This window comes from Hypomesus transpacificus, chromosome 18 (genome assembly GCF_021917145.1).
Source record: "Hypomesus transpacificus isolate Combined female chromosome 18, fHypTra1, whole genome shotgun sequence".
In the NCBI taxonomy this organism is placed as follows: domain Eukaryota; kingdom Metazoa; phylum Chordata; class Actinopteri; order Osmeriformes; family Osmeridae; genus Hypomesus; species Hypomesus transpacificus.
Genome location: NC_061077.1, coordinates 14353225 through 14481903, shown reverse-complemented (window position 1 = coordinate 14481903; position 128679 = coordinate 14353225). Strand labels below are relative to the sequence as shown.

General features: G+C 42.1%; 4 protein-coding genes across 8 annotated transcripts; 2 read left to right on the top strand and 2 right to left on the bottom strand.

The window, feature by feature from the left end:
* Window positions 1–7319: 7319 nt before the first annotated feature.
* Window positions 7320–90244, top strand: cpne5a (copine Va). 3 transcript variants are annotated; one of them, XM_047040228.1, is made up of 21 exons: window positions 7320–7758; window positions 37293–37333; window positions 38646–38692; window positions 42076–42179; window positions 43068–43107; window positions 45406–45420; window positions 45622–45698; window positions 60603–60666; window positions 64410–64513; window positions 64848–64952; window positions 68026–68067; window positions 69328–69403; window positions 71171–71224; window positions 71747–71808; window positions 76037–76083; window positions 76464–76645; window positions 77606–77733; window positions 78962–79064; window positions 83193–83250; window positions 87163–87236; window positions 87414–90244. In XM_047040228.1, exons 1-21 carry the CDS (start codon window positions 7649–7651, stop codon window positions 87621–87623), a joined length of 1743 nt encoding a protein of 580 aa, XP_046896184.1. In that variant the 5' UTR covers window positions 7320–7648; the 3' UTR covers window positions 87624–90244. The 3 variants fall into 3 exon arrangements, with proteins under 3 accessions (XP_046896184.1, XP_046896185.1, XP_046896183.1); XM_047040229.1 differs by lacking the exon at window positions 45406–45420 and adding an exon at window positions 44688–44690; XM_047040227.1 differs by lacking the exon at window positions 45406–45420 and having other exon boundaries at window positions 7321–7758.
* A 14114-nt stretch (window positions 90245–104358) lies between these two features.
* Window positions 104359–107814, bottom strand: dclre1b (DNA cross-link repair 1B). Of its 2 annotated transcripts, XM_047040223.1 has the most exons (6): window positions 107405–107814; window positions 107221–107245; window positions 106886–107087; window positions 106600–106765; window positions 106322–106504; window positions 104359–106182 (listed from the first exon to the last, which is right to left on the bottom strand). In XM_047040223.1, exons 3-6 carry the CDS (start codon window positions 107075–107077, stop codon window positions 105011–105013), a joined length of 1713 nt encoding a protein of 570 aa, XP_046896179.1. In that variant the 5' UTR covers window positions 107078–107087; window positions 107221–107245; window positions 107405–107814; the 3' UTR covers window positions 104359–105010. The 2 variants fall into 2 exon arrangements, with proteins under 2 accessions (XP_046896179.1, XP_046896180.1); XM_047040224.1 differs by lacking the exon at window positions 107221–107245.
* Window positions 107815–107842: 28 nt separating this feature from the next.
* Window positions 107843–112492, top strand: LOC124480699. The gene is made up of 6 exons (XM_047040257.1): window positions 107843–107857; window positions 110885–110930; window positions 111143–111234; window positions 111427–111537; window positions 111666–111939; window positions 112136–112492. The coding sequence occupies exons 3-6, from the start codon at window positions 111146–111148 to the stop codon at window positions 112349–112351; spliced, it is 690 nt and encodes a 229-aa protein (XP_046896213.1). The 5' UTR covers window positions 107843–107857; window positions 110885–110930; window positions 111143–111145; the 3' UTR covers window positions 112352–112492.
* Window positions 112493–112517: 25 nt separating this feature from the next.
* LOC124480678 lies at window positions 112518–117551 on the bottom strand. 2 transcript variants are annotated; one of them, XM_047040220.1, is made up of 13 exons: window positions 117241–117551; window positions 117060–117135; window positions 116443–116702; window positions 116249–116350; window positions 116098–116168; window positions 115688–115782; window positions 115400–115597; window positions 115190–115276; window positions 114834–115093; window positions 114568–114693; window positions 114284–114424; window positions 113170–113299; window positions 112518–112927 (listed from the first exon to the last, which is right to left on the bottom strand). In XM_047040220.1, the coding sequence occupies exons 1-13, from the start codon at window positions 117439–117441 to the stop codon at window positions 112710–112712; spliced, it is 1965 nt and encodes a 654-aa protein (XP_046896176.1). In that variant the 5' UTR covers window positions 117442–117551; the 3' UTR covers window positions 112518–112709. The 2 variants fall into 2 exon arrangements, with proteins under 2 accessions (XP_046896176.1, XP_046896177.1); XM_047040221.1 differs by having other exon boundaries at window positions 117060–117119.
* Window positions 117552–128679: the final 11128 nt, after the last annotated feature.

The following is a 128679-nucleotide window of genomic DNA, read 5'->3' as shown; positions in this document are numbered from 1 at the left end:
AATATGAGTGCATCCCCCAAATGAAAACACTCCCCCCAAATACAAGTCAATTCCCCCAAATAGGATTACTTGCTCACCTCCCCCCAATACAAAGACATGCTCCCCCAAATGGGAAACAACATTACATGAACTCAAAACCACATTACATTAATTCAAACCGGAAAGGGTTGGTACAACACTTTCATCACTGAATGGATACAGTAACTAACAGGAAATAAGAAATTGATCGACAGAAGTACGCAATGAAATAATGATAAGTTACGTGCACCAGGACATTTGTTAGGCTATCGAAGCATGTAGCAAGTACTTGTGCAAAATTATACATTTTGTGTTATACAGTGCCCTCCAAAAGTATTGAAACAGTGAGGCCAATTCCTTTATTTTTGCTGTAGACTGAAAACATTTGGGCTTGACATCAAACGATGAATGTGAAACCAGAGATCAACGTTTCAGCTTTTATTTCCAGGTATTTACATCAGGATCTGATGCACAAATTAGAAAATATCACCTTTTTGTTCGAACCCACCCATTTGTCACGTGAGCAAAAGTATTGGAACATGTGACTGACAGGTGTGTTTTGTTGCCCAGGTGTGTCCTATTACATACATTATTCAATCAATAAATACCACTGAATGTCTACACTCAGGTTCAGATTGGGTAAGATAGGTTTTGTCTATGCAGACTGTATTCAGAGGTGAAAACAACATGAAAACCAGAGCGCTGTCTTTGGGTGAAAAACAAGCAATTGTGAGTCTTAGAGAAGATGGAAAATCAATCAGAGCCATTGCAGAAACATTGGCCATAGCCAGTACAACCATTTGGAATGTCCTGAAGAAGAAGAAAACTACTGGTGTACTAAGTAACAGACGTCGAACAGGTAGACCAAGGAAAACATCAGCAGTTGATGACAGAAACATTGTGAGAGCTGTAAAGAAAGACCCTAAAACAACTGTTAGTGAGATCAGCAACAACCTCCAGATGGCAGGAGTGAAGGTATCACTATCTACTGTTCGCAGAAGACTTCATGAACAAAGGTACAAGGGCTACACCAGAAGATGCAAACCACTCATTAGCAAGAAGAATAGGAAGGCCAGGCTGGAATTTGCCAAAAAGTACAGAGATGAACCTCAAAAATTCTGGGACAAAGTTTTATGGACTGATGAGACAAAGATTAACTTTTACCAAAGTGATGGAAAGGCTAAAGTTTGGAGAAAGAAAGGAACTGCTCATGATCCCAAACACACAAGCTCATCTGTGAAACACGGTGGAGGTAATGTCATGGCTTGGGCTTGCATGGCTTCTTCTGGGACGGGCTCATTAATCTTCATTGAGGATGTAACACATGATGGCAGCAGCAAAATGAACTCGGAAGTCTACAGAAACATTTTGTCTGCCAATTTAAGGAAAGATGCAACCAAACTGATTGGCAGAGCCTTCATCATGCAGCAAGATAACGACCCAAAACACACTGCCAAAACAACAAAGGAGTTCATCAGGGGCAAGAAATGGAAGGTATTAGACTGGCCAAGTCAATCTCCAGACTTAAACCCTATAGAGCATGCATTTTACCTGCTTAAGAGGAGACTGAAGGGAGGAACCCCACAAAACAAACAACAACTGAAAGAGGCTGCAGTGAAAGCCTGGGAAAGCATCAAAAAGGAAGAATGCAAAAGTTTGGTGACGTCAATGGGTCACAGACTTGCTGCAGTTATTGAAAGCAAAGGATTTGCAACTAAATATTAAGTCTTATTCACTTAAATATGTTTTAAGTATATCTGTTCCAATACTTTTGATCACATGACAAATGGGTGGATTCAAACAAAATGTGATATTTTCTTAGTTGTGCAACAGATCCTGATGTAAATACCTGGAAATAAAAGCTGAAACGTTGATCTCTGGTCTCACGTTCATTATTTGATGTCAAGCCCAAATGTTTTCAGTCTACAGCAAAAATAAAGGAATTCGCCTCAGTGTTCCAATACTTTTGGAGGGCACTGTATATATTATTATGATACTGCCAGTATCATACTGGCTCTTCTCAGCTAGCCTAGCTTTTCCTGCCATTATGGCGCAGAGTCTTGTGAAAGTACTCATTGACCTTGTTGTTTGATCTTGCTATCAATAGCTGAAGCCAATATGCCCTGAATCTGTATGTGTGTGTTTATCCCCTTTCTAAGTCCTTGAGAACTATTTTAGTATCCTTTAAATGATTCAGTCAGATGGACAGTCAATTTCCGATGTTTTTACTAGGTTGATTGCAAAATGTCGGAGACATTTTCAAAAAACTAAGTGCTGTTTGGACAACATGCAATTACTGGTGACACTGTAATCATCGCAGTAATCACTATATTCTGAGGGCCACCACAAAGCAGAGTATGTTTGTCTAGTCTATCACTCATTTTTGGGGATAAAGACCTTGGGGAGGAGGGACATTCCAGGATGTTTGTTAACTGTGTTATGTTATGTGTTACGTTGTTAAAATGATAAAATGTCAAGACCCAAGTTTCTTTACAGGAAACTTGGGTCACTTTACAGGGAGCGTGGATAAGTCACCCCCCAAGTGGCTTCCCCTATATTGCTGGTGAAGAGTGAAAACATAATTACTGGAACAAATCTGGAACATTCCCTTATTGGTTTACAATGCCTTTATTATGTTTACAGAGCTTCTTGCTTCAACTCCATTTAACTCATTGAGCTCATTGACTTCCTTTAGCATCATTGCGGTGTTTTATTAAGCAGTTTCTTTTTAAGATTTTTCTCTCACACTATTAGGAGTCTTTTAACTGTACAGCTTTTGTCCATTTTGCCAAAACTGTTATCTTCTACAGTACAGGTAGACATGGGAATGCTGGTCTGTTCAGAATGTTTCTCCAGGAGTCCTAGAAAGCTGCTGCAGTATCTTTTCCCTTTGCCGTGACTAATTAGAAGCATCTGTGTTGACTCAAACACTTATTTTCTGGTTAGTTGTTAAGCCTCCATAGCCTCAATTGCTGTCCTCCAGATGTATGCATTGTATCAAGGGACGTTCGTTGGACTTGACAAACCCCACCACCCTTCTTACGATAACTCAACTTTTTCTCTACATAGTCCACCTGCTTTGGACATTACTGTACAGTGAGTGTGAAAATAAAGATTGTCCATTGCACGGTAGTATGGAAGGGCTTGTTGAGCCAATGACACGCTCACCGTCCTCAGTGCTGTCACATGTGTCTAGCCACAAGATCTGTCAAACAAAGTACAACATTCCTCCAGTATTGTTTGATTTGATTAAACTGTTTTTTCTCCCAGCGCTACAATCAAACTTCAGGAATGATGAATGCTTCTTATTGTTTTATGCATGACAGGGCTAAGTATTTATTTATTTTTTTATCTTGCTGCAATTTAGAATAGATTCTAGACCGATCACTCACATTTAGGCCGATTTCTTTATGGACGTGAGTTTGATATTAAAATATTTTGAAAGGAATGAAAATCATCCTAAAGAGGCTATAGATGGAACACTAACCATGAAAGACAAAGTATTTTAACTGTGACTATGTGAAACTATAAATGATTAGCACAAACATATTAAGATTCAGCAATTGACGCACACAGTTATTTTTTCTGTGTGAGCAAAAAGCAAAGTAATGACAAAATCGTTTCACTTTATCCACTTGCTTTCTTCTCCCTTCCTTTCTTTTTTCACAAAGCAGCTCTCAAGAAACATCAAGACCAACCTTCTCTGCACGAATTAAAAATGAAATAAATACTTTGTATTTCAAGTCAACCAGCCAAGACATTGATCTCAGATTGATCGAAAGTATTACATATAACTATATCTTCAGTACACAATAAAAAAAATTGAATATCCTTTGAGGAAAAAATTCTGAGAATGGGGAATTTTTACTGCAAAAGTAAAATTACAACCCCAGGTGTGATTTGTTTGACATAAAGAGAAATGCAGGGGGTCACCGTCTGTCTCCTCAAAATACCTGGCCTATCTATCTCAAAACACAACATTGATGAGGGGTTGTGGAAATGGCTATACTGGCTATACGTCTATGGCTACGACCATAGAAGAAAACACTACCACAGTATACTGAATAAAAGTTGACAAAATGAACCAGCCACAAGCGTCAAGACACCATGGGAACGTCCCGACAATAATTAGCAGCAAGGTGGAGGTTGTTTGAATTTAAGGTTATCAAAAATGTTTATGCAACATTATTAAACACACACCTGCCCACCATATAAATGCTTGCTTTAGCCTTCACTGACCACAACGACACATTGCTCTGTCTCTGTGACAGAGAAGAAGAGGCTAAAGAAATCCCACTGCAACTGCTCAATCCGCCAATCGCAATGGATCTCTTTCCTGTAAGAGACACTGATGAGAAGCTTATACTCTCAGACAACCTCCCGGCTGTTTCTGCCAATGGCGGCTTCGCTTCGCTTGTGGCGGTCACACGCTGTCGTCCCACTGACACTGTGTGGCAGAAGCATGTTCGCTCATGGTCCATTTACCCTGCAGCAGGGGGTTGCAGGGCCCAGTCTACTCGCTGGATCTGTTCCTTTAGAATCTTGCACTGAAAAACATCAATGAAGCTTTATGAGTGCTGTTGTACACACCTACTCAAAATAGAACTAAGAGAACAAAAAAGCCCTACACCACAGATCTCAATGGAGCAGTGAGTCTGCAGCACTATACTAAAGGGATTTAGTAGTCCTCTGTTCCCCGTACAGCGGAAATAAATGGACTCAGACGACAGGCTTGATAGGTGTGTCTCCGGTGCACAGGTTGAGCGTTACATACTGAAATAAAAAAAGAACATTCCTAATTATGGGCATGGCCACAAAAAACATTGATGATGTTTGTTTTGTAATTGTTTTGAATGTTCACATAGTAGAAACGGTGCTTTTGACTAAGAGGCAGACACTGGAGAGCACATTTCTTTATGGTTTCTTTCTTCTCTTTGATAACTTAGTCATCAGTACAGCAGTACAGGTGCAGAAGAAACAGTTTTATGGGGAAGAGGGAGAGTGTGTACCCCGCTGGGTTTGGTACTACTGTGGGACTTCCAGCATGGGTCCAAGTGAACACACACAGTCCCCAGTGTGTGTTCACCCATACACATACACGCCCTCCCCCACCCCCACACACACACACACCGACGAAGTGCCTCCAATGCATAACCACAATTGCACACGGACCAAAGCTGATGGATGAGAGTAGTGTTGACAAGGGCTTAGCAAGAACTGGGAGAGTACTCAGGGGGACTCGGTATTAGCCCACCAGGCAGTACCAGGAGGGCCTAATTATTACTGCTTAATGATGAATAAGGGTTCTAGGACTGAGTGTCCAGAAGGATCAGGCAACTCACCAACGCCACAACCTCCATCACAATCAGAACACCCAAGTGCAAGTACCAGCTCCCAGCTGAACAGCAAATGGTACATTAACATAGTGTTTAGTCCGCCCACACAGCCTGACCCCCAACTGAGGCCTGGGGCATGATGGGTAACCTGTGGACGTCATACAGTTATGTAGACTGTGTGCGCCTGTGATTGTGTTTGTGTGCTTGATTAGCATACTGTATCTAGCACTGTGCTCTGTTTCCTAACCATATCCATGCAGGGCTTATTACATCTTACTGGCCCAAACTAGAAAAAAGCATTGGTAGCAAACACCCAGACTATCCTTTACGAAACACTACTTGCCAGCTACGCCACTGAAAAGCTGAAATACAGTGGAGCAGGTTGGCTGCATTTTTGCTGTTGAGTGAGTTACACAATGAATGTGGTCCAGGGCAAGCATTTGCCTTTGTTGGTCTCAATAATGTAGTAAAATTCACTTTTATCTTTAATATGGTTGTTAGAGATAAGTATTTGTAACAATAAAATAACTCTTGATAAATATTCTTCACATAACCAGCTACATATAATACAATTCCACACAGGACCCTTTCAGCTCAGTAAGGTCTTGAACATTCAATTTGGAATTGTATAGACCTAAAAAGGGTTTTGAACTGAGGCTTTTTTGGATCCTTCTATTGTTCAAAGGAATTCTTTCTGGACACCCCTTATTGATTTTTGAGTATATCTATTCACTAACATGTTCCATTAATCCCCTATATGTTATGCTGGGATAGATGTGTATGTCATTTTATTATTCTCAGTTGAGTTGTGAGGCCTTTGTTTGCTCAGTAGTTGGAAACAGGGGATACACATTGGGATGTATTTTGTCCTAAGAAAGCAATAGTGAATGTGTGAGTTACCTTCATGCTTTGGTCAGTGTAGGAGACAACAATCCCAGCTGAATATCCTCCATTCCCAGCGAACTGACAGTCCTATTATGCAGATTCCTACAGATTAGTTAGGTCATTTAACACCTTAAAAATGAATTGCCATATTATTAGAAAAACTAATGAACCACAATCATGCACAACTTAATTAATCAAGCCTGGTCTAGATTCAGACGAATCTTTACAAAAGTGTTATTTTTGAGTATTTTGTAGTAAATCCAGGCTGTTTTGGCATCAAGTTTTATAAAACGTATGAGTATGAGTGCATTTTCGAGGTACTCTGACGTATCACTGCGAGGGTGGAATTATTATGATTGCTATGATGGAAATGTTCTTTTATTACTTCGATCGTTTCAGGGAGCCCCCAAAATACAATTTTCCAAAAATCCCCCCCACACACAATTTTTTTAAATTATAAAGACAAGATAAGGTTGAAATAGGTGACTTTAGTGTCACTTTGGGTAATAAAAAACGGCTCTAGCGTCAAAGCATGATGGAGCTGTCCAGGAAAAAGGTACTGAAAGCGCATCAGCAGCAGCCTGTCAATGGAGAAGCTATTGCGGCGTGTGCATTTGGTGTAATCAATTTAGCATTAATCGAGTTTATATAATATTCTACGAATTAGGAACAGTACGTTTATTGGTGTATCATTGCTTGATGCAAGATAGGCTAGGCTACATGACCTAGATTAATGCAAATCTAGAAAGAAAATTTCATTTTAAATGATTGTCTATGTTTGTCCTTCAATACACTCAAACAAAGTTTAAGTGTAGAGAGGGATAGCTGTGCCGTTTGATTAAATCTTCGTGCTTATTAGTCTTATTAGGATGGGGCTGAATTGATAAATAATAGGCTATGTCTTACCTATTAACTTACCCGTTAATGCCACTATGGTGATGTCCTTTCTGGTAATAGTAATTTGGACAGCGAAAACGATCTGTAAATCAATAATGTGAATCAAATGGCAGCCACATTCAGTGGGGTAGCCTATGTGAAAGAATGCATAAAGGGGGTGGAGTTCGAAGCTCTTACTTTCGAGACACTCCATTGCCAGGAGAGATCATTCTTAGCCTGAAGACAGTGAAGTTCATTTCGGTGAGTTGGTGGGACTCTTCATTAATCTCTTACCATTACTGTCGGTTTACATTCAACACACGCTTTCGATTTCGTTTTTAAATCACTTGAAGAACATTGAGGTGATTTGGCAAATCTATTTCCAGCTCGCGCATTACCGTTAGTTATTTATCCGTTTTTTTCGTGCGCTCGCTGCTCACCCGCGCCTGGCTGAGGGTGTGAGGGCAGAAGCTCGACAAACGTTTGCGGCCAGGCTGTGCGAACCAGGGAGCTGGCCCGGTTCTCCCGCGCGCATGGAGGGAGACGTTATGGACAAACTGGAGGCCATGGCTGCGGTCTGTGACTTCGACCCCATCACAGGGAGCATCCCGGCCACTAAAGTGGAAATCACCGTTTCATGCAGGTAAGTCACAAGAGAGTTTCTTACTTAAGACTAGTTTACTTTTATTTGTGCAAAGCTGCAAAAGTTGAAAATACGGCTCTATCGTTATGAGTTTGCAGCTTGGCTTGATAGTATTACCATTCGAATCAGGCGTTAGGCTCTAAGAGTCTCCCAACATAACTTCGAATCAAGTTTATTTAAGGTTCAGCTGTCAGGGCTTATAGACTACTGTATGTTTAGAATCTGAAGTACTGTTTATAGATGGCTACCATACAATAGCCTAAATCCTCTAACCTTTTTCCCTGAATTTCTTATGCTCAAACTGTCGCGTGCCATAGCTGAAATCGACCGTTGGAGAGTTGATTTGCACTGCTTTAAGTTCACCTCACGGGGATGTGGCACATGCAGACTGGATAGCCCGGCCCAAGAACGATCTACTAATGTACTAAAGGCATTTGGCATTGTCTGCATTGCTCTAGTAGCTTTGTCACACGCTCAACCTTGTTAGGAAATCAACGTGCTTTTGGGGTGGGTTATGGACGCACGATCATACAGATAACTGTCGAATGACATCAGTGGCGAAAATCTGCTATACATTTTGAGGGGGACAATTACATGAAATTTTCTCAAGAGCAATTCCTGAGGGGTACACCAAAAGTACTGCTGTAATACATACACTGTAATATGTTGTTGTTAAATGTATATTATTAATTTTATATAAATGTCCTTATGTTTACAGTGATTTATTGGGGGGGACGAATCATATTTTCCCAGGCTGGGGGGGGGGGGGGGGGGGGGGGGGGTCGTGTCTCCACGGGATTTCAGCCTATGAATGACATACATGCTGAACATTGACCAAATTGTCCGCACAAAACGCTTTGGTTTCTGTGTAGTCGGTTTGACAATGTGGTGGGGAAAATGGTAGCTTTCCATCTTTTGACTTGTAGTCTACAATTGGCTAAGGTATACTGTAGAGTACACTGTTTGTTGTGATATGTAGGCTAAATTGTAACAGTAGCCATGGTATTCGAAACACCTCACACTGGGGACATTTCACTTCTATGCATTTGGTGGGGTATATCTATATGTAAATAATGTCTAGCCTACAATTTTCTCAAATCGAGTAATTGATGCATGTGTCACTGAGATATCTGTAATCAATTGGATGCCAGGCACAGCGTAGAGATGAATTAGGCGCTTTGATGACCTCCACCGCCGCTAGCATTTGGTTGAGGGAAACTGATCAAGTTTAGAAAATGCTTTAAGGGCAATCGAGTGTAAGAACTGTTTTCAGATATTCTGTATTGCGTTCAGGCACCCCACAGCCCTCTTCAAGAGGTTACCATTAATTGATCATTCACATCTCACAACACACCCATCAAGTGGCATAAACATCAGAACTCTGAATGAATTGCTGAATGGTTGGAAGAGTGTGGTACATAATTAGTTCATGTTCTCTATGATTGACTACTGTATCAAAAGTGCAGTTAGTCAGATGAGGTAAATTTCTTAAAAGCCGTCATTATCACAGTGGGGACTTGGAAACACTGCTGTGATGGCTTACAGAGGGAGTTGTAATGTTGAGCCGGCTCTGCTTTTCATTTCGGCCCTTGTTCCCAGCGGCTATCATTTTGCACAGAGGTGCCTGACTATTCCATTCATGCTATCAGAATACCAATGTTACGGGTTATCATCATTTGTACATTTTGGCCAGTGTTTTCCAGACAACTGTGGGTGTGTATGTGTTTTAGTTTCTTGCAGACATCACTGCTAGTTGGTGGCCAAGCTGCGAAGCGGCGAAGCCACCTTAAGTGTTTCTACGTATTCTTCTTCTTATTATTATTATTATTATTACACATCTTCTTCTGCCATGGGAGTCTATGGCAGCCCCTAGAACCAATTGGTCAGAAGTTGTGAATTTTGGCACACTATTTGGGACCAGTCCCCTCATCAATTTCACCAAGTTTCATGTCTCCCATTCCAACCATCTAGCGCCACCAATGGGTCAAAGTTGATGGTGTGTTTACACATGTTACTTTTGAACCATATGCCCCATTGTCCAAAATGAGGTATCGTTGGTTTCCCTGGATCAAGACGAGTTCAACGCACTCTATGACATCATACCCAGTTCTATAGATTCTCCGCCATTTTGAATGTAAAGGAAAAGCGTTTTTTCGCTACTCCTCCTACAATTCTTGTCGAATCTTCTTCAAAATTGCCACAGATGATCTTCAGACCAAGCCTCACAAAAATTATCCCCTGGAGCTTTGATTTTCGCAACCGTTTGTTATATACAGCCACATCAAATTGATGTGGCTGAATTGATGTGGCCGCCATTTTGAATATAACGTTTTTTCGCTACCTCTCCTATAAGGTTTGTCCTATCTTCACCAAATTTGGCACAGATCATCTTCAGACCAAGCCACACAAAAGACATCACATGTTTTTTTGATTATCTAAACCTTTTGACTGGAACAGCCAAACAAAGTCGTCAACCAAGCCACCATAAAAGAAGTGAGGTCATATCTCAGCACCTCTTTACTGCATTGACACCAAATTTGGTATAGGGACTAGGGACACTGTTCTAAAGAGGTCCAAAATAGGTCATGCCATTTCACCTCTAGGTGGCGCTGCAATCAGCAACATTTGGCACCATTTATCTTCAGATCAAGCCTCACAAAAGACATCACATGTTTTTTTGATTTTCTACACTTTTTGACTGGAACAGCCAATCAAAGTCATCAGCCAATCAAAGTTGTCAACCAAGCCACCATAAAAGAAGTGAGGTCATATCTCAGCACCTCTTTACTGCATTGACAACACATTTGGTATAGGGACTAGGGACCCTGTTCTAAAGAAGTCCAAAATAGGCCATGCCATTTCACCCCTAGGTGGCGCTGCAATAGGCAAAAATTTGGCACCATTTATCTTCAGACCAAGCCTCACAAAAGACATCACATGGCGTTTTGATTTCTGCAACCGTTTGTTAGTTACAGCCAATCAAATTGAGCAACTGATCCGGAAAAAGGAAGTGAGGTAATATCTTAGCCAAGCTTTGATGCATTGACTCCAAACTTGGTGTATGGACTCAAGGCCCTCTTATTAAGAGGTTTGAGACAGGTAGTGTCATTTGACCTCTAGGGGGCATTACAATAGGTAGGATTGTGTTTTGACCAATAACTGTTGATTTGTTTGGCGTATTTAAGCAATTCCTATGTCTCGTGATATCTTAGGAGATCCCGCGTCTGATGCATGTTAACGCGTGATACCAGACGAATTGATGAGGCCGCCATTTTGAATGAATGAATAAAACTTTTTTCCTTACTCCTACACAATGTATCCAATATTCACCAGATTTGGCACAGATTATCTTCATACCACAATCACCTTGCCATGTAAAAATATGACTGAATTACAGCTGTTTAAACTCGGGCCAAATCTGACCATGCGTGCCACAGGAGAAACGGCTTCCTTTTTGTATTCAGTAACTGTACACAGCAATTCCCAGTGCTGATAATGGCTCACTGGGATAGAATGGCTCCGTTGAAGTGCAAGGTCGTAGGTTCGAATCCAGGCAAAGTCTCAGGCATGTCATGATACTGGTTTATCTGTTTAGTGAAGCCAGGTATGTGACAGTAGCTGTCGAGCAGTATAATCATAATGGCCACGATAATGTTTCATTCTCAGGGGATTTATACTCATGAAGAATCCGATTTATTGTGCTTTGTAGATATAGTGAATCTACATCTAGCCAGTGCATCGGATTTCTTGCATCATAACTGAACAGATTTGTCATAAATCACAAGATTGGTCTCTTCTGATTCTACGTGGCATACCAAGTCGAAATATATCACATTGTCCCGTGTCCACCATTTTGGGCGTCGGCCATTTTCATAAAAACATACTTTTTTGAACTCCTCGTTTGCCGTTGCTCCTATTTTCATGGACATGTAATCAAATCATTTTCAGACTACAATCACCTTGATTTGTCAAAATATGACTGAATTACAACTTTTTATACTTGGTTCAAATCTGACAACGCTTCCCACAGGAAAAACGGCTTACTTTTTTTTACATAGTAACTGAACACAGTAATTCCTTGCACTGAGAATAGCTCACTGGGATAAGACGGGTTCCTCTGAAGTGTAAGGTCATAGGTTCGAATCCAGCCAAAGTAATCACGCATGTCATGATACTTGTTTATCTGTTTAGTGAAGCCAGGTATGCCACAGTAGCTGTCTAACAGTATAATCATAATGGTAATGATAATGTTTCAATCTCAGGGGATCTATACTCAAGAAGAGTCAGATTTATTGTGCTTTACAGATATGTGTCCTCTAACCTCTAGGGGGGCGATCCCATGTCTGACACATGTTAACTTGTGATACCAGCCAAATTGATGCCGCCATTTTCATTAATTAATAAAACGTTTTTGTCCTACTCAAAATGTATCAAATATTCACCAACTTTTACACAGATTATCTTCAGACCACAATCACATTGACATATCAAAATAGGACTGAATTACAGCTGTTTAAACTTGGGACAAATCTGACAACCGCTTGCCACAGGAAAAATTCTTTATATTTTTACGCAGTCACTGAAATCTGATTTCCAACACTGAGAATAGCTCACTAGGATAAATTGGTGTCCTGGCAACGTCAGAGGTTCAAATCCAGCCAAAGCTGGCAAGCTTGTCATGTCTCTGATTCTCTGTTTAGCGAGACTATAAGCCACTGCAAAGAAAGCCAGGTAAACCGCAGTCACTAGATGTCGAAAGTTTCTTCTGGGTCATCTGACCTGCTTGGCCACCACATTGCTGCTTGCAGCTATATTTTAGATTGTTTTTCGCCTTGTTTTGGTCTAAGTTGTTTGGTTCTTTCTGACCCTCCTGACTCCACAGTGGGGCTGCAACAAACGATTATTTTGATAATCGACTAATCTAACGATAATTACAATCGACTAATGGCCGAGACATTGTCATTCACCATTTAATTTACTGTATTAACAAGTAGCTGACTGACTGATGCAGCATTCTGCCTAATATCTCCTTTTGAATGTCATATAAATATGGACAAAAATAAAGGTAAGTGATAAGCTATCCTGGGGTGCGTTTCCCGAAAGCATCGTAAGCCTAAGTTGATCGTAGAGTCTATCGTACGATGGATCTTAGTTGTACGGGCCGTTTCCCGAAACCATTGTAGCTAAAGAGGCACTTGAAGTGCATCGTAGCACAGAGACTCAGTGGAGACACGCGTAGGCCGACCATGAAAACTACATTAAACTCATGCTGAAAGTTACTTCCGATGGAAAATAAGATTTTTTTGGTCCTCTTTTTACACCAGTTACGCTGGAACTGGGATATTTCTTAGTGAACCATACAAGTTTAACTGCCGAAAAAATATCTGAATCCGGTTTATCCTCAAGTAAATTTAGGTTACACAAAATAATTTGATTTAGTGGGTTTGGCGCATGCAATGAAGGTATTTAAAAAACAAATGTCATGTCTTATTCAAAATACTATAACATTGAAATATGGCTGTTGTAATGTGCAATAGAAACTAGAAATGCATTAACGTAACGCTTTTACGAGTACAATAACACAACAACAATTGAACATTGAAGATGTTTATTAGAATTATAGGGCTGGTAGCACGCCAAGCCCGGTGGATGAAGAGGCTGGTGGCAGAGCCGAGCCTGATGTTAGGAGATGGTGGCGCCCAGGAAATGGAAAGACTCCACAGGGTTGACTAGGAAGTCACACAGGGTGAAGGGGCTGGGAGGGAGTGAAAACTCGTACGAAAATCATAAAAGCCATTGAAGATAGCCTAAGTCCTGCAGTGCAGACTTGTCCCCTCTAATATGGGGAATTGGATGTGGTCTGAGATGTGGCAAAGTAATGCAGTTGTGACAGCCTGCACAGATCTTGACACTGAGGCCTTGGCGAGCCCATGTCCATCTCCAATAACCTCCAGAAAACTGCCAATGGCATAGAACCTTAATACTGCCAGTAGTTGGGTTACAGGGGTCAGTGCAAAGGACCTCCTTGTTAGCCTCTGCAGGTCTGCTTCTATGTGGTTCAGGAGCATTATGATATCATGATGTCATCTGACATATCTTACACTCATAATGAGTATAATTGATCAACCATCAATTAAAGTAGAGTTGATTATTCATGTCAGAAACAATGATTCCATGTTGAAGACATGGGGTATTCATTACTTATGTGTTTGTCATTTGTCACAATGTCATTTGTGGCCAATATGTGATAATTATGAGATTGCAAACATGGTCTTGGGAAGCTGTTGGCCTATGCAAAATTGTAGATATAGTCAGCACTAGAAAATAAGACAGTAAATATGTTGGATTGAGATGCTTGTATTTGTACATTGAATTGTTTAGGATGCTAGCTGGGACATGCCATGTGTGATACCATTCATATGCATGGTTTTTAACCTTGTAGTTCAATCAAGTAGTAAATATAGGACTCATATATATATGCCTATGGAGGGTGGAGTACCAAGAAGAGTTAAAAACCAAGGCACAAGTAATTTGAGAAATAGTTGTTTTATGGGAGTTTGTTCTCCCTGCTCCTGCTCCTCACATGGATCTATAAGGTAAACATGTAAGGATTGGACAGGCAACACTGAATATATGATACAATACACAATTCAGCCTTTACTTAATTTAAACAAACATTGTATGCTTTAGGCTATAAGGTAACCTAAATGTGACACTACCTTGTTGATTGGGCAGAAGAATAGGCACAGAAATGGAGGGCCTTGTGAACTTCATCTCTTCAAACAAAAGCTTCCTCACCTCAATTTGGAGACGAGCCCACTTAAATTCCAAGACCTCCTATTGGTATTTAGCATCCTGTGTCGCTGATTGCAAGGTCCTAACACCGGTGTAAAACTCAGATGCAGCATAGTTTGCACGTTCACCTTATTGTCTTTACCTTCATGTAGCATCACATTGAAAAGTACTCAAATAAGTAGCCTGTAATAAATGTAAAGTTTTCTGTAGCTACAGAAAATATTTTTTTGTGTACCGTAATTCGTCAAATATTTTGGTTAATGTTTTAATTTTAAAGTCTTCAAGTTGCGTCAGAAGAATCACATTTCAGTACAACGGACAGCGTCTTGTTAAGTGCAACTTAAGAGATACGTACGATGGTTCTCCTTACGAGCATGTTCGGGAAACGCACGTAAGAAATAACGATGGATCGTTATTTTCATCGTAGAGAACCCTCGTAACAGCTACGATCCATCGTTATCGGGAAACGCACCCCTGGCTAGTTGTGTGTCCGGGATGTTTCCGCTTTAAATGCTCAAACATGCACGTTGTGCTCCCATGAAAGGCAAGTTCCGCTCTGCATGAATTATACACAACAGAATTTTTCATTAGAAGTTTTGTTAAACTTTCCCACACTCTCTACGGTCGGCTTCGTTTGCACTCCGACATTCTCATAAGCACGGCATTGTCTTGTCTTCTATTGGATTGCATACAGCGTGACAGTCTAGCGCCACAGCACCGCACTGATCAAATTGTGTTATTGCAGGCTTTTAAAATAGGTCATATGAGATCAAACAACTTGTCGACAACAGAATTATCAGTTGGACATTTTTATTGTTGACCTTGTCGATAATGTTGTCAAATCGTTTCAGCCCTACCAGCTGCTCAGTGTAGATGCTCCAGAACACTGTCAAACCACTGCTCTCTTCTCTGACTCCGAGGTTCCCCCAAAACGCAATTGCTACTGTGTACATTACACCCAGACAGCTGTTCACACCTTCCCATACCCTCCTATCATCTATGGCTGATTCAAGTCACTGTACCAATGTGGATATTTAAATGTATGCATTTAGCAGACGCTTTTATCCAAAGCGACTTCCAAGAGAGAGCTTTACAAAAGAGCATAGGTCACTGATCATAACAACGAGGTAGTCCCAAACATTGCAAGCAGCCAAAACATGAAGCATACATTGTGAAAAAACTAAACAAGTGCCAAAAGGGAAGACCCATAAGAGCATGCAGTTATGCAAGTTACAAATTAAAAACAACATGAACCACAAAAAGTTCAGGACTGTACCTGTAGAAGAACAACAATCAGCAGTAAAATATTTCACAGCGAGTACAAGACTTAACTTCCTTATAACTAACCTACAAGAGCAACAAGTCACTCAACAAGAGTCATTGTGATCCTGGAGGAAACTAACATCAGGTCCAGCCAAGCATTCCTAAGTGCCGTTGTACTCCCGGAACAACAGCAATTGGGGATCTGATGACTTTCAGATCCCCAACTGCTTTTCCCATTTGTGCATTTGTCCAATAAACAGTCATGTAAAAGCATCACTAGGCTCATGTGGGTGTGTCAGGCTAGTATAGGCATCAAGCATCTAAACTCTGTAATTGGTTTCTTGAGAGTGAGAACCCTCAGATTGCTGCATACATGGAATTTCCAGCAATCCTATAGGCATTCTCATAACCTCTTCTGTTATTACAGAAAGGTCTGTCAATCCAGAGGGACTATAACAGAACCACCCCCCTGCCAGTTTGAAAACAAAGTGCATCTCTGTGATTGCAAATTGTTTCCCCTCTCCGGTTCTGATTGGCTTTGTTCATAGGTCAGTCGCTGAGGTGAATGAGAGCCCTTGTTTCCTGGTTAAAAGGGCTGCACTCCAACCCTAAGACAAGATAGATTCTTGAGACTTGAGTGGGTCTCCATTCCTGTTACGTGTCTCCCATGAGAGAGATATGGCGTTGAATACAGCACAGTAAGTTAGAGAGGAAGACAGAGGGATGACAAGTCTTGGCACTGTTCCTGGGGATTGAGTGTATTTTCATTAGTTGTGGCCTTGGGTATCTTTTTTGAATAATTTATCTCTTGTATGTCACTGTATCAGGATTAACGATGAGACTTTAAATCCAGTAGAGTAATAAACCAGATGGTCTTGTCACCCAATCAAAATGACATGTGGTAAACCAGCTTTTTGGATGCCATAGATCGATATAAGAAACAACAGATGTGTTTTATTACTAGTAGGCCATCTTGGAAAGTGCAAACCAGTCCTGAGACATATACCTCAAAATTTCTGAGAGGTACCGTATTTTTCGGAAAAGACACCGCATCCTGTATTGGCTGCACCCCTCAGAATGAGCACTTTGTGCTTGTGTTCGTAAATCCGATTATAAGCCGCACTGGAATATAAGACTCACTTGGAAAGCAAACAACGTTACCGTTGCGCCGGCTAACGTTTAGCGGACCAATGCTCACGATTGATCACTGGCCCAGACACACTGTCGAAGTGGACAGCTTGGATAGCCATCTATCTAGACAACATTCCCAATCAGGGTGAACATTCAAATTAATAGACCATAGCATTACACATATCAAAACAGAAAAAACACAACAATATAACTCCAAACAATGCATAATCCAGATGGCTGAGCAGATGCATTGCAAGTGAGTCAGATGGCTGAGCGGTGAGGGAGTCGGGCAAGTAATCAGAAGGTTGCCGGATCGATTCCCTGCAGTGCCACATGATGTTGTGTCCCTGGGCAAGGCACTTCACCCTACTTGCCTCGAGGGGAATGTCCCTGTACTTACTGTAAATCGCTCTGGGTAAGAGCGTCTGCTAAATGACTAAATGTAAATGTTATGCCACTAACTTATTAGCTTTTCATCTTGCCGCAGGGCATTCTGGGTACCAAGAGCAATAGGCGATCTTACAGCATTGTGTAACACACTTCGGTTGTGGATAGTATGTCCAGAAATAAAGCCAAGTCACTCATTTAGTGGCATAATCCATTGTTATGTCTACAAAATTATTTGAGATATAGAATAAGTTTAGCTAGCTTGCAAATCCTGAGGATAGCCTACTGTAGCAGACCTTTCTATGTGACAACAGACAAGGGTCCCTCGGGAGTTGCCGTAGGCTTGATGCTGAAACCAGAGCCTGTTTAAGGAGAGCCTGGGCACTCCCTAATAAGCCTCATTGTACCGGATTTTGTTGCAGTTCCACTGGGAGTGATTGCAGTCTAGTGCAAAATGAATGGGAGTCTATGGAGCTAAATGGCTAAATGTGTCTCTTTCACTTGATTGTCATTGAGAAATCTCAGATTTGATTGTAGTTGTAGCATTTTCAACATGGATTATAGGTCGAAAGTTGAATGAATGAGTACCTATGTCCTTTTGATTTCTTACAGGGTGAGTCGTTGTTGCCCATAAAACGCTAGCATTCTGCTAATGAATGCTGATTGGTTAGTGAAGGACTGACTACGACCAGAGATCCCGCTTGATGGCATCCGAAGTGGAATCAGAATGTCAGAGCATTAGCAAAAACATTAGCAATCTAAAACTCTTTCTTGCATATGTATTGACAGGTAAAGCCTAACATGTCAGCTGTGTGGTTGATGCTTCGAGAGAAAAAAGGAAGTGACCAGAGCTACATTTACTTTTATCACCCAGTCTGTATTTGTTTTGCCTCCCCTTTCGAAATAAATTTCAAATTACTAGAAAAAAAAAATATCCTGAGAAAAGTGGATTTTGAGGGGTATAGCTCCATAGACCTAGCCTGACGTTGTAATACTAATAATTCTAGTCAGAATATGAGTCTGAGAACTTTCCGTTGGGCTGTGAGTATGGGGCATGTTTCAACCGAACTCGTAAAACAAATGCCTATTCGCTCAATTGGATTGACCTACAACCAATCAGAGCAACCTAATATGTTGTTTGTTGAAAACAAATTCAACCCAAGCGCTCTTTGGTGACGTGGTTGATTACGTTACTGTTGATCATCTGTCCATCATCGTATAAAGCCCGCCCTGACAATTTCATTGGTCCGAACAGATCCTGTTCGGACGTAGTTTTCCCCCAGACCCAACTTCCCGACCAAATTTTTTTGTGGGCGGGGATAAGTTGGGCAGGCAGCCAGGCTACCATAGACCTCCATTCATTCTGCACTCGACCATTAGCGCCCTATGGAACTAGAATGGAACTGCAACCAGTTCAGAACCCGGAAGTTTCCTGAGAGTGGGAGTTCTCCACATAGACATGTATATATGTCTATGGTTCTCCCCATATCAGACACTCCCCATGGGGTGTCGGGGTCTGTAGCTGGGCCCACAGACCCAAGTCACTCGATGGGCCCCCCCGTCCAAGTACCATCGCACGACGGGCCCTCCCTCAGTACAGTGCTGTACTCCCTGAATGTACTTATGTTCAAATACGCGCTGTTAGTAATCTAACAGCAGTGTCAAATGCTATTTATACACCTAAAAAGGCAAACTTATCTCAATCATGGTTATTTTGGCGGGAAAAGTAGCAATTTATACTAAAATCATATACATATCGATGAGTTACTTTCTTTCGTTGCTGCTGCATATCTTCTTTAAGAAATTAACGGAAGAAACGGTTGTGGACGATAATGGGGCCCCGAACGTTGGAGATTACGGTACAGTGCAATGTACCGTATTTTCTTTAGCCGTATTTTCTATAAACCGCACCCCACCAGAATGGGAGCTTTTTGTTTGTAAATCTGAATATAAACCGCACTTGATACGGGAACAATGATACCAAGCAATGCACAATTAAGTATAGGCGATTTTACAGCATGCCGTTGTGTAACACACTTCGAAAACGAAAGTAAGTGCGTAATGTATGTTTTCTATTGCCTAATTGCCTAATTAACTAATATTTACCTTTAGACGTCTGAGTTATGAATATTTAGAGTGGCCGCCAAAGTTATTTTTCCGAAACGGTAGCTAGATTGCTTTAGTTAGCTTCCGGGCTAGGTTAGCTAGCATGGCTCACTTGGTTAGCTACCTCACTTGGACCAATCATCACCTCCCATGGCTTCTCCTACCACTGCTACGCTAACTACACGCAGCTCTACCTTTCGTTCCCCCCGACTGATCCGGGGATCTCAGCTAGGATTGAGGCCTGCCTCACAGACATCTCCGCCTGGATGACCGAGCACCACCTCCAGATGAACCTCGCCAAAACGGAACTATCCGTCCGTGTGTCTGTCATTTTACGGATACCCCTTGGCTGTGATTGGTCCGTATTAAGAACTGCTTGAGTCAGGGGCGGGGTTGCCGTAACCAACAAGAAAACAGAATCCTTTGACCGCCATTGTTGTACGTTTTTACAACTCTTATTTCAGCTAAACAGTACATGTAAATCAGCATCTGAACTAAAATGCGACGAGAAATGGGCAGTGTAGTTGCTGAAAATGTGCTTATTTTATTGATGAAACGGCTTATTTGTAAATTTGCTCCAACTTTTCGATAACCTAGCTAGCATTGCAGTGCAATCTACTGTTTTGGCGGTGAATTGCTTTCAGCACGCAGAGCCGTCGGAGTAGGATAAATTCAACCAATCCGTCCGACTCCGTGCGTGCGTCTGTCCGTAATGGAGTTGGAGAAGTATAAATCGGCCTTTAGGAATGCTTGGCTGGACCTGAAGTTAGTTTCTTCCAGGATCACAATGACTCTTATTGAGAGACTTGTTGCTCTAATAGGTTAGTTATAACAAAGTTAAATCTTGAACTCTTGAACTCGCTGTGAAATATTTTACTGTTGATTGTTCTTCTACAGGTACAGTCTTGCACTTTTTGGGGTTCATGTTGTTTTAATTTGTAACTTGTATAACTGCATGCTCTTATGGGACTTCTCTTTGGCACTTGTTTAGTTTTTCACAATGTATGCTTCTTGTTTTGGCTGCTTGCAATGTTTGGGACTACCTCGTTGTTATGATCAGTGACCTATGCTCTTTTGTAAAGCTCTCTCTTGGAAGTTGCTTTGGATAAAAGCGTCTGCTAAATGCATAAATGTAAATGTAATAATACTCATAGCAATAACACTACTAAGCTATTGTTACTTGTTAGCCTTCTCATTAGTACATTTTGAAGCCATACTAAAGCATTTGTGGCATAGTTTTTTTCCATCTGAAAATATTCAGTTGGAATGTTCGAAATCGCATATATGCGACGTTACGCTGTGAGACTCGCATTCGAACGATCCCATATGTGCGACGCTGCTCCTTAACGGTTTGAATAGCATTCACAAAAAAAGTGTTTCTACTGTTGTTTTGTTATAAAAACGCGCCATAGGCTAAGCCGCATCAAAATATACGCCTCACCACGAAAAATTTAAAATCAGGGTATAACCCGCGGCTTTATATCCCAAAAATACGGTACTGTAGCCTATGTGCATGCAACACAACTTAAGGTTGTGTTAAGAATGACAAACACAAAATAATATTATAACGTTAAACTACCGTTCAAACAAGAGAATGCCTCTGAAGACCAGGGGGGTGTTCCATCAACGTCGATAAAGGAAAAGCGAGACTTATTTCGCCAAGTCTCGCTTATTTCAGCGAGAGTTCCGTTCCATTGAGGTGGTTTATTTTAGTTCTAGCTACGTAACCAAGGTAACTTATACTTCGGAACTAGCCTGCTCCGTGTCAGGCTAAAAGTCGAGCTAAACTAAAATGTGTTGCAAATAATCTCAAACAGGCAGAAAACACAATGTCAAAAGACAGTTCCATCGAGTAAATGTCTGCGCTCAAAGCACTTTGTTCGGAAACATCATAATTGCAGACTTTTTGAAGTGCAGACATGAATGAATTTACATGTCAACTTCATCTCCAAACAATGTTTTAATTTAAATGAACAAGTTAAGAAATAATGTCACTTTAACTGTTTTCAAAAGCCGTTGGTTAATTGACTAAGCAGAGCGTCTAGACAAGTTACAATCAATGATGGCGTATACGTTCTTTGGCAATCCTGTAGATGAAGGTGTTCAGATTAGCGTTTATCCCACCAGCCCCAAGGGTATTCAGAGACATTGGTAATGCTTCCCTGACCAGTATATGTGGAAGAGATATAGGTTCAGCAGGCCCAGCATAGTTTATCTTGATAGATTTTATTGTCATTCTTAAAAAATATGAACATAGAAAAACACTTTTGCAACTCTTAAGGATGGCAATGAAGACATAAGAGCAGCCTGCCATCCTTCGTAGAAAGTAGTAGAAAAGGAGAGTAATAGACTATAATATTAGAAATGAGGGTAGTAGACTGAAGCCTATGTAGGTAGGCCTAGACTACGTAGTCTGCTGAAATCACACACAAGGAAGCAAACCCACTGTAGCCAAGCCTTGGCCACTGTTCAGTCTGTCTGCATCTCTGTGTGTCTTTGCATACGGGACATTCTTGAACAGGGTTGGTGACTCAAAAAGGTTTAGCAAAGCCAACTATGCCAGGAAATATGAAGGGTATACCTTGCTCCAAAGCAGTATCTGAATATTATCATCAGTTTTCCAGGTCATCTTGAAACACAACAAATTAACTTTTTATTCAATTGTATAAAGCATTTTATTGTTTAAAGTAACCTATATGTTGACAAGCCTCTATATTAGGCTGCTTCATCCTCTCCTTTTGGCTTCCTCAATGATAAGTGCAATATCCTTTCCCCATGGGTGTATCCAGGCCCACTTGAAGACTCAGGGGGTGACTGCCTGGTGTCTTTAGGGTTGAAAAAGGGTATCTAAAATGCTCTCAAGAGTGGAAATGAGACCAAGTGCCCAACTGTCTGCCATTCACATTGTGAAATATGCTTGAGTGCCCAGGGTGACCCTTAACGCAATAAATGATAGTGTGCCCTCTATACATTTCAAAACATGTCTTAATGAGTTCCTTTATAGTAGAGACAATGTGATGCAGTACCCTGTAAGGTACCTTTACAATGGTCTATATTTGACTGTTCCTGTGCTCTTAATTTCAATGGAAAAGGATGCTGTTATGAAGTGCCCCTTATGCTGCCCCTACATGACAATGTCCCAAATGGTGCCCTCTCCAAAGAAGACGATTAGATGCTGTGCCCAACAGTCTCCCCTACAATGTTCCCACTAGGGCATGCTTTCCCAAAGTGAAGCTGTGAAGACACTTGGGGTGTCGTCCCATTCCCATTGTTACACGGATGAGAGCCCATGTCATGCACTAGCAGCCCTTTCAAATTTTCCACCCCTGTCCTTCAAACATCCACATTCTGCAGCTGTCCAAGCCCCCTCTGGATCTGTGGAGGCAGACTATGTTAATTGGAAATATGGAAATATGGGGCAGCTGTCCATACACTTTCAGCCGGAATAGTGATAATTGGATTTGGATTAAATATGGACGTGTAATATAATAATTATATATTCTTAGTCATGCTAAGCAATTTTGACTGTTTTGCCAAGCAAGGTGTGCTACAGTTTGGCACACTTCTGACCTGAAAGTTTGTGCTGGATCTGTGCAATAATACTTATTTCAGTGAATCCCCATTTTAGTCATGGTCATCTTTCACTTTTATTTTAAAGCTCAGCATTAGCCTATCAGTTAATAAATGTGTGTGGCAAAGTTATTTTGAAGTAATTTATTAATTTTGTTCAAGATGTCAAGACCAAAAATATTATTAGCCCGCTTTTTGCAACATAACTCCTCTTTTCGACTATCGCCTGATCTGGGCTGCACCGTCTAAGCTTATTGAGGTCTAGCTTGAATTAGCGTTGCCTGTCAGTGGAACGCAACGGTAGTGGAACGGCTTGAGGCTTAAGTCTAAGTTGACGTTTACCCAAGTGAGACTAATTCGTGTAAGCGTGACTTGCGTTAGCGACGTTGATGGAACACCCCCCTAGGCATTTTCAGTTTTAATTTGGATATATTTGTAAAAAAGGCTACACAAGACACATTTGCTGTTGCATAGGGACTCTGAAAACAGGGCAAAAGCTAGAATTAACATGTACATCTGAGGCTTGTTACAAAAAAGCTTGCAAATCTGACTTGAATTAGCTTAACAAGTCAAGCGGGGCTAAAGCGGTTCCATAAAGGCCAACCCTATTCATAAGCAGCCCGAGAGATAGAACATGGATCATATCGATCCACCACGGCAAAACGCGATGTTCACGGCCATGTGACTTCTTCCAGAAAAAATGTTGCCTTTAAGCAGCTCCCTCATCCGCTAGCCTGGCTGCCAGCCCAACTTCTCCCCGCCCACAAACAAATTTGGTCGGGAAGTTGGGTCTGGAGGGTCTCGTATTGGGGACAACTACAGAAAACCAGAATGGGGACGGACCAATGAAATTGCCAGGGCGGGCTTTATACGATGATGGACAGATGATCAACAGTAACGTAATCAACAACGTCACGAAAGAGCGCTTGGGTTGAATTCATTTTCAACAAACAACATATTACGTTGCTCTGATTGGTTGTAGGTCTATCCAAATGAGCGAAGAGGCATTGTTTTACGAGTTCGGTTGAAACACGCCCCTTAGTCACAGCCCAACGGAGAGTTTTCAGACTCATATTCTGACTAGATTTATGAGTATGACAACGTCAGGCTACTCATCCGCCACTTCATCAAAATAAATTGACATGCCATGATTGATGTGAACGATAGACTACGTAGGCCGAGGTCCTTTTTTTTATAGACCTTCACTTCATCGATAAAAAAAACAGACACCCTCTAAACACATCTAAATAGATTTTTTTACATTGTTTTATAAATAGTCGATTAATAATCAATACATTATCCAGTAGCCTAACTTTTAATAGTTTTTGTGTCGGGAAAATGGAAGATCTAGATGTATGGATTTAGGTTTGTTTTGCAATTGTAGCCTACTGTTAACAATAATGTAGCTATGAAAATTATACTGGGATAATTTAGATTGTTATATAGGCCTATATGCCTGATGCCTAAACATTTGATATCACAAACTACCTATAGCCATACGTTTAATGCATTAGAGTGAATGTTGTAGCCTATGTATTTAAGTAGATTTTTTCTATACATGTGGCTTACAGATTGAACTAAGGGAGAATGAGAAAATGAGAATGTCCGTAGTAAATCATCCTTTTCCCGTTGTGTCAGTGCGTATGGTTAAGCAACAACACGGGCTAAGCCTGACAGTTAGCCTGTCCTGAACCAGGCTGGTTTTGAAGCATAAGTTGCCATTGTAACTGAGTTCGAACTACGTTGAGCTGGCTTTATGGAACTGAATTAACTAGAAATGAGTCTGACTAACTGACATAAGCCTGGCTTATTCGGTAAACTCGCTTTATGGAACAGGCTTCTGACTACCGATTGAGCAATAAAACCTCTGAAAACAATACATTCTAAACTTTAAGGCCTGTATTTGGAAATTAATCAACAGAAAATGTACCCAGTGGTGGAAAATGGGTACTTAAGTACAAATACTGTTACATTGCTCAGATATTACTAAATTACAAGTAAAAGTACAGTTGTTAAAAAAGTACAAATTACTGTTCTTGAAAACTAGTACTAGTTACCTTTTAGCTGGTGATATTTAAAGATTCTTATAAAAACCTTTTAATACAATCAGATATCCATAGAGAAAAAAGTTAGAAAAAACGACCTTGTTGATTAATGGTGATTAAATACTTTTTTTAGATTAGAGGTTGAATAAATGTAAGTCGAAATCACCGCAGATGGCAAACACAGTTTGCATTGCATTAGTATGCTGTCACCTTGTGGCATTACGAGAGTAAGTAAGTAAGTAAGACTTTATTTATATAGCACTTTTCATACAAGAATTGCAGCTCAAAGTGCTTTTGTGGTAGGACATGTGGTAGAGGGGTGTTATGTTTCTCTCCAGGAGTGGCTACCATGCCACAAGATGGTTAATGGGAGAACTACGTCTCCCAGAATGCACCACATAGACAGGTGCAAATGCCTCAGCCCTCTGAGTGAAGCAGGAGCTCAGGTGTGGGAGAGAGAGAGTACAAAAGTGTGGACCCACACACCAAGCAGGGGGGGAGCATACCTGGCACAAACTGAGTTCGATGCCAGAGGAACTTTGCTCTTGTGTTTAGAGTTGGTAGGATCCAAATAAGGAGCAACTTTATGAAGCCTATGTTTTGCTTTAAAATAATTTATGTTTGCTTGTTGATTTTCTTCTTTTTTTTTGGTGAACTATACTTAATTACATTAACGTGAGTCATTTTAATTCCTTATATGACGGATATGTAACTGCTGTAGCTATGTAGGAGCCACTGTAGGAGGCCTTCGTCACGACAAGGCTTTGCTCACCACTCAAGGGATACGAACACACGATCTCCGACTTGCCAACCGCGACCACTACGCCAAAGAAAAGCTAGCTCTTCGTTGACGCGAGTGGCCTGTTACATACCTGAGGAGTGAGTTTCACGGTTCTTATTACGTTACACTCACCCCTCTGAAACTCACTCTGGCAGTTAGCTGGCGCTAACCTTGTGAACCCGGGACACGGCACCAGTGTAACAGACGTGGTCTTGCAAGCTCCGTCAGAGGCATACCGGCCAATGTTCGCTCCCACTGGGAGTCGAACCTGCCACCTCTCAACTTCCAAGCGCAACCACTACCAACTACGCTAACGAAAAGCTAGCTCTTCTTTGACGCGGGTGGCCTGTTATATACCTGAGGAGTGAGTTTCATGGTCCTCATTCCGTTACACTTACTTCAATCCCTTATGCTGATGGAAAGTAGGTACACTAAACTAACACGCGCAATGATTAATCACACAACGTCATGATTTTGCAACTATTCGCAAACTCTGGCAATGTTTGTTTAATTTTCCTCACTGTGCAATTGTTGTTCATCAAAAAATAATGTACCTTTTACATATCCCTTTTTTGAGAATGAGAACAGAAACACGTGGTGTAGTTGAGCCTTTATGGTTACAAAAAAGAGATGTTTTAAACCACGTTTAATAGTTACATTGGTCAATCGTTGCATCCCTAGTAGCCCGGGGTAGATAGTTTAAACTCACGGTGTAGCTGGTAGGTCGCTTGAGGAGGTGACAGGTTTGATCCCAGGTGCGTGCGAATGTGTACCTCCAACAGTGGCGCAATCAGGTCTGTTACATATGGCGTACTGCTTTATAAACAAATGGGCTTGATTGACTAATTGATGGGCTTAATTCAAATTGTGGTTTTGGTATTCAATTACATTGCGGAAGAAATTGCTGATGGAGAGGCATTTGGAAGGAGGAGTGGTCCTCTTCTTGACTTACCCGTAGCCTGCACCACCTACTCTGTGACTAACGTATAATCTCTCCAAGACGCACCTGAGGTTTCATGAAAAAATCGAAAGACCGGAGCCTGAGTGATGGACGACTGCGATACCAAAGAGTGGTCGGGCCTGTGATGTGTAACAACATTGGCAATATCTGCATCCTCCATCTGAACCACTGTGACCAGAGAGCAGACATTTATCAATACTTTCCATCCCTGTGGTTCAGAGCAAGGCCGTAGCCATGGAATCAACATTGGGGGGGACAAATATTTTTTTTAATGATAATTTCGGACAGCGTGCTTGGTTGCCTGTCGTAGCGTAGCACTTTTATGTTTTTATATCAAAATATTGGGGGGGACATTTTGACCAGATTTGAATATTGGGGGGGATGTGTCCCCCCCAATATGTAGTATGATTACGGCCTTGGTTCAGAGCCATTATATTCTGCAGAGGAAGAGCAGGGGTAGAGAAGAAGGGACTCTTCTATCTAGAATGGACTGAAGCAAGAGACCAAGACAGCTCTGAGTTGAAAATGAAAGCATTTCCGGTCGAATCTGAAACAGCTTTGGCATGCAAGATCAAACAGAAACCCATTGGGTTGTGCTGTCAGGTAAAAATCTGTCAATTTAATATTTTTCATAGCAAGTCAGGTGCGTTTGTGTAGATTCTGCAAAGTTTGTCTAAGAGTAGCCTATGGGAAATGTTGGTACATACGCGCAGTGGTCTAATGTTGCTTTCACAACACAATTTATTTCCAAAACCACAATTCCAATAAAGACCATCAATTAATCAAACAGATTAATTTATAGAGCAATGTCTATTGCAGTCTATGGAAATCACAAGGGTTTTCATTGCTTAAATTTTCAGGTTGTTTGCAGGAAGTTCACATCACTCAAGGTCCAGATGGTATATATACCATTGTATACCAGACTGTATACCATTACCCTGGCTCATTATTCTGTTATATGAAGTTCAAAACGAACTGGAAGGAAGCTCTGGATGGGTCACTGATGTGAGAGGGATTATTTATTAAAGACCTGGCTCATAAAGCCATACTGTACGTACTCCCCCTCTAGGGCAATATGCATTCAATCAATGCTGTCAAAATGTTATAGATTTTGTTAAATGAAAATACCTTTCTAATCGGAGAGCACTATTAATACAGTCATAAAAAATCCAGTCCTTTATGCAATGTTGTGTTTTTCACAATATTGCCATGCGTAACAAATCTACTTGGATGTTACAAAGGAGGCACTGCAGAGTTGTATGCAACATAATGGAAAGCTAAATGCTAAACTACACTAGGGGTAGTTAGAGGCCATTTGGCCGAAATGCTGTTTCCTACTTGGTGAGTGATCACCCATGGAAGTAATTACCAGAAAAGCACGTAGGAAAGTTCCGTCCAAATTCTGCCCTTTTCCTCCATGGATGCGTCAGAAGAGATTGCTATGGTATTTGCTGTGGTACCTGAGGTACTAGACGTTTCTGCTTCTATCCCTCCAAACTCTGTCTTCGCATTGCTTAAGTGTTCTTGAGTCCCAAGACTAACGATGCACTGACAGCCACTGTTAAATCCTCACATGCGGTTCTAGACAGAGCAATCCATAGGGGATGTTGAGTGTCTTTTAAATCTCCACATGCGTGAACTTCTATCTCAGTCTTGTGAATTTAGGTTGTCTAAGTGTGCATAGTTACTCGCTTCTTTTCATACATCCCCCTTACCGTGGGGCACCTTATTGGTTATAGAGACTAGCCAAATTACTCAATTATTCCATAGTGGGGTTTTGTCTCACCAACTTCCGGATTAATTGCGTGAGCAAGATAAAAAATAATAAAAATTGCGAGCCTTAGACAATAGCATTAAATTATACACCAATGTGTTAGCCGCTACCCCAGAGCACTAGACCGTACTTCGGAGTCTTTGCAGTTCCAAGTTCTCTGCCTTTTTCTTTTTGGATGACATAATAGCCTAGAAGCAGATCACAGACAAAAAAGTGGTAGAGTGGAGCTGCTGACAAAGCCACCCAGCTCCAACTAGCACTGAGCTTCAACTTCCTCCAGGCATATTAAAGTTATTTCAACACCTGAGAACAAGTTCTGTGGTAGGAAGACATTTTTCATTTCCCACAAATGACAATATCATTAAAGTTGGTAGAGGATGCAGTATTATACGTAAGGCAATACGTCCGGTATTGCCTTACCCTACATTTGTGGCCTCAACACGTGCAGCACATGCCAATTCATTTAGAGAGATTGATTGATTAAAGAAGCACTACTATAATCAATGGATTCCATGGCCGGGAGGGATGCAGGGGACTGCGGTGGGGGAGACTTCATGGGTGTCTGGGGGGATTCATTCCTGGCTGAAACACATGGCTGGGAGCATAGGGGGCATATCACATCCAGAATTCTGTGACAAATGGTTAGACGTGAGGGCCATCCCTGCCAGTTCTGGATGAGATTGCTGATTGCTATTCTCTTGGGGGCGTCCTGTGACCTGTGGGTTGGCGCTCCACTAACCCGGCCTTCCTTATGGAATCAATGAAGGGGAGGGGTAACAAAGGTGCTAGAGTGTGTACTACCGGTGCTGTTCGATCGATCAAAAACAATTGTGGCATACAGAGAAATTGGAATTCGATCTGCTTAAACAACCTGGTGGTTATTTGCCCATTGGGTGGTTTTTCTCCCTCAGCCTACTGTTTTTTTATCACATAGCAGAAGATTTAATATGTTAAAGTAATGGGACACCATGTTCTGTTCTATTAAGCCATATTCCATAGTTTGTTAAGTGTCATTTAACAAGATATTTAAAATGGTTAGAATCCTGTATTGTATAAAACTTAATCATTTAGCAGACACTCTTATCCAGAGCGACTTTCAGTAAGTACAGGGACATTCGCCCTGAGGCAAGTAGGGTGAAGTGCCTTGCCCAAGGACACAACGTCATTTTGGCACGGCCGGGAATCAAACCAGTGACCTTCTGATTACTAGCCCGATTCCCTAACCGCTCAGCCATCTGACTCATATAAATGTAGGAGATGTGTCGGTTGACTTACTTCATCATATTTCTGGAGCTACAGTGCCTGTCAATTGCTTTTTGACAGGCACCTAGCTTTTTAGCGTTTCTGAGAGACACATGCACTACCTGTTTTTCATTGTTTTTAATGCATGAACTCAATCACTTAATCACTTAATCACGGTCTGTAGGGCATTTAACCTACATGTATAATGAGTTAGCATGTTCTCCAAATATAGCCTGAGGTGACAGTTTGATGAAAGTTAAGCTATTTGTACCAATATCTGTACACTTTGGTCAACATAAATCTTCACACGGTAAAATTAGCTAGTTTGTGCACCAGCATTGTCCTTAGTAGGTTTAATTTATTCAGCTGCCGCAGGAAGTACATCCTCTTTTGTGCTTTCTTGGCGAGGGAGCTGATGTTCAGTTCCTACTTGAGGTCCTGGGAGAGGATAGTACCCTGAAGGCAGAATAATAATAATTATTTCAACACACCCAACTCCATAATGCTAGAGTTTGCATACTTACAAAACGTCAAATTTGTCCATACAGGAAAATATCATGCCAGGCCACTAAATTACACTTTCAGTTTTTTTCAAAATAGTTTTTATTTCATCACTTTACCCATCCATCAATTCCACCATTCCTTGTTATCTACATGTTGTTTTGACTGATGAAAATATCCAGCTCCATTCAGCCCAATGTCTCTGCCAGGTGGCTGACAGACACAGCGCCAGGAGACAGGGAGCAGACCCTCCAATTTTAGAGATGTTAAGAAAGCGAAACAGAGAGTCTCACAGGTCGTTGAAGCGGATAATTATTATGCATGAACCCCAGACACAGTGAAAATTAGTGTGGATCAGAGGCATTCTGGCCTGTGGAGCCGACAGTGTTATTAATAAAGTTTCAGTTGGGATTGTTTGACACTGGCACTGTGTGGGGCCAACAGAGATCTAAAGATGCACTTTAACCTTTTAGGGATGCTAATGACATCCTTCCTTGATCCTGTGACTGTGTTGGAGTTTTAATTGTGTGTGTGTTTAATTGTATTTGATTTGTTGGATGGGGTGTGTTGCACAGGAAATGTTTGGCAAACGTCCAAAATAGTGAAAACAATCAGTCAGGCTTTTTTTATATTTGACCTTATAATTTGATGAGTAAACATTTCACTATACAAAGATCCTTTCACTTATTGACATGCTGAGCTGAAGGGGTTGTCAAAATATGTTACTGTCAAGCATGTTGACATGATTGTGTCTAACTTTTGTGTTATAAAATGTACATACACAGAACTGTAATATTCTACAGAATTTTGAAAAATATTATTAAACTATATTATACTACTATGTTTAACTATTACATTTAAAAACTATACTAGGCTTTAACATTTTAAGTTGGGTTTGGTTTCTAGATTTTTTGCAGAGTAGCCCTACTTGTTGAAGTGAAAGTGCTGTGTAGTTATGTTAACCAGCTAGTTTGCTGAATCCCTGGCACCTCTCATCTCTCTCCTTTTCATACTCCCTTCCAATCTTCTCTGAAGGTTTTTTTCTGAAGTTCTCGCTCTTATGGGTGTTATACTTGTGTGTCAGTGTTTCTGCTTGTGTGTGTGTACTCTGCACAGTATGTGTACTTCTGTTTATATCTAATTACAAATGTGACATTTTGATAGTTTGCTTGTTTCCAGACAGTGGAGCGAGAGTGATGGGGTGTAATTGTCAAGAATTCTCACTTGGCAAAGTGGAAAGTGTTCTGTCGAGGTTGGTACAGCTAGAGTATCATTATGCACATCCCCCAACTCGTAGCGTCAAGGCCTCAAATGTTTGGTTACATTGGGCAAATAGTAGTCATTTCCTTCCTAATCTAAATTAAAGTAGTCATACACAGCCCTGTAGTGAAGACTGCCTTGGTGAGTCAGAGAGAGATCTGTGAGTGCTGGTTGTGTCAGCGTCTCTGAACGCTACTCAGGGAGGAATGCTGCAGGTAGTCTGTACTTAGAAATATTCCAAAATGAACAGAATTGAATAATTGAACAGATGGGACTGAAAGAAAAAGCAACACCCTGTGCCACAATCACACAGAAAGTCATCAGGGAGCTGTCGCTAATAAGGAAAACCAGATTGCTTATATGTGTGATTGATTGGGGGATAGGGGATTATGAAGATTACATAAACTAATGTAGGCTCCATACAATTTGGATAGCTCTTTGAAAGATGGAAAGAAGAGGTATTGATGCCAAAGCGGAAAATTCAGTGCTTTCAAAATAACAAACGACCTGAAGAATAGGCCCAAGGCAAACTGTGGTGTAGTTTTCTATAAAATGAATGACGTGAAAACACAAATGAAATCACACATGGCAAGAAATCCTCACGGCAAGAAATCTCTATCTTAACGTTGACCTTTTGCTCCCCTGCTCCCATAATGCTTCCCTTGGCCGTATTATCCATGCGTTGCACTTCCTGCCTACCCCAGCCCCGCCGACCTTGCCGCGTCTGAGTGGAGAGGAGAGAGGGGTCGCAGGTGAATGGAGAAAGTGTATTCTTTACTCTAGCCTCCTTCAACCCAGCCCTCAAGCCCTTTCCCAGTGTCTAATGCACTGTATTGAGGCAACCTCCTCCTGTCCTCCCCTCTTTCTGAGAGAATCCCAGACTTTTCAGATCACATTTGTTGTGTACTCTAAGAACAAACGAGAAGTAAGAACATACCCAGGTTGCCAGGTTTTCCTTACACCCCTCCGCCTATCTCAGAACCCAGAATAGATGCTCTCTCCTGAAGGTGCCAATTATGAGTCTGACAACTTCTGCAGAGTTGGGAAAGGAGCTGTTCACCTGGATGATAAAGCACTGCAGGCCTGAGTGTTAACCCACGCACCGCGGCATCATTCCATTACCCCCACCACACACACACTTCCCCCTTGATTACTCCTGGGGAGGAGAGATGGCTGTTTACATGTCGAGAAGATCCACTTGGAGAAGAAGAATGGGATTCAGATGGCAGATGGCTAAGCGGTTACGGAAACGGGCTACCAATCAGAAGGTTGCTGGTTCAATTCTGGCTGTGCCAAATGACGTTGTGTCTCTGGGCAAGGCACTTCACATTACTTGCCTCGGGGGTATGTCTCTATACTTACTTAAGTCGCCCTGGATGAGAATGTCTGCTAAATGCAAATGTATATAAAATAGGCTTTTGGCCTTTACCCCAAAAAGAGGGTACCAGGGTATGAAGTCCCCCTGTTTCTAGTGTTGGTACCGAATACCGGTGCCAATATGTACTGACCGAATCAGAACGCAGATTTCGGTGCCTCATTTCGGTGCCATTTAAAGGTTGTGTAGGCAACTTGTGCGAAGCTAGCTGTTTTAGCTTGAATTCAAAACAATTCAAACCATAATATCCCACCCTCTCCTTTCCAAGCCACTCCCACAAAACCATAGTAACGCACTTTGAGTGCAGGGGCAGAGTGCGCGCAGGTAGGTACGTAGACAGAAAGATAGCCCGTCCAACCATTAGTCAGGGTAAGGCTTAATGATCGGTTGTGTTTATTACAGTCTTGCGACGCCCACTGATGTCGGAATAATTTAATATTACCGTCAAACCTTTATATGTATTGGTTGCTATCAAGATGTTAAGTTTATTTCGGCACATATGACAAAAAGTGCTTCTCAACAACATTGCCCTGCCCCATCCATTGCCCTGCCCCATCCCTGCCTTTAAATGCCTCTGTCGATTGAAATATTTGCCCTCTGGTGCTCCGAAACGGACGTATACAGGAAGCATCACCACCACACATGATTGCTAGTGTTGTGGGAAAGAGACAGCTCTCCCCAGAAGGATTCTCAAAAATAGAATGAGACAGAATATCTTTCAAAAGTCAAGGTGGCATGCAGGTTTATTCAGCAACGCAGATGCAGCATACATCCACGGCAGGTTCAAAAGTCAAAAACTCAAGCCCCAACATCCACGTTTTATAGCCTCAATGAGGATAATTCCCCTGCCCTGTGAAATACAATACAGCATCTTATCCACACGTTTGTCCATACCCTAGCCTGCGTGCATAGTGTTTTGGCTGCTAAGATTGTAGATGAACTTCTCCACAGCTGAAGCACCTCTCCCCCCCTAACTCCCCCTCAGCTCTCTATATGTATTACATATATTGCTGTTATATTGTTGTTATGAATACATACTGCTGTTATGTGAGTTATGTTGCTATTATGTAAGTTAAGAATTGTACGAATGTGTGAATTATATATTGCTGCAATATATATATATATAGTGTATATATATATATATATATAGTGAGTTATGAAAAAAAAAGGAATACTACTTTGTGTCTCAGGTAATGTTTACCTAAAGTTCACCCTTTCAATGTCGAGGTAAATCCTTTATTGTAATGGATTCAAGTAATTTGTTCTATAAAATTGCAATGATATGATAATAATATTTTATTATAATAAAATGCGAGGGGACATTTTTGTGATCTGCAAACGTCCTATTGAATTAGATTTTTTTTTTAAGGGAGATGTAATGTTTAGTACTGATATAATCAGGACTCCTATTTTGAAATGATCTGTAAACCGGAAACCAGTGAAATGTACCTGGCGGTTGATGACAGTTGAATAAAAAGACTCAAGAACTCGTGGACGTTGTATTTATCGGGTAATACTTTATAGCAGTGGTTCTCAACCCTGTCTTCAGGGACCCCCTGTCCTGCTTGTTTTAGATGTTTCCCTGCTCCAACACACCTGATTCAAATGCATGTTCGTTACCAGGCTTCTACAGAGCTAGATCACGACCCTTTTATTTGAATCAGGTGTGTTGGAGCAGGGAAACATCTAAAACATGCAGGAAAGGGGGTCCCTGAGGACAGGATTGAGGACCACTGCTTTATAGGATTAAGTACAAGACAGTACAGGGCTTATTTTCCCGATAATGACCACGGGCCCCTTGAGCAAAGCTCTGCTTTGAGTCGGGGTGCTGTATGCCCTGTCGGGCGTATTTTTCTGATAATGACTGGCGTTCTATACATTATCCCTTACATAATGGACACCCCTGCAGCCAATCAGAATCGTGTATTCACCCAGACCATGGTATACATTTAGTTATATAATGTGTTCTGCAGTTATCTAAAGGTAGGATATGTGATGTTATCCTGTATTAGATGCAGTCAGGGCATCACCCCCTTCCTGCACTCCCGTAGTGGACAATCTGATGGTGAGACAGCGGTGAAGTTTGATTTAAAATTTGAGTTGTATTGTACAAGGTGTTTATGGAACAATTATCACTCAATACAAGCGCAAATAATTCTGCTGGATTTAATCTTCATGATAATGATAAAATGGAGTGAAAAAATGTGTGTGAGGAAAACAAATATAAATATTACGAGTAATGGTTCTTCCCACATTTACTTACTGCAGTCTGACTACAGTACGGTCATCTGCGTCGCCAATTCCCACTGTCTCCAAAATGTGCGTAGGCCTACGCATGGGTCAGAGTTTTGTCATACGCAACGTTTATTAATGAGACCCCTGGACCATTTATCAAGTATCAATTTGGCACCGGTACCATAAAAACCCAAACGATACCCAACCCTACTCGTTTCACTCCTAGGAACTGTGATACATAAATACACGTATGTGCACTTCTGTAGGTTTCTGTAATGTTTCTTTTGTGGGTATGAATGATAGGCCGTGTTCAGGGCACAAATAACTAAGAAGCTAATTTCAAAGGGTTGAGCTTCTACTCTTACTAGTGCATCACCTATTAATTAGTCCTAATCCATGCAGATCTGAAAACTCCCAATTGAAATTCCTGCAGTGATCAATAAATAAATATGACTGGGTTAGGGATGATTAGACAAAGAACAGGCTTTATCAATTCTCAATATTTCCTAGGCGAATTAGATAGTCTTTCCCCAAACCCTAACTGGTGGGAGCCCCTGTGAGATACATGTCAAACTAACTGCCACTGATAAATTTGAATATTACATGTTCCAATGATCACAGCGTTCTGAGCTCGGTGTTTCAACAAACCATGTTTCTGACTGATCAAAGGTCAATTAGTTGAAGAGGAATGGGAACCGATGTGACACTTTCTCCCTCTTGCTTCCTGTCTCCTGCTCTCTCTCTTCCTCCATCCCTCCCTCTCTTTCCCTGTCATATAGCTCTGCTTGTTGCTCATCAACGTGGAATACAGCGGTCGAGGTCAACTCACATTTCCTAACTTTGAATAAGCTTGTCACTTTCTTGTATTCCCTTATCAACAATGGAGCACCGCCATTTAATGGGCAGCAGATTCATGTATTGACAGGTTGAAGTCCATAAAGCAGAACCTATCGATAACCTACCAAAAGACCAGATATGCATTATGCCTTTTTGTTTGATACTTGTTCTGACTATCTAAGTGAGTCAGATAAACAGTTACATCATATCTGTTGGTCCACAATTTCTCAGTTTAGCACTCCAGTGAACACCTTATCAGAGAGAGCACAGTGGAAGCTTCCTGCTCTGTTCGTGCGTTCTATTGGAAAAGGTGACAGACAAGCTAATTGGTTGAGGCTAATGGCAGTAACAGGTGAAAGTCAACTATTGATTTGTTTTATTAATTGCCCCTATTGTCTTCTGTTGGTTCCGTGTGTACAATGCTTATGTTGCTAATGCAAGTGTTGTATCAACCTTATTATGTATTCTGTAGATGACAAGCATTGCAGAGACTATAGACTAGAAGGCTGTAATCTATGATAATGAGGATTCTTTGCATTTGTTACTGACATGTATTATCTGCAGTACACAGTTCCTTGTAAGCCATCAGGTGGGTGTTTGGAATATGTTGCCGTAACAGTGGAGCAGCCCCACGGCATGGTTGTTGGATAGTAATGACCCAACTATGGGTGGTCAGAGAGACCGTCCCCTGTGACTGTGCTGTGATCTGCAGGCATCCCCTACTCCCCTTCCTTACTCCTGGATCCCCTACCCTCAAAGGTAGATCCAGAGTGAACCCCCCTCCACCACCTCCTCCCTCTGCAGTGCTGACTGCCAACCCTGTACCACACTGCTGAGGCTGCACTTGGACAGGCAATCCACCCCAGACCCCCAACCCACCTGTGATCCAAGTTCACACAGCTCTTTCTTCCTTTTGTCTGCTTGCCCCAAAGCGATTCCCAAACTTTTGCCACTGGCAGCATTGCTTTAATGTCCCTGTGTGTCCTGCTGTGAGGGTGCCAGTGATGGACACCATGGTATTGTTAATATGGCAACAAAAAGCTCAAGGATATTTTGAATATGCTGCATGTGATCCATGCCCTTGATAGTAAATCACCTTGCAATAATAATAATACAGTGTATGAATAGATACTTTTTGATATGTGACTTCTAATGGTACGAGAGGAGAAAAACAAGACTGCAATGAATGCATCTGAAGAGATGGTTTTACGCTGTGGAATTAAATGGAACTCTGTGTTGATACTGAGGACATTTATTTTCCTTTCTTTCAGAGATCTGTTGGACCGAGACACGTTCTCCAAATCAGATCCATGTAAGTACTGTACACCTACACACGTAGTTTTACAAATGTAATAGTAGCATACATATGCACATACAATTGCTGGGTCTGCAGAAATGTTGTCCCAGATCTCTGGCCTTCCGTGGTCTGTGGGAAGACAGGTCAAGAACTACATATCAGCTTTCAGGGAAAGCAGCAGACGAACACAGGAAGGCTGCAGAGGTCTGGTCAGTTTTAAATAAGTGCTCTTCCTGTGCCAACTGCTGGATTCAAGAGATCAAAGGTCACTGCATCTCTTCCTGGTGAAGATGGTAATGATCTTGATGGTGGTGTGGGAGGAAGTTCTTTACTCTATACAGAGCATATGGGACTCAGGTCTGGTCTGCTAACGTGCTTTAAAAAATGTTGAAGATTACACACCTCTGCTCCCTGCATGTGTGTGTGTGTGCCACATGTGAGACGAATGATTCTTCTTCCCCTCCGTCATGTCTTCCCTCGAAGACAACCCTTACGTGACTTTGCCGCCTTCTCTTTCTCCTCTTTTTCTCTTCTTTTTACTCCCCTTCTGCTGAGCTTTGCCGTGATTCAGTTTACTCTGCAATTTCAAAGGCGTTCCGTCAATAACCGCATATCATTTGCACAGCAATGTGACAGCATTTCCTTTCAGAGACAGAACGAGGGGAGCCTTAATGCATGCCGCATTTAAACGGCAGCTTTTGAATACAAATGGCTTTTTCCGCTGAGCCACAGCACTGGCGACCAGGGGTCCCTTGGGGGTCTCGTCATGGCAGCTTTTCTATTATAACCGCCGAGAGGGAGTGGGGTGGGCGGGGGCGGGGGCCCCAAAGAAGCCTAAAGGGCCTGAGTTTAGGCTTTTGTATGTGTTTGAACGACTGTAGCGGATGTCGCCCATCTCTTCCCCCTGCTGATGAGATGATTGAACCTGGGTACTTGTGAGAGGTGGCATCCCTCATACCCGCTGTCGGTGCCATTCAAGGCCCAGAAAACCCAATAAAGATGTGGAACGTCCTGCTGTTTGGATATTGTGTTTGGGTTGAGCCATACCAGGTGCATTTTCTGTGCCTTACAGGGTTTGTGAGTCTCTCCTCACCTGCGTCAAGTCAAATGCAAGAGCAGACAGTGAACAATGACAATGCGTAATGCCACCCTGGTGGGGTGTACATTCGATTTGAGGGGGAAAAAAGTGTTTTGCTGAGTTGATTAGGTGTCTTTGTGCTTGCTGAGACATGTAGGAAATGATTACACAATGATACTATTTCTCTCTTTCTCTTTCTCTCTCTCTGTCTCTTTCGCTCTCCCTGTCCTCTCTCCTTTTTTCCTCCAGTGGTTGTCCTGTATACCCAGGGAGTGGAGACCAAGCAGTGGCGCGAGGTAAGCACTGAACATCACATTCACACTGCAGGCATCCTCAACCTTCCTCTCTTCCCCACCTAGTCTGAGTCAGCATCACTCTCCGGCCCTGTCTGTCAGCACATAAACACTATGGCATGTGACATGTACGGTGTACCTATCAAGAAAATCAACAACGTTGGTGACCGCTGGGATTGTCAGTCTGAAGACTCTTGCTTGCTCTGTGTTGTTCTTGCTTGGGACATTTTCTACGTTAGCTACCGGTACCTTCTGAATGCAATATGTAGGACTACTCTACACTATTCCGCATCCCTATACTGTACTGATTACACAGTCTCATCACTGGTCTTCTGAACAGCATTTGTTTATTGACCCTGATACCTTATGGTTTTATTTTCATGTAGGGAGCACCCAAACAAGGTTTTTGTGTTATTGACACAGGAGAATCAGATTAACTGACTCCCTATGGTACAAATGGGCAATCTCAAGTGATACATTTAATGGAACCTGTAGTGGAACCTCTACTATAGCAGTGTGGGGGCCTACTCTGACTTTATCATCCTGGCACTGGCTTATAGCAAACCACCTTGGGGTTCAGTCAGTAAATCTCTTAAAGTAGTGAAGCTGTGTGGGATTGATATAGCTAAGTGCCTTGTTGCCCTGTCCCTCGTGTAATGTGTTTTTGTACCACCCCCCACCACCCCCCCACCACCCCCTGAGTAGATACAGTCAGGGCACCTTTTCTAACCGCCAGCAGCCGTCTGTAACCCAATTCCTCCTCTGTTGGTTTGACTCCCCACACGACCCTCTCTATCCCAGCATCTCTGACTTTCCTCTGTCAAGTTCCTACAGCCACAGTCCATTCCAAGTAGGAAGAATCCTAAATTATGTGTTTCATTGCATACATTTATTGCTTAAAAGTCAGTGACTTTTTGTTATTTTTGTTGTTTGTTTTTGTCAAGTACATGGCTAAGACCGTAGCCAGTAGAAGTTTTCTTTCTACGTTTCAAGTATTTGCCATTTGCAATAAGTACAAGTACAGACAGGGCCTACATTAGAATTCTTGGCCTTGCTCCTCTGCAGTTTTTAAGTAGTCTAAGTAATATAATCTAATTTTGTAATAAGGTTACATTTCATGTGTAATCCTTCAAGTTGAATATGTAATCACATTTCTCCCATCAACTATTCTACCCCTTCTATAGTTAATTACCAAAAGTGTGTATAGTTTTAGTATTCTTCTGAGAATGGGTTGTAATGTCAGACCAGGCTGACCTTTTCAGACACTAATTACATGGAGCCTAACCATTATTTCAAGTTTGAACACTCCAACTGCAATTTATTCTATTTAAAGCTGGTGTAGGCAAGTTTTGCAAAGCTGGATTTTTGAGCTTCTATTCCAAACGATTTAAATATCCAATTATTAGTCTCGGAACGGTCTTAGTAATGATTTGTCGTGTTTATTACAGTTCTGCGATGCCTACAGATGTAGGATTGATTTCATATTATCGTCAAGCCTTTAGATGTATTGTTCACTATCAAGATGTGAAGTTATTTCGGCAAATATGAAAAAAATTGCTTCTCAACAACATTGCCTACACCATCTTTAATGTCAGAGGGATGGAGGTTATGCACTTGCAGGGCTTTGAGATTCCCCTTAGCAGGTGTGGTCTGGGGCTTGGAGGCTACAGTAGTCTAGGCAACCTGTTCACCCTGGCTTACTCCCCTTAGAAAACACACACACAGCTTACTTCTTCAGCCAATGGAGGCTAATCTTAATACCCATTCTTTTCTTCTCTATGTAACAAGCCCCAGACTAAAGTCAACGCACTGTTGGCCACCAGCCAGCATCTTTCATCCTTGAAATATGTATTCCTCCTCGTCTTTGCAAGATATAGCTGCCTCTCAATCTATGAGCTAAGGAGCTCTGTGTCTGACAGAACAAGAAAAATGGAGGAGGAGTGGGGGGATTAATAGAGAAAGTGGTGTAGAGGGAAAAAGGGATGCAATAGCGAGAAATAGGGAAGGGCACAGATGGAAAGCAGAAGGATATGCAATGTTTAAAGAGAGTGATACTTGGATGGTCACAGAGGATCCCCTTTCATGTTTAATTGTAGTGCACATCCATCTACATCCATGTCTACACAGTACCGTCCAACTTCCCAATCCAATCTGGAATTTCAACAGTGTGGTCAAGGGAATTCTGGGACATATAGTTCCCCAGTCTCAGGCAAGTCCTACTTGTCCTGTCTCAGTAAATTGGAGGAATGCTCAAACTTTCCCTCCATCAGAACGGCACTGTAGTCCTTGTGTTTCATCTTGTCATTAAGACCTAAGTCTGCAATAATGAATTCACTCTGTCATTTTATGGTAACACTTTCTACCCATCATCATTTATTCATGGCATCCCCATGTTGCTATGAATTATTCATTTTGAACACAATTAGCGCAGAGGAACAAACTGCAGTGTTTCTCTCCTCTCTCTCTTTCTTTCGGTCTCTCACGCCCTCTCTCTGCACCCCTCCCCCCTTGCTGAGTTTGTATGATTTTCAGCTTATCACGAGGCTTTGCACTCTACCAACACTGGGGACCCTTTCCCAGTGTTTGCAATGTCCTCCAAGTCCCCTGCAGTCTCCCCTGCAGAGGCATCTGGGGACCCCTGGATGGACTGACAAGTGTTTCTGTTATGTAACAAGAACAAATCCAGAGCTCTCGTGCATCCCCCACCCCCACTCCCTCTCCACTACTGTACGAGAGGAAGTGGGGAGAAGGCAAGATGGAGAAAATGAAGTATTCATTAACTGAGTGGCAACAAGAGCCTCGATGCTGCTAGCATCGCAAGCCCTCCGCCGACAGACAGGACAAGTACAGAATAGAGTGGAGGAGAGATAGATGTAGAGAAGACTAGGAGCCCATCATCCATTATATTTAGATGTGATTATCGATTCCTGCCTGAACAAATCTGTTTATCAGCTTATGTGTGTCCACAAAGAGACAGGGAGGGAGAAGGAAAGATGGAAGGGGGGAATGATTAGTTAGCCAGAGAGAAAGGGAGGGAGAGAGGAAGACATAGGGAGAGAAGATTTATATTAAAGATAATACTGTAAATAGTGTATGTTTGTTCAATGTTTAGATAGAGAACAGTCATTAATGTAAGTGGAGTGAGACATGTACAGTTAAAAGTCCCAGTGAATGTTATCTCCAAATATCAGTAATCATGGAATCCCTCTTGTCCAATCAAATTACTTGGTTGGAATTAATGGTTGTGTAAAATAATATAAGTACCTGCATGTTATAGTATGAGCGACAATGTATGAGTGTGCTCTCAAGTTATTTTCCTTAACTCTATCTTCTGTTCTGTTTGTCATCGCTTCTTTTGCTCTTTCCTCCTCTCTGTTCTGATTTAGTTTGGGAGAACCGAGGTGATTGACAACACACTAAACCCAGACTTTGTCAGGAAGTACATACTGGACTACTTTTTTGAGGAGAAGCAGAACCTGCGCATTGACGTGTGAGTTATTCAGTTTGATCCAGTCCTCCAAGGACAAGGCTGTGTGTGTGTATGCGTGTGTGTGTACCAAACCTTTCTTCCCTTCCATTCCCGATTCTCAAGCTATCACTCTTTTCCTTCTATCCAACTTCGCCCTCTTTTCGTCCTTTGCCAACACCTCAGCTCTCTTCTGTGTAATTGTTAATCGCCTCACCGTTTTGATTGCGTGTGGTGGTGAGTCAGATTGGTATGGTGCATGGTGGGGTGAGATTTTATAAATATTTCATACGCTGGATTTTATCTTCCATTTTGGAGCTCATCGAGCAAAGCGAATATCTGAAGGCCGGTCCCCTAAGAATCACACAGTCCTCTGGCATACTGTTGCTGAATAGCCCCTGTCTTCTCTTTAAAAGGCCATATCAGCCGACAGGGCGAAGTGGGATTTTACTACGACGCTTTGACAGCTGAGGCAGGATCATTTTCTGAACTCCCCTCATTGTCAAACAGACCTTAACAAAAGAAAAAAATCAGAGAAGCTCCTTAGCCTCTTTTTTTCTTCCTTTAAACCGTTGCTGAAACAGGTGCAGACTTCATCTTGATAAACATTTAGTAAAGTATCCGAGGATCTTTTTGCAAATGAACGGCTTTATTGGATGCTTTTCATGATACACCATATCTTCACTTTGAAAAAGGAGAGGAAGCATATCCTCTCCCGATTAACGTACACCACATTAGCATTTCTTTTCTATAGCAAAGGTGGAATTAAGGGCTTACTGAAGTTTAATTACTTTTACTGCAAGTTGACTGACAGCTCCTCCAAACGTGCGTTTCTGAACGCAAAGTCATGCCTCCGATTTCCTCCGCCCCTCTAAGCTTTGGGTGTCTCTCTGTGTTTTCTTGTGATTTCAGATATGATATTGATTCCAAAAGTCCAGATCTGGCCAAACATGTAAGTGAATTAAGCTTTTGTAGACAGCCTGCCACACCATATCAAATGCTTGTTGATTTGCTTGATGGAAACCTTGGTTTCCAAATCATGTCCCACTTGTTTTGGTTTTATGCAAACCACAGTTGGTGTCCTCCAAATGCTCATATACAATTTGCACCAAACATCTTGACAAAGACACATTTTCTGTCTTCTGTATTTGTTGGATTTTACATGGTGAAAGTGCAGACTGTTGGCTTTAATTTAGGGTTACTAATCAAGACAAAACAGATGAACCACTCAGATGTTTGAATTCTTCATGCACATTGTCCTCCCATTCTAGGGTACTACATATATTTGTTCAATTGGCTCCACAGCTACGCGCAGACAGGTGTAATAATTTGTGTTTGTATGTGTAAAATAAGTTGTTATGACTAGTCATGTCTAGCCATAATTTTAGGCTTTTGCATGGATAGCTGGGGACATGAAAAATCCAACATTGTCCATGCAACTGAATCTGTGAAAGTGAAAATACATAATTACAGAACCATTGTCATGCCCAGAGCTGTTCGCTTTGAAACAGAAATAAAACAAAACAGACTAGAGTTAAACTATTGAATATAGTCTGGTAGACCAAGGAAGACTCATTGTGAATGATTGGAAGATACTTTAGATAGATTATAAACCCTCTTCAGGATTTAGTTGTAGATGTGTCCAAGTCTACTCGATGAGAAGATTGGATGAGAAAAGGCCCCATTTCCCTAATGCTGGGGACACACTAAATGATTTAAAAAAAATCTTATAAGATTTTCAAACTGTGAGAGACCACAAACATGAGGACAAAAAATCCTAGATTTAGCCGTTTTGCTCGTACAGTGTGTGGTCACTCTTAACACACCTCACACCAAGGGAACATCCGATAAAATAATCTGCGGAACCATCAAGATAATCAGGATATTACCTAGGATTGTCGGAATGGCCGAAATCGGACCGATTATCCTGTGGTGTGTCCCCAGCATTAGAAAGAGCCTGGAGAGTTGTTGAACAAAGGTATACAAGCAGATGAGAAAAGAGACTTGTCTGTCTTCTTGGATGATGTCCTTGCTGACGACAACACCAGGTTGAATTATGAAGTGTACACAAATATTTTTTCTGCTCTAATAAATTTAATATGCCTCCTCATTGGACGATGTTTAGTCATCTACCAAGCAAAGACAAACAAGCTCAGGGAGCAATCATGAAGCTTTTGACTTTTTTGGAAAGTAAATAAACATATTCATTTAGCAGATGATTTTATAGAGAGTGGTGAACTTAAATGCAAAATAGTAAGTACAACAGATAATCAAGGACTATAAGTGCACAGTTCTAACAGCATTGCAGTAATTAATGCTTAGGAACAGTCTGTTCCAAAACAGTACAACAATAGGGTTAACCCAATATGCATCCAATATTGCTGCACTTTCACTTCAAGGTCCTTGTTTCCTATAAAATAGAAACAACACAGGACCAAAATAACAAATAGTGTGTCAGTGTCCAAATACTTTTGCCACTGGACATATACATGTATATTTGATGAAAATGTGCAATGTATATTTTGGGACGAGAAGGTGGTAGTGACAGTGCTCCCTGAAGCATCTTTGATTCAGGCCAATGTGTCACATGGAAGCATTGCCATACATTTCATGGCTGATGAGAAATCATGAAATACATTTCCAGATATGATGCATATTCATGAGTACATTTCAGTACGGACTGAAACATTGCCTATCACCATTGTCAAAGCTTTTCAAATGTATTTTCCTCACATTTTCTGGAATGTTCCATAACAAAACAAGGAATGGTGTCTCAGGTATAGTTTAATGAAGACGAATGAATGTTTGTCTTTTTACTTTACTGAAGATGCTTTGATAAAAACCCATTACTCATACACACACATTACTCATACACACACAATGGGAATGTATTTGTAGTGCATGGTTTGCATATCACCAGAAAATGTATTATGATTTTTACATTTGTAATTGTTCTGTGTTATGTGCATTTTGTTATGTATTCACATTGGTTATACTGACAACCTCACTCACACACTCAAAACAACTGTTCCCTGTTTATACCTCTCTCTCTTTCAATTTCTTTCGTTCTTTCTTTTTTACTTTATTTTGCTCTGTCCTTCTCTCCCCTCTGACACTTGTTTGACATTTTGGACCGTCTGGTATTTGAGTCTGTTGCCTTCTGTTCCATGAAATGCTTTGTTGTGTCAATGCTGCTGCCCGGTGTTCCCCTCCTCCTCTTCCTCTTCCTCTTCTTCCTCCTCCATGGAAGCCCTGCGACTTCAACGTACGTGTCCACCTCCTTCAGCCTACTCTTTATATCACAATGCTTTTCAATGAACGCACGCCTCGCCACTCTGTTACCTCACGCTCCTCACACAGTGTCTTTGTCATCCCTTTCTTGTCTACCACCTCACCCCCCAAAATCCATTCCCCAAACCTTGCTCCTCCCTACTCTCTCTACACTTCCCCCTGTTCCCCGTTCCAGGACTTCCTGGGCCAGATGTTCTGCACCCTGGGGGAGATCGTTGGCTCACCCGCCAGTCGCCTGGCGAAACCTCTGGGGTGAGTAGCGAGCCCCGCCACACATACCATACACACACACGGACCACACACACACACGCACACACGGACCACACACACACACGCACACGCACACACATACCACACACACACATGCACCACACCACACACACGCACCACACATGCGGTCGGCACCCGGCCGGGTCGATCGGCCTACCAGAGTTTCCCCGTTGACATCTGGTCCGACATAAAAGCGACTCTTCCGGCATCGGAAAAATCAGAGCTGTGCTTCCTCATGCAGTCAAATGACACTTTGGCTCGCCGTGCGCCCGGCCAAGTGGCTCCCCTGCTGATAGACACACTGATAATGAGAACTCTTATCAGATACTTGCTGTCTCCATACAATGCTATGTTCAGTCAGACGAGACTCGGTTTCTTATTGGGCTTCACACGTTCTCCTGTTGGAAGGATGACATATATATATTTGTCCTCCATTTCGCAGCCACCTGCCGATTGCATTATCCGAACAGATTAGACCAGTGTGCTTAGCAGCGGCGTAACAAGGACTTGGCGGGCCCGAGTGCAGATCTCACCAACGGGCCCCTTACCGACCTATCGTCAGGCGAAATTATTGAGTTTTCAGTTTAGCGATGCGCAAGGAAATTTAGGCTACTCATGATGTACAATTAAGGGTAACGACTGCTCCTTCTATGTGAAGATAGATTACGGTTTTCAAAAGTGAACGGCTCTGACTCGCGAGTCTCTGGCTCTAGATTATGCTTGCTACAACACGGAATGAGTATAATGGAACAGTCAGTCATGAGCCGACGTATCTGCGACATTTGAAATAGAGCACAGAGATGAGAAGAAAATCTGATCATTTACCAAGGCTTATCCGACGTTATGAATGACGTTTCGATCTGTCATGTGTGCTATCTGGGTACTAGTAAAAAAAAACTGTCACTTCGATGGTGAATATTTGATTTTATGTTCGTTAAATATGCTAGTTTACATTTAGTCTATCTAGCTTCAGCTATTTTCCGACTACATCCTGCACATAGTTTACTATATCTAACCTGGCCGCTGCCTGGTAGCCTAGGCCTATATGTGCATTTTTATGACGTTTAATAGCCATGTCAACTGCATACACCAGACAGTAAACGTTATGTAATTATTAGCCTACCCTGGTGGCTGAGTTTCACACTCATTGCTGTTGCCGAGCTGGGGGTCAGACGTAGCGTCCTCTTCAACACGCTTCGCCACAATCCAAATGAGGATAGTTTTGACAGCTTTGCCCCACTTACAAATTGCTCTTTTCGTTCCTGCCGCTTTCTGGAGCCACTTTTATGTTAAAGGGCATGGCATGGGGTAGCCTAATTCGCTTCAAAACGCTAATGCAACACAACTGTAGTATCCCAACAACAACTGTCTGTGGTATTCCAACAACTGGATGGGAACAATCGTGTGTGGGTGGGCGGGAATCTTTGACAACAATATTACCCAGACATCCTTGCTATTTTTCGAGGGCAATATTACTTAATAAAAACGACATTTGTTTCATTCAGCAAAAGGCAAATGAGGAAAAATTAATTATTTGCTGTTGTTAACACTGACTGTTTTTAAAATGTTTATTGGGCAGGTGATAGCTCATAATTCTGAATAACTGACACCATAATTGAGAAATGTTTGCGAATTGATAACACTGGATCATATGGAATCTTCAACTTACGGTTTTACAGCGGTGTAAGGGGCCCGGTCAGATTGCCTCAAGGGGCCCGGTCAAGTTGTCTCACTTTAACGGTGAGATCGAGGACGGGCCCCCTTTCGCCACGGGCCCTAGTGCAGCTGCACTCCTTGCACTCCCTATAGTTACGCCACTGGTGCTTAGATGGGGTAATTGAACATGACCGGGGGCTCCCTCTGTACAATGACTGCCATTAGGGGAGCAAACTGCCATGTAGAGGGGCTGAAAGTCAGCATGACAGCAGGAAAGCCCCCCCACCGCCCTCTCGGTTAAAGACACACACAGTGTGCCAGTGTGAAGACTGCTACAGCTGTGTGTGTGTGCCCTTTTATAGTTGTGTGTGCGCACACATACACACGTTCTCTTGCTGCGGGAGTGGTGTGTCCGACCCCTCTGAAGAACTTGAGGCGTGTTGCCCGAGCCCAGCTAGAGTATTCTGATAGGAGATAAGAACTGATCCCCTTCGGAGTAGAGGGAAGAGGATCAGCAGGTTGTTTGCCGATATGCTGTATAGGCCTGCTGTTTGCCCCCTTGTGATACAGGGCTGTGGTGCCCAAAGCAGATGCTGTAGACAGAGTGGAGAAGTTTTCACATATTTCCGAGCACCTTGGTTCTGTTGTAAACTCTTGAGTATTGTGATTTCAGGTGGGAGTGATGTGTGTTGTGTTAGGCCTGGATGTGTGTTGTGTAAGGCCTATAATGTGTATTGTGTTAGGCCTATAATGTGTGTTTGCACTGGGTAGCAACTTGGGATTCTTAGCTGTATCGGAGTTAGAGCCTCATGCACCCAACTATAATTGTTGGTGATGCAAATATTCAGAACTTAGTTTCCTTAAGGAATGGGGTATTCTATAGGATACCTGTGTCACCTGTCACACAATATTTAGGTAGATAATTGTGTTTACCATAGGTTGTAACTGTAATCCTGTAGCTCTTCGTAATTGTTCAGTGGTGTTTATGAGCAGGGTTGGGAGGATTACTGTCAAAAAATGTCATCCGATACAATTACAGATAACCTGTTAAAAATTGTAATCAGTAACCTAATCCAAGTATCACAATTTTAGAGTAATGTAATGTGATTACTTTCCGTTACTTTTGGATTACTTCCCATATCAGAAATGGCCAACAGAAAGCTAATTATTCTGAGACGGCTCCTGTTACCATGGAAACAATAAACAAAGCTATCTAAAGTTAGCCTGGTCCTAACCAGACTCTCGTACATTTCATTTGTACAGTCTGGCCTCGCTCCATTGACAAGCATTGACTTCCTTGTAGACGGGCACTCTGTTGAAGTTTAAAACTATTGGATCTGCCCAGAGCCACTCTGATCTGCCATAACCAATCGCTAGCGTTTGCCTTAACCAATTCCTTCACCACTACTGTAACAGAGCTAGTTTCAGCTTGTTCTTGCTCCGGCTTTAGCAGTTGGATATTCGGCAGCGTTGCCACAACGGACCGAATGGCTTAGCTCGCATCTTTCTCTGCCGCCATTACGGAACTACAACACAAACTAGCGCACAAAATCAACGTCATCGTTCTCTGCCACTCCCTCTGTTCGCTGATTGGCCGGTTAAAAATTAACCTGCAAAATCTTACTTACGTACTGAATGGCCAGACCGAGTACAGAAGCAAAATCAAAATTGAGTTTTTTGAAAAATAAGTGCAGTACTTAACTATAGAACTGTTAAAGGCCCCGTCACACCATGACATTCTGGTCAACGTTCTATGACGTTAGAGGAAACGTTGGTAATCGTCCATGGTCGCTGGTATAGCGCCAGAAGAGCGTTGTGTGGACGCTGCTGATGCTGGTAATAGTCGATAATCGGCGGTGGTCGGCGGAGAACGCTGGTCCCCCCAAAAAGTTTTGAACATGCACAAAAGTTCTTATGGAGACCAGCGTTCTTCAATGTTTGATTTTACAGCAAATAACGTTTGTGGAACGTTTGACACGTTTAACGTTGCACGCGTTTGCTGTCGTCACACGTCGTCGCGAACAAGTGACATGTCATCACACGCTAATAGTTTTCTGGGGTGCTTACTTGGTCGCTATTACACGCTCCTCATGGGTCAGTCCCACGCTAGTCGTGCGTTATAGTCAAACGTTAGTCGCACGCCAGATGTGTCCACCTCGCCCTAGAGCGCTCTAAAGTGAACGATTAAAACGTTCAGAGACGGGGCCTTAAGGAGTTGTATAGTCCGGCGGTCATTATCTTAAAATAAATCCCCACGGGACGAACAGTACAGGTTAGCTAAATAATGTTAACCTTAGCTAACTGACGTTAGTTCTGGTATTTATCTCCAAATACAAGTTTGTTAAGATAAGTGAACTGTTGTTTAGGATGATCTAGAAAATGGACATTGTAACGGTACACAATATACTGTAAACATAATCTGCTATTTGAAAAGATCAAGGCTAATGTTCACATCCAACTGTCATACATGGGCCTATCTTGCACTGGGTGCAAGATAGGGCCCAAAACCTGTTTCAACCCTATAACCTATTCTAACCTAAATGGAGTACAGTACCATAGTGCAAATTTGCAGATCAGTGACCAAGTCAATGACCATACAGGAGCCTGGTGGCGAGGTACAGTAGTGCAATGTTACTGATAGTGCAAACAGTAGCTGAAAGTGACAGAATATAAGTGACTAGTGTGCAGTAAATCAATGTCCATATCAGTGTCCATTCAGAAGCCTGATGGCCCTTGGGTAGAAACTGTTGTCCAGTCTGCGTGTGCGCGACCGGATGCTGCGGTAACGCCCGCCAGAAGGCAACGGGGTAAAGAGACTGAAGGATGGGTGGGAACAGTCTCTTGGAATCCTGCCGGCTTTCCTTTAGGCAACGTGTGTGGTAGGTGTCCTGTAGGGCTGGGAGCTTCATGCCGATGATGAACTCAGCAGAACGGACCACACTTCGTAGGGCCTTGCGGTCCCTGTCTGTGCAGCTCCCATACCGCACTGTGATACAACCAGTAAGAATGCTCTCGATAGTGCATCTGTAAAAGTTAGTGAGGTCCCAAGCAGGGCGGGGGAGGGGTTTGTAACTGCCCAATACATGGAGATGCATTGAGCATTCTTTCATATTGATAATAAGAAGCTTAATGTAGATTGTTCATATGAAGATTTCTGAGATGTAAATCATGTCAGCATATCAAATTCACAATTGGTATAGGTTTGGTAGCCTAATAATTATGTTGGCTACATAAAAAAATAGCATCTCCCTAAAGCATGACTGGACAGTTCAGAAACAATCAAATGTTTGTTCAAACCTGTAGTTTTTTCCACAGATCACATCCTTAGGATGTACGCTTTCAGAAAATATATGGTTTAGGTGGTTGAATCAGTTTCCCAAAATGTATATGGGCATACTAATATGGAGAGATGGACGTGTCTCTTGTCTCATTGGATAACATCCTGAGGGTATAAGCTTTCAGAGAATATATGGTTTTAATAGTTGAATCAGTTTTGCCTTCATGTTACAGACTAACATGTAGCAATAACATTTTTAGAATTGCCAAAATTACAAGTTGAGCAACCTTGTTTAATTTGGAAGACAATTCTGAAATAAAGGTTGTTTTTTTGCGTCTTTTTTTCCCAGTCATTAGAAAAACTAACATGTTAGCTAAGGTTAACTCCAGATTAGCTCACGTTACCCCCCCAAATTACATTGCGGCGACGCCCATGCTGTCATAACTACAGTATCAGCTAACTGTCAGTTGTCGTGTAGAAGTTAGCCAGCTTAGAAATGTTGGTCTCACCTGTAAATGCTTCTTTAAATTGGACGTGATTCCTTGGATAGGGACAGCATGCAGTGGCGGTTCTGACCTGTGGTGGTGCGCCCTGGGCGAGTTTATCACTTGCACCCCCCCCCCCCCCCCCCCGGGAGGAAGAAATCGTGTGTCGCCCCCTACCCCGTCGGCCGCCCCACGACAGTGCCCCCAGAACGAACACCGCTACAAACTGGCTGCGACAAACGAAAACGAAACTGCTGCACGGCAAGCAGTGGGGGCCTGCAGCTGCCTGAAGGGGGCGCCAATATGCCAATTCCCCACTAACTGAAATGATCGATAAGAGAAAACCACGCAGATATTTCTTTTTTTTAATGCTTGTGCGCCCCCCACGTGACATGAAAAAATGCCACCCCGGGCAGCTGCCCGGTCTGCCCGTACCTAAAACCGCCCCTGACAGCCTGTTCACTGCGGGGAGGCATAAACTGCATTGTACTATAATTATTTCCACTTTCAGATTTTAAGACAAAAAAGTGGCAATATTTAACAATTTTTTTGTAGAGCTCATAATTTTTTGTAGAGGACCATGATAATGTTCTTAATTTTTAAATCTAAAATGTGTATTTTATATGAGTAATCCTGTTTGTAATCCCAATTTTTCCTTATTTAGGAAATAACTTAGTTATACTTAGTTTTTTTTTTTTACTGTACCGGAATTAGTGGTGGGCGTAGATATTTTTTTTAAATCTACATTAATCTCACTGTAATCTTGGAATTAATCTAGATTAATCTATATTAAAATGGCTCATTTGAATTCCGCCGAAGGCATTCAGAATATATGTGATAAATGATTATTTGGCTTTTGCCAAATAATGACAAAAAGTAAGTCTTTGAGAACGAGAAAAAAAGTGGCCCGGGAGTTATACTGTCAGACCGGCCCACTCCAGTGGCAGCTGCCACCCCAATAAAAAATACTGCCACCCCAAGTTATTTCTTTTTTTTGTATTTTTTTGTTTGTTATGTATTTAGCAGACGCTTTTATCCAAAGCGACTTTCAACATGAACCTCAATCTTCCCATGGAAAAATATTATTTGCAGAACATTTCAGAACATTTCAATAAATAATATTAATGTTACTGTTTAATTTAAACTACAATATTCTAGCTTAATCATTTACCATAGGGAGTACTGTACCCCCCTACTCTGGGTTTGATTCGCCCCCAGGAGGCCACCCAACAACTTCCTTATGCCACCCCATTGCCACCCCGAATGAAAATCTCTAGATCCACCCCTGGCCCACTCAGTAAACGGCGCGCGGCACACTCAATACCAGGTGCGTTGCCCACTCAATGCATCGTACGTATCGACGTCATTGGCCTAATTGGAAAAATACCCATACACTTAACATTATTTTGGATGAATACAAAGATATGACATCATATATGTTTCATTTCTTACGTTGAAATTCCGAAGTCCCTAAGAACACAATTGAGAAGACTCTTCAGAACATTTTTGAAACATAGGCACCATGAGTGTGAATACAAATAGAGGAGGCATAATTCTCAGTCAGTGATCGGAGCCTACTAAAGGTTTTAGAGCAATTTATACGTTATCATGCTGTGTAATATGGAATAGTATGAGATGCTAGCGATGTCAGAGGGAAGGCCGGTCCGTGATGGAAGTGGGCCAATATTTTGGACCATCCCAACCTTGTCGGCCCACCAGGGATTCCCCGGTATCCTCGATGGCCAGTCCGCCCCTGCCCAGCTCCCAACCCAACTTTGAGAATAGATTAACGACAAAAAAAATTTTATCGTATTTTTATAGTCTCACGTTAACGCAGCACGTTAACGCCGATAATGGCCCACCACTAATCGGAATACATTTACTTTTTTTTTGTATCCTGATTACGTACCGCCGTTACATGTATTCCGCTACTCCCCAATCCTGTTTATGAGTAAAACTTTTTTACCCCTCTCTTGTAACAGAGAATTTTGCTGTTGTTTTAATGGCTATGGTTCTGCCCGTACATGCGAGCATCATTTTCCTGCTGTGTCTTCTTCTCTGGGTCTGAACCACACACAACCCCCCCCCCCCCCCCCCTTTCCCCCAAGCAGCCCACTCAATTACACATACTGTATGCTGCCCAGCAAGCATAACTAACAAAGCTCAGTGCATTTTCCTGGAGCCTTGAATATCCACATGTATTTTCAAAATGGAAATATAGGATATTTAACACTAAACCATTACAGGACTTGCCGTCTGTGGTCATAATTAGGGTCTTACATCAGTTTGGGAGGGCCTCAAAGGGCACTGGAAATGGATTGGTGACAACAGAATGGCATCTTTGATTGAAAGTGCTCATTTTAAATGTCATTGTGGCTATCAACCGTATGGGCCTGTTCGAGGAGAATCTTAATGAGATGTGAGATTGTTTAGGAACTGGTCCAGAAGGAATGTTGTAGTTTGTTGTCACATAGTTTCAGAATTAACATAGTTTAATAGTGTTCCATATTGGTGTGTCGATGATATCAATATGGCATAAAGCAGATGAAGCTTTGGAGCTATCTCATCGGCCCTGAGATTACAAAACTGTACTGTATTCTGTATATGTACACATCGTATCCTTGGCACATGGCAAGCCACTGTGGCAATTCATGGACAGGGAAGAACTCGACAGAAGTGCTTTCAGAGAAAACTGGAGCAAAGCGAGAACCCATTTGTCTCATCTTGACTTCAGAGCCTCCTGCTTCTTTAAATTGTTGGTTAACATATTTTTCTGGCTGACTGCGGGCTAAACTCCATGCTGTTCTCCACAGATGAAAAAGAAATAAAACGCTCTGCAGATTTAAATAATGAGAGAGTGAGGAGGAGGGGGGCTTGTAGTCTATCTACTATACAGAATGTTTATCTGTAGTTTGTTGAGGTTGATTTTGGGCTGACCTGTAAGTAATGTTTATCGGGGTCCTCTCTCTATTATGAGACATTGGAGCGGGCCATTAGTAATCATGGTTCTGCGCTGCAGGTTCCTACACAAACAGGCCGTCTTTCTGCTGCTGCTTTTCTAAGCAGCAATTGAAATACCAAAATTAAGCTACATCAAGCGTCAGTCGCTAATGAGGTTGTCTCACTAATGATGCCCATTCTTACTAGATTTGGGAAATTGCTCAAACATTGCTGGTCGTACAATAATTTTCTCGTCAAATGTTCTTGCACTAATGATTTTGTGGTGAGCCGATAGGGACCAATAATATGCTAACACCCCTGTGCATGTTTGCCAGTACACTTTGTGGTTCTATTTTTTGTGTTTGTTGCCCTTCACAAGCTGACATTTAGTGCAATAAATCATTTTGTTTATATGTTTGGAAGGGCTTTGCTTGGGTGCCCTATAGGTAAATCTCTTGGGTGCTCCACTTCCTGGGAAAATATAACATTTTCTGTTAACTGTATACAATAATTTAGGTGTTATTTTGAAAGGGTTCTGAAGATTATCAAACAAAACAGCTAAAATCCTCTATTAAAACAAGCCGCATCTGAGACAAGACCATTAACGGAATATATTTTCAGAACAGAATTAGTGCTTTGGGCCCACAAACCTAAACAAGGTACATGTGGTACCACATTCTACAAAGGTTTCAAAGAACCCTCCCTCCCCTTGCCCCCCCCAATAAAAACACCCCCACCTCAACGTGTCAGGATTTCACCGTGTTGAGTTGGTAACACCACCTCCTACCCACCACAGAGCCCCATTTCTGTCCCTGTGAGGGTCCATAAGCAAAACCATGAGCCGAGGTCAATCTTCCCCCGTGTAACATGATTACCAATATGAAATCTATCAGTCAGTTCTATTCCATCAGTGCCAGGTGAGGCGCCTGAGGGGGCATCCCCCTCCCGTGACACTGCGAGGCTATAAGAGAGAGATGGAGAAGAAGGGAGAGATAGAGACAGAAAGTGAGAGATGGAGGTAGGAAAAGAGAGGGAGATAGATTGAGGCAAAGAGAGAACCTTCAACCTTTTATGTATTTATCCTGTGTCTTTATCCTATCTTAGTCTCTGTTGATACAGTATGTGTCTTCCTGGGTGTGTGATGAAATGCGATGCTCTATTTTTTCCTAGTACATGAGTTTGATTGATAAGTACTTATGTCTGTTGGAGTTTAGGACTTCTCTGTAAAAGAGAGGGGAAGGATAGGTGCAAAAGAAAAAATATATGTTTATGGTTTCTATAATATATGGTTTCTGTTAGAAGGAAGACGTTTTCCCAGAGCATGAATAAATGTTCCAGTGTCTGCAGGAGGCTGATGAAAGCATTGTTTCTTTAGCCAGACAGGGGATCACACAGCCATGGATTTATTCATCAAAGCCACTAGTACACTGTTCATAATTGACGTAATCAAAGTTAGAACAGCAAACTCATTACTTTGCCAAAATGTCACTTGGAATTGTCAGCACCCCAAATGCCATCAGCAGAGAGTGTTCGCACATATTCAACCTTCAGAGACTCATTTGGAAATGCTTGTGGTGTAGTAGGCTTCCTTTGATGCCAATTATACTATTCAGACAATCCCCATTGTGTACCTACTGCTATGTGAGTTATAGTGTGCTGTTAAATGCTGTTCCTCATTGACTAAATATTGAGTAACTTTTTCATGTATTTTTTCAGTTAGGTGTGTTTTTTATTTTAACTTTGCTTTTGAAATTCCATATTTCATTTATTGGTTTTAAAGCAAATGCATGGTGCAACCCTGGTCTTAAAGGCAGGGTTGGCAAGTTTTGAACTTAGCTGTAGCCTCCAATCGAACTGAGAAGGCCAGAACTGATGGTTAAACAAACTTTTATTCTTTTCGTCCGTGCCTTTTAACCAACGTAAGAGCTAGACAAGAACAAATAAACCATAATTACCATTTCGTACATTTTCTCCGTATTTCTAGTTAGATCTTACATTAGTATAACCGTATTACCATACATTCATAAATAGACATTTCAAATTGCTCAAGATACATTTATTTATATAACAAACCTTGTTCCCCTGTCGACTGTAGCTTAACATTTAAATAATTTATGATCTTTTTACTGTAATTTATGCTTTAACCATTAACCGTAACTTTCTTAACCTTTCTTAACCTTTCTTCTTTTCATCTTCTTCATGGAAACGTTCGTATTCAGTTACTTCCGCTCAAAAGAGGAATTTATCAAAATAAAAGCAGAGAAACCATGTATATGGGCAATGTACCATGTATATGAGCTAATCTGGTTTTTAGATTTATTAGTTACTACTAGGATGTGAAGTTTATTTCAGCAAATATGACAAAGTGCCTCTGAACAGCAGTACCTACTCGGCCAGTAAATTATTTATTAGTCTTTGCGGACTACTGTTGTTACCCTCTTGCCTTTTTAAATTAGCCAAATGCTCTTTTCATTCACTTTTTAAATCCTGTGGCAAGGTTAAGGATTATGGATGCCTATCCACGTATGAAGATCAAAAGGATTATCGGGTATAATCCCATTTTTGAATCCCAACAGTTTCTGCACATCTACCAATTCTTTTCGGTTCACGGTCTTCCCACTGCCCCATTGGTTAGCATGGCACAATGCCCACTCCCTCTCTGTTTATATTAGTTTCAGCTCAAATGAGTGGGACATGCTCATTGAGACAAATCCTAATCCTAACCCATAGACCAGGATTCAGCGGATGCAATGACCTGGACAACAAATGTGTACTTACTCGTCAAAATAGGTACTTTGGTTCTGCTGCACACTGAAGGCTTAATGTCACCATGTCTAAAGAGTGACAGATATATGTGGACTTGTTCCCTCCTGGCCCTGTAAAGGTAAAGTGACACTGTGAAATTATCTTCCCGAGTAGGTGAGAGGACTATTGATAGAGCCACAAAAATAAGACCTTTAGAAAGTGCAGTGTGTCATGAAAAGCAGGGGTGTTGTTGTTCATTTCAGCCGTTCCCTTCCCCAGTCTCCCACCATGCGTCAGACTGACGAGAACATGAACCGCTCCTGCCTTCTCAGCCTCCTCCAAATCCCTTCAACCTCAGTTTCCTACATTTATCATCTACTGCATCCACTGCAGTGTAATGGAGTATATCCGTATTCTAAATGAGGACTTACAAATGGCAACTGCCTAAGGAAGGGGCGAAATATAGGACAATATTTAAACCTTTGAAAATGCTTAGTTTTGCATGAAGATCTCAAACATATCCACTCTATCAGAGTGAAGGAATCTGCCTTTATTTAGAATTCCACTGCATTTATAGTTTATAGAATCTCTCATGGTCGACATATGGCCAGCGGTCTGTAAACTGCAGGAAACAAGATTGGTCTATTCCAGTTGAAAATGAATCCCCTGAAATATCTGATTTTGGTGATGCATAAAAATGTGGTATGGGACTTAAGTATTTATTACAGCGTGTGACTGGAATACTGTTTACACAGGGGGCCCCAGTGACTTGATGGGTTATGCTACGCTACACAACAGCATAAGAGATAACAGATAACAAAAGATAACCCGCACCAAAGTGTTAATGCTTTTGCTAATGCCCCTGTACTACCAGGATACCTATAGTATCATATAGTGCAATCATATAGTTACATGGTACTTTAACCATGATTATATGATATATGAGGCATCCCCTGAAGCCAGGTCTGATTGTACTGAATGCATCCTCAGTCTTTGTGATACATATCCTCATCAGAACACTTTTGAACTTTTGTCTTCGCTTAACAAAAATCCAACAATACTCCTTCACTGCTGTGCCGATCAATTCTCATATGCTTTATGCATTGCTCTGCGCCAGGCAAAATCAGACAGACATAGTAGAATGTATTAATTATCCCAGAAATTCAGATAATATTCACTTTCAACAGGTTTTGAGTTTTTTAAGTACCTTGCCAGTCACTAGCTGTGTCTACTACCGCGCACTTGTGCACTTCGAGCACTGACTTTTAGTGCTTAGGGCGCTTCACTCACAAAACCAGAAGAATTCAGTGCACTGAAAGTACCCGGATGGCGCACTGCAAACGGTAAAAAAAAACAGTGTACAACGATGGACACTACCCGCCCTCAACAGGCGCCATCTTGGCTACGTAGCGGAAAAGGAGGAGCCCTTTCGGCAGCTTTTTCCACTTGAGTGGAGAAGCGCGTTCATTTTGGCAGGTTTTGCGGGTGTAGCGAGCAGATTTGCGTCCGTCACTTCCACCAAGTGTTGAACGTAAGTGTTCCATTTGAGACAGCACTTATCAGTGACGCAGTGCACTGAATATGTAAGTGCACTGTTTTGCAGGGCACTGTATTGCAGTGTACTTCATAAAATGCGCGGTAGTAGACACAGCCACTGACTCTAGGCTGAGCAGTGCAACCTTTGAAGAAGCTCTACACAGAGTTAGGGTAACTGGGGGTTAGCCATGTACTAAGCTAGCCTAGTGTAGTTCCATACATCACATTCCGCAAACCACTTAACACTTGCTTTTCAGATATTGCAATGTTGGATGAGCAGTGAAATCAATAGGAACATGAGGTCCGATTGATTTGGACCATGCAGTGTGACACAACAGGCTTGGTGCGCCATCGGAACATCATCGTTCATCATAGACACACGATCCACGGGCTACATTTCACAAAGTTTCATCATCATCAGTGGCTGCCATTCGTTTCCCATGGTGGCCCAGCTTGTGAATGACTGCTCTGTGAAGGCTCTCTCTCTACTGCAGAAAAGCCACCTCCATATGCAGCTCTGTTTGACTGAAGTGTTCTTAACATCTTATTGTGCGAGGGAGGACAAACGCAGTACACATCAATGATCACATCCGGCTAGCGCTAACCTTTACATGTGAGCCGCTGCCACAAAATCAGGATCCGCATTCAATAATGCATGCTTGGTTTAATGGCCCTACGACCCCTCTGTAACTGAAAATCCCCTCCCTCCCTCCCCCCTGCCTCATTGGAGGTTATTTCCTCGGGTGATATTGGCTGTGCCCTCCTGGATGACCTAGGGATATGGCTCAACTGCGCTGGGAATGGGTTTGGTTCCTCCATCACATGCGCAAGCTTCATCACCTGATTAATGACCTCATCAACCTGTCTGGTTAGGCTGACTCCGAAATCGGAATCAATAATTCAAGGGCAAATTAATTCAACTTGAGATTGCCCCCTAACAAGTGTGTGTACTATACGTTTGTCTGGGATCGGCCTTGGGAGGGCTCAAGGTTTTAGCCCACCTTTGATTGATCTGTAGTCAAGGGTTAGTTAGTAGTCAAGCAGATCTTTAATGTGTTGCTTAGACCTGTGGATTTTACGGTATCAGAGTCCAGAAAGATAAACGTTCTACAGGTAGTTATAGATAGATTTTAGGCTTGAGACGGTTCCGTATGAGCCAAGAGTACAGCAGAACCTTCGCCAGAACAATGAAGGTCAATGTTCAATTATGCAGAAAGTGCAATTCCCTCAAGCACTCAACGGACAGATAGGAGGAGAAGGTGTGCTATCTGTCCGTCAAAAGGTCATTGTCTGGTGCATATCGCGCATATCACAGAGAACACGCTCCTACACCCACGTGTGAGCTTGTGGCAGGTAAGCATGCACAGGTAACATCCCGTCCTCAAACGCAACTGTCAGGCCCATCAGTTGTCACAGCTGGATGTTTTATTTGCTACAAGTCTGACCTTCTGAAGATAGGCATCCAGCCAGAAACACAACAGGGGTCATATGTAATTTCCCAACCATTATCTGGACGAATGACAGGCCTGTCGGTAGCTGGAGAGGACCCATTTGATTGAATGGTAGATATCCTGGTCCTCCTTAATGTTAGAGTGTGGGTGGCCCAGCTCATCATTTAAACTGAAAGGATGAGAAATTGTCTTGACGGAAACCTCATTTTTGTCCCACAAGGGTACAATCTAAGTGGTATATACTGAGTACTCATGAAAAATGCTGTGGTGGGTTGCCAGAGCTATTAGATTGGCAGGTCATAAGGGAGATGAGGTATATGATTCCTTCTCGCAAACACACATACACTCAACAGTGGAGTTTCAGCGGAGTCTCCCTTCTTTGGCATAGTGGGACCCACCCTGTGCTCTCATATGTCTTGATAAGCTGTCAGAGTCGGAACTAATGGTAAACAAGCAAAGGCTTGTGGAACCTTCCAGCTAATCCACCAGTTCCTTTTGGACAAAAAGCACTGTAATACTTTCTCAAGAAATAAGGAAACTCCTCAAATGACACATACAATCAAAGTTTACTTTACAGCGGCTCTAAAATGTTCATCCGAGATTCTTTTCAAATTCCCTTATTGAATTTCTTTAAAGGTTCCATTCCTTTTTTTCTTTCTTAGAAATTCCCTGCACGCAGGAGATATAGTATGTGCTTGAAAAGCTGACAGATCTCTGTAATGATTTGTAATGTGCTTCTGTCACCTGGTTTGATGAATTGTGTTACATTTATATGTTGTTGTTTTTTTTTTTGCAGTGGGATACCTGGGAAAAAATGTGGCACCATTATCTTGTCTGCCGAGGAGTTGGGAAACTGCAGAGTGAGTACAGAGTGTTTTCATCATCATATTTTCTCATAGTTCCTAAATGTTAGTACCTCGACTGACATTCAATCTGGAACAGAGATGCATTCCATAAGGTGTGCAAACAGCAGTATCAACCATCCTAATAATCTGTCAACCAGACAGATTATACTGATGACAGTATATCCGTGTCTGCTAGGGTTGGCGATGGTCCATTACCATATATGGAATTATTTTTGTGGTGAAGATGCCATGAATATCAATAGTTTCTAAATCACGCCATATTTGTTCCAGTCACTGGAATGGCCATTTGCTCCCAAACGTGCTGTTAATCAAGGAATCAGTATTAACTGCTTGTGTCCATTCATTCATTCTCTCAGCACCGTTAAATGAGAGTAGTAGATAATCTCATTAGAGCTGCTGCTGTTAGCACAAAGCTGCCAAGACTTATTGGGAACAATTGCCCTCCCAGGATGACTGTAAACCAATCTACTGAGCGGCTAAGAAGAGTGCAGTGCATCCTAATACACCTACTAGCCATATGAAAACAGATGAGGTTTTTAACCCGTTTGTCCACATTGCTCATGAGCTTGCTGAAAAGGTATATTATTGTACTGTGGAAGCCCCCAACGTGGAACGGCAGAACCCTGGATACTAAGAGGTTGACCCATAGCTCCTAGACCGTGTCTTACAGTGAGTCCACTGACCTTAGCGCATTATCCATTTACGCAGGGCTCGCAGTAACAGCACGATAACCATTGTGGACTTCGCCCTTTCTGACTGATGTGTCATTATGACGCTTGTGGAAACAGTACCAAAGGGCATCTGTGAGTCACAAGGTGCGATGGATCTACGATGATGGGAGTTAGTTTCATCACGCAAAAGTGCCACTTCCACTCTGGATTGCCAATATAAATGCAAATGATTGTTATCACCGCAAAGACGATCATCTCTTCCTCACCCCTCAAGTGTTGATTAATGAAACGAAGCCACCCTCAACCTGCAGTGATTATGTCTGAACTCAATTTGGGAAAAAAAGGAAACACCTTTCCAAAGTTTAACGCCGTGGCAGAAAAGTGGGGTTATGCTTGAATCAGAGGAAACTGGGCAACCCTACTGTCAGCAGAATTCCGTGGCTGATGACTTACAACAGTTTTAGAGCTGCCTTAGATCTGTCTATATATTTGGATATTGTTTAACCGAACAGGTCAACTTTGTGAACAGAGTTTGTGGAGCGAGGTAAACATTCACTCTTCCTTTGGACCCCTGAATGACTACTGTTGGAAAGGGCCGCTTCTAGTGAACTGCAGGTGCTTGTCGTGATGACTAGGTGTAGGTTGGCTCTCACCTGCTCAGAGAGAAGGTTCCACTAGGTGTCATTAGAAAGGCTCTGATCAAAAAGGGTCGACTTGGCTCTCATTACTCACGCTTTGGGTCCACACTGGAGGGTTGTGCATGGAAACGTCCGGAGCTTTGCATCTCTCACATCAAGTTCCAGGCCAGAGTGAGTCCAATGTGTGCAGTCTAACCTCAAGCAGTTTGTCCGTATTCCGACCTGGTTAAAAAGAATAAAAAACAAAAATGAACTGTAGTGCTTGTTACCATGGTTCTAAGATACATCGACTTCTGAGTTTAAAATAAATGACGCTTTTTTCTCATGGAACAACCCCGTGGAAAGAACACTGTGGTATACTCAATGTGGTTGTTATTCCTTTCAGATTTGCATAATCCATGCATTCTTATTGCTGTGCCAGGACTTACTGTAACGATCACCAAGGGTGTACCGGCATCCCTTAAAGGATGAAACAAAACCTCAGACTGCCTCTGCTCCAACTTCATTGTGTGCTGCTCCCTTGCTTCAAGTCTTTTGAAAGGCCGGTCACACACTTGGAAAGCCCGGCAGTGAATTATTATGCCACACCCACCCTGAGCTCCGATGGCTGCTAGACCAGAGAAGGATGCGTTATGGATACTGTACTGTAGTTGCATGTTCCCTCATGATCCTGGCACCCCAGTAACTGATGGATATGAATGCAAAAATAGAGCCTCAGAGAGTTGAGGTGTTGTCCATGGATTTTGCCAGCTCAGGCCGGCCTGGCAGCATACAGTAGGGGATGTAGGGAATGCCAGGCTTACTGTAAATAGATATTGTTGTTTTAGGTGCTGGGAACGGTGACGCACTGCTAGAGAGTCTCTCCACGGCGTCCTAACATAGGAAATCTCACCTGAGATTCAAAACGTTCCAGTCGTGCGGTAGATTGCTAGAGTACCACATTAAGGACTGTAAGGTTTACATGCTGTACAGCATCAACAGAACTGAGTTACATCCATTTTCCTGTCTCTTTTGCTTACTGGGAAGAAAACAGTTGTGGACCCAGAGACTGAGACGAAACTCCAAGATAATCACTCCTCAAATAATCGGGTGGGAAAGTGAAAAATGGAAATACAACACCAGCGTGGCTCCCATTTAGCCACCGCTGTCCTAATCAGTAGACAAACCTTTTTTCCTCCTTCTAATATCCACCGCCACAACTGTTTCTCTACAGTGATAATTAAATAGAGCAGAGTTTATCAGAAGCAGGCCAATTTGCTGGAAATTTGACTCTTTTATTTCTAAATATTTATCTAATATCTCATCTGTCCCTGTGTTTGCAGTGAGCATATTAAAGTTTGAAAGCACAGTTCTGGTTCCGGGTTTTCTGGGCTTGCAGTGTGTTCAGGATATAGGGGTGAGGGGTCTGTTAGGAAGTCCTGTGTTCCGAGGGCTTACCAGTGCCCGGTACCATACCAGCAGGTCTTGCATTCTTTCAGTCCTGTATGGTGAATGCTTCTTCAGTAATGGTGCCAATATCCAGCCGTAGACATTTTTCGTGGATCTACAGCCACCTGGCAAATGTGCATCTATTCCTCGCACACATAATGCACGAAATAGCTTCTATAGAGAGGGAGGTGGGCAGAAAGATAGAGAAAGAGAGAGGGATAGAGTGAGGAAGCTAAAGACAGTGAGAGAGTGAGAGGGAAGAGTATGGGGGAAAGGGGAAAGAATCAAGGTCATAAAGTGGAGGCTTGCATGCTTCAGAATGTTTTTCTCAGTTATGGGTGGGCAGAGTTAATGACACCACCCTGACTTCTATCTGTTTTCTGGTCCTACTTTGACCACCTTCTCTCATGCACTTCTGTAACTGTTACACTGACCAACACCTCATTTAAACGGCAAAGTATTCCAGAGTATGCATTGTCTCTAAGGGCTGTGAGCAGTGAAAGGGAACCTTAATGAGTATAATTATGGTAATACTATGCTTTCTAAAGTATTATTAGACACACACACACACATGCACAGAGAAAGAGAGAGAAGCAGCAAGAGAATATGAGTGATTTTCTCTCTTTTTATGGTGGATTTTCCAGCCTTCCAGCCTCCAGTCATTCTCACATTCTCCATTGCAAGTTGTGGTCTAGGTTCTTGAATCATTTGCCCAGACACGTAGATAAATGAGTATTAATTATTTCAGTCTGACAGATGTGACATTTGCTTTTGCCTGCATCAAGATGCAGACCGCTCCTTGCTTTTATTTGGTGCTTGGATGCTTTTATATCTTGAGACGAGGCATATAAATCAACAACAGCAAGCATACAGAGGACACTCTAATCTCTTAGGAATTGACTCTGTCCTCTCCCTTGCCTTGTTGTCTCTTTGCCTCTATCTATCTCCCTCTCTTTCCCTACCTCTCTCTCTCTCTCTCTCTCTCTCTCTCTCTCTCTAGGATTGCGCCACCATGCAGTTCTGTGCAAACAAGCTGGACAAGAAGGACTTCTTCGGAAAGTCCGATCCCTTCATGGTCTTCTACAGGAGTAACGAGGATGGGACGTGAGTATTGAACACACACCCCTTTATTCAGCTGCCTTAGAGAGAGATGCGTGAGGGCTAAGCTGATGGATCAAGAAGGTGGGAGAACGGAGGAGTCTAAAATGTGTCTGGGAAACTGCAGGAAGGACCGGCATACAAATATAGTGATGCTGGCTTTAGAAACACTGGCGCAGTCTCACAGCAAACTAAGTACGATTATTTCCCAGAGGGCATGAGCTGGTACTGATGTTTGAGCTTTGGCGTGTGAAGGGAGGGAGGTTGCTTTTAGGACATTGATCATTATTGGGTTTTGGGGTGTGTGCGTGTGCTTGTGTTTACGTGTGTCTCTCCACAGGTTCACTATCTGCCATAAGACTGAAGTGGTAAAGAATACACTCAACCCTGTGTGGCAGGCCTTCTCCATTCCTGTCAGGGCACTGTGCAATGGAGACTATGACAGGTAAGATAAGCACACACACATACGCACACCCACACATTTTCACACAGGTGGTTTGGTGGTGCACAATTTTGATATGTTGTGCAATCATTTGAAAATGGGCCAGGCTCAGCAAATTTGGACACCATTGATTTTTCAATGTTATTTTATCTGTGGCCACAATTGGAGACTTACGTATGATATCTCTTAACTGCGTGCTCGACTAGGCTGCACACCTATTGATTTGTCTAGGCGCTGGCAATGGCGTTTTTGATAAGTCTCTGATTGGCTCTTCCCATGGCTTGTCTAATCTGTTGTGAGCAACAGTGCTGACAAGCAGGAAGAAGACTCTGCCAAAACGCAAAGTGTCTGTGTGTACGCTTGATGGGAGCGAGTGAGAGAAGATGAGCGAGAGAGAGGAAGGAAGGTGGTACTGTCCTGTGGGTGTCGGAATGTGTGGCGCACACCTGTGTGGGACGACATGACTCCAGATCACACCAAACCTGGCAACCCCTCACACGCACACACTGGAGTCGGCATCAGAGACACTGTTTCCCTCTGGGCTATTTGCACCATCCCCCACCCCCTCCCCCCCCCCCCCCCACCCCAACCAGCTTGCTCTTTTTGTCAGATAGTGGGACAGCAGCCCTGACACATGGGGGGCTGGGGAGGGTGGGGGGGGTCTTCCAAAAATAATAAGTTTGGATTGGCCGTGCGTAGTACTGAAGGTTGTTACCGTAAGGTTGCCAGTGGACAGTGCCACATTTGATAGTCCGATACGCATCAGTGGATACAGTATGTTCAGCACTTGGGACTTTTTTATGAATCAATGTTTTATGAATGAATCTGTGTTAAATTATTCCATTGGCCCAGACCTCATTCTTCATTGAACACAAACGTGTCATAATAGACTAATCTTGATTGATAAAGGCCTAGTAAAATACAGTATGTGATGTAAAATGTACACAAAGAGAGGTAGACTAAGAGAGAATGAGATTATTCTCTCTAATAATGCCAGGAATCTGTGTGTGTATCTGTGTGTGTACAATTAGAATGGGTTTAGTTTCCCACGATCATCTCAAGAACCGGGAACTCTGCAAAGTTCATATTTTGCAGGTGTCCTTTGTATAATCCAATGGAGTGACGTTTTTTGGACAAGCATTTCAACATCAAATAATGAAGAAGAAAAAAAATATCCGCCGGTTTGGCTTGCTCTCTCCGCTCTGGACATCTTGAGTTGACTGAGCTGCACTAAGCTAGCTCTTGTGAGCCAAAAAAATATGGATATAGTGAGCCAAAAACAGGCATAAGACATGAACAATATTATTTATGTCAGTACGATACAGAAAATCAAATACTATTTTACAGATAAAATACTGGCTAGCTAACGTAGAATTTTTTTTGAAAGTTATTAGCTACAATTGTTGCTGTGTAGACTAACGGCTCTGGACTACACAAAGTCACAATGGTTTCACCTAGAAAGGTAATTCATTTTCATTGCTTCAGGCATCCTCGCTTGACAACCTTTTCAATTAGCAATTCACAATGGGTACCCTATAGCAACTTTTGTTTAGAAGCGAATTCGCTTTAATAACCGATATGTTCAGGTTAGCAGTGCTGGCATATTAATCAGCCGCTTTCAAAAGGTTTTCTTTATGGATGAAATGCTGGCTAGCTAACTGAACAACAATATAAAGTTGATCCTTTCAGTATAGACAGTGAATGTTGTACATAAATGTGTTTACAGCTTCCACCTTGTTTGACTTGGTTCTTTAACTCTGATCTTCGCATCATCGAGGAATGATTTGGCTGGCACCCTCATTTCCAACTGATCTGTTTATTTGATTATGTCTGTCAATTAGTGGTCTTCCTCTCACTAGCTTTCTTTCTCTCTCTCTCTCTCTAGAACATATTCTCACATGTATCTCGTTACCAAACACACTTTGGTGTGAGGATAGTGGGGCAGGACCACATTTTTCCTCCTCCTTCTTCCTCTCGTCTTCCTGCTCTGTCCCGTCCTCCCCCACCTCCCTGCCCTCCTCCCACCACTACCCCTCCCCCTCCTTGTCCTGGATTAACTGAACCTTGATTGACAGGTCCTGGAGGGCAAAGCCACCTGAGTAATGTGCCGGAATGGGAGTACCCCATCCCCTCCCCTCTTTCCCGCCTCCATTTCTGTCTATCCCTCTCATGTTTATATTAGGTTTCCATCCCCCTGTTTATTTTGGGATGCTCATTTGCTGTGCTTCTGCTGCTCTGCCTATGTACCTTTAGCTGCTAGAGGAAAACGCACATTGCTAAACTTAGAGCTCAGTCAACACACTCTTTCACTCTTTCTCTCTCTCACTATTTCTAGCTCTCTCCTCTGCTGCGAAGTTTTTCACTTTCCTTCAACTTTTCTCATTGTGTTTCTTATCTTTAAATAAGGATTTTTCCAATTAATTGTTAGTGTTTATCTTGCCTATATGACAAGCATTTAGTTGTAAATGTTTGGAGAGCACACATTTCTTCCTCGTTCTGCAAATGTTTTCGACCAGAGTTCATTTTGAACTTTACGTCCAATAACCAATTAACTCCAAGGTTACAAATCATTTGTGCACCGTCAGACTTCTTTCTTTGGTGAACATAATACAGAAGTCCTTTCTTTGGTGAACATAATATTGAGTACGTAGTTAGATAATGTGGTTTAAAATCGGTCCAGCTTCTGTGTAATGTCCTAAATTAATTTGAGGGGATCATTGATTTTTTTTCTGCCCCTGCTTAATTCCAAGACCTCCTTGAATATAAGAGAGAGAGAGAGAGAAAGAAAGAGAGCACTTTGTAAAATTGATTTAATTCTGAGCTTGCAGATTAATGAGATGTAATAGCTTGGTTTCACCACAAGACCAAACAAACAGCTAGACTCCAACTCTTGGAGATCTTTTAATTACACTGCAGTCGTTCTGGACTGCATTAATAAGAAGACTGCCTCAAAGGACCCTGGTACCTGCCTGTTGTTGATACAGTTCTAAGTTGCAGACACACAACCACACGCACAAATGCACACAGACGCACTCTCTTTCTCTCTCTAACTTTAACCCTTTGATCTGTTTTGCAGAACAATCAAGGCTGAAGTGTATGATTGGGACAGAGATGGCAGGTGAGGGTTTAACAGTGCACTCATACACACACACACACACACACACACACACACATGGTTTATCCTTTAGAAACACCTTTTTATTTGGTTCCACAATATCTTACAACAAGATGAAGCAGTTCCTCCCCCCCACCCCTTCATATCTCTGAAAGCTCTCATTCATCTTGATCATGAATGACACACTACCTTCTCTTTCACCAATGGAATCTCTCTGTATAAGCTGCTTGGCCCACCTTTTTCTTCCACACAGACCGATGACAAATACAAATATTATGTTGGGAATCTTTGCAAAATGACCTGGTACTGTGTACAGTAATACATGGTACAGTTCTGGGAACTGTCATAGGCAGGGCCGGACTTACCATTGGGCTTGACTGGGCTACAGCCCATGGGCCCGTCCTGTAGGGGGCCCCGCCCGTTTATGTGCAGCGGAGGACTGAGTTATTAGCCAGAAAGCTAAGTTATGCTAGCAAGATTCATAGACAAGAATGTTGTGTACGGTTGACAAACAGTAAATATAATTTGACAGTATGTTTAACAAGAAGACTAGCTAGCTAACAAGCCATGTCATTGTCCCCAAAGCAATATCAAGATCTTCACGAGCAAGGTATCGGCCATATACTAGTATATGGCCTATATGGGCTACAGCACGGCCGCAGCATGTGTAGCGAGTTGAATAGCAAATGAATGTGAGATGATCGCATCAAATTTGACATATTCTCCAAACAGTAATTATAATTTGACAGTATGTTTAACATCAAGACTAGCCAGCTATCTAGCCATGTCATTGTCCCTCAATAAATTAGAACGGTTAACAGTTTTGCTGGAACTACTTGGCTGATTGAATCAGAATCGAGTATTCACCCATACCATGGTATAATTCATATCAATTAAACATTTTAAATAGACTTCAGCAATTAACCTAAATTATGTTATTTTGTTTAGTTGTTTGTTCAAAATCGTGATCTCTATTTTATTCTTAATTTATCCAGAATCGTGCATCTGTAAATACATATAGCTTGTGTATCATTCATTATCGTTCTATTCAAAACCATGTAGGCCTATAGTTGGTAGGGCCCGAAAATTTACCCAAGCCCAGGGGCCCCACCCCACTATGTCCGGCCCTGGTCATAGGTGTAACAGACCAGCCAAGGGATCACAGGATTGAGTGGGAAAGAAGCACATTTTACTTCTTGAACCCACAATGCAGTTCTGCTTTTGTTGTCCTGTATGTGACACTCCGCCTGCTTTGCCTTCCAGCCACGACTTCATTGGCGAATTCACCACCAGCTACCGAGAGCTTTCCCGAGGTCAGAGCCAGTTCAACGTCTACGAGGTGAGAGGTTGAGAGGCAGAAAGAAGACAGGCTTATGTCTTCACCTTTTTGCTCCGCCTCTCTGTACAGGCTAACTGTCATTTACACATTTTCAGCCATGCTCGTAACCACTATAGGTAGAAAGGGGGAATTCGAATTAGCATTCCAATTTTGCCTAACCTCTTGGTGTTGAGCACCTGAGAGCTGTTAGCCATGTGGACGGGAAGGGATTGAAGACGGGGGTGGGGAGTGGGGTTGTCGGTGTGAAGGGATTAGCCAGCGGAGGAGTGACTGTTACAGAACCAACACTTCTGGTTAGAGACCATCCCCCTCCGAATTGCCATTAGTCTCTGGTCCGTGGAGGACCCAGGCTGGCCCCTGCTCATTAAAACACTCTGCCACGTTACATTAGGTGGTGAATTAGTCATGGAGGCGAGTTGGCTTGAGAAGGAGAGCTAGAAGGAGAGTTAGGAGAAAGTAGAAAGACAAAGGCTTAGCGGGGAAGGGGCTGAGGGACGAAGGGAAAGAGGAAGGGATAGAGAGAGGGTAAGAGGGAGAATGAGAGGGGTGGAGGGAGGGAGGGAAAGGGAGGGAGGTAGATGAAGAGGGAGGGATAGAAAGAGGGGGGGAGTGAGGAAGAGACCGATGGAGTTAGGGAAAGACTGTGGGAGTGAGGAAGGGAAAGAGGGAATAAGGGAGGGGATGATGTTGGTGAGTCAAAAAGGGAAGAATGGAGATGGGGAGAGGGGGTAGGAAGATCGGGAGCAGGATATACAGAGAAGAGGGGGGGTGTTGCGGTGAGTGTTGGGGTTCAAGAGAGTGTTGAAGAGAATGAGACCGACCATGGAGCCGGGCAGCCGATGCCCTTTCACTCTGCTGACACCACACAACTAGTGATGCATTCATTAACCTTCACAAGGGCAACCTTCTCAATCAGCCCACACACACACTCCCTTTTCACATTTCACTGAGCCACAGTGACTTATGTATGAATTTCAATAGGTTACCTATTTTTACTTAGTAGTACACATACATCCACCCACACAGACACACACACATAGTATTCTTTATCTGCTCCAGAATTAGAAGGACTATATATTTTAGATTATGTTAGCCTAGCGTTAAACATTACATTAGTGTTTAAAAGAGAGTGATGTGCTCTAATATACTACTGATCTAATGTGATTTTGTGGGGGGTGGTACGGGTGGGGGGAGATGTGCTGTGAACGATCTGTGGAGAGGGGGAGGGAGGCAGAGACTTGTAGCCTAAGGGCTATGGGGGAGGTAATAGGGGAGGCTTCCAATAACTTGATATTGACTTGAAATTCAGCATAGCCTGTTTGTAGGTGTTACAGTGTGTGTGTGTGTGCGTGTGTGTGTGTGTGTGTGTGCGTGTGTGTGTGTGTGTTTGTGCATGCGTGTGTGTGTGTCCGTGTGTGCCCAACTTTACAGTGTATAACCTTGGAAAACCATACGCGTATGCCTGGCCTCCAGTCATTAATGCACGATGATCTCAGTTATGCTTGGAATCTCAGTCATCACCTCACTTCTCACACGTGTGGGTGGTATTTCCACGACTGTGTGTGTGTGTATTTCTAGTTTAGTGTGTTTTAGTGTGTGGTTTTGTGTGTATGTGAGTAGGTACAGATGATACAGATGGCCCGTGCAGAAGAGAGTGCAGTCGAGCTTGTGAGCTATGGCGTCAGGAGGTGTTGTCTCCAAACAAATGCAATAACAAATGTGTCAACGCGTTATCTTACCTCAACCTCCCCTGTTATCCCTTTCCAGGTGTTCAATGCCAAGAAGAAGATCAAGAAGAAGAGGTACATGAACTCCGGGACGGTGAGTTTCTAGAACCCCCCCCCAAACCGCCGCCCAAACAAAAAAGATGGCCATTCATAGCTTTGTGCCCAGACGATGAGAAATTGGTGAGGGACAGGAAGTCATTACCTCTACCCCCCCACCTCCCCATTCCACTCTCAGTAAGGTTGAATGGACCACAGTCAACAGACAGCTTTAGGTGCTGGTAAATGGCGCGGACCAACATTTGTGAGGAAGTCTCTCTGCATTGTCATTGCATGAGCACTTAGAATGCTACAGCCGAACACGCCGGCTACATAATTTAAATCCTAAAGAGCTCATTCATCACGCTATCAGTGAGCAGTGAGTGGATATCCTTCCTGTTTTGCAAAATACTCATCTAAGTGGCTGTGTCATAGGCGCTTTTGGGTGATGAATCACTTCTGACTTGGGTGGGATTTGTTTTCCGAGGGCAACAATTGAGTTGATTAGGTGTCGGTGTTAATTACTTGTGGGGATGATGTGTATCAATTAGGTAAGAGCTGTTTTTAAAAATTTTCCCAGGTGTCATTGCTGTCATTCTCTGTGGAGGCGGAGCACACCTTCCTGGACTACATCAAAGCAGGGTGAGTTCAGATGCCAGGAGCTCTTACAGTGAATGCAAACACACACACACGTGTCAAATGGATTTACAATGGTGGGCTTAAGTTCAACTGTGTGTAATTTCCATCAGCAGGTGATATGAAATTGCTCCAAAAACTAATCGCCCACTTTTGTGAAGAAAGCTTTTTAAACTCACAGTTTTCCTAGCAATGTAGGTGCTGGAGAAGGTTGTTGACCTCCAGTTTGTAATCAACTTCACAGACTGGAATCTCTGAGCGTCAGAGGTCCTCATGGCAGATTCAATAAATGCTGAACCACTATGACATTAAAAGAGAACAGAAACTCTTTCACAGCCGCTGAGAGACCTACTGCTGTTACACAGTACTAAGCTACAAGATCCTCCCCTGTTGATACAAACTGTTCTACTGTATATACGATCATATACGGTTACAGCAAGTCAATGCTTTAACTTGAGTAATCTAGCATTATCTACATACAGTGTAGTAGTAAATGATGCCCAAAGGAGGCAAGCTTCGTCTGACTCTTAACCTGGTACACGTTACATATCAATATGAATGACTGCTGAAGTGCCAAATGGGTTTTAGCGCTTAAGCTTGCCCTGACCTGTCACATAGTGTATGTAAATGTTTCCCAATGGATGTGTGTCCTGGTTTCAGCCCACGGCACAATTACCAGTGTGGATAGACTGTCCCAGATCTGTCAGTGACCCTCCATGTCCCTTGCTGGTCTACAAACACACATACACACAGACTCTACATTCACCTACGTACACACACTCACACATACAAACAGTGGTAAGGAACAGATTTCTCCACCATCCTTGCTGGACCACCTGCCTTCAAGCCTTTGTTTTCACAGAAGCTTTCCTGCTTATCACTACCTTAGAGAATAAGTCATTTTTCTGGATAGTAGCTACACAGGGCACATTTAACACATTTAAGCAAACATTGAAAAATGCACTAACCACCCTGATTCTAATAGCCAGTGACCAAAGCCATAATTTTATGTGATTTCTCGCTCTAAAGGGTAAATATGATTTATTTTTCTGACGCACAGACACACTCTGAGCGGCTGGGCGGTTAAATATATATATAGGTTTTTATTTGTACTGGAGTGTGATGGGGATTTTAATAGAGGGCATAAAGGCTGATAAGGCATGATGCATAATTCTTTCATGGTGCAACATTGCCGATTTCTTTTTGTAAACAACATCTTAAACAAGATTGCCTGTGTTAATGATTACCTTAGGGTTTTCATTGTATGTATTGTTACTTCCATGGTTGAAGATATGACACTACAGTTTAATGAGAGAGGATGACATGGTTGTTTTATAATGCCAACTTGGTTTCAAATTTCTGGCCAGGTTGAGAATGCTAAAAACAAGCCGACAGATGAGAAGGATGTATAAGGAATTATTTGGAATGATACTGAAGAAATACAATTAGAAAACAGGTTGTGTATTGGCTGTAGCTGATGTTTGTAATTCAGGGTTGCTAGTTCACAGTCTCCGAAATGAACATTCTAACTGCTTAAGGAACATCTTCTTGAACTGCTTAGACGTGGCGTTCAAGCGTTCAAACTTTGCCCAATCTGCTGCATAATATTTTCGAGAGATATGGAAACATAGAGAAACAGAGAGGAGAGGAGAAAGGAGGCTCTGCAGTAATCACGTCAATGTCCTGGCTCTTGTTCCTGTGTCTCCCCGGTGTCCCATCCCCACACAAACAGCCATGGAAACAGTCCTGCCGTTTCCATCCATGCATGAGACGGTTCTTGTTTGCAGGGAATTGGCATGGCAGGGAATTGGCATGGCAAGGGCTTTTAAGGTGGATCAATTTGTACACAATTCCCATCAACTGGGGCTGACGTGCACAAATTGAGGAGAAAGAACATAACTACTTGGGTAAGAACTCGAAAAAAGCGGAGGAGTAAAACTGACCACTGAATTTACAGATACTCCAAATAATACTAGTTCTTCATAATCTGTGAGGGTCTCCATTGTTAGTCTTTCATAGTCAATCCCTCACTTCTCATTGGAGAATATGCCCACACATACACATGTAGTCCTAAAACATAAAGGACTAGCATGTGACAAAAAACACACAGGCAAACACAGGGAGCACAGTCCTGTCTTTGTACAGCCATGCTGCCATCAAGAAATCAGCCACATACAAGAATGACAGGATTTCCCTCACCTTCCAGGTAATCCCTTGAACGGGAGAGAGAGATGTAGAGAGACAGGGAGACAATAATTTGCCAAAGCATTCCTCTGAAGAGAAATGGGGGATTCCATGGTCCCGGTGGTTCTTTATCAGATATTACCACAGAGGAATTGAATACTCCAGTGAACATATTTGATTCACTGGAGGTCAGACTGCACCAGTATCGGTGTACCAAGAAATGTACCTTAAGTCAAAATACATTGTCACAGTGTTTCCATGCCGCCTGGTGATAGTGTTCGCCTCACCTTTCAATGTTAGTTAGAATGCTATCATAGCTAACATGAGTGTCCTACAGTTGTCCTATTGTATTGGAACCTTTGCGAGCTGTCTGACCGTATAAAAAGGTCTTGGTTTTGACCAGACTAAAAAACAAAGTAATGGTGAGTTTCAAGGGAAGGCACTGCGACAGTTCCCCAGCTGTGTATTCAGCATGTGAATGTGAATGCAGATTAATGAGCTGGGATCAGCATTTCCCCAGCAGGAGAAGCTCTGCCATTATCTGGAATACAACGTCAGGCACAAAACTGGCTGCCTAGAAATACTGGATGTGAATGGATGCAAGTGAGGGGGGGGGGAGTGGAAATCACTGTTAATCACAATGAAAAGGCCTCCTACCAATACCCGGGTCTATCTCCCCCTCCTTGCCGGGGGGTTGACGAACTAGAGGGTGGAGTGGTGTGTGTATGTGTGTGTGTGTGTGTGTGTGTGTGGGGAGGGGGGGGGTATTCAGTACCTTTTCAAGGTCCTCAGTTATCATCTTTTGCTTTCCCGCTCATGAATAAAATATGATGTTAACACTCGCTAGGCTGTATTATACAGTACTGATGGGGACACAGGAACGGAAATCCATGATTATTCCCCATTGACAAAATACACACGGGACCTAGGGTCATAAACTACAGATGTGAATGACGATGATGATGATGATCATCATGCTGAGCTTGGTAATAGTGGTGATGCTGATGTTTTTTGGATGTTAAAATGTTTGGATAGTGAACATGTTTCTACAACGAGTTCACAGATGTTTTTCGACCACCAGGGAACGTTGGTTGTCACTCTCATTTTCTCCCCATTACGTATTGCCACTTTGTCTGCTGTCAAATCATTACAGCCGACTCCCTACTTTACCGTGTTTTGAGGAAACCGTTTGGGAAATCACAGCTTTAATCTCTGCTTACGAAGTTCTGACAGAAGGCTCTTGTTGTTTAAACTGGCTAAACTTGTTTTGGGAAATATTTTAAGGACCATCATGACGAGTGCTGTTATCACTAACAGGCTACAACCAATTTAATTGCAAACCACTCCACCTGTGCACCAAAACTTTGTAGTGTATTCAGTCATTAGCTATGTTTTAGCCCCTTACATTTTGCAGTGCACTCCAGTAAATGCTGAATCAACAATGAATTATCTTCCTAATACTGTCATTGCCCTCCATCAAACAAAAATTAAGTTCTGTAGGGAGTTCAGCCTAGTGCATTTTGGTATCCAGGTGCCTGCCCATGCATGTAGTTGAAATGAATTGGCTAACTGGGCTGTGAGGATCTTATCCCAGCGTGCCCCGTCTGTTGAGGAGGATAGGGACAGGAGGGGGTCGAGATAAAAGTATGTGTAGTGGCTCAGCTCTGCTGAATGGTGGTAAGTTCAGCGCTGAAGCTAGCCTTTCTAGGTGTGAGCTGGACCACAGAGGCTGGCCAAGGTCTGAGGTAATTGCAGGTCTCCGAGCCAGACAGATGGGCAGGATTAGACCTCTGAGCTGAACCATTGAGATGGAGCCACAACTTGGCGGGTGTTAACGTGTGTGTATGTGCCTGAAATGGGGGAGAGGGGGACACTTCTTGATGAGGTTTCCAGCCCTAGTTTACCCTAATTGCCCCTCTCATTAATGAATGAAGTGCTGTGACCAGCAGGTTGCAATGTGTGTTTGCAGTGCAGTGCAGTGCTCCACAGCTCTGGGAGGGTCTGGCCTCTGGCTAATCTTTCTCCATCATTCCGTGTCTCTCTCTTTCAGAACCCAAATTCACTTCACAGTGGCCATTGATTTCACAGCATCCAATGGTGAGCACCATAACAACTTCTACTCAACTACTTCTGTGCTGACTGACAGATTGGAGTGGAAAGAGAATAGAGCTCCCCCCTTTAACTGAATCATCCAATAGTACCAGAAACACAGTCATTTATTTATTCTTCAAGGATTTCTTTGTCACCTCAGACTACTTTTGTCCATTTCAGCTGTTGTTTTCACGCCCCAAAATAACATCTACTCAACCCAAGTTGTGGAGATAGATACCACATCCACCATGAAGCTACAGTGCTAGTACAGTAACATGTCTCATAGGGATGTCAAAGGTCCAGCAATGGTCGCATTAGAGACGCCAGTCCACCCTTCTCCTCTCCGTTACTGACCGTTCTATCATCCCCCCTCCTGGCTACCCCAGGTAACCCATCCCAGTCCACCTCCCTCCACTACATGAACCCATACCAGATGAACGCTTATGCCATGGCCTTGAAGGCAGTGGGGGAGATCATACAGGACTACGACAGTGACAAGATGTTCCCCGCCCTGGGCTTCGGGGCCAAGCTGCCTCCTGATGGGAGGGTGTCCCATGAGTTCCCCCTGGTAACGATCTGTGTCTCTATTTAACTGTCTGTCTCTGTCCATCCATTCATTTCTTCATCTATTCATCTATGCATCTATCCATCTATCCATATATCTGTTTATCTAACTAGCGTCTGTCTGTCTCTATTGGTCTGTCTGCCTCTCTGTGCTGGTCGATCTGTCTGACCTTGTCTATGGCCCTCTGGGTTGGATTGCTGGGTGTGTTGCTGTTTTGCATTGCCGCATCTGTGTGTTAGCAGGGCTACAGGGACCTGGTTCAAAGCCAACAGCTTTATTTTTCCCATCTGCCTCCTTTTATGCAACTCATATTCATGAAAAATTATACTGTTTTCCCTATAGAGGTGGTATGCTTCCTTGTTTGTGTGTGAGTGTGTTGGTTTGGTTGCGATACTAAGTGTTTCATGTTCTCTGCAACCTGCATGATATGTTTGTGTTTCTGTACACGTCTGAGTGTGTAGGCATGTGCGTCTGGGTGTGTGCGATGCATGTGAGCCTTTGATAGATCCGAACGTGCATAAATTAAAATTGGGTTTCATTTACCTTTTATAGTGCAAATGGAGCTTGCGAATGCCTGAAGGAGTCTCAAATCAATTTGATTTCTCTCAGCCAGCTAATGGTCTCTGGCTGCTGTACAGCAGTGCTAATGAGCAACCAATCACCTCCCTATCATCTGCATCACACTCTGATTTTCATTAAGACTTGCTTCTTATTGAACAACTAATTCACTTGCTTGTGTAGTTTTACAGGAAATATCTCTCGTGGTCAGAGGCTGCTCTTCTGACAGAGATATTTCAGTATTTTTTAATCCGTTCCAAACAACCTCAATAAAATATATTATTCTATAATTCATTATTTTCCTGCTGCGTTGTGAAAGGGCAGCTGAACAGATGCGGGGCGGGTTAGGATTTTCATAAACAGGAAGAAAATTGTATTCCATCTAGTATGTTGTGTTCTTCACAGAATGGCAACATTGACAACCCCTACTGTAACGGGATGGAGGGAATCCTGGAGGCTTACCATCAGAGTCTGAAGACAGTACAACTTTATGGACCCACCAACTTCGCTCCGGTTGTCAATCACGTTGCGAGGTACGGGGAAACCTCTGATGCACATAGGCATCTCACCGGCTGAAGGAACTACCTTCTCACCCTTATATACGCTGATGTGTCTAAGTTGAAAGAGAGATAGAAAGCAATTCACTGTCCTTGACTGAATACAATTAGAAAGGCAAACACAGGTGGCTGGGTGGGAAAACAACAACTCAGGAACAATGCGTGTCCAGATAATAGCTGCGTAAGTAAGCCCCTTGCGTCCACGTCCTTACCCTTGCCTGGCTGTTGTAGGAAAAGACAAATCTTCAGCTTGACATGCAAGCACCAGACACCAAACAATCAATTAGAAGCAGCCACAACAATAAAGGATGGTGGTTTTACAAAATGTCCCTGAACTAATGAGGGAGAAATAAAGGAGAGGAGATGAATGGTGGTGGTGGTGTGTGTGTATGTGTGTGTGAAGGAGGGGGGGGTCAAGTGTCTGGTTCCACTAATGACTGATCATTCCAAACACCCAAAGTCTCATCCTTGCGATGCTTGACCTCGCCTCCCCTATTTAATTAAAACGCCAGCCCACAGAGAGACACATTTGACAGGGCAAATTGAAAAGCAAGAGAAAGTTCCAGAGTGTCCACACTAGATGTTCTCAGCTTTGATAATAATAAGCCTGGTGATTGTGTTGTTACAGTAGCTCTCTTTGTTTCTCTCTCTTTCTCTCTCACTCTGTCACTCTCTCTATCTTTATCTCTCTCATTCATCCTCTCTCACAAACACGCAATGAAACTCGGCCAATTTAGCGCTGGGCCATCAATAATGCTCTGAAGAAAGAATACCGGGCTTGCATAAACACATTGGTGAATTATTCATTTTCGAAGACACTTGAGATTGAATCTAGGCCACTCGCAGTCGTCAGCCTTGTGTGTGCTTATCTAGATAGACCTATGGGGGTTTGAATATACAGCTCAGTATATCTATATGTTAGGCAACTGTCACATGCTTGTGTTTGAAATTTTTTTTTTTTTATTTTTTTTTGCACGTGTGCAAGCACGCACATCTACACTCAGCCTGTTGTAGTTGGCATAAAATGAAATTAATGTGCTTGAATTAGGGCTCCTTTGTCAGGCCTGATCCTAGTCACAGTATCTGTAATGTACATTTTGTACATCAGTTTTGATGGATGTCTATCTGGCAGTTGTAAATAGAGTCCAGTGTCCAGTTGGTCGGTACAGTGTCTGTAGCTCTAACATGCTCCTTTGCACCCCAGCTACGCTGCAACGGTGCAGGACGGTTCCCAGTACTTCGTTCTGCTCATCATCACCGACGGCGTCATATCAGACATGGCCCACACCAAGGAGGCCATCGTCAAGGTGAGGGCCATGTTTCTCTCTCCATCGCTCTTTCTTTTTAATTCTTTTTTGTCATTCTCTCTCTCTCCCAATCTTATTTTCCACTTTTCTCGCTTTCTCCACTTTTCTCTCTCTGTCTCTCCCTTTTTGAGGGTTTTATGTTGGTATAATAGCTGGGCAGCTGTAAAGCCCTCTGCGGCATTCCTTGAAAAAGATGGCTTCTGGATTTTGATTCCATTTTCTCTTCATATCTATCTATCTTTCTCCATCCCTGACTCCACTTCATGTTACCCCCGGGCCCTAGCACTGGTGCTTTTTACTCCACAGAGAAGCTCTGCGGCTTACCCAGCATGCTTTGGGATAGAACCTGTGTCTGAGGTGCTGCGGTAGCTGTGAATGTTAGAGAGTCTGTCGCTGGCTCTTCCTTACAGGGTTCTTCTCAATTTACTACCATATGCTTGACTACTGTTTTGTTGGTGTTGTTGCTGTTGCTGTTAAAAGTTGGCCTTCAAGTGTTTTTCACCATGTCAAACTAACTGAATACTTAATTCATTTATTGCCTGCACTGGACAGTACCATGTGTCAATTACTGTTTGTTGGAACATTATTATTAACTCCAGTCTAGACCAGTCTAGTTCAGTCCAGTTTAGTCTAGTCCAGTACCTTTCTGTCCAGTTTAGTCCAGTACAACCCAGCGGTCCATGGGAGCGGAGCAGTGATCGGACACTCCCCCACCCCCAGCAGACTGGGTTTAAAGGGAATTTGCGACTGTTAGTCAAACCATTAGAACAGCCACACCTTCCTTTTAAGATCTTGTCTGCTGCTCTAACATGCCTCTGCCAAGCCTGCTATCACCTGCTGTCAGCCCTGGCCTTGCTGTACCTATGGACTGTACAACCCTCACCTCAGGGACGGAGGACTGAACAAGCCTGTCTTGTGGGATTTGCAAGGTCTTTACTTTTTTTGCCTTTTCTTTGAACAGTCTATCGGTTAAAAGAGTCATTTAAAGATGTCAAAAGCGAAAAAACACATCCTCTGTATTTGAGCTGAATCATGAAATGTGATGAATGTAAATGTTTTTTTGGCCAAACTGTCGAAAGGGGGTGGGGGCTGTGGTGCTTTGTTTTTTGTGCCCACTGCAACTCTGCTCTTCTTTCAAGTTAACAGGATGGCCTTTGGGATGAATATTAGCTCAGGCTCCTCTCTTTGATGTTCAGTCCGTCTCTGTTCAGCTCCTCCGCTCAGCATTCTGAATTATAGACGAGGCTTGTCTCACTGACATGATTGGCTGGTACAGCAGAATACTGGCCCATAATTCAGTTGGGCTTTGCTTCTTGTAGGGGGGTTGGGCGGTTCACCGGCATTGCAGATGGGGGGAGCTGCCCACCTGGACTGATTTGTCACACGCAGGTTGCAATCAAACTCATCCGTATTTGGCAAGTTTCTTGCTTTAATGCCTTGGAGAAAATAAAAATTCATTATGTTGGTGGGTACCTGTGGACCTATTAAAAGTGGCTGAGTATGTGGTTTCTTGAAAGAGAGAGAGAGACAGTGGTATAAATAGACAGCTTGCTGGTGTCAGTTCCCAGGGTTTCCGGGTTTCCTCTTACTTTGTATGTAAAGCAACTTATGGTTTTGACTAAATACATTTGTGGTTTATTGTTTGTTGGGATTGAATGGGATGTTGTGCCTATGGGGTAAATAAAGGTGCAAGTATGTGTGTTTGGGGAAAGAATGCGAGGGGAATGTGGCAGTGAATGATGGTGTATGTGGAGAGAGTAGGGATGGGTATCGAAAACCGGTTCTTGTTTAGAACCGGTTCCCAGTGAATCGATTCCTTGGAATCGTTAGCGAAATTCCTTAAACGATTATGTTAACAATTCTCTGTGCCGTTGCCCATGCGCGAACTTTTATAGTTCATTCAGACTGCAGCAAACATGGCAACTAGGAAGAAGCGTTCTAAAGTTTGGTAGTATTTCACACGACAAAATGACAACGCCATTTGTAAGCGTGTAAAAAGTATATTTCGTTGAAGGGAGGAAATACTACAAATACGAAGAAGCATTTGAAAACACAGCATGGAATTAAGTTACTGGAACGTCATGTGTTCGATGCATGCACTTCATGTGATCGGGGGGCGTGTGTTATCCGTTTGCGTGTCCCATTATTAAACTGAGCATATCGATTTTTTATCCATTATTAAATTTAGCATTTTACTGTAATTATTTAACATTTTAATAGTCATGTTAACTATGCCTGAAAACACCTAAACAACATACCCAAAGTACATTGAAAGCTGTTGTTGAACCATTTGGAGTACATGCATGTAAATGGTCTCTTTTGAAAGGTGACACTGAAGTTATGTCCCCGGTTGTTGGGACCCCTGTAAGTCCTACTGGTGTTGAGTTATAGAAGCTTGAACACAAGGAAACTGAAAGTTTCTATCTCTGACTAGATTTAGTTTTGAAAACAGAGGCCTAGAGGTGGTAGGTAGCTCATTTCAGAGCCAATCAAAGCCAGTTTGAGAAATGTGTTTAGAACGAGTGTGTGTGTGTGGGGGGGTGCAGGACGCACAGACCTAGTTGGCTGTAGAGGGGAGAATCAATAAGAGAATCGATAAGGAATTGAATCGATAAGCAGGAATTGATAAGGAATCGGAATTGTTAAAATCTTATCAATACCTAGGAGAGAATGATCAGAAAGGATACAGAAATATGCAGAGAAAGAGGGTGAGCAATGTAAGGAAAGGTTGAATGAGTGAGAAAGAGACAAGAGAGAGAGAGAGAGAGAGAGAGAGAGAGAGAGAGAGAGAGAGAGAGAGAGAGAGAGAGAGAGAGAGAGAGAGAGATAGAAAGAGGGGGGAGTTGGTGGGGCGGAAAGTAGCCCTACTCTTAAGTCTGTTTACTCTTATCTTTCACATGCCTTTCTGCCCCAGGAGGCTTTTCAGGAAAGCTGGCCTACTTTTCCCCCTGCATCCCCCTTCCCAAATGTATTCCTCCACCATAGGCTAAAATCATTCATTCATGCTTGGGCTTTCACGGAGCCCTTCTCTGAGAAGCTCACAGGCCAACCTGTGGCCTCTAGTGCTCCCTCTGTTCTGCAGCTATCTGCTCGACATGCTGCTGGTGGGGGAAGGGGTGGCATATAGATTGGTCCATTACATTTGTGATGGAATAACTGTAACATATTCAGTATTTAAATATGGAAAATGTGCTACAGATGTGCAATTGATAATTGATACAAGTTAATGCAGGTTGTTTCTGCTTTAAGAGCACTGGTGCTTAATTAGTTGTTTTTAAATGACCTGCTTCTCCACCAACCCCATATTTCAGACATCATTAATATGAGATGTGGAACGATGTCGTAAACATGACAGGAATGTGTCTGAGTGGTGGTTGTGCGGTTTGAAAACGATTTGACCTCAAAATATAGAAAGTCCATAGCTCTTCACTCACACTATACTGACACTACCGCCTCAGTTTGGACTGACTGTTTTGTAAAGATTGGTATTGTACTGTATACATCCATCGCTTATACATGGTAAAGGAGTATGTATCTGTAACCATGATGTTTGTTTTTTTCTTTTCAAAGCCAAACTGTTCATCTCACCCAGGTTCATGGTTTTGTGAATGGTGTCATGACATGCATTTCACATGGCAGCCTCTCACCCTCAAATGGTTCAACTATGTAGTGGCTGTATCTGTCAGCCCCAGAGGCATCACTGCACACTGACAACACTGGCTGCAGTTCACTGTTATGATTTCCCCTGGCTGTCGAGCTAAAGATGAGCAGTCATTGTATACCATCGTCAAGACACCAAGTAAACAACATTCCGGATTGAGAGAAGTCTTGAGGGAGCTGTCAGCAAGTATATTGAGTGCTTACTTTATGTGTGTCAAACCCACATGCACACATGCCCATGTTATAATGTTTCACTTTAGTCCAAGGATGCCCATGTTGTCATTTGGTGCTCTGTGTGGGTCATCAGATCATCAGTAAATATGATTACAGCAGTATCCAAACCTGATAACTTGTCTTAAACAGTCAGAGTGTTTACTGTATCTGTATGTATGTTGATAGGTATTTCATCTCTGACCCTTCCTTTCCTGATATTTGGGATTCACTTCCTGGTTCTTGTGTTTGTCACAGGCCGCTAAACTTCCTATGTCTATCATCATTGTTGGAGTGGGACAGGCCGAGTTTGATGGTAAGATAATATTCCCTGAGCTCCACGTACAAATGCCTCAGCCACGAGAGCTGTCCAACACAACTCACATATGCTCCACTACACACCGCCAAATACTCTGTTTACAGAAAATTGGTTTCTGGACTACTTCCATTAAAAAAAGAATATGATACTTAACCTACACTAGGATGTTTTTTTTTTTATTGCTTTCACTTGATATATTATTTGGATGCAAATAATGGATTACAATTAGGCTCCACTGTCTGCCGTGTTGTCTAATTGGTGGTTTTTGGCGGAAGTCCCTAGTTAATAAGCAGATGTCAACCAGCAGGGCTTGAACCGAGTTCACAGCTGTTGCATACAATTTGAATATTTCAACATATGGTAGCAACTTTGATGCTCTGTAATTTTGGGATGTTCCTTTCTAACGGAGCTGGAGAAAAAAAATCACTGAAAGTACACTACCGGTCAAAAGTTTATTGAAATGTAAGCAGTTCTAGTGCTGAAACCTGAATTTGTACAAAGCTGTAAACTGCCAGAGGTTTCCTTTTTTCAGGGAACAAGTAGCATGTTTGCTTCACCATCAAAAGGGACTTGGTAACTGGAGGAAGCTCTCTGGCAGACCCAAAGCCACAACCAAATCTGAAGTGTCTGACAGTCAACAGGCTGGGCGATAGGTGGATTCAGGGACAACAGTTTCAAGTATAAAGGCAGATTTAGGGTTCTCCGTTTTCCAAAAAACGGACACATGGGAACGCCCTCGTCTACGTGAAACGCCCTCTCCTCGGAGAGCCTGACGTGCACCTCCTGAATTTCCTAACTATCTAACTACTAATTTCGGATAGTTACGGATACCCCCTTGACTGTGATTGGTTCGAACCACTTGCGTCAGGGGCGGGGTTGCCGTGACCAACAAGACAAACAGAATCCTTGACCGCCGTTGCTGTAAGTTTTTACAATTCATATTTCAGCTAAACAGTACATGTAAATTAGCATCTGAACTAAAAGGGGGGGTCAGATGGTTGAGCGGTTAGTGAATCGGGTTCGATTCCCGGCCGTGACAAATGACGTTGTATCCCTGGGCAAGGCACTTCACCCTACTTGCCTCTGGGAATGTACCTGTACTTACTGTAAGTCGCCCTGGATAAGAGCGTCTGCTAAATGACTAAATGTAAATGTAATGTAATGTAAAATGTGACGAGAAATTGGCAGTGTAGTTGCTGTAATGTGCATATTTTATTGATGAAATGGCTAATTTGTATATTTTCTCCGACTTCTCGATAACCTAGGTAAATAAACACTTGACTACGACTTTCACACAAAAACGGTTTCTCTAAGGTCGTCTTTGACAAAAAACCGTTGCGCCACCTACTCTTCTGGCGGTGTATTGTTTTCAGCACCCACAGCCTACGGAGAAGCATAAACGAAGTCTATCCGTCCGTATCTGCCCACCCATCTGTAAACGGAGTCGGAGTAGCATATTGCGGCCTTAACTCGACACTGGTCTAAGTAAGCAAGTCTTGCTTCCAACTGTGACACGAAGACTTTGAACTACAGGTTTGACAAGTTGAGTGACAGTGAGACAACCATAGCTAAGTTGGCTAAAATAAGAAAAAGAGGTTTGCCTGGGCCATAAAGCACCGCCAGTGGACTACTGGAAACAACTGGTCAAAGGTCTGGAATAAATCGATTTATCAACATTATTTATCTTCAATTCAGCACTCAGGGTTTTAGTAGGCCATCGAGTGGGCGAAGGATGGTTCCTCAATGTACGACACCAACTGCTAAATATGGAGGAGGAAACGTGATGGTCTGGAGTTCTTTTGCTGGATCCAGGGACTTTCACAGGTGGCAACCTGACTCAACAGAAACGGCAGAGCCATGCAACCCTGTTTACCCTCTGGTGAACATCTAGATGGACAGGGCTTAATCCTTCAGCAAGATAATGAACCAAAACATACCACCAGGCTATGTCAGAACTACCTCAGAAGAAAAAAAACAAGACAAATCACGGAAAGGCCGACACAGTTATATGACTTCAACTCCATTGTCATCTGGTATGCTGCTGCCACTGCCAAGGACAAGAGCAGACTTCAGCGTATCATCCGCACTGCTGAGAAGGTGATTGGCTGCAATCTGCCTACCCTTGAAAACCTGCACACCTCGAGGACCTTGAGGCGAGCGAGGAAGATTGTGGCCTACTCCTCCCACCCTGGACACACTGTTTCAGCCACTCCCCTAAGGCAGAAGGCTGCGATCCATTAGGACCAATACCACATGCCACAAAAATAGTTTCTACCCATCCGCGGTTGGCCTCTTCAACAAGGCCAAGGGCTCACACAAACTTTAATCACTATCTGCACAATGACACCTCGACATCTCCCCACATTGCAATTTGTTACACTATATGTTCTTATCTTATCTTTTGTACTATTTGTATTTTTTTTTTTTTATATTGTAAATTATGGCTACTTTATATTTTATATTTAGAGTTCCTCCGGTAGGAGGGAACCTATTGTCTTTGTTAGTTTTATTAGGGTTCGTCTGGTAGGAGGGAACCTATTGTTTTTGTTTGTATTATTATTTATTATTATTTTTCTTCTCTTTGTGCCCCAATATCTCAAAGTCTGTGGTCATACATTTTCTAATTTGGCACATTGATACTACATCCAAGTGGGTACCCCTACACCAAATATGGGATGCATTCGACTGTAGGGGACGCCACAGGCCACGCCCTAAAGTCCGATTTTCAAAGTGATATTCCACCCCATTGCTCCAATTCTTCTGAAACCCATAAGGTCCGCCATTATGGATTTTCCTGTACAGTGAAAACTTGGGGAAATCTTTATAATTCATCTCCCCTTAAACCAAATGTCCAATTGACTTGAAATTGGGTACAGATGTGTAGAATTTATGTCTTTATATAGGGTGACATGGAATAAGAAATGCAATACAAAGAGGCTGAAAGGGGTGTATTTATGTAAATGTACACATTGCCTCAATATCTTTGTGTCAATAAATCAAATATAATTTGACTGATGGTTTTTCAAACCTATTAGGGTTCAAGATGACATCACTCTGACGTACCATAAACAATTTCACCTTGGTATGTCTGTATATAATTGAATTACAGCTGTTTAAACTTTGGCCGAATCTAAACATGCTTGCCAAAGGAGAAACAGATGACTTTTTTTTATACTGTAACTGACCGAAGGAATTGCCAACACTGAGAATAGCTCAATGGGCTGAGACAGTGCACTGCAATGTGCATGGTCACAGGTTCAAATTCAGCCACAGCCTTTAGGCCTGTCATGATACTGATTATCTGTTCAGTTAAACAGGATGACATAATTCCCCCAATAAGTACCACGCGCAATTTCACCTTAAAATGTCAAAAGATGATTGAATTACATCTGCTTAAACTTTGTCCGAAGCTGACCAAAGCTAATAATCTCCCTTTCTATTCATAAAATCTCAACAGTTGTTGTGTTGCAGAGGATAGAGAGGCTGATTTGTAACTTTATGCTCATGAGTTCAAATCCCCATTCAGCCTATTGTTGTTGGCCAAATATGAAGTCGTTTTGCTCTCTAGTTGTCCAACTCTTGACCTTCTACAATGTACATTTTTATAATATTTTGCCATTTTGCGGAGGAACCTGCATCGCCTGCTTGCAGCTATATATATTTTTTTTATTCCAAATCCCCTTAGTATTAGTTAGACTTAGTACCTTTAGTATAGTTTAACCACATATTTAAGATTCCTATATGTTGAATGTATACACCTTCCTGATAAAGTAAATTCCTAGTCTGTGCAAACTTTTTTGACCTGTAGATTAGTTCTATTTAAATGGTTTGGGGACACTTTGTGGTTAAGGTTGACATTCATTGTTGAGGCTGACATTAGTCTTATAAACCGTTGTCTTTTCTCTGCAGCAATGGTGGAACTGGACGGTGATGACATCAGGATCTCCTCCAGGGGGAAGCTGGCAGAGAGAGACATTGTACAGGTAGGAAAGGCCGTCTTCCCTCCTTTTCATCTCTCCTTCTCCTCTATCCTTTGTATCTTAGCAACCCAGTTAAGAAGGTGTCCTGAAGGACTGTATCCTGTGGCTCAGGATGTTATATGAAAACAATGGAACCAAGCACCTTATTCAACCCTCCCCTTCCCCCTCCTCTACCCTTAGTTTGTCCCGTTCAGAGACTACATGGACCGCACTGGCAACCATGTCCTGAGCATGGCCAGGCTGGCCAAGGACGTACTGGCGGAGATCCCCGATCAGCTCATCTCCTACATGAAGAGCCGGGGGATCAAGCCCTGCCCCCTCCAGCCTGCCTATGAGCCCGAAAAGGATGAAGATGAGGACGACCACCATGCCCAGACCATGCCCATCTGAGACCAACCCAACCCATGGTGGTGGAAGGAAGGGGAAAGAGCAGGAGGAGGAGGGACAGGAAGGTGAGGTGGGAGGGGCGGGGGGGGGCACTGCCAGACGAACCCCTTGAGTCCTAGATGTCCCCCCCCACCCTGAGCCCACTTTTATTGAGAAATGAAACACTTGGAGGCACCTTCGTTAATATTTATTTGGTTGTGATGTCGAACAGATTAATAAGACTCCACTTTGTTTTCGGAGCAACATTTTGCTTCTTCTGGGAGGGGGAGGGAGGGAGAGCGGGTCTGAATATGGGCAAACCAGCTGAAGCTGAAGATCAGGGAGTTTCTCCTTTTTGAGCATTCTGTCTGCAGGTTGCACACAGAGCTGAGAGGCGAAGAACATGAGGAGTAAAAGGCAGAGACGAAAAGCAGTGTGTTACAGAGGGATATTAGGTGTTTGCTGTCAAAATGGTAACGTGGTGGATCGCATACCCTTCTAGTGGGGACGATATCAATATATTAGAATGTGCCAGTGTGTATCATGTTTGTGGATATGATACCGTTTGGAATTGGTGTGTGTTGGAATAGGGAAATCATCTGTATGCTTATTTATTTATGTATTTATTGTAAAAACAACTATTTATTCATGTCTGGGATCTAAAATCCTATTTTCCCAAATATATTTCCATACTATTTTCAAATCAGTGCTAAAATATCTTTTTTTTTTTACTTTTGAGAATATTATAAAAACGAGTGATAGAGAATTTAGTCATAGTTGTTATTGATCAATAATGATTTACACTATTGACCGTAGCCTTTAGTCTACAGTATGCAGAGGATCATGTTTCAGTATGTAATGATATGCTCATTTATCAACAAAAAAAAATCAAATTCAACAACTTTTTCCAAAAACAAAATGCACTACCAACAGTAATAAATAAGAAGCACAAAGATCATTATAACAAGATAGAGTTCAGAACAAAAAGTCACCCTTACAGCTACCACAATAGAGGTCCTGGAAAGGACTGCACTGTTTTGAATAGCTTTGTATCATAAAATGTCTTCCAGACTACTTGACTACTAAATTAAGATCAAATGTAACAGTATTATCTAATCCAGTCATATACCCTACTTGCATTAGACACAAAGATTAATCTATACGTGGCATTCATGGCATTCCTTTTGGCTGTGTAGACCAGAAAACATGTATAAACACAACCTCTTGTTTGACTTTTGCGACTTTCCATACTGTGGTAGGGTTTTTTTCTGGGGAGCCCACTATTAGAATGCAAAATCATCTTTCTTAAAAATGTTATGCTAACTGCAACTGCACAGTTTCTATGGATAGTTGTTCCCCATGATTATAACATATGTAGACAAAATCTGCATATGTTATAATTTAGGAATTTTACCGAATTTTAGACATATCCTTTTTGTGTTCATTCCTGAGCACCTGTTGGGTTCATGACTGCAATTATTTTGTGTTTCAGTATTTAAAGTATTTTTTTTGAATTACAATCAATTGGTCATGCACACAATGTAGAATTTCACGAGTAGTCCAGACATAACCGAATATCTTTTTCCAAATGTGCCTACTGTATCGACACTTGCATATCTAAATTGAATTTAGCCAGGTTTTGTTTAAGCAACAACACTGAACGTAATCACAACTATGACAATAATTCCGTTCAGTATGTTCAATGTTGCAAACAACAGATTCATTCATTGCATATTGGTATTGTGTGTTATGTACATGTTTGAGGACTATAGATAAATGCAATACAGCTTGCTAATAGAGTTGGACGATGTCTACCGAAGTAACTTGCTAGACAAATGCAAAGTATTTGTTGTAAAACCTATAAGTCAACCATTGTTTACAACAGTTGTAGACATTTCTTCATGGAATGCATGAACATTTTGGAAAAGGAGGAGGCATTTGATGAGAGAACCTTCTGAATCCTTTCACATAGTTCTGGATGTCCCATCTCCTTGGCTTGACACAAATATGGTATCCTAATGCTCTTTTTTATCTAATTAAAAATAGTGTGATTTATTTACAACATAAACAAATACTAATGATTTGATATACCCGAAACAACTGTTTTTGTTGTTGTTGTTTGTTTATATCCCTTGAATAGAAGGTTGTTACAAGATTGTTCACCTGTATTGCTGTACCAAATTAGAACAGTTTCATTGGAAACTGACTGTGTCCATAAGCCCCGTATAAATAGTGGACTTTGTATCCAGTGCCAAAAGATGTTCTGTTGCACTTGGACTCTTTAGAAAATGTGCATGTTTGTGCCAAAAATGGCAGCAGGTTTCTCCCTTCATCTTAAATGAAACTCTCTAAGACATCCTGCTACTTTAGTCATGTGTTGCTTTAGGATGATCTTTAGGATTGGCAGTTAATCCGGCATGTTCCACGACTCTCTTCTTTTCATTCCCTTTCAAGTCATCTTGGTTGCCCCTCTTGTCACTTGTCATATTTATACTTGAGTTGTTTACAAACTGCTCTTGGTCTCTTTTCCTGCATGCTGTATAATTTCCAAACCAGATGTTGGACATGATTGTCGTTATACTGTGGTTTGTGAAATGCTTTGTAATGGATTGCCTTAACTAAAGATTAATAAACAATGACAACTTTTGCAGAATTGAAACTATGGTTTTTATTTAGCATGGAGTTAACAAACAAAGACAACATCAAGATTGTACTTATGGCTTATGGCAAGATGCTTTGAAGGGAATCTTCCGGCCGAAATATGCTTCTGCGTCTCCGTTTACGGATGGGCGGGGCACGGATACGCACGGATATGGACGGATAGATAGCGTTTATGGATCTCCGTAGGCTGTGGGTGCTACTGTTTAGCTGAAATATGAATTGTGAAAACTTTACAAGCAATGGCGCTCAACGGATTCTGTTCGTCCTGCTATCACGGCAACCCCGCTCCTGACCCATTCGATTCTTAATACTGACCAAGGGGGTCTCTGTAGCTCTCCGTAGCTAGAAAATTCAGGAGGTGCACGTCAAGCTCTCCGAGGCTCTCCGAGGGCTGACGTAGAGCTTGTAGAGGGCGTTCCACGGAGACAAGGGCGTTCCCATGTGTCCGTTTTTCGAAAAACGCAGAATATCGTTCGTATCATTGACATACCATTGTGATGAATCCTGTCCCTTTTACAAGAGGTATTTCTTCCTGACATATTTGAATATGTTCCACACTCATGTGCGGCCTTCAACCAATGAGTGTGTCTCTGCATGTTGGGTTCAAAGTTGTGTTTTTCTCAGCCTTATGTAATGCATTGCTGACTAGTCAAGCTGTCCACCTGGGGGAGAGCGACAACTGCTTGAGCTATAAATTACCAGCCAATTGGTTGCCGCCACTGCCACCCACAATGAAGCCACTGAATAATTACTAAAGAATGGGTGGAAACAGAATAGGTAGCAAATGAGACAGAATGATCATGTTCCAGTTTTGTTTTGAGCCAGTAATTCCTGAAGTCTTGTTGCCGGAGGGGATTAAGGAAGTAGTTAATGCTGATTTTAGGGCTCATTAACTCTAGGGTGATCTTGTATTGAATCCGAGCAACAAAAGTAATGCTGAATGAAAGCTTAGGGTTAACAATCTTGTTCTGCCACATGACCATATTGTTGCAAAAGGTCAAAGCTTCAAACCAGATTGTTGGATCATTGGGTTGAGACTGGTTCACAGGTTTGAAAAAAGATTCAATTATGTGTGCAGCATTCTCAAATTAGTAGAGGCAATTAATATAATTAATATATCTATAAAGTTGTATCCCATCATCTCTCAAAAGACCTGCAAATTGTGTTTAAGTACATCTGCAGTGAAGTTCTAGATCTAATTCTAACAGTGAGACTGAGAATTAGGCTCAATTTAAGGTTGCAGGTAGATAATTCAAAACAATGGATATTATCAAATTACAGATAATGTTTCTAATGAATGGGAATAAAAAGCACCATGTAGGAGTAAATTATCTCAATGGCCAAACTGCTCTGTAGGGACTGTTATAATGATTGCCTCTGGGTGAAATTCTGAACACTAAGTTGCCTCGAGAGAGGCTGGTGTAGGAAGAGGTGTGAATGTGCTCCATCGGACCTGATCGATGATCTCAACCGCTACTTTCTCTGTACTTACAAAGGGATGACCCAATATTGACCTGGCAGCCAACCAAGACTGCTTATCCTTTGTGTCGTGTCAGCACCCTGCTCCTGTGCACTGAAATGGTCTCACAGTTTGGTAGCAGCAATGTGGCAATTGTTTCCCAGGGTGAAGAGGTTAGTAGCAAAGCTTCTGGAATCCTAATCTAATAACCTAATATCCTTGTGTGGTATTTTACAAATACACATTCAAAACTTTGGGTTTCTCTCAACCTCTTGCACTATGCTGGTTCAGCGAACCATTTACTCCTCAATACTCCCCCAAGACCACACAAGCACCATTAACAATTTAATGCTGTCCCTTAAAATGCCCATTTACGTGCCACTTACGCCACCGCCTGACAAATAGAGTACACATCCAAATCACTCCAAAAACTCATGAGGGCTTTGCTTGCCATTAGCAGGGAAGTGTGATAGAGGCTGTTGTATGTGGGTTAGGCATCTAGACATAAAATATAATTTTTGGAATAACACCAAGAGTTTAATGGTTATATTTACAGAGACAGACTCAAATGGTATGATGGACTGTTTGCTTATATTACAGTAAAGCTGTGGGTACTAGCATTGCAACTAAGACATTTTGTGTAACATTGTTATTCTCACCTCTCTACCAATACAATACATGTATACAATACATAGTATACCATATGTATATATAAAATATTACGTAACTTACCTTTTAGCTATCAAACTTTAACTTTTATACTTGCACTGTTAGTGACTTAAAAAAAAAAGATTCTGGTCGAATTTTCAAACCTTATCATAATTGTTATGTGGGTAAGGATGGCCCCTTATGTTGTTTTAGCAAAGTGGGGGGAACAATCAGTGTATTTTAAAATTTCAAGTCAGACAGAATGAATCATATTAACTTTTTGCTCTGTGAGAACAGCCTTTTCCCCATACCAACACATTAATTATAGAAAAACAACTTTGTAAATGAAAGTGGTAGGGATATGTTAGTGATTTCACTGCATGCATTGAGATGCTGTGTGAAACAATGGAACACGCTATTGGGCTACTTAGGAGAAAAGAATGATACAGTACATCACTGTTACACAAACAAACTGGGCTGCGTTGAGAGGCATGTTTGCAACAGGCCAGCATGGGTCTGCAGTGCCTGCTGTGCCAGCTGTCCTGTACCCACTGCTGTGACTGCCGCCTGCGTCTCAGGTACTCCATGGATTACCCCTGTTCTCCAGGTGCTGGGAGCCAGCTCTCTGATCTCACTGGCAGGGGAAAAGAGAGGGGGGGAAGGCAGAGGAGGGAAGAGACAGAAGAGTGAAGGGATGAGAGAAGAAAGTTGATAGAAAGGTGAGAGTAAGTAGTTCATATGAAAAAGAGAGGGGGGAGAGCTGAAAGGGGCGAAAAGAAGAAAGAGTGGCAAGTGTGAGAGAGGAGATAAGGGTACGGGATGAGAGGAAAGGGTGATGTGAGGAGAGAGGTGGGGGGTGTGGCTGACGGGTGGTGGTGGGGGGTTGGGGGGGCGACCCCATAGGGAAGCACCATGCTCTGACTCAGCTTATCTGGTTGAAACCCTGACTAAGCCTGAGGGCTGGGATAATGGTACAGAGAGAATGACTGCCATGCTCGTGTGAGTAGAATTAGAAGCCACTGATGTTGATTCTACTGTTCATTGAATAGAAGAAGTGTTAAAAGGCGTCATGTTTCTACACATTGTCATCTTTTCCCCAACCAACAAGTACGAATTTGTGATGTATCATTAACTCTCTCACAGCTTCCAAAATCAGTTCAAAACAGTATTTTAAGAGCTTAATATATAATTGTGCTTTTGGAATTAAAAATGAACAATAAGTATTGGAAAGTCACAATATGGTGGCGACTGATAGTTGTTATGCTTGAAGTTGGCAGCTCTCAGCTTTAGTCCCTCAAATCCTTTTTTCTTCCTCTCCCCTGTACTGTTCTATGGCCGATGCACTTAGTCTCAGCTCAGATGAGTCCTACTCATCCTGCAAAGTGCCCCCTTGAATGACACTCAAACACACATAAGCATCTTCTTTTTTTTGGTAACCCTTCCTTTTACAGTCCCTAAGTACTAAGTATTTCCGTAGAAAATAAAGGGTATGTTTAGTGTATTATTGGGTGTTACCGATTGGAACCAAGGTGGTAAATACAGAGAAAATTTGAAGTATTTACCCATTAACTAAATACGAACTTGCTGGTTATTACTGGGTAATTTTCACTGGTAATAATTAGGTAAAGACAAAAACCAAAACTTAGGCCGAACCCCATTACTCCCCCTTACCCCTTCCGCTTAGTTTTGCGCGTTCCCGTGAGAGCTAGTGGTGTCCGAATACTCTTTTTGAGCTAGGGGTAGGGCTAAGACTAAGGGGTATACACCCCTTAAAACCAAGTAAGATCGGGAGCTTACTTGAAACCTAGGGCTATGTGAATACTGCGCGACCGGCAACAATGGCGGCCATATCATCCAGAGAGTCCGATAAATGTAATATTTTCGGCTTAATTAATTGATGAAAAAATTATGACAGTCTTGTTTTGTGTTATACGCTGTCCTGAACATATGTATTTGCAACCATTTTCCTAATCGAAACGTTTCAAAAAATCGCTACTTTGGTACGCTAAAGTTACGCATTTCTTTGACTAGCATGTCTACAGTTTTAAGTAAACTCCATTAGCAGCGAATTTCGTTTAATATCAGTGCATAACATTACTTGCTTTGGAGATATCGATACGTGCTAGTTGACGTACTTGTAACCAAGTGGGGTCCCATTTCTTAGGGATATGTAGCCCTTACCCCTCAGTTTCGAGGGCCAAGGACTAGGGGGGAACTAAGGGCTAGGGGTAAGGGGAAGGGGTAAGGGGGAGTATTGGGATTTGGCCTTAGCATCTACCTGGAAACTTATAAAGATTACTATTTAAATACCGTTGGTAGTAAGCTGGTAACTACAGGAGATACATATGGTAAATTATAATGTGTTATTTGGTAAATACCACTGAGTAGGTAAAGACGGCCAAGCTCCAGCAGAATTACTAAGAAAAAGCTCTACTATTACCCTGCAGTTACCCAAGGTTTATGTTGGTAACAATCCATGTCAAATTGGAATATAACATAGTACTTTCCAACAAAATACCTTTTCAGTTACATTTATCGATGATGGCCATACTCACTTTCTTGGCTGGTAACAACCTCCATGGGAAGAGTTTTCCTCTATTATCATGGTAAATCTTCTTACATTTAGTCTTCTTGGATACTGGGTAAGGTCTTGTGCATGTTTGGAGTATTTACTCAGTAAGTAAGCTAAAACTGCACTGTAAAAGGAAGCTGTGTTTGTTTCCATGGTGTTACCAGGCTCTTACCATATCCTTTGTAACTGAATATTACTTTGTCAACGTTACCCTTATCATGAACTTGTAATATACGTTCCACAGTGATACCAGGTAACACATGGCTATTTACTCAGTAAGTAAGATGAAACTGTACTGTAAAAGGAAGCAGTGTTTGTTTCTGTGGTGTTAACAGGCTCTTACCATATCCTTTTCAACTGTTCATTCCCTTGTCCATGCAATAAACACAAACTTGGATTATGTTTCTAAGATTAAATTATTATTAATTATTACTTATTAAATGAAAGCTCTGTTTCCATGGCATGACATGAACGAAATACAAAGGTTAAATCACAATTTCCCCAATGATGGCAGTCAAAGCTACAATGTCTTGTTGACATTTAGTTTTTGGCAGCTGAGGGTCATGCTCCTGTTATGCCGAACACGATAGCAGTGGACAACATCCTCTGGAGTCTCTGAACTACAGTTTGTAAAAGAAAATATACATTAGTGCTACATCATAATCACACAATTATATAAATATAATATAGTTAAAAGAATGATCTAGCTAACTACAGTACATTTTAAGCTAAAGAAAATGTGGGTTCATGTTATTTCACATTAGCAACGTGGACGAGCAACCAGGCAATGGCGACTGCTAACATAATAGAGTTAAATATTGTTGTAATGCTACTTGTGCTAGCTAACTAGCACTAGAGGTAGCTGTCTAGCAATGTGCTAGCTAACATTAGCTATAGCCTAACTTTATTATCAAAATACATTTGATTGGCACAAGATCAAAATACAATAATTGAATATGCATTGCTTTACTTTTGCTTGACAAACAAATATTAGGTGACATTATTATTTTGTGACTTACCTAGCTAGTAATGCAAGACGGCTGCTGGAGTTAGCTCATGTACCGTTAAACGTAACCAACCAACTGTCGAAACCACTCACTGATGACAGAAACTTTTCAGAATAAAATCCGGAACTTCCATATATTAATTCGCAGGTGATTGGATGAACCATCGGTCTATTACCGTCCATTAGCTGCCAGTAGAACGATGATTGGACCAGAACATAGTTTGAGGCCAAAGCTAGCCATTTTAATCTTTGCTAGCCATTTTAATCTCACGATGCGCGATATCTGCATCCAAAGTTTTGCTTGGAAGAGAACGAAGTTCCTGAGTGCTAATACAACTTAATCTAATTTAACATCTGTTTTAGTGGTATGGCATTTACACAAATATTACTTCAGAGGACACTTCAAGGTGGTAAAAGCTTAATAAGAAGGCTCCAGAGGGAGTGGCTGCTGGAAAGGAAAAAATGACGCCCAGTTGTGCAACCACTTCTAAAGAACCAACATGAACACAGCATCCTTGGCTACCACACAGGATACACTCAAATCAATATGCCAATCGATTATTCTGTATTCTAACATATTGCTTGAAATAAGTAGAATCTTAGATATTTGTAGACTATATTTTATGTTACAGGAGCTGTAGAAAGACAGACCATAGGGGCCAAACTCATACTGACGTGTTCTTTGGTACAAAGTAATTTGAATTTTGAGTTTTTAGATTTTATATGGAGGTTTGTATAGATTTAACCTTTGTATTTGTTCATGTTATGCCATGGAAACAGTGCTTTAATTTAAAATAATGTTACAATTTACATAGTGAAGTGTCATGTTTTTCTTAGTAACATAATCCAAGTTTGTGTTTATTGCATGGACAAGGGAATGAACAGTTGAAAAGGATATGGTAAGAGCCTGTTAACACCACAGAAACAAACACTGCTTCCTTTTACAGTACAGTTTCATCTTACTTACTGAGTAAATAGCCATGTGTTACCTGGTATCACTGTGGAACATATATTACAAGTTCATGATAAGGGTAACGTTGACAAAGTAATATTCGGTTACAAAGGATATGGTAAGAGCCTGGTAACACCATGGAAACAAACACAGCTTCCTTTTATAGTACAGTTTTAGCTTACTTAATGAGTAAATAGTCCAAACATGCACAAGAACCTACCCAGTATCCAAGAAGACTAAATGTAAGAAGATTTACCTTGATAGTAGAGAAAAACTCTTCCCGTGGAGGTTGTTACCAGCCAAGTAAGTGAGTATGGCCATCATCGATAAATGTGTCTGAAAAGGTGTTTTATTGGAAAGTACTGTCTTATATTCTAATTCATTATATGGCAATGTCAGTACGAGCGTTCTGATTGGCTAATGGGTAGTCATGCCAGCCGTGTATTGACCTAATCGCCAGTCAGAGGTCTGATCATAGAATTAATATAACTAGAGTAAGCTACTTTTGTCTTCCAAGATGGCGTCCCCATTCATTTCTATGAAAAGTGCTGAGTGGCGCAGTGAGGCAAGCGAGAGCGCGAGACGGGGCGCGGCCATATTTCCACTTCCGTGTCTTCCGTTCTAGCTTTAAACAGTGGCTCTTTTTTCCCTAGCTCCGAGACCTCGGGCACGCTTGCAACTAGCTGTACACGTCATACTTTGCGACAACCAGTCGCGAGCATAGATTTATATGGTTCCGAGCGTGTGAGCTAAGGCAGAATCTATGGGCAGAAAGTCCGATAAGAATCAAAGACATGATGCAAACTTAACGGAAATGTATTCTGTCACTGTATAGTAGGCCTATTCCTTCTACTTGTTTTTTTAGAAATAGGCTATAGGGCTAAATATAGGGCTATTCTAGATGGAACTCATCAGATATTTTGCTTTTTTTCTTCGTGATATGAGTATGATTTCCAATGCATTGTATCGGATGAAATAAACTGTTAACATGAACAGCTCCGTCGTTGTTCTCGCCAGGCAAAGAAAGCTTAATAGTTATTTAGGTAACCGAAATCTTCCATAATGCAGACTTACCATAGCTTACTGTCAACTTTATATTCAAACGAAATGCCACGAAATTCACACTGCCTTCAATTTATCATCGGTGTAGAAATGTGGCCTGTGTTTTATATGTTCAACCTAGAAAACCAAACGTCTATTAATGGATATAACGTGATCTAACAAGACATGTCAATAATGTAATAAATAAAAGCTCGAGAAGTGTGTCTAAAATATACTTTATTGAACATTTGCCTTTGAAAGGGCCATATTCATAGAACCATATAGGCTACAAGACGTTACCATCAGATGTAAGTGGGGGTGAAACATAATCACTGAGGACCTTCATTGTCCCACAACAGCAGTCTGGCACGATCAAAAAAAGAATAATGGGTGTGTTTAACAAAAGCTTCTGAAGGCAAGACTAATATTATTTAAATATATATCATTTCCTATTGTGGTTAACAGTTACAGTATTAATCTACGTCTTTGCTCCCGATAGACAGGTCAACAATCTATGCTTGCGCTTAACATAATATCTTTGCCGTCACGAAAGTTTTTACGAAAAATCCAATCCGTTTTAAAATAACGGGAATAAACTATATTAACAACATTTGATTTATGTGTGACAACGATATGCTAAACTTGCCACAACAAGGCAGGCAACTCAAGCCATTTCTCCCTATGCTCATTCAATTTAAGTCTATGGCTCAATCAGCTCAATGTAAATCGGCTTTCGGCTAATGTGCACTTTGGTGCTCGTGCCCTGTTAGTATCCGCCAGCACATTTGCAGGCAACTTTTATTGACTTAAGCAAATAAATGGGGTGCTAGTTTACCCATTTCGGATTGGTCTCAAACTTAACAAAAATCGGGAAAAATGATTCTATGAAAAAGCTAGTAGGCCTAGTATGAGCCAGGTTCGAGAATCGAACAAAAATTATTGGGGGAGATAGTTTTGTAAATGTTGACTGGAGTTAATAGAATAAAAACGACCGGAAGAGTCGGAAACCTAACCGTAATGCAATACCACCTACATCCACCGGGGCCGTTGCTTCAAGCCGAGGGGCGAGGGGTGGGGGCTTGGGTCTGATACGTAAGGGATAATGCCCGACGAGGTGTCCAATATCATCTGATAACGGACGATGCGGAGGCGTGAACCGTCCAACGCGCAGCGCTTCCGCGGAGTCCCTTATCAGATGATATTGGACACCTCGGAGGGCATTATCCCGCTTATACCATGGTCACTTGCCAACGATTTTTTTTTACAAACATTAATTTATGTTTTAAGGCGTTTTGCAATGGAAATCTAACGTTTTTCAACATTGGCCAACTCTGATATTTATAGTCCGCTCAGCTCATAGAACCAACACTGGCTTTCCTTTGGTTGAGCTATTAGCCCAAAAGCTAACGTTATGCTAGCAGGATTCAAAGCCAATAACATTGTGTACGGTTGACAAACAGTAAATATAATTTTACAGTATGTTTGACAATAAGATTTGCTAGCTAACCAGCCATGTCACTGTCCCAAAATCAAGATTTTCACGAACAATATCGGCCATACACTAACGCTACTGAAGTATGGCCGCAGCCTGTGGAGGGAGTTGAATAGCAAATGGATGTGAGATGATCGCATGAAAGTTGACATTTTCTCTAAACAGTGATTATAATTTGACAGTATGTTTAACAACAAGACTAGCCAGCTATCGAGCCATGTCATTGTCCCCAAATAAAATCAAGATTTTTAAGAAGAAAATAATCGGCCATGTGTAGAGTTGCTGCTAGCCGCAGACTGTCTGAAGTAGATTGACTAGCGAGGTGAATAGCGAATGGGATGTGAGATGAGCGGTTACGTGACACTGACACACTACATTCAGAAAATATTTTTTTTTCAAATAGGTTAAAATAAATATTGAAGTCACTCATTGTTGTAGATACAAGTTAGCTTGTTAAAGTCTTTCACTTATTGTAAATGGAGGCTTTGACTACGTCACTGTTGTTATGGTTACATATTTAAGATATTTTGTACAGGCTCCTGTAGCCAGCGGAATAATTTAGAACGGTGAAAAGACAAATTTTCTGTCTTTTTCTTACTTATACCATGGTCTGGGTGAATACTCAATTCTGATTGGCTGCAGGGGTGTACATTATAGGGTGATAACGGACACCCACTGCGTCATTGCAGAAAAACTGTCTTTTCACCGTTCTAAATTATTCCGCTGGCTACAGGAGCCTGTACAAAATATCTTAAATATGTAACCATAACAACAGTGACATAGTCAAAGCCTCCATTTACAATAAGTGAAAGACTTTAACAAGCTAACTTGTATCTACAACAATGAGTGACTTCAATATTTATTTTAACCTATTTGAAAAAAAAATATTTTCTGAATGTAGTGTGTCAGTGTCACGTAACCGCTCATCTCACATCCCATTCGCTATTCACCTCGCTAGTCAATCTACTTCAGACAGTCTGCGGCTAGCAGCAACTCTACACATGGCCGATTATTTTCTTCTTAAAAATCTTGATTTTATTTGGGGACAATGACATGGCTCGATAGCTGGCTAGTCTTGTTGTTAAACATACTGTCAAATTATAATCACTGTTTAGAGAAAATGTCAACTTTCATGCGATCATCTCACATCCATTTGCTATTCAACTCCCTCCACAGGCTGCGGCCATACTTCAGTAGCGTTAGTGTATGGCCGATATTGTTCGTGAAAATCTTGATTTTGGGACAGTGACATGGCTGGTTAGCTAGCAAATCTTATTGTCAAACATACTGTAAAATTATATTTACTGTTTGTCAACCGTACACAATGTTATTGCCTTTGAATCCTGCTAGTATAACGTTAGCGTTTGGGCTAATAGCTCAGCCAAGGGAAAGCCGGTGTTGGTTCTATGAGCTGAGCGGACTAGAAATATCAGAGTTGGCTAAAGTTGAAAAACGTTAGATTTCTATTGCAAAACGCCTTAAAACACATTAATGTTTGTAAAAAAAAATTTGGGCAAGTGACCATGGTATAAGCGGGATAATGCCCTCCGAGGTGTCCAATATCATCTGATAATGGACGATGCGGAGGCGTGAACCGCTGCGCGTCGGGCATTATCTCTTACTTATTGCCCTCCTCTGACGTCATGTGCGGTCTGATACGGATACTAGACAAAGACTAGACTAGTAGCCTACTGTCAGGCGATACTGAAGACTTCAACAGCAATGAAGAAATTGTTAAATTTCTAAAAGCGTCGTTATTTGTGTTGGAATTAAAGCCCTTTTAGCAGAACCGTATTGTCCGCTTTCTATCAAAAGTAATTGGTTGCTAGGCATCAACTGAAACACACCTTGAGAAGATGTGAGAGCTAGCTACAATTAGGTTACCATTTATTTTTCATTTAACGCTACAAAATGAAAATAGCTAAAAATGCCATATAATAAACAACGGTTCACTACCTACTAACCTCGACCGTTCGGTCATGCCTGGAAATATCAAACTGAGGCTGGAACGATACGGCAAAGCCGAGGTTTGATATTTCCCGGCATGACCTCATTCTCGGTTAGTAAGTAGTTAATATTTAAAGTTTCCAGGTAAATGCTAAGTTTTTTTTTCTGTCTTTACCTAATTATTACTAGTGAAAATTACCCAGTAATAACCAGCAAGTTCGTATTTAGTTAATGGGTAAATACTTCGAATCATCTCTGTATTTACCACCTTGGTACCAATTGGTAATACCCAATAACACACAAAACATACCCTTTATTTTCTACGTAAAGACCTAGTACTTAAGGGGTAAATACTTAGAATTTTCGCTGTATTTACCACTTTGGTAAAAATCGGTAATACCCAATAATACACTAAACATAGCCTACCCTTTATTTTCTATGTAAATAGTTAGTAGGCCTACTTAAGCACTGTATAAGGAAGGGTTACCTTTATTTTTTAGTGTATCTCTGTCTATGCTCTCAGCGTCTATTGCTCGTCCACACTCAATATCGTCTGTATCCTCTGTATCTCTCCACTTTCTCGCTCGCTCTCAAACACGTACATACTCTCTCGCTCTGACACACACATTCTATCACACACACACCTCATTTTTGTCTTTCTCACACTCACCTGCACATCATTTATGTCTTTCTCACACATGCACACACACACATAAAGCAGGCAAAAGACACACTTCTGGACACAGTTTGGAGAGTGGTCGTCCCAACGGGTCTGGCACAGCTCAACCTCATGCCACAATATACCCTGACCCTGCTGCTCAGCCTGGTTGTGTCTCTCCTCCACAGTCTCCCTGCCTTGCCCGGGAAAGAGCCTTCGGCTCTCTACAAAGTGATGAGTTGAGATGATATCCATCTTAGCATTGCATGCCCTAGCTGCTTGTAGCTCCCCTGCTAAGACTGGGTATCGGCTGCACCGAGCTTCCTGCTCTGAGACCTGTCACCCAGTGAGATGAGCCTCAGTGAGGTTGACTGTAGAACAGTAGTTGTGTTGTCAATTTTCATGGGAGCGGGATTCACAAAGAGCTATCCATGGTGCTGAAATGTTTGGAGCCAGAAGGCAGTGGTGCTGTGTGATGTGTGCGTTACCTCAAATACCTTTTATTGAACAGTTTGTCTATGTCGCAACAATTAAATCACGTGAGACATTCTCTCTCCCTTCTCATCCCAGCCTTAACCATATCCTAATATGTCCATTACGATTCAAAAGTAACTTCTTATATGGCTTCTTGTTAGAAAAGCGTATACTTAGTATACGGCACTGCAATGGATTTTGCACAATTGTCTGATTGTGAGCTAAAGAATGGAGCCCTACCTTGTAACCTTAGAATTCTGATGACATAGACATTTTAATATGCCCAAATGTCTCTTAAGTTAACAGGAGTATCTGATAATTAGATTACCGGTTCATAGGTAAATATTAGCTTTAGATCAAGGAAAGTCCTTCTGAATTTAAATAGGGGTATTACTCTGGATCTGGTCCAATTCTCTTGGCATTAAATGGTGGCCTTGGCAGGTAACGTCTATGTGGTCTTGTCAATAAACTAATGGTCTATTCCACAATTCTATTACGCCTGTCCGGATGTCCTGCTGAGGTGATCCTGAAGAAAGTAACACTCAATTTCATATTTCTCTTTCTTCCTCTCTCCTCTCACTACTTTGCTCCCACATCCTGTAAGTGGAGTTGATCCTATTTGCCCCAAAACAATTCGCCTTTTCTCTCAATAACATGTTTTCGTTCTGGTCGCGTGTCACAGAGCATCACATTGGACCCAATTTTCACTTCTGTGTGATTCAAATGCATGACAGTACTTCCACTTTAAGCAGAGTCCCTAAGGTAAGGACCTTACTGCAGGCGAAAGGTGGATTTAGTTTGTGGATCATTTCACCTTGGCTCATGCTTCTTCTCATTGCAGAGCCAGCTACTTCATACTGTACAGTATGATTTTTAGTTTGTTTGATTTTACCGCTGTCTGAACCTCTTACACTGGAATATGTTGATCATTGTCTATATTTACAGTCTTTTTATACTGTATGTTTATTGATCGAGTCCTGATACATGCTGCCCATGCACTCTCTATGCCCTATGTGTCTGCTAGTCCTCTTGGCTCTGCTTTGACTGTATGCCTGTGTCAGCTCATGTATTCCCCCAACATGTAAAACACACACATACCCTTACTCGGCTGACTGCTAATCCCTAGCCCCGCCTCCATTCATCTCTCATGCAAAGCCTCCCTGTGGTTATGAAATCAGTCATTCATCCTTTATGAAGACAAGAGATTCCTCTTGGTCCAGCATGTGAATTAAACATCCCCCTGACAACACTGTGACAACGTCCCCTCTGTGATGATGTCACATGGCTGGAAATGGATGAGGCTCTATACGGAGCCAGCTTTTTAGATTTCCCTAAAGACGGACCCCCTCACTGAATGATCCATCGAGACTACAGGATGTATTCCTGCCTGTCTGTCACTCTACAGATCATTAGGATACAGTGTGTTTTGATGCGTATGGTAAATACAGCCGCGCACACTGTGCAGTCACAGTGACTGAATAATGCATGCCAACTGTATTCATTCTTCATTTAAACATTTACAGTTTGTAACTTTTATGTACATGGCCTTGTTTCCGTTCTGCAGAACACATACAATATTCCACTATTTCCTTCCCTCTCGCACTCAGAGTGGGAAAGATTGTGTTTCATTAGAGCTTGTTGGATGAGGAACAGGGTGATGGGAGACTGTTGAATTTTTCATCCATGCTAATACGTTCGTACCTAATCTAGAATTACTGAGGTTCCTTTAACATGTCTTTAAAATGTTCTTTATTTAATATTATTAGTAAGCGACTGCCATCTTCAGGTGGAATCATGCTATTACAAGCAACCCTTTCATTACAAAATCAAGACAAGAATGGGCATCACATTTAACACATCTATCAAAAGTTTTACTTATTACATACAGTAACAGAGCACACAATCATTTACCAATTCCTTAACAATGAATTGGTATTTCAATCCATGCAGCAAACTGTCAGTATTAGGAAGTCTACATTAATGAACTAATGTGTTCACAGATGAGTGTCTGGTTCATTATTATGATCATATGATTAATTATTGATGTGCAATTTATGTATATATGGTACACATGCTAGCCCCCAAAAAACACTTGAGAGGGGGGGGGGGGGGGGGGCGAGAGAGACTGAAATGGTTAGTGTTCAATTCCAAGTCATTGCAGAAATGTGGGGCTCACAATTCAATCTTTCAAAAAAGGCTCACATAACAAATATCCTCCACTAGTAAAAATGTCGTCTGTCAACTAATGGTTACAGCTTTTCGTTGGCAAACATGTTTTAATCTCTCTATTAAAAACTTGGTGAACCACTGCTGGCCTTCATCAACATTTTCAGAAACTACCGATTATCTTGTGTTGATATTGTGTATTGATTTGGTTTATTCTTAAAGAAAAAAAAGTGTTCAACAGCTCAAAGTACAAGAAAAAGGTTTCTATTAGAGGGTAAACACTTGGATAATTGTTTAAAAAAATGGTCCGAACCCGTCTCGTTTTTAGAGAAATCTCAGCAGCAGAAGGTGCCATTTCTTTCCTTGACGACATGGTGTGGTTTCAGGCTGAACTTTTGTACCAGGCTTTTGTCAAGGAGACCACTGCACACAGACAGATCCTCCTCAGAGAACGGTAGCTGCAGCACCAGAGCCTGTTCACACTCAGTCAGAAGCTCAGACTTGGTTCTACTGTTGCAGGGAGAAGCTCTCACTAAGCCATCCCACTTACAGCTGACCTGCAATAGAGACTCACTGTTTTCTAGATCTTCTGGAAGTCCACGGGGAGGGCTAGGGTTGTCGGACTCACTAATATAGTTCAAGGCAGTGACACTGTTGCAAGGAACATACTGTGGCTGACTCACTATTTTAGGCTTCAAGGAGGTGACAGTGTTCCTTAGAATCTCCATGGGGACAAAGTTGCTCTGGGTGAACTGGCTAAACGACACACTCTCCATCTCATCAGAGACTCTCTGGACAACCTTCAGGCTCCACAGGTCCCCAGCACCCACACTCTCGCTGGTGGAGGAGGCATCGCTTGGGTCCATAATGGTGCAGCTCTCTCCACCCACCTCAGCCTCATCCTCCTCCTCTAGGGAGCCTGTCTCCCAGGCGCAGTCTATCAAGGGGGATCTTGAGCTCCGGCCGGGGGACTCGAACACCACCCCCCTGGGTGTGGTTCGGCTGTGCCGGCGGGGTTGGTTGGGGAAAGCAGTCACAGCTAACGGGACCTTGGATTGGGCTGCCATGTAGTTCTGGACAGACTCTGGGATCAAGACCGCATGACGCTTCCTGCGGGGCAGCAGGGCGGAGAAGGATGGGACGCAGCTGCCCACGATGGGAACCAGGGAGGTGGGCTGCAATGCCGACACAAAGTCCTCCAGCTCCTGGTAGGAGGAGTGGTCTGAGTAGGGCACCACGTGGACGTCAGGGTGGAAGGAGACCAGGGGCCTGCTGGTGGGCAGGATGGCCAGGGTTGGGTAATCCTGGTTCCACAGGAGCAAGTTGGCTGAGCGGATCTGCGACTGGTCCACGGCTCGGATCCGGCCGGCTCCCGGCTCAGTGGTGAAGACATCGGGCAGCTCTAGGACTTTCAGGGTTTCCAGTCTCTCTGGGCTCACCTCCACCCAGGTCTTGAATTCTAAAGCCAGTTCCACCAGTAGGCACTCCTTACCAAGGGTATACATGCCTGCAGGGAACACAAAAGTCACAGAAATCATCAGTTGTCTGTGTGTAGCTGCTACTGGCAACACGAAACACAATGATTTATTTGTTAGTTGCAACTCTGCAGTGCTTATGAAGAGAGTCAACATAGATGAGGCCCTCACCGATGACCACATTGTGACCGGGATGACTGCGAATGATCTCCTTGATCTGCTGGGTAGCTCGTTGTCTGGAAGGCAAGGTGCGCGTGGGGTCGCAATTGGTGTTGTCCAGGTACAGGACATCTATAGTGGTGTTGGTCCTTAGGCATTGCTCACGAAGCATGGACGGAGTGTATCTGAAGTCACCTGGAATTTGTGAAGTTTATTTCTTTAAGATGGAAGTTCATTTGAATATGTTTCACATTCATTTATTATCTGTAAACAAATTTAAAAAAACATGCCAGTGTAGAGGATGGTGCCAAAGTAGCCTTGGAAGAGAAACATGACAGCCCCAGGGCAGTGGTTGGCATCCAACAGGGTGACCGTCAGCTTCTCCTTGCCAATATCATCCAGTGGGAGTAAGTATGGCTCATCCAACTCCAGAGGGTGAATCCATTCCTCTTTCACCTGGAGAGAGGATATACCATTGATAACAAAGTAGCCAGGAGACCAAAGGATTATGATTTTGGTACATTACATTTGGAAAATGTGTCTGCCCTGCTGTATCATGACGATACTTGTTCTTACTTGTAGTTTAAGTTTCAGCAATGTGGCTGAAACTGGAGAGCAGTATATGGGTCGGTTGCTCCAGGTGGACGTCAGACAGGCAGTGTGGTCACTGTGCATGTGGGAGAGGAAGAAAAGGCGTACGTGCGAACACTTGCGCACTTGCCAGAAGTCCACGGCCAATGGCGTGTGGGGAATGAGTTTCCCGTTCATTTTCAGAGCTCTAGTTTTCAAAAACAACAGCAGGAGAGTAAGAAACAAGCTAGTGAAACAATAGAAATAGTAAATAATGCTTTCCATCTTTACTACCATACATTAACAATGAAAACAATTAAAACATACGAAACGGGGCTTACTGTCGCAGATAGCTCCCTGCATAGCCTGAAACATACACATGTTTGTACTGTATTATTAGCCGATAGTGCTAGCTAGCTAGTATTGTATTTGTGCAACCAAACGGTTATTGGGATTGGGAAGCTTAAGATACTTAACAATTAGCACAAAAGCATGATGCACTATAACGTTTTGAGTTGTACTCACCTGTGTAGTCATTTCATAGCTAGTGCTAGTTAGCTGAATTGGCTGAGCGATAGCTAGCTAGCTACCTTACTGCTGAGACTCCTGATTCGTAATTTCAACCGTCATGACATTACATCCCGTTTGTTCTCGATGTAAATTATAATGCACAAGCTAGATATCAATCCATATGTCATTGCAATGCCAGTAAAGGGAGCACTTTTGGCTCTTTAGAACTGTAAACAGGGTTCGAGGTTTTCATGTCGCTGCTTTTTCAAAGCCAGCCACTGCCCCGCCCAGATCAGCTGCGCCCCGCTCTTTTTTGACTTCATGGGCGTAGGGTTAAGGTGCCAGTATGCTACTCCGACTCCGTTACGGATGGGCGGGCCGCCGGATAGGACGGATTAATTAGCATTTCTATTGCCTTTATGGTTCTCCGAAGGCTGGGGGTGCTGAAAACAATTCACCGCCAGAACAGTAGGTGGAGAAGCGGTTTTTTGTCGAAAACACGTTGCTTTGTTGCGTCTTTGTAAGTTAGAAATCGTCGTTGTTTATCTTCCACGTCTCATCACACGTGTGACACTCTTACCAGCTGTCACTAGTCAGACGATGAGTGCAGCAGGTGCAGTCACATAATATTATGCGAACGTACCCTATGTGCATTTTCAGCCAAGGTCCTCGGGCATTCAACCCAAGTTGGTATCGCTCTCGAACTTGGTTAGAGTAGGCCTACTCAGCCAAGCTAGCATGTTTCTGCTTCCCTTCTCGACAATTTGGATCCAGAAATGATGAGGACATCACCTTCATTAGACAAGGTTTTACCAATTGGAAAACGGCAATGTTTATTTTACATAAAGCTCAAAAAGCTATTCTGCGTTCAAATGAAGGGCAGAAAAAGTTTTGCTCTTGCGCTATGCGCGCTTGCATTTTGTCACCAAACACTGAGAAACATTTGCAAATTTATCCTCCAAGAAAAACAGCAGATTGTCCAAGAATTAAAAGGCAGACTTCAATTGCAGCATAATAGGCCCTATGTTTACAAAAGCTACAACAAAAACACAATGTTTTTACATCGTTACTGACGTTACATCGTAGTTACAACTGGCCCTTTGACGGCAACCATAATGCTGATGTGGCCCTCGGTGAAAATGAGTTTGACACCCCTGCGATATAGACAAGGCTCTGGTTTTGTGAATTAATTTCTCCACCACCAAGTGTATAATCTAATGTGAAAAAATGATAAACAAAAAGGCTGATATAATTGGAAACAAAAAGATCCATACAAACTGTCTACTGTCAAAACTACAATGTACTACTCTAGGTCACTAAACTGTGGCAGTCAGTGCACAGACAACAAACTCACGTTTCTGAATTCGCTAGAGTAGAGCATATACTAGCTCACAATAAACTTTCTCTCCAAGAGGTTCTCATCACAGACGTCTTTCAAAAGACGACCTTAGAGAAAACGCCTTTCTGTCGAAGTCGGAAATGATGTCGTTTGAAAATGATGTCGTAGCGGACCAATCACGGCCAAGGGGTATCCGTCGCGTACAGCACGGCACGACGGATCGACAGGAATTTAAACGGTGCACGGGAAAGGTCTCCGATATGGAGTTAGATTAGTTTCATAATTCAAACAAACAAACGCAACACGATTCAAACAAACTTAACACGATCCAAACAAACGTAACACGATTCATACAAACATAACACGATTCAAACAAACAAACGTAACACGATTCAAACAAACGTAACACGATTTACAAATGTATTTTGTGATTCTTAAATGTAACGCGATTCACAAATAAATGACCCTATTACATTCGTTTGCAACCTGACAAACACAAGTTACAAATCCCTGCATTCGTTGGTGTGAATCCCTGCATTCGTTCGTGTGAATCCCTGCATTCGTTCGTATGGATTTTTGGAACTTTCCTGACGCGCTTAGATTCACAAATGCATTTTTTCTAAAAGATATCCTCTGCAGCCTATCAGATGTCTCCAATTTTAGCCAATCACAAATGGACTACAACGACCTTACCCGCCATAGTAACGGACTTGACATCACGAACAATGGCGTCTGGTGGTAGCCGCCCACCAAATGTAAGTGAAATATAGCTTGTTAATCTTATTAAACCGATTATCATACGTGATTGAATATTCTTGAGAATGGCAGGATCCATGTTTAGTCATTTTAAGTGTTTCCTAGGCTAACGTTTAGCAAGCTAGCTAGTCAATGTCTAACTTAACCTGGGCTTGCTAGCTAACATGATGGATACAGTACAGTACTGTACTATTGATGCATTAGTTTGCGGTCAAGCTAGGTGGAGTGTGGCAGGTCAAAATAATAAAATTGTGTGGCAGTAGCTTGGTAGTTAAGCATTGGTAGCTAGAAATTTGTACAGTATAGCAGACATCTGAATGTTGGGATGGCCCATTCAGTTGAATTTAGGATAATATTCTGTCGAATTCTGAAGCACCTTATGTGTGTCTGTGCACTCATGTTTATTTGTTTGTCTGTCTGTCTATCTTTCCCTAGGATTCGCTGAAGTATTTTATTTTGAGAAGATTACATGATCGAGTTGTGCGGATCTTGGAAAGGCAACCTCTGGACCTAGATGGTCTACAGTTTGCTTGCCATCAGGAACATGTTTTGTTGAGCGCTCTAGCTGAAGTAGTAGTTGTACACGAGGACATACTCTCAGCACTCTCAGATCTTATTATTGCTATCCAGCAACAAATGGAAAGTCGGCAGACATTTGTGATTCTGGAATTTGAAAGAAGTTCTGGACGTGGCCGTCCAAGATTTACAATTTCAGAAGATGCACTCACACATCTAGTTGAAATGGCTCTGCCTTTAAATATCATTGCCAAGCTTCTGGGTGTGTCTAGAACAACAGTACACAGGCGGATGAAAGAACTCAATCTATCTTTAAGGGCCTTATACAGTAGTTGCAGTGACAATGAATTGGATAATTTGATCACAGAAATTAAAAACACAATGCCAGATGCTGGTTATCGTGTTGTCCGAGGTGCTCTCCTTGCACAGGGACACAAAATACAATGGGATAGGTTGCATGCGTCCATGCATCGCGTAGATAGTGTTGGTGTGTTCTCCAGGCTGACTGGTCTTGGATGTGTGGTCAGAAGAACATACAATGTTCCTTATCCAAAGTATTTGGTGCACATTGACACCAATCACAAGCTAATCAGGTATAACTGATTCATATCTGTATATCAATTTGTCAGTTTATTAACATGTAAAAAATTGTGTAGTTTGTATTTTGTATAACATCACTGTATGTCATATCATCGATAGACCATAGTAACCAGAACAGTATGAATTTAACATTGTTCTAGAAACCATGAACCCATTTTTCTCTGCTAAGATGCAGATATTGTATCATGAGACCTATGCTGTTGAAAATGTTGTGTATTGTGTTTAAAAGACACTTAACAGTTGTTCATATACTGTTAAAGCTAATACAATTTATTTTAATAAAGGTACAACTTTGTCATCTTTGGGGGAATAGATGGCTACTCAAGGAAGGTAAGAATGCTTACTGTTGAATACCATCTTATACTATGTCTTAATCAAAATAAATGGAATGATCAACACTTTTCAGACGGATGCAACTTCCATTTGGGCATATGTTGTTTTGCTCGGGGCAGTGTAGTACAGAAATCTCTGTTCCTCATGTTGGATAGAAAACTGACCAATCAAAGTACTAACCTACTGTACTATTTGTGAATGTATGTGAGGTTATGTATCTAAAGGTAGCAGACAATAACCGCTCTGACACACACTTGGCCTTTTTCACTGAAGCTGTCAATGAGCATGGTTTCCCTCTGAGGTATTCACATTTCAATTGTCATCCTTAGTATTATTGCAGAGGTCATCATAGAATTTAGATGTTCAGATATTAGTTTAAACGTAACATATCTTTTTAACATCATCGCCAATATGGAGCTATTCTTGTGTTTGTAATATTTGCACTACATAACTTTCAAAACTGTATGAGGCAATTTACATGTTATATTTTCAGAGTGAGAGGAGATCATGGAGGAGAAAACGTGGGAGTTGCTGAACTGATGTATAGAGTTCGTGGAACTGAAACCAACAGCTTCATTGCTGGAAAAAGCGTGCATAACCAACGGTGAGTTAAACCTAATTTTATGAAGAATTATATTGACAAAAAAGATTTCTGTTAACTGACCTCAATGATCCATTGCAAGACACATGGATATTAAGTAATTGTAATGTAAATGCTTTTTTCCAATACAGAATTGAGCGCCTCTGGCGTGATGTGTTCATGAGTGTTACAGGTGTATATTACAACGCCCTGCACACTCTAGAGGATCAATACTTGCTCGATATCAGCAACATCCTGCACATGTTCTGCTGCCACTACGTTTTCCTGCCACGTATCCAGGCCAGCCTGAATGTCTTCCATGAGGCCTGGGATAACCATCCCATTAGGACAGAGCAAAACCTGACACCAAATCAGTTGTGGCAGGTGGGCCAGGCCTTGAATCCCGTTGCAGATCCTCTTCCTGAGGTAAATGGTGATTTGTTAAAACATCTAATTACCATAATGTCTTGTTAGTCATTTATAAATTAAAAACAGACACCCTAAAAGCCAGAACTTTAAACCATAACCATTCATTGATCAGTTTTATACATGGTAGTGGTAATGGTTTCAGCTGGTTTACGTAACATTTGTTGTGCTTATATCTAATATCCATCTTTGTCAGGCTATACTTGTACCAGAAGTCGAATGGGAGGAGAGCGTCTACATCAGTGAGCCACACCCTGGTGTCAATGTCCCTGTGCTGGACAGCCCACTCTCAGATGAAGAAATGGTGCAACTTCAAGACGCCATTGAACCATTACAATACTCTGAAAGTTTTGGAGTGGACATTTATGTCAACACAGTCCAGTTTGTTGAGAATTTACTTGAGGCAAGATAAATATAAAATGAAATAATAATTATAAGAGTGTCTGATAAATGACTGAAATGTAAATAATAATCATAAACATATCTTAATGAAACTGCATAGGTGGCTGTACATAGATAACTATTAAACACCTGCTTGACGATCAGAAAACAGGATGTTTTGTCACCGGGAACTCTTTCTTTATTAGCATAAGACAATTATTTGACAACACAATGTGAAAGACTGAAGTTATGCTACTCAGTGAACGATAAGGATATAACTTCTGCATTATTAGTTTTGTGTAAACATCTAACATTCTTAACATACTTATTTCACTCATGCTGACCTTATTTTGGCATCCATAAAAGATGTCCATAAAAGATGTGAAAACCTACACTAGCCCAAAACCACTATTGGTGCATCGGATACACATCGATAAGTCATCGTGGAACTTGATGTAGGTCCGGTAGTGGCTGGGAAGCTTCAATTTGGAGAAACAGGTGTGTGCTACTGGATAGGTAGAGGTCACAACCTCCACGATGAGGTTGGTAGTCAGCTGTTCCCACCCGACCCAGAACTTCACAAGGTCACGTAACACCTCTGGTGATGCTATGAAGGAGAATATTGAATGTATGTGACATCTCCAATACATTTAATCAAAACGAACATTTTGAGCATAGCAAATTAACCAAAATGTCACATATTTTGCATTGATTTAAAATGTTACTCTAAATTCTGTATAATATTATTATCTGTACAATGTTATCTCTGGCTGCACGATATCTGCTACTTTATCCCTTTATTAGCAGGGAGCAACTGCTTCAAAATCCAATATAGGAAATTAATATTACCTTCCACAATGAATTTTCGTAAAAACTCAGTTATAAGAGTAACTGTCTCAAATGGGACACAGTCTTCCTCATCCTCATCCTGGTCGCTGTCAGATGTCGGTTTTGGCCAGCAAATGTTCTTGATCACAGTCTACAGGGTTAAAACATGTTTTATGTTATTAGTAAAATGATTCATGGCAGTTGCAGTTAATCAGCATGACTTTCTAACAACCAACCTTTATTATAAGGGATAATGTATAGAACGCCGGTCATTATCGGGAAAATAAGCTCCGACAGGGCGAACAGCATCCCGACGCGAAGCGGAAGGACTTATTACACGGCTACTTGCTAAAGAAAATACTACTTTTTACAATGTATTTGTTCCCATTCGTTGTGTTGATCAGCAGAGAAATAGTTCGCCAAAGACATTGAACTTCATAGAAATTAAACATTCTTTAGGCTTCAAATCAGCTGACGTCGCTAATCAACGGAGTACGCTGGGGTTGAAAAGTTACCGGACTACTTGCGGAGTGCTACGAAAGACGTGAATCAGAAGCAAAAAGGCCACTTTCCTTGACAGCGGTCTGTTATTCATAGCAACGGTCTGTTATCAGAAGATATCAGACCGCAGAACGTTGGGAAGCCCCATTCAAGTGAATGGGGCATTCTACAGCGTTAAGAACAGCCCTGTAATACTGATGTTTGACTATTATATTCTACCTTTAATGCTCCGGATCTGTCTTAACTTGCTTATGACTTCAACAACAAAGTTTACCTTTCTAACAATGACATGAAAATGCTACACTATAATGTAGCACTATTTGTGCTTTTAAATGGCAGTCAGGTGGCTGAGCAGTTAAGGAATCAGGATAGTAATCAGAAGGTTGCCAGTTCAATTCCCGGCCGTGCCAAATAACGTTGTGTCCTTGGGCAAGGCACTTCACCCTACTTGCCTCGGGGAAATGTCCCTGTACTTACTGTAAGTGCTCTGGATAAGAGCATCTGCTAAATGACTAAATGTAACTGAAATTACCATGAGCTATGCTGCAGAACAATCATACAATTCAATTGCAGACAGATTGCATTGTGTCATATAAACACAAATCCTTTCTAAACTAACCAAAGCAATGCTTACTTGCGCATCAAGCTCCTCATCTGCCTCCCGTGGGAAAATGATGGGGTGAACATCTGGTCTATCTGACAGAAGCGGCCAGATTCCTGTGTCTTTCAGGCCTTTCCGGATCTGTTTAATGGGTTGCGCAACACGATCAAGTACCTGCAGTGATGAATGACAGAACACAAGGCACAGGTACAAATGTGGCATGTGTTACACTGTCAACCTCCGATACAAATCAGAATGGGTTAGATGGTCATATTTCCATTTTACTTATCCAGTAATCTAAATAATAAAATGATTACTGCTTGTGTGAGCAGTTCTTGAAACAGCCAGTCATGATTGGTAGGTGAAGGAACCGGGAGATCCCAGGACAGGCAAAGATCAGTCACACTGGTGGTTTCTGCTGCAGTCATTTTTGCTTTTGTGAGCTAAAACACATGCATAAAAAAAGAAAAGAATATAATAATTGATGATGCGTGATTTAAAAGCTCATGTGAGAAAAACATGTCGCATTGTGATAAGCATATGACATTGGGACATTTAAGAATTTAGAAATGCTGCTACTCACAAGAGCAATTGTTTCGCGGTGATCTAGATCAGGACAGTCCTGCAGGGTCAGAGCGGATGCTGCAGTGTCCCTGTGTCTACCAGTCAAAAGTTTAACCACAGGAAAACTGAGTCCTGAGAAACCAGGACCACCATGCAGGACAGAGTGGCCAATCATCCGGCCTGCCATCTCAAACAGGTTACTTGCCCTAAGCACAGCAGCTGCGGAGGGAACCCGATGTTCTTTTTCGCCTTCAAAAAGGGTTGTGAGACCAGCAGAGCCTTAAGAGCAAAAATATGTGTTATCCCCAAATGTTTGTATTACATTCTAAAAGAATGTTAAATTAAAGCATTTTCTCTTGTGGTCTCTTCACAAACCTAGATTTATACTGAAACCAGTTTTCAGTTTTTGCATGACCAATGACAAAACATGTCGGTTCACCCCTTCGCCAACAGCTGCATCTCCTTGAAAATAAATTATGACTTCAGATGAAAAACAAGTAACTACGAGATACAATACACAGTTATTAAGAAACAGAATGCAATTTACATGATTAATAAAATAAATATCACACATTTTAGTAATACCTCTCAGATGGCACTTGAATGGAGCAGCCCAGTTAACATTGTTCATTTTATAGAACGAAATCAGCGAACTGTCCTGTTCTTCTGGTTCATCAAACATGTCGAGAGTGAGAGAGAGACGTCGATGTTCGGAGTTTCTGTCCAGTAGTTCTTCTCGGAACAGCTGACATGCTTTCCAAGGATCTTGTTCGTTCATATGTGCTGGCAATAAAATACAGTGTAAAATCAGTTGTTTTAAAAAAACTTCCAAATTGCATTATACTCAGATTATATCATAAGGGTATAAATCACCTGCTGACAGTTGTATAGACAGTCGTTGAACTGAGGGTCCTGGCAATTCTTCTCTCCTTGTAGGGCTGGCTGATTCGCTGTGAGTGATGCCCATTCTTAAGACAGACATAAAAACTTGTTACTTGCAAGAATGAAAAGACAAATCATGACTGAAACGCATCTTAACGTATTACGTCCTGCATATCATTTTCATCTAACAAAGTCCTTCAAAATCACCTTCATATTTATATCCATTATGAATACTACTTTATTACAAAGACGCAGCACGTGCATGCACCGATGCAGTCTAGAGCAGTAACATTGTAAGATATAAAAAAACGAGCATTTAAAGCTTGGATTTAAAGTCAAGTTCGACGTGACTTTTAATCATGCAATTTTTTATCTGAATCTATTAGTCATAAATATCTTACCTATCACCACACGTGCTTGCATGAGATAACAGGATATCAAATGGGTATGGTGTAAGACAAATTGGGCAAACCTGGAAAAAACAACATTCAATGGAATATTTTAATAAATTGTAATAAGAAGAAACCAAAGTGCTTATGTGGAAGGCATTACCTCAAAAGATACTCCCATCCCTTCTCTGGTCCCTGTGGTAGGTTCAACTGGCTGATCAATGACATGGCAATCTTCATCAAGACTAGCCCCAAGTGTATTGCCCTTAAAAAACAAAAGATTTGTAGATTTTCAAACAAACAAAAAATATGCATGTTTAATTGAGTAATAACAGAAGTGTTGCCGTACAAACGTACAGTTATTGTGCCACTGCATTGTCCCACATGCAACGGCAAGAGCTGCAAGGGCATTTCACTACCACAGGTGATGCAGGTTGACTGTGGCATCTTTGAAAACTCAGGTGAGTCATAAGGCAATGGCTCTGTAGATAGGTGCTCTTGTATTGGAACCACATAGATTGTGTTCTTTCCATTGTTTGAAGCTGCTTTTAACACACGTGTGGAGTAGCCTTCAGAGTCTATTGGAATAATTGTGAGCTTGCGACGCCCACTACCACCTGGTAAAAAAAAAAAAAAACATGAACAAAAAGATTTTCATTATTGGAGCTACTAAGTAGCCTTGTACAACCATTTGTACCACCTGTTCTCGTGAGGTCACATTCTGTTTCACGTCACAGACCAGGCTGGACTTGCACACGTTTTGTTTGGTAGTGGCATTGACAATGGGCGTTGAGAAAAGTTATTATGCAGTCTACTGGATCACACTACACAAATCCAAACAATTACACAGATGATGGGTTCTGGAGACAGTCTAATACTTTCAGACTGACCTGTTGAGTGAAACAGAATGTGAGCTTGCGAGATCAGGATGGTTGTACGAGGTGATCTAGCAACAACAGTGATAGAAATGCTACCTGTTCCCTTGGAAAACATCCATCCTCCTTTTAGGGTCTTCAGTTTAGAGTATTCATCCTCTACAAGAGACACAATCTAAAATAATAATAAGTGAATACAAATGGCAAACACTATTCAGTAAGTCCCATTTTTAACAATTAGAATGATTGACTATTTAACATTATTGTATTATTTGTTTACCTCACTGTGCTTCAAGTGGTCTGCTAGACTGAGCATCCTTTTACCAAGGCCAGCATGGGCAAATTCTATCTCTTCAGAGCCCTTTGGTGTATACAGGGTTGGTTCAGAAAGGACAAAAAAATGAAAGGCTGTACTTTTTACAGTGCAGGTGGAAGGGGTTGAGAACCGTCTTTTTCCTCTTGGCTGATCGGTATTAAACATACTTGGGAACTGCCTGATGAGGGAGTGACAAAAAGATGAATGAAGAAAACAGCATTGATTTGCAATAATTGCTGAACTATTTCAATATGTTAATTAGTTGCTTGAGGATCATAATGCCCTGATAGAAACAGACAGGCACAGTCAGATTGTAAAATACATTAGCTATGACTTGGCAATTGCAGTTGGCAAATGCATTTACAACAACACTTTCCCTTTAACAACAATGATGACTCTTCAGGCACTGTTTTTCGAAAACATGATGGCGCTCAATTCGTGTGTAAGGAATTTCTGAAAGCCATGTGGGGGTTCGATAAACTAAGTGCTATCCAAATCGAATACATCTAGCTAACCTTGAATACTGATGCAGTGTTGGGTACTGTCTCCCATATAATGTATAGCATTAATCCTTACCCACATACAGTGTATGTATTACCTTCTCATAGCCTGTCTCACCCTACTGTCAGTATTGGTGGCATTAGGTATGGTAGGGGCCATAGTTACAGCCCCAACTGTGCTCTCTGCTGCTCGGCTCTCTGCCATTGGGGAAATATTCCTAGCTAGGGCTTGCACAAGAACACGTGCTGCAGCCTCCACTTGATTTGACAGTCCCTGCTTTGGAAAACATTGTTTTAATTATCTGTTCACTAAAGTCCCATGTAAGATGTTACCTGGCTTGACCGCAAACTAATGCATCAATCGTACAGTACTGTACTGTATCCATCATGTTAGCTAGCAAGCCCAGGTTAAGTTAGACATTGACTAGCTAGCTTGCTAAACGTTAGCCTAGGAAACACTTAAAATGACTAAACATGGATCCTGCCATTCTCAAGAATATTCAATCACGTATGATAATCGGTTTAATAAGATTAACAAGCTATATTTCACTTACATTTGGTGGGCGGCTACCACCAGACGCCATTGTTCGTGATGTCAAGTCCGTTACTATGGCGGGTAAGGTCGTTGTAGTCCATTTGTGATTGGCTAAAATTGGAGACATCTGATAGGCTGCAGAGGATATCTTTTAGAAAAAATGCATTTGTGAATCTAAGCGCGTCAGGAAAGTTCCAAAAATCCATACGAACGAATGCAGGGATTCACACGAACGAATGCAGGGATTCACACCAACGAATGCAGGGATTTGTAACTTGTGTTTGTCAGGTTGCAAACGAATGTAATAGGGTCATTTATTTGTGAATCGCGTTACATTTAAGAATCACGAAATACATTTGTAAATCGTGTTACGTTTGTTTGAATCGTGTTACGTTTGTTTGTTTGAATCGTGTTATGTTTGTATGAATCGTGTTACGTTTGTTTGGATCGTGTTAAGTTTGTTTGAATCGTGTTGCGTTTGTTTGTTTGAATTATGAAACTAATCTAACTCCATACTCCGACGGCCCCTCAGACGACGGAGAGGGCGTTTTTAGGGCGTTCCAACTATGCTTAGGCCCTTCCCATGTGTCCGTAATCGTATAGTACGGAGTAGCATATAACGGCCTTTAGGGGGGACACACTAGGTAGGCCTACTAGTAGATATTAGGTGCGTTCGACATGGGCTACGGCTGCATGAAACGACCGGCGAGAGTAGCCGCTTGCATTCGGGGAGGAGTTGAAAACGGCTCTGTGAAGTTGGACATTTCAACTTCTCGTGGTTTGCTGCGTTAACGTCAGTCACGGCCGATTAAACGCTGTTTTGCTTAGGCTTTGCTTTATTTATAATTAAACGTAGTCTTTCCGTTAGTGAAGAGGCGGAGTAAACCCCTTTCTTCAATAATTGTTTAATTCAATTAAACTGTTTGGTCCGGATTTGTGCATTGGCGAAACTGAAGTTGTCAGAATAATTACAAAACATGAGTCAAAGTTGTCGTGTGTGAGTCTGGCCAATCATGAAATAGCTGTGTCCTCACTAGAACCCGTGCAGTTGCTCTTGCACCCGATACAGAATGAATCAGTCGATTTAATCGCAGAAAATCACAAACAAATCACCCATTTGAATCAAGTAGGGCACCTCCTGTCCTACCAGTAGTTTAGACGGTTGGAATTACTCGATTTGTCTAATGACATGCCAAGCCGTGTGTGTTAATAATGAGCCACCCTGGACCTTAAACAAGCAGAAGGGCAGGAGATTACAATCGCCCGTTTCATATAGTGATCCCAGTCACGAAAAATAATCTAATATTTCGTGACACGTTCATGAAATTAGCACTTTTTTCGTGAATATTACACGTTTTTTCAAAGCATTTCAATGGAGAGAATATTTCGTGACCTCGGCACGTTTTAATTAGCCTACCCGCAATTCTTTTATGAAAAGTGCTATAGCCTATAAATAAAGTATTACTTACTTACTTACCCAATTCATTTCAATGGAGCAACAATGGTGAAATTGCGTGTTCATTTAAGTTTTTTTTCCAATTTTTAAGCGATAAAAAACGAGTTCATAATATAACTTGCCGTGTTCTTTTTTTAAGAGGTGGCTATAGAATATTTATTCGAATAATACCTAACCTATTAAAGCCTACTACTTAACCACTGATCCGTGCTTTTACGTAGGCCTATCCTTTACCACCTGTATTCAACCGATCTTCCTATTTATAACCAAGAAAGGACTTAAGCAATAACCGAGGAAATATAGAAGCTGTCAATGTAATTCATAATGGAACGAGACCTGGACAACGAGAGCACGCGACCTGGCTGGTTGCCCTATCTACCACGCTATCTACCACGCTATTTTAACTTTCAGTGCGACTTCATCCCTTTCCTGGTAAGGGAGGTGTTGTGATGAAATTACTAGCCATAATTCCTGTTTTTGCAACAAAACATATAAGCCCAACTGTATTGCAAAAGTATTCCTAACATTAAAGATTAGGAGGCATATTGAGGAATAATGTGGTCCCGGTTCTTGGGCCTTTATACCGTATATATCTATCATAGAGTTAAGATATCTATGCTTGGGACACCACCGGATAGAAAATCAGGAAATGACGTACTCGAATTACGAGAGTTCGTGTAACTTCGTGTCTTTATCAGGAAATGACGTCCCGCGCTCTCGCTTGCCTCACTGCGCCACTTAGCACTTTTCATAGAAATTAATGGGGACGCCATCTTGGAAGACAAAAGTAGCTTACTCTAGTTATATTAGGTGCGTTCGACATGACCCGACTTCATGAGGCGCCGCAGCCGGCTGCAGGCTGCTGACTTGAAAAAGTGCATTCTGGTTAGACTTTTTGTCCGACTTGAGACGGCGCCGAGGACACGTCACTGTGACGTCGCCATCAAAGTACCGTGAGATCGATTCGAGAACTGCCGGCTGTGTAGCCGAGCGCATTTTCTCAAGAGCAACTGCACGGGTTCAAGTGACGACACAGCTATTTCATGATTGGCCAGACTCACACACGACAACTTCGCCAACGCTTAAAAAAGTTTAATTGAATAAAAAATGTGTTGAAGAAAAGGTTTTAGTCAGCCTCTTCACTAACGGAAAGACCAAGTTAAATTATAAATAAGGTAAAGTAAGCAAACAGCGCTTGATCGGCCATGACTGACATCAACGCAGCAAACCACGAGAAGCTGGAATATCCGACTTCACAGAGCCGTTTTCAACTCCTCCCCGACTGCAAGCGGCTACTCTCGCCGGTCGTTTCATGCAGCCGCAGTCTATGTCGAACGCACCTGTTAACTCTATGGAGAACTCCCACCAGAGCCTGTTTAAGGAGAGCCTGCCCACTCCCTATTAAGCCCCATTGTACCGAATGTTGTTGCAGTTCCACCCGAGTTCCACTGGGAGTGATCGCGGTCGAGTGCAAAATGAATGGGAGTCTATGGAGCTAAACGGCTAAATTTGTCTCTTTCGCCTGATTGTCGTTGATAAATCTCAGATTTGATTATAGTTTTTGCATGTTCAACATGGATTACAGGTCAAAAGTTGAATGAACGAGTACTTATGTCATTTTGATTTCTTACAGGGTAAGTCGTTGTTGCCCATAACACGCTAGCATTCTGCTAACGAATGTTGATTGGTTAGTGAAGGACTGACTACGACCAGAGATCCCGCTTGATGGCATCCGAAGCAGAACCAGAATGTCAGAGCATTAGCAACATTAGCAACAACATTAGCAAGCCAAACTCTTTCTAGCATGTGTATTGACAGGGAGAGCCTAACCTGTCAGCTGTGTTGTCGATGCCTCGAGAGTAAAGTGGAAGTAACCAGAGCTTGCCGTCAAGCAGTAGCTCTGGTCGTACGATGTTTATGAAGTCAATGCCATTTTCAAAGGCTTTTTAGAACAGAAAGGCGACTTATACAAATTCTAACACCCAGTGGTGTGAATTTTTTTTGTCTCCCCTTTCGATTTCAGAATTCAAATTACCAGACAAAAAATTATATCCTGATAAAAGTGGATTTTGAGGGGTATTGCTCCATAGACCTCCATTCATTCTGCACTCGACCGTTAGCGCCCTCATATGGAACTTGAGTGGAACTGCAACCAGTTCAGAACCCGAAAGTTTCCCGAGAGTGGGAGCAGAGAATGGCTGTTTATCAATCCACGTTTTTTTCCGTTCTTGTGTTCTTGCGAACTCGTTTGACGTCATCGTTTATTGCCCAAGTATGGTTCCAATCCAAAGAACACAAGTCACCAAGAACGCCAAAAATACCCGGAAATGTTCCTGATCCGCCCCTTTTATCGAGGATGCATCGGATGGTGACTTGACCAGAGAGAACGCTTCTGATTTCCCAGAAGTCATTGCAAGATGTCAAGCGAGGCAGACAAACCTCACAACTGTAATTTTTTACTTTTCATATTTCAGCTAAACGGTACGTGTAAATCAGCATCTGAATTAAAATGTGACGAGAAATAAGCAGTTCAGTCGCTAAAAACTTTCTTCTTTTATTGATGAAACGGCTAATTTGTAAATTTGCTCTGATTTGTCGATAACCTAGCTAGTAGCATCTCAGTGCAATACAGACACTAGTTAAAGCAATAAAAAAATGAAAGTCTCACAAACTGAATTCTAATGGCCAAACATCTTCAGAAAAGACCCTTACTATGTATAAACGCCCAGAGAAACATGTTATAACTGTTAAAACATCAAGAAAACCCTTCAGCCAGAAGTTACATGCCAAACCTTGTAAATGCATTGAAAACGCCATTCAGGAGCTGAAAAGCACTTTAAAGCAATAAAAAATGGAAGTCTCACTAACTGAATTCTAATGGCCAAACATCTTCAGAAAACACCTTTACTATGTATGAACGCCCACAGAAACATGTTATAACTGTTAAAACATCAAGTAAACCCTTCAGCCAGAAGTTACATGCCAAACCTTGTAAATGCATTGAAAAGGCCATTCAGGGGCTGAAAAGCACTTTAAAGCAATGAAAAATGAAAGTCTCAAAAACTGAATTCTGTTTGCCTAAATTCTTCAGAAGACACCTGTACCATATATAAACGCCCACAGAAACACGTTATAACTGTTAAAACATCAAGTAAACCCTTCAGCCAGAAGTTACATGCAAACCTTGTAAATGCATTGAAAACGCCATTCAGGAGCTGAAAAGGACTTTAAAGCAATAAAAAAATGAAAGTCTCACAAACTGAATTCTAATGGCCAAACATCTTCAGAAAAGACCCATACTATGTATAAACGCCCACAGAAACATGTTATAACTGTTAAAACATCAAGAAAACCCTTCAGCCAGAAGTTACATGCCAAACCTTGTAAATGCATTGAGAACGCCATTCAGGAGTTGAAAAGTACTTTAAAGCAATAAAAATGGAAGTCTCACAAACTGAATTCTAATGGCCAAACATCTTCAGAAAAGACCTTCACTATGTATAAACGACCACAGAATCATGTTATAACAGTTAAAACATCAAGAAAACCTTTCAGCCAGAAGTTATATGCCAAACCTTGTAAATGCATTGAGAACGCCGTTCAGGAGCTGAAAAGCACTTTAAAGCAATGAAAAAAAGAAAGTCTCAAAAACTGAATTCTAATGGCCAAACAGCCCGACGAGATTCAGGAGAGATCTACATTTGGACGAAGGTAGGCAATTAAAAAACCTTTAAACCTGAGAATGCCTTTGAATGCCTGAGAATTTTGAACTGAAGCAAAGTGAGAAGGCTGATTACGAGCAGGAAGTCGGTTACAAACGTTGAGTTACAATAAGTTACCTGTATGTCTTCCTGAATGAAAGGATAATGAATGTAATTGTTTTCTTGCTAAAGCTTTCAAAACTATCGTATTCGGTAAGGGTTGGGCTTAGGGGATATCCGGCGATTCCTAGAGGAGATAAAGCTGCCCTATGGTGCAAAAACTATTTATGGCCCAGTAAAAAGATATTCGAGTAAACTGAGTAACCATAACGTTTAGAAACCTTGATTTAAACTGGTAATAGCCAAGGGTTCGGGCAATCGGGTTGGTCAACAAATGATACACGTGTGGAATGACTGTAATTGTCGTTAGACTGAAAACAAGGCTGTTGGAAAAAATCATGTTAGCCAAAGATGTTAAAAATTCGACGAGCATCTGCGTGACTAACCTTTTTAACAGACCTCAACAAATTGTATTATTGTAACATCTATGTCCTGTCTAGTTTTCACTAAAATAACAACAAGTGACAGCAGAGAGCAGGGACGCCTGTATCTTAGTCGAAAGTAAATTAGGACTCATGACCCGTATGATTTATCTTAAAGACGTGCTGAACTAACAGACGATAGATATCCGTAGATAATGTATATAATGTATATAATGAAAGACTGTGTTTTTATGGCATAATCCGAGAGATAAAAGTCTTGCCTAGCTCTGAAAACTCCCTGAGACAGCTGTGTTAACAAAAAGCTGCCGCGGGAGGATAGGAGGACAAGACTAAAATATCAGTAAAAATGCTAAAAGCATACGTGTGAAATGGAGTCAGGTGAAACGAAGAAATGAACCAATTGACAGTTTTGATATTAACACGTATAGTCCTGAAGAAAACCAGGAAAGGGAGCCTGTGGCACGAAAGCTGCGTCTAATGCGCAATCATTCGCATACTCACAGCTGAGAACAGAAGTGACTTGTACAGGCGGGGCTGAGCAGGGTCAAAAGGCGCTGCTCAAGTATGTGTGTATATCAGAACTATGATAAGAAAGTTGAATTAATGAAGAATGTTATAATTCTAAGAGAACAATCATTTAACTATTTGATAGAAAAGTTGTAAAGAAATATTTTAGAAAACAAATCAAGATCAAAGATTAAATAAATAAAATGATCAAAGTAAACTGTAAAAACAGAGACAGAACAAATGTGAAAAACAATTATCTTACATGCTGTTCTCTGAACATTCCAGATGCTGATCCGGGCATTTGGACCCCTGTTGCTTGAAAACTGATAAAAGGAGTAGAAATAAAACTGTTGACGGTTATGAAAATAAAAAAAGAAAGAACAATGAGTGTGTCTCCATTACTGTCAGCTGTACATTTGCCTCGTTCAACAAACAACTCATATACATTCACACATAAAGTATATTAAGGAAGATACAGGAATCTATATATGACAAGTGGCATATGTATATAAACTGGCCAGTAACACTCATATCCTTAAGTTTAGATCTGCCTGTTCTATCCCAAACGCATCATGAGTGTGCCAAAAAGACCGGTAGAGGGAGGAGCCAGAGCTATCCTGTCGCCTGACCAGACCGTGCCAGCTGGGCCTCCGCGCGTGACCGCCCAGGAGGTCCTCAGCCTCCAACATCTTCTTCTCCGAGAGCGTCTCCTCGAGATGAACAGGAAATGGCCTAAGCGCACTGCCAAGATGACACCGTCATGGCCGGAGCACGGGACCTTTGATCTAAGCCTCTGCAACGACATGAGGGTCCTGGTCGCCAATCACAGCCATTCTGGATCGGTCAAGAAAAAACTCAGAAGGAGGAAGCTGGAGTTCTGAAGCTGTACGAACAACAAAGACAGAACTATCGTGACACAGTTAAGGCTTGCCTGCTCGCAGCCAAAACTGATCATGGGACTCTAGATAGAGCCTCCCCCATATGTTAAAGAGAAGAGCAGCTCTGCCCCACCCAGAAAGACTTTGTATGAGGGTGAGGCAGAGAACCCAAGGTCTTCATCCATCTTCATGGACCGGTCCTGGACCCCAGCCCCTCCCCGTGCCCAGAGCCCCGTCCATCCCCTCCCAGACAGAGAAGCAAGTCAGGGAAGGCCAGTGATGAGGAAAGTGTTTTGTCCGTCTCTTCATAAACGGAGTGACTAAGTTCAGTTGAGGTCTGGATTTTAATAAGGATTATCAATCTGCAGATTGGGAGAGAAAACCAGACCTCTGACAATAAATGCAACACAACACCAGGCTTAGGTCTCAATCATGTCTCTCTCGGCTCTGAAGGCCGGAGGACCATCTTTTATAGGGCACAAGAATGCAAACATAGATAGTGACAGTCAGGCAGTAATGACGTTACAACAGTCTCAGAGAAAGAGATTCACAGCTCCCAACACATGACCACTCAGACTAGAGAGTTCATAGTTGGAGTTCTCCTTGTAGTCATGACAAGGAACATTTACCCAAAACTTTCTCCTGACCTCGAACATCTATTAACCCTGACACATACACAATCTATTCTTATTAATAGCAAGCTTACATGCGAACATACTAACTACTATCCAATGACTAGTTCTCTTGATCAGTGAATAATGTAAGCACACAGGAAATCTAAATTTCTTCCACAGTCCCCCCTTTTGACGTTTAACGTCAACACAACAAACATGTATCTACTGTTTATATGGGGCCTGCTGTAGTGCCTTACATTTCACAAGTTTCATAGCATTTCAAAACCTTAACAATCAAAGAATACAGTATCTGTTACTACTCAGCACAGCATACATGATTATAGGATTATAGGTATTAGGTTACTACCTAATCAGATGAAAAGGTACAAAGTCAATGAAGTGAATAGCATAATGACAGTTTATCAATGATTGTAGAAACATAGGCATGTTTCTCTACTGGACATAACCAAGGGTCATGCTCTCATGAGCTCAACACAGCAGGGTATAGACCAAACACTGTTCATTACATGTAAAATCAGAGCATTTCAAACAGTATACAATTAATAAAGTAACCATTATCTTTAATTATTATGAATTGATCTGTGGTTAAGGACAGATCTCTTCAGATTGCATTCAGCATTGTATATCAATTGGAAAATAGAAGGAGGCAAATGGCCATCTTTATTACATTGGCAAAGTAGTCACTTGGTACTTAAGATTACATATCAGACATGTCCATCATTCTCAGGGCAATACAGTAATCGTCAGTTTTGCTTGCTTTTGTCTGTGGCTTACTTTGGGCTACCATAATCTTACTGGAAGCCTTACGAGAGCCCACTGCACAGCACTGTACACAGCAGGCAGTACACATCCTCTAAGCACAAACCACAATCAGCACAACAACGATTAACATGCCCAATCCAGTGATTCCCATTTGAATAATAGTCGAAAAAGAAACCCCCAACAGAGGAGGTCAGTCAGCACAATTCCAAGCTTCAGGTTCCCCCAAAAGCTGAAATTATCTCTTTAATGTGAGCATATTTGTGATATTAGCAGATTCATCTGGGATAAAAGTACATCAGTCATGACCTATCACAGAGGTGACAACAGATAGTCCAGTGCCATACGGTTCTGTAGCACTACCTGCCTTATGGCCTTCATCTCAGAAGCAACTGCAGTTAAGGCGTCGGCTGTCTCATTACCAATAGACTCCAACCCTAGTGCTAAGCTCCTAATATCTGTAAAGGCAGTGATAACACCATACACAGGGAAAATGGCAGCTGAAAACGTGACAAGACTGAGGTACTATTTAATCCACGTAATGTGATCCCAGATTCTTAGCATCTGCTTTAATAATACTTCTTTTGTGGCGGTGCCACCAATGTTTGGGAAAGGGGTGCAGGGGCAACCCATCTACAGGTCTGAGGGCTCCTACAATAAACCCAAGGTAAAATGTTCCTAACCAGTTGGCTGGCAGAAAATAATAAGCACTCTTACCACATACCCACATGGTGCCATTGTTAGCTGCATGAGGAACCCAAAATGGTGATGCCCTTGTACAGTACTTACAGGTCCATATGCAACAGGCAAATCATGCAACAGGCCGTTAGCATACATAAACACAGTGTGGTTAAATGTATATATTTCCACTACCTTCCCATAATTCTTTGAACAAAAAAATCAACCATATACTATATCTTCTGTAGTATGCTAAAGTTGTATGAATAGCATAGTCAGCAACATCAGGAATGAAGGTGACCCATCCAAATGGTATACAGGACAAGTAACATTGAACTCAGATACAATTGAACTTTCAAATCATCCAGTAGAGTGTGAGCATACATAGAAACCGTATCCTTACATGTATTATTCCCCAACACTCTGTCACGACGTGTGGAGGGGTAGGACCCAAACGCAGGAGAGTCAGCAGGCATGGTCCAAAAACAAAAGGGTTTAGGTGACTCTCCGCTGGGTCCTTATGTGGTCTTAGCATTCTGTCACGACGTGTGGAGGGGTAGGACCCAAACCCTTTCCTTGGGACCAGGCTTGCCTTGGGTGGTCCACGAAGCCTACAGCGGAGGGCCCACCCTAGGCCCTGGTTACTGCCTTGGCTCCAGCCCCAGCCCGAACCCCGACCCCAGCCTTGGTCCTGCCCTGGGCCCCTGCCTCGATCCTGCCCTGTGCCCCTGCCTCATCCTGAGGTTGTGCCGCCCTGCGCCCGGACGAAGAAGGTTGCGCCGCCCAGCACCCAGACCACCAAGGCTGTTCATGCCAGGGAGTTTCGGCCGCCTGCCGCCAGAACCCAGCCCCGTTCCTGCCCTGTACCCCTGCCTCGTTCCTGCCCTGTGCCCCAGCCTCGTTCCTGTCCTGTAGCCCAGCCTCGTTCCTGCCCTGTGCCCCAGCCTTGTTCCTGCCCTGTACCCCAGCCTCGTTCCTGCCCGGTGCCCCAGCCTCGTTCCTGCCCGGTGCCCCAGCCTCGTTCCTGCCCGGTGCCCCAGCCTCGTTCCTGCCCTGTGCCCCAGCCTCGTTCCTGCCCTGTGCCCCAGCCTCGTTCCTGCCCTGAGCCCCTGCCTCGCCCCGAGGTTGTGCCGCCCAGTGCCAGGCCATCCGAGGACTCCTGGCCGCCTCCTCCTCCGCCCGAGGACTCCTGGCCGCCTCCTCCTCCGCCCGAGGACTCCTGGCCGCCGCCTCCTCCGCCCGAGGACTCCT

Excerpts from the sequence above, each read along its gene's own strand:
- cpne5a (XM_047040228.1), top strand. The coding sequence starts at position 7,649 with ATGGAGGGAGACGTTATGGACAAACTGGAGGCCATGGCTGCGGTCTGT. Across the intron at positions 77,734-78,961 it reads GTTGTCAATCACGTTGCGAG|CTACGCTGCAACGGTGCAGG; the intron begins GTACGGGGAAAC and ends TTTGCACCCCAG. Across the intron at positions 79,065-83,192 it reads CCAAGGAGGCCATCGTCAAG|GCCGCTAAACTTCCTATGTC; the intron begins GTGAGGGCCATG and ends TGTTTGTCACAG.
- dclre1b (XM_047040223.1), bottom strand. The coding sequence starts at position 107,077 with ATGAACGGGAAACTCATTCCCCACACGCCATTGGCCGTGGACTTCTGG. Across the intron at positions 106,766-106,885 it reads TGCTGAAACTTAAACTACAA|GTGAAAGAGGAATGGATTCA; the intron begins GTAAGAACAAGT and ends TCCTCTCTCCAG. Across the intron at positions 106,505-106,599 it reads TGGCACCATCCTCTACACTG|GTGACTTCAGATACACTCCG; the intron begins GCATGTTTTTTT and ends CACAAATTCCAG.
- LOC124480699 (XM_047040257.1), top strand. The coding sequence starts at position 111,146 with ATGTATCTAAAGGTAGCAGACAATAACCGCTCTGACACACACTTGGCC. Across the intron at positions 111,235-111,426 it reads GAGCATGGTTTCCCTCTGAG|AGTGAGAGGAGATCATGGAG; the intron begins GTATTCACATTT and ends TTATATTTTCAG. Across the intron at positions 111,940-112,135 it reads TTGCAGATCCTCTTCCTGAG|GCTATACTTGTACCAGAAGT; the intron begins GTAAATGGTGAT and ends CATCTTTGTCAG.
- LOC124480678 (XM_047040220.1), bottom strand. The coding sequence starts at position 117,441 with ATGTTTAATACCGATCAGCCAAGAGGAAAAAGACGGTTCTCAACCCCT. Across the intron at positions 115,783-116,097 it reads GCAAGCACGTGTGGTGATAG|AATGGGCATCACTCACAGCG; the intron begins GTAAGATATTTA and ends GTCTGTCTTAAG. Across the intron at positions 114,425-114,567 it reads AAGAACTGCTCACACAAGCA|GTACTTGATCGTGTTGCGCA; the intron begins GTAATCATTTTA and ends TCATCACTGCAG.